Here is a 144,179-nt window from a genome sequence, read left to right on the forward strand (position 1 = left end):
CTTGTTGATGCTACAATATTTTTAATCATTTGGAAGTTTGAGATGATATGCTTTGTTTTCTCAGATTATGTTTTAAAAGACAAGTGAGATTGGATTTACTCTATATCTTTAATAATCCTATAACCATTTTCCTTAGAGAGGGGAAAATTATAAAGTAGTATAATTTTAGTTCTTATACAAAAATTCTCATTTAATAGTCACAAAATCCTGAGGTATATATTATTGCAATCATTTGATAGATGAGGAAACTGAGACTCACTGTGATTAAGTGACCCAAAATTCACAGATCCAGTTAAGTGTTGGTCCATATTTTAAAACCAACTTGCCTGACTTAAAATAGACTACTACATGATAGGTACCACACTACCTGCCAATCATAATTTGCTGTTCTCCTACAAAGTCAGAACCCTATCTTCTAGGATTCTCTCCCAGGTACAGGGGCACATCAGAATCACTTTAGGAAACTTTTCACAATGTACAGATGCCCTGGGGTGGTATGAAAATAGCTAATTACCTCCTTGTCTCGTTAGACCCACATTTGTGTAAAACTGCTGAATATCAATCTTGCATATGTTCAATCTTGTCCCTTTCTCCTGTGGGATATGCATTAAGAGTCTGGATCATTTAATTCAATAGTCTATGAGACTTTTTTAGTTTTCTAACAATACTAGGAGGAAGAAAAAAAGGAACATTAGGGGGAAGACACAACCATCTGACCACCAAACACCTGTCACCTGCTCCCCACCCCCACTGATATATTATCTGTGTGTATCCTACCTAATAAAAGAGTAATATGCAAATTGACCCTAACTCCGCTACACCCACCAGCCATGCCCACCAGCCAATCAGACCTAGTATGCAAATTAACCCAACCAAGGTGGCTACAGCCACAGAGAAAGTAGGAGGGAGGCTTGGGTTTCCAAGGCCATAGAAGAAGCCAAGCTTTCCCCTGCCCTGGCCGGCCTAAGCCTCCACTCAAGGCTAAAAAGTTTCAATTATAAAAGGTAAACAAATCCAAACAGAAATGGCTGCCGGCCATGGAGCAAAGAGGAGGGTTGGTTCCGCTCTAGGATATAAAGTTTCAATTGTAGAAGGTAAATATATCCCAGATACCAGGGCCTCCGCTTGGGTCACCAGGGGGCATGGCTGGCCTGCAAACCACCACAGGCCCCTTGCTCAGGCTGCCCCACGCCCCAAGGGAACCCCCACCCTGATCCGGGACACCCTTCAGGGCAAACCAGTTGGCCCCCACCCATGCACCAGGCCTCTATCCTATCTAATAAAAGAGTAATATGCAGATTGACCATTACTCTAACACACAATATCAAGATAGCTGCCCCCATGTGGTCAAAGATCCTGCCCCCATGTGGACACAGATGGCCATCACAAGATGGCCAGCAGGGGAGGGCAGTTGAGAGGCACCAGGCCTGCAAGGGAGGGCAGTTGAGAGGGACCAGGCCTGCAAGGGAGGGCAGTTGGAGGTGATCAACCCTTCAGGGGAGGGCAGTTAGGGGAGACCAGGCTGGCAGAGGAGGGAAGTTGGGGGCAAACAGGCTGGCAGGGGAGCAGTTAGGCATCAATCAGGATGGCATGGGAGTGGTTAGGGGGTGATCAGGCTGGCAGGCAGAAGCGGTTAGGGGCAATCAGGAAGGCAGGCAGGCGAGCAGTTGGGAGCCAGCAGTCCTGGATTGTGAGAGGGATGTCCAATGGGATCGGGCCTAAACGGGCAGTTGGACATCCCTTAAGGGGTTTCAGATTGGAGAGGGTGCAGGCTCCCAACTGCTCACTTGCCTGGTGGGAACGGGCCTAAATGGGCTGTTGGACATCTCTCGAGGGGTCCCATATTGGAGAGGGTACAGGCTGGGCTGAGGGACACCCCCCCTCCATGCATGAATTTCGTGCACCGGGCCTCTAGTTTGTTAATAAAACCAACCTTGGACATTTTCATCATCTATACATAGGACAGACATCCTTTTCCTCCTGTTTACTGAATTACTCATTTCTATCTTTCTTGCAAAATTTCCAAAGCCAAGGGAAACTATCACTAATTCACTAAGATCGTAATTTTGGTTTATAGAAAATTTCTCCACAATGACTGGGGAAAATGTAACAGATGATCTCTTGGAGTACTCACTTCAGTTTCTGGGTCTTGACATGAGTTCTCCTCTTCAACTGAACATGAATATCAAGTCCACAAGTTTTAGTATGCTAGGACAGAATGCCATTTATCAGTCTACAGCAAGACTTCTGCTTAGGAGACCAGTCTCATGTGCCCAAGGCACCAGATCCCTGGCAGGATGTGAGAGGCGGTTCAATGAGAGAAGTTACAGTTGACTCAAAGACTACCCTCAGAGAGTTTTATAGCAGAAATCTGTTCAAGAAAACAAATGAATATCTGAATTGCATACTGAATACAGACTCATTAAGAAGGACAAAGGATCATGAGCTATTTAGAAACCCTTTCCCACTTTTTATAGTACACTCTTATCTAAAAAAAGGAACGTTTGTACCCTGATTAGACACTTTTCCCTTTAGTGCTATATTGGGCTAATATCAACACTAATCCTTTCTTTTGCTCAATTTTTTAAGGGAACATATTTCTTTAAGCAGATTTTTTTTTTTTACTTCCACTGTGTTTCATAATTTTAATATGATATCACTTTCCCAATCTTTCAAGTTCTATATTAGTATTCCTATTTAATTCCCTGCAATTAAATGGGAACTACAACTTTACATATTCTGGGTCATGGTCATAAATGTGCATGGTTAATTCTTGATGCCAATTCACTCTCTGTTCTGGCTAGAGACTGCTTTTATTTTGCATTTAATTATATTGGGGTGGAATGTTAATACATTTTGGTTCTTTACCAAGAGCACTGGTCTGGAAATCAAGAATCTTTACAAAATTCACTTAACCTCTGTGAGCTTCAATTTCTCATCATTAAAATAGGGAGTTAAGACTAAATAAATGTATGTCTTTCCTTTTTATTAAGATCTGCAGTAGTGCTTCATATATAATAAGCACTCAACAAATCTTGGTTAAATTAAATTACATTATTTACTGTTTCTTTCATTTCCATTTACTGAAGAAAAAAATTCCCATATTATTGCTGTCATTTATATAGGACTATTATAAGGGCCTCCTTTAAAATCCAGGGAACATAACAAAATAAAATTTTAATATAACTCCAAAATGAATGTCAAAGGAATTTCAATTATAATACAATGACATTGAAGTTAGTTTATGAATTACATGAAAAAAAAATCAGCCTTATTACTTTAATGTTACACGCTTTTTGGATCAAAACATGAAGTAGTGGATTTGGTTACCCACTTTGTTTACTGCACTTGGCTTTATATGACTTGATTTTTTTCTAAAAATCAAATCCATTTTCAAAGGATAAATATTTCTTAACATTGAAGGGCTTCAAAAGATTATGCCAAAGGCTCTGATCTGAAGGTAACCGAAAGAGGACCAGACAGTCTCTGTTATGAATTAATGAGCAAAACAAATAAACAACACACCTTACGGATCAGAATACCTGGTTTCTGAGTGTTTTAGAAAGTTTTAAATGGGATAAAGTAAAAAGGAGTTGAGGGATAATATCTATTTTTTTTTTCTCTACCTTGGTAGGGTAGAGAAAACCCCTGTAATACAGTTTTGTCGGCCACACATTATCTAATTTAAGCTAGTTGAAACAACAAAGAAATGTACCAGTCCATGTAATCAAAATATCCAGTGGAAGGTGCTGGATTCATGACTTAGGCAATATTGTTGGAGTCTCAGTTTCTTTCTGTCTTGCCACCCTTGGATTGGCCCTTTCCTCAGACTATACATGCCAGTCCCAGCTCTTCTCTCATTGAAACAAAAAGTTCCAGACTTCAGAGATTCATTTTATGATACCTAAGGAAAAAGACATCTCATCTGATAGCTTTTTTTAAAGGAGAGTGGTTGGTCTCTTCCCCAGGACCCCCCAAACATCTCTTATTACCACGTGACCTCATATTAGGTAACATGCTCATCTCTGAGCCAATCACTTGAGGTCAATGAAATTAAATATGAATTCTGATATAATTCAATCAGGACTTGTTTCTGGAGCTAAGGGTGAGGGTATTTTCATTCATACTATATGAGGGGAATGGGAAGGCTTAGGTTCTTCCAGGGAAAAATCATTGCCTAAAGGAGGGGATATGAAAGGTAGAGAGCAAACACAAAAAATGCTTATGATACACTATAAAATAAATAACAGTAATCAGGATCTGAAAAAGCATTTATGAATTACTACCTGTAATAGCACCTTATATATCAACTAGAGGCCTGATGCATGAAATTCGTGCAAGGGGCTTGGCCCTCGCAGCCCCGGCTGCCTTGGCCAGCCCTCACAGCCCCTCACAGCCCCAGCTTCATCCAGAAGGTCATCCAGACTGTTGTCCAGATGGTTGTTCTGCTGTTCGGTCTTATTAGCATATTAGCTTTTTATTATATAGGATAACAACATAGAGTTTAGAGTGCTTTCACATATTTTATTTCCCAAATACCTACATAAAAAACGTAAGACAGGAGTTATAATTCTCATTTAACTGATAAGAAAAGTAAGACTCAGAGGATAAAATTCTGTTAGTGACAGGGATGGGTCTAAAATCTGAGGCTTTCTAACTCCAGAATTGCAGGGCTCTTTAGATTGCTTTTGTTCAAATTCTAGCTCCACCCACATCTTGGTAAATTTCTTGACTTCCTTTAGCCCTGGTTTCCTCATTAGTAAAATGGAAAAAATTATAATGCCAACTTAATGTGTTTGTTTAATGAAATAGTTTATTTATTTAAACCATTCATTGCTGTACCCAAGAGATAGAAAACATTCAGTAAGCATTAGTTATTATCATTGCCATTATCATGATCATCATCATCATTATTCCATGATAACTCTTAAGAAAAACATTCACTGTAGAATCCATATTTTATCCCAAGGAATACTACTGCTCTGGGCCATCTCACTACCATTTTTATGTCTCACTTAAATAAAGGCCTGAACTTTAGAACTTGCTTTATAATGTGATTTACCTGAAACTCCTTAGTCATTGATTGTTACCAGATGGGATTTGTAACAATTATATACACTGTGACATTTGAATAGTTGACATTTGTCATATTTTCTGGCTTCCCAAGACCCCCTTTTCTCTCTTTTCAAGTTTAGAGACTTTGTGTTTACCTCCCCAATGCTAGTGAGTTCACTTCCTAGCCTCCTTCGTGGCTGGGGCCCAGACATGTGGGGTGACCTAGATCCAGCCATTCAATGATCTACATGGGGCTTCAGAAGTGAGCACAGTGAGGTTCTAGTTATGTTAGACTCATCTTCTGGTAAATGGGGTGATAGACTCATTTGATTCTTAGAGGCCAATGGCAGCAGAGTTTTGGGTGTTCAGTCCTTCACAGTGTCCATGTAAGTAATGGCAGGGCCCTACGGAGTTGGCAACAATGCTTCCTCAGAAGTCCCAGGATGCATTGAGGTTTTGCTAATCACACTCACTATTGGTTCTTGCCACTGAAACTTCCATCACAGCATCCACCCCTGGTTCTCTAGTTTCCTATAGTAGACTTAGTAAGCACTTAACACTCTGCAATAAATATTTTTATCTGCTTGAACCGGGCAGAGTGGATATTGTTGTCTGCAGCTAGACTGCTGACTCACACACTGAGGTTCTACCAGAGCCTGTCGCTCATCCTTACTCCTCTAGCTCAGAGAAGATTATCATGTGGGTGTTAATATTTTTATTATAAAGTATTTTTGACTAGTATAAAAGCATGGCCTTACACAGGAAAGAAAATAAATGAAGTATACGTTTTGGTGCTGATTGCATTTAGTATAACTTATGTTTGGAATTACTTGATTTTTTATTTTTAAAATGTCCCAATTATCCTGGTTGATAGAACTGATTTAAGAAATGATTGGGAAAAACGAATTTAATTACTGCTTATTGTACATTTTGTCACAAACTGCTTCTCTCAGAAGACAGTTTTATCATAGATGCACATGTCATGAGGTTTTGACCACTGCTCTTTACTCCAGAATATTCACAAATTTGAATAAGTATCTTAAATTAAATAGCCTTTCAAATAACCTGTGCACTCATGGACCTTTTAAGACTAATGATGCATAATTAGTAGTGTTTCTCTGCTATTTTCCATTTAATTTTCTGGTTTTTAAACATCTATAAACCAGAGATGTTAATACTTTCTAAAGTAGGAGAGAGGTCATGCCATTCAGGTGTTGAAAATGTGTCCTAAGCTCAAAGGAGTTGGTCATTTTGTGACTATTTCAAGTTGAATCATAGAGCCGAACTCAATGAGCCACATTTTGCCTGTGCGTATCTGTTTCAGAATAATGGAGCACCATGTTATTCCTTTCCATACTTGTTATCTCTTGGCAGAATTTCAAGATAAATATTTTCCACTTAAGCTCACACCTCAAAAAATGTCTGTAAGCCCAGTATTGGCAATTCCTGAGCTGCTTCAGGAAAAAAAAATTAAATGCAGAAAGAAAAGACTTTTAAAAATACCAGTAAATTCTTCCCAAATTGACTTATATTAAGTTGTTTTAAATCTTGTCTGAATGTAGGCCAAATTTTGGTTCACACTGATTAGATAAGTATAAATAATTGGAGAAATATATGAATATACTTGTTTTTAGAGTTAATTTTAATGTTTATGAAAGAATGTAATCATATGTATCTTAAAATGTTCAATTTTCCTAAAAGTTTATAAACTAAAACAGTAGTTCTTTTCTTCTCTTTTCTAAACTTAATAGTAACATTTCGTTGAGATAATCACTTTGAGCTCTATTTATTTCTTCTGAAAATCAAACCCATATTCTTAAGTAATATTCTCATAGTGATTTTCATCAGTATTGTATATAAGTTATGGAATATACTTAAGCTATTCATGAAGATAAATGTGAAGATTTAATTATCTTATACCACATACACCTCCCCTACTTTCAGTCTCTTCTTTTATCTGATTGTACATATTTACATTTTCTGTTGAACGAATTGTGTTCCTATGATTGTGTTCCCTTTTTTATACAATCTTGTATTTTTCCTAAAGCCAATAATCCCCTTATTTTTAATTTTGCTTAGTTTTTTTATGTACCTACTGCATTTTCTGCCCGAGGTGTTCTGGCATGTCTATTAAATGCTTATCTGTAATATTTTCCAAGTGTTCACTTTATCTGAAAATTCATCAGACCCACTTTCCTCTGGAATCCTCCAGTTTGGAGACTCCATTTCCTTCTCCACTAGGATGCTCTTTTGGCATCTTTCTCCTCCAATCAGGTGGAATGCCCTTGGTATCTTCTTGCTCTGATCTGGAAGGGGTTTCTTTTAACCTGGTGCTGACTATCTGGAGATTGTTTTCTCTTGCTCTCTCGGATGGGAAACAGCACAGATAACATGAAACTGAAATGAAAATTGTAGCATTGATTTAAATAGCCATAGAAATTCACATCAAGGATGACTAAAGGAGAAATGGAGAGCCTTAAAAAGAGTTTTGCTAGTTTTTCATATTTCCTGTAAAATATGAAATCCATTTAGATTTCTATATGAAATTATCCTATTGTATTGCACATTGAAATTGTTCTTTGAAAACAAGATTATGACTGTGATAGGTTCCCAATCTCTTAGGTTAAAAACAAAATCCCTTAGAGGATCTACAAAATTTCTATGGCCTTTTATCACCTATCCAGCTTTTCAAGTGTCACATTATTCCACTATCTTGCTCAGTCCCCTTGCTTTTGCAGATGCCCCACATGTGTCCCCTACCCCCAGCCTTTGCATGAGCTGTTCCATCAGCCAGGCATGCTTCCCAACTAACCCAGAACCTCTTCTCTTTCACCTGGTTAACTCCTTCATTTTAAAAAATATTTTTTTTTATTGATTTCAGAGAGGAAGGGAGAGGGAGAGAGAGATAGAAACATCAATGATGGGAAAGAATCATAGATTGGCTGCCTCCTGCACACCCCATACTGGGGATTGATCCTGCAACCCGGGCATGTGCCCTGACCAGGAATCAAACCGTGACCTCCTGGCTCATAGGTCAAAGCTCAACTACTGAGCCACGCCGGCCGGGCAACTCCTTCACTTTTATTTCACACCTTACTTCCTTGCAGAAGCATTGCTAACATCCCACCCAGTTTATTGTCTCCCATTGTGTGCTCTCATGGGACCCTGTCTTCCCTGAACATTGTCCTGACCACAGTGTGCTTTAACGTATTTGTTGATTATTCGATTGTCTAACTCCCCCAAGAATTAGCTGGCTACAGAAGAGCTGGGGCCATGTGTGTGTTGGCTCACCATGAATTTCTCAAAGCCTAGTAGAGTCTCCAAAAATAGAAGGCACTTAATAAATACTGACATGAATGAATAACTAAATAAATAGCAGCTAAATAATTAAAATTTGATAAGAAGTTGGCATGTCACTGTGGCTTCATTTGCTCTACATTGAACACGAAGCAGTACCTGCATGTGGTTATAATTTAGTAGATATATCTTGAATTAATGCTTTAGTTGATGAAATTTAACTTGGTAGTTTCAAAGTAACAAGTTATGCTAGGTTTGACTCTAAGAGAAATTTGAATAGGGGCATATTTCCTTCGAAAACCCCAAGGACCCAAATTATCATTAAATACAGATGCATGTCCATTGTACTATTATTTTAAAATTTGTCCAAACCATTCTCTGTTATACTGTGTCTACACTGTTAAGAACACTAATTGGGTCCAGACTGTAAAAGTTCATTCACTTGACTTTTGTTTGGCTTGGTTTGGTTGAGAAATCACACACTCCATGAGGTAAAGTCATCTTCTAGATAACCACAGAATAACTCAGGTTTTTACCTCCTGCTTATTTAAATACACCTACTTTATTACAGTTTTAACAGGCTTGGTTATCTATACTCAATTTTACAAATTAAAGGGGAGGCTTTATTTAAAAAATGAAAAATAATTGATTGCAAAGAAGACAGAAAATCTTCCAAAGGCAAATGCAATTAAAGCATCCACTGACACAAACACACTCCCTCATATACTGAACACACTCAAACACACACACACACACACACACACACACACACACACACACACACACAGAAACTGGAGTGATTTAATTAATTACCAAAGTGTTCTACATTCTTCAATTGAGTCTAAGGACATTGAAGTAGTATTAAAGTAAATGATTTGCGTTAAAATGGTTTTGACTAATTAAGAAATAACCAACTCAGTTTAATGTGCAGGGAATGTCCAGTACGTTTTCAGAATGTTTCAATTCAGAGTAATTCAATAACCTACTTTCGGGACTTAAGGGAGTTTACCCTAAGGGATTTCCAAAGCTGAGCTTTCTGGAAGGATCCATTCCCTAAGGATTCTGAATGGCCAAGATTTTATTGTACTTCCTGAGCTCAATTTCCTGCTGATAATAATAAAAAAAAAGTTTAGGATTTCCTGTTTGGTTTCCCTTGTTTGTGTGTTTCCATAGGATTCATGGTGGCTGTAGAGTTTAAAAGTGACAAAGAAAAATTCAAAATATGAAGAACTCACTTGACCCATGTTGAGGACTGAACTTTGAAAAGGTGTATGTGGTTGTGTATGTTATTTTTGCCTGTGAAGTAAGTGATAATGTTAGTTGAATGTTAAAAATTACTTGAAGGACAAGAACAGCCAGTAAGATATTTGGACTCACTCTCTTTTAGGCACTGCTGAAAAGGATACCTTCATTTTTCCATTGAAAACACCAAATTAAGTTGAGAAGATCTAATAGTTTAAGTATGGATTCTATTACCATCCACTTCTTTGAACAGAGGTGGTATGAATCATCTTGGGAAAGTTTTCTTATGGATTAAGTAGAAATACTAATTTTCAGCCTACCAGGTTGGTAAGGTTTGGATAAACTAACAAAGATTAAACATAAGGTGGGTTTTGAAAAGAAAACAAATGTAAAAGTCAATCACCATGTTTTGGGGTACTCATAATAAAAACAATATAACCTGATTGGCTTAGTCACATTGTATAATTATACTGTTTTTCAACAATGCTTCTCAATTAAATTAATATTCTAGCCACAGCAAGTAGGTACATTAGCTTCCGACAAGTAGTGTCAACATTAACTCTCAGGATTCTTATTGTCCTGGTATCTAATTTCCATTGGGCACACTCAAATTTATTTCAAGTCGTAGGCCTATTTTAGTTGCCACCCACATAACTGAAAAATTGGAACAATAGTAGCACGTTCCTCTCAGCCACGTTGGGGTGGAGACACCTTCCTGTAAATGTCCACTGACCCAAGTTCTATTTCTGCCTTTGAGCTGGAGGTGAGAGGCATGCAGTCTACTTAATTGGAACATCTATGTTTCTTTGTTTTGTATTAACAATGCCAGACACATTTAATTATTTTAAATAAAATAATCTACATGCAAAATTGTCAAGCATTTCAATGTCACAGATAATTAAAATGTACACAAAATGGTAACACTTTTAGTGCAATTGGATTATGCTGACATTTTGGAGCTGGAAACTAATTAATGAGACTCCTCTTAGACTTCATTATGGAGCCTGCCAAATGGACTGCCATTATGCTCCTGGATTGGGAGAGGTAGGATATATGTATTCAGATACAATGAATGAATAGCCTTGCCAGAAATTACCTTGTCATGGCGGTTTAAATTTTTTTTAGCCATTTTTTTCTTTACACCTGTTATTTGTTATTATGTAAAAGTACTATTTTCTCAGGAGATTAAGAAATCCAAGGTGTCAAAAGTGGGGAGAAACATCTTAGCATTTCTCAAATACATGTGAAGGGGAAGAATCTTAGCAGCAAGGAAGAAAGCAGGTGGTCCTACCCAGGTCCTTAAGAAGCAGTGCAAAGGAGTTAGTCCCATTTTCACTTATTTCTAATCATTTGCATCAGGGAACTGACATTTTAGTGATTCCAAACATAGCACTATTCTGAGCAGATAGATAGCTCACCATAAAATTTGCACCTGGGTTTTGGGGAGATGTCAGCAGTGTGACTTATAGAGGCAAATGGCAAAACCTTTTCTTCCAGGAATCTTGAAGTTCCTTTAAAGCAGGCTAAGTAAAGAAGAAGACAGCAAAACTCTTCTGCAATTTAATTCTTCTATAATATAATTCTTCAAAATTCTTCTCTAAGAATTCTAGACTTATATGGCAAGGGAAAATAACAACAAATAAAGTAGTCAGTCAGCAATCTGGTAGGAGTATAAAAAAAGTGGTTTTGGTATAAGAGGTTAACCAGATTGAAACCAATGAAGACAAATAAATTGATTCTATTTTGATGTGTTATACAAAATCATCAACAAAAACCCTGGCCATTTTCCTCTTACTTCTCCATCTTTTCCTTTTTAATAAAGCACCCCTCATTTTTTTCTAATTGATGATGTTGGAATTTATTGAACTTCAAGACATATTATTCAATGAGTGACTACTTATTATCTTTAGTAGGAAATTGTATCAAGGCCCTCAAATGTCTATTAGAAAAATAATCTCCTTGTGTAAAGAAAATTTGCGCACAATCAGGATGGTAGTGGTTATAAATCAGAGTTATGATAATACATACAAATATTTTTGTACTTTTTTTACTTTGTCATTCTCTAAGTCTCATTCCCTAGGTCAGGCGTCCTCAAACTGCGGCCCGCGGGCCACATGCGGGTGTTTTTGCCGTTTTGTTTTTTTACTTCAAAATAAGATATGTGCAGTGTGCATAGGAATTTGTTCATAGTTTTTTTTTAAAACTATAGTCCGGCCCTCCAACGGTCTGAGGGACAGTGAACTGGTCCCCTGTTTAAAAAGTTTGAGGACCCCTGCTAGGTCATCATTTAAGAGTCATTTATTATCTTGCCAACAGCACTGAGAATCTTCTCCCACAGAAGACAGACAGACATTAAGGCCTGGATCTCACAGTACCAGGAGGCAGAGGAGGGTCCAGAAAGTTCTGTAACCTGTAAACAAACATTGAATTTTTTCAGGGATAAGATGAACCCTGATTGCACTCTGAGGTTCCTGATTTAAAAATCCAGCATATCCATCATGTTGATGTATTAATCCCTAATAACCTGGGAAACAGGAAATGGATGCATGCTGAGATTCTTTCTCCCTGGCAATGCTTTTTAAACTTACCTATTGCACCCTACTTCTTTGTTCATTTCCAACAACTAGCAATTAGGGCCAAATTTAGCTGATGTTTACATTAGCTGAACAAAATCTTTGAAAGACAGCAATAGCAAATTGTTAATAGTAATGAAAAAATTAGAAATTATTCAGAATTTAAAAGTCTCACTTTGAAAATTACTTTTAATAGGATAGTAATTTATAACTAAATAGCACAAAATAAATTTTACACTAAGCTTTGGCATATTATGGCCTGTGGGAGAACTCTGGCCTGCTACTTCTTTTAATAAATAAAGTTTTATTAGAGCACAGCCACACCCATTTGTTTATAAATTGTCTACAGCTACTTTCTCACCCCAATGGCAGAAGTGAGTAGTTGTGAAAGAGACCTTATGTATATGCCTACAAGAATCCAAATACTGATAATCTGACTCTTTAAGAAAAATTGTTTGCCAGCCCGTTTTAAACATTTTAGACATGAGCACTTTTATTGAAATGTTATTGTTTTACTCTCAAAGTATGAGAATATGGAAAAAAATAGTCTTATAGTAACTGATTTAGTTGTTTCTGTTCTCTTTCTCTTTCTCCTCCTCCTTTTACCTAGAATACTGCCATGTGCCAGGAACTGTGCTATTCACATATATTATGACATTTAATTTAACCTTCCCTCTGTGGGGAAGGTGCTTCCTCATTTAGTTACAGACAAATCAAATTCTGAGAAGCTGAATAACTCATATAAATTATACAACTAGCAATTAAGGGATTAGGGACTCAAGTCTGTCTGACTCGAATACATAAAAACCAGTTTTGCAGTTACAAGTATAAACTTGCAGATATACAAACATTCTCCAGAAGGGTTGGTGTGATGATTAAATAACACATTGCATATAAGGTATCCACAAGTGTCTGACATAATAGATGCTCAATAAAACTTAGTTTCTGCCCTCTAACATCTGAATTGCATTATCCTTGTTGAATTGAGTCGAAATTGAATTTGAAAAAAATCAATGTATATTTGGCATGGAAATAGCATAGCTAATCTGACTAAAAAGGCAAATGTTACAGGGATCTCTTGCTTCTAGGAGTAGCCCACCATTGTGGATCATGTGTGCTTTTGTAACCCAGTGGTAGTAAAAGGTGGCTCTGAGCCATCTACATGCTCCTACCTGGTCTCAGTTGGGAATAAGGATGAGCCATTATGAGGTGGATGATTGTGGTTAAAAGTCCAAGCTATGGCTATGGTAATGATTTTGCTTTATTTTGTATTTAAAACTCACAGGTTCCTAGGAGACCGACTCCCTGACCTTAACATCATTAGCACCATGCTTTATCTTGCTAAGCTAATTGGCCTATTAGGATTCATAAATTCAAATTCAAAATCTGAAGGCTAGGAAGATAAACTACTGATTTATGTATGCTTTAGTTAACTTATTTGATTAGATGACTCCTTCCTTGTGTGACTGGGCTTCTAAATAATACATTTTTGTGGGGTCAAATTATTATGTTCTATTGTTTTTATACCTTAAGTTCTATTGGCTTTAGGAGAGGACTGAAAATAGAATAATTGGAATTATGTGACTATTTTATACATTATATACACTTCTGTGTTTTACAAAGAAGGTAGAGGCTGAATACTTCAGTTCTTGCTAGAGAAAGGACAGGACACTGACCTCTTAGCAGTAACCCTGGGCATAGAGACAGGTTGAAGTTTCATCTAGACACTTACCTGTGTTAGGTTATTCAATAGCCATAATTATATTGACCCTTACTTCACTCAGATCATTTTCTAATCTATGCAGAGCTATTCATACCTAGCACTGGAAAATAGACACATTCTAGAACACATTTGGTTGGGTTCCTATACAATTATTGTTCTTTCTTTCTTTTTCCCATTTTACTGAGATATAATTGACATACAGCAGTGTATAAATTTAAGAAGTATGATATACTGATTAGACTTACATATATCATGAAATTATTACCACAATAAGTTTTGGTAATAGCCATCATCTCATATAGATACAAAAAAAAGAAAATATTTTCTTTGATAACAGCTTTCATATATACCATAAAGCAATGTTAACTATAGTTATCTTGTTGAGCATTACATTCTTCTTACATTCCTGATGTTTAGTTATCTCATAATGGAAAGTTTGTATCTTTTGACTACCTAAAAATTGCTATTCTTGAATTCCCTTTTGGTGGCATGTTATCCACTTATATGGAGAGCCACTATCAAAACAGACCTACTACATTCATCGTGGCATTGTTGTTAAGGGTATCCTTGACTATATAGCATTCTCCAATCTTTATGACTTTAAAGTAAAACCCTCTTAATCTTCATAATAAGAATATATGTAAGCTACCTGGGAACTGTTCTTTTTCATCGTAGTAGGTATTGTGAATTTGGTACCTAAGCGTCCCCTTTTCCATTGGCGGAAGAAGGTCCAGAGTTAAAACTGCGATGATTCTGTGGTAGAGATAGCACTTGTGCCTCATCTCCCTTTGAGCCATGGTTATTTTTATTCTTTAATACATTCATGATCCTTTTATAATGTCTGGGACTGTTTCTTTGTAAGGCACATATTTTTTGTGTGTATTTAAAATATTGAGGGTACTTGAGAAGAAGTGACAAAATTTGACCATTTATGTAGGCTTGGTGAAGACAGAAGAGAAGTGTTACCACTTTCCCATTCCGTGCCCGTGGCAGACATCAGTAATCCAGAATGACTCTCATTCAGCACTTGTGGTTCCTTCTCAATCCATGTTTCTTGTAGTCATGACCAACTGATTGAAATTGGCAATCAGTATGCAACTAATCTGCCATTGCTGCCTTAGAGGTTTTTTTCCATGCAGTTTTTTATATACTGCATGTCACCTATAAGTTCAGTAAAATCGCTTTCTGGTTTTCTTAATGTGAAATACAACCTTTACATTCATTAAAGAAACAGTAAAATAAAATGGTACTCTAATAGCAACAATATGTACTTTTAAAAATAATTTAAATAATAACCTTCCAGAAAACATCTCTTTTAATCCTGAAAAAAATAAGTATCTCATTCCCTTTGGCCCATAGATCACTGACATTTACGAAATAGAACAGCAGGGCCATATTCTTTCTCTCTGAACCACTCTGGCTCTTGAAGATCGAAGAAACCTTTGCCTAGGTGTGACTTGACTCAGCCATGTTTTGTGTAAGGAAAATGACTTCCATATGTCTGCTCTTTCACGGCCAGAACATTTGTGCACAGGATTGGGCAAATGCTTCCCACAGGGTGTATTCCCTTGATTTCAAGTCAGGAGTAGAAAGGCTTTGGATTACAGAAAAGAATTTGACTGTCTTTACAACATGTACAACACACACACACACACACGCATATGCATGTATTCTCTGTCTTACAGTGATTTAAAATGGTGTTGGGTTCATTATCCACCACATAGACGTGCTCTAATGAAAATGCCATCATCAGTGCTAATGAGAGAATTTAAGTCAGTGTTATAGCAGACAACATAAGGTAAAGTATCAAAGGGGAAATGGTTATAAAAATTTATTTTGGTGTGTGTCTGAGAAACCCTCAATGGTCCAAATATGCTGCTCGCCTTCCTGTATTTCCAGCTCCCCAGAGTAATGGCCCATTCCAAAGCCAAGCAATTTTGAAAATTAAAAACATATTTTATTAATAGCTCAAATACAGGAAGAACACAACGGCCCTTCCTGGTGATGTAATTGAACCTGATGATTTGAATTAAGAATATGCTAACATCTGGTAGTACCAAAAACATGGCCTATTAGAAATAAAATAGACTAATCTCTGAAGTAATACTCATACTTTCTGCATATTTTTTAGAAACAAGAAATATATTCCTCCAATAGAAATCTATGTCATTTTTGAAAAGAGAGAATGTTTGGCCTAAGGCTGTGTTTCAGCTTACAGCAGTGGCCGTGTTGCCAAAAAGGCTTCTGAGGGGTCCTGAGCATCAGATGTGAGGATGGAGCTGTATCTATCAGCCTGTGTCTACCCACCAGAACCAAAGAAATGTGCATGCTTTAGCAGGATAGGATTTGGAATAAAGTACATGATAGGTACTTGGATATGAAGTTAAACAGAGGTAGCAATCTTAAACAGGCTCTTATGATGTGTTGTTACTAAGACATTGTCAGACCTTGAAATAAATTAAATTATATTGTTGCAGGTTGAAATGTTTACCTTTACATGCACACACCAAAAAAAAAAGGGCGGGGGGAGATGAAAAATAAACAATATACAAAATTTCTTACATTTCAATTTTTGAGAAAGGCCCCAGCAGGGGTTTTCATATGATAAATGCCAAAAGACAACCTAATAACAGCTTTCTTTGTTCCAAAATTAGGAAAGGGAAAACGTGGAAATGAGCATGTCACGTAGTTCTTAGTGAAAAAAAAAAAAGGACAGTTTGTTTTCAGGACTGAAAATTACAGACATTTTTTTTTTGTCCGAAGCATGGGAAATTACTAGAGAGGTTACAGAAGTTTACGCCGAAGGTGGCTGCTGCCACTATTATGCTAACCTTTGGTGGTTCCCCCACCTCTCCCAGCAAGTGTTCTTAAAAAGAAGGTTTTCTATTTTGGGTCCCTTTAGAACAAACATGTCCCAATAATGTTCTTTCCAGAGATTGTGCCCTACCTATGCTTTTGTTCTTTACCTCTCGGTAATGGAAATCTTCCAGACCTACCTAGGGTCCAGATCCAAGCCATGCTCCTCATCCTTTCCCAGCTGAGAGAGCATCTCTCAGGTGTAAAACGATGAAACCGATCAACATCCATTTGTAGAGTAGAGTTTACTTTTAGTATTTAAAAATTTTATATCATATCAAAAATTTTTTAAAAAATGCAAAAGGGCAAGGAAGTTCTTATATATTACCATTTATTTATATATTTGAATAGCTTTATCATTTTCTCTCTGCCATTGTCTCTTCTGTCTCTGCACATAGACAGACACATACTCACAAATAATATATTATTCTTTTGGAAACATTTGAGACTAAATTAAAGACACTGTCTGCAGTTCCAAACCAACATTACAGGATCTTGCCATTTTTCATATTTGTTACTCCCTTCTTTAAATGTAAGAAACTTGGCTCCCATTATCCTTAATATAAATACACATTTGCTCAACTCTAGGGTACATGGAAAGTAGTTTCAGAATTGTTTATATTATTACTGTGAAGCGCAGATTCATCGGTGAGCGTTTATGTTTGTTTACAGTTTTTGGAGGTATAATTTGCAGGCAAAAATATGAAGTACAGTACATAACTCTTAAGTGTACATACAATTTGATGAGTTTTGACAAGTGCATATTCTCATGTACCCATACTTCTACCAAGATATATAGAAATTTTCCATCAGTTTGCTCCTTGCCAATCAATCCCCACCCAAAGCAAATTAACTCAAAGTAAATAGAATAAATGAAGGAATGAAGGTAAGAACAAAGATCAGAAAAACAGGAAATGGACAAAGAAGAGAGAAAAATCAACAAAACCAAAAGTTGAATCTTTGAACACCTCATTAAAATTGATAAAACCTTAGCTAGACTGATCATTATTAGAAATGGAAGAAAAGAGGCATAAGAACAAATCTTTTAGATTATAAAAAATAAGGGAATATTACAAACAATGTTTTACAATTTAATTTGTCTCTGTAGATGAAATAGACATATCCCATGAAAGGCGCAATTAACAATACTGACACAAGACAAAAAAGAAAATCAGACTACTCCTATATCTGCTAAGGAAATTGAATTCATAAACTAAAGCCTTCCCAAAAATAAATCTTTATGATTCAGTGTTGAAATGAAACCTTTAAGTTAGGAAAAATACAAACCTTACATAAACTTTTAATTTAAAAAAATAGAGGAAGAAAACCTTATTTAATTTTATTAGGGCAACAAAACTTTATTACAAAACCAGACAAAGATGTTACAATGAAAGAAAGTTATAGCCTAAGATCCCTTAGAAGATAAATTAGATGTAGCAATAATTAATAAAAATCAGTAGTAATACCAAGTGGGATTTATCAGAGATATGAAAGATTGGTTTAGATTATAAAAATCACTTAGCACAATTTGTTACAGTAACAAGATAAAAGAAAAAAATGTAATCTTATTTCAATAGATGAAAAAAACAATTTGACAATGTTTTCCCATTTATGATTTAAAATTTTTAAAAAAATCAGAAAACTAAGAATTCCTGAAAAAGGGCCTCTACAGAAAACCTACAGAGAGCACTACACTTCATGCTGAAAGACTGAATTCTTTACATAACATTGGGAACAAGGCAAGAATTCAAAAATTTTCAGAATTTTTATTCTTTAGCTGGCAAAACTAATCTATGGTAATAGAAGCCAGAACAATATGTTGGAGACATGGTTAGGACTGACTAAGAAGATGCACTAGAAAATGTTGATGGGGATGGGGTATGTATCCTTAGATTCATTACCATCTGTGAAATTTTATATACTAGTGTACTAGAGGCCTGGTGCATGAAATTCATGAAATGGGGGGGGGGGGTGTCCCTCAGCCCAGCCTACACCCTCTCCAATCTGGGACATCCCTCTCACAATCTGGGACTGCTGGCTCCTAACCGCTCTCCTGTCTGTCTACCTGATTGCCCCTAACTGCTTCTGCCTGCCAGCCTGATCACCCCCTAACCACTCCCCTGATGGCCTGATTAACATCTAACTGCTCCCCTCCCGGCCCAATCGCCCCCAACTGCCCTCCCCTTCCAGCCTGATCTCACCCCCAATTGCCCTCCCCTGCCTGCCTAATCTCACCACCAACTGCCATCCCCTGCTGGCCTGGTCCCCCCCAACTGCCCTCGCCTGCCAGCCTGGTTGCCCCCAACTGCCCTTGCCTGCTGGCCTGATCTCATCCCCAACTGCCCTTCCCTGCCAGCCTGATTGTCCCTAACTGCCTCTGCCTGCCTGATCACCCTTAACTGCCCTCCCCTGCTGGCCTGATCTCGCCCCCAACTGTCCTCCCCTGCAGGCCTAATCTCACCCCCAACTGCCCTCCTCTGCCAGCCAATTTGATTCTGATTGGTTGGTTTCTATGCCAGCCAGCGTCAAAAGCTCCGCCTCCTAGGCAGCCATTGGCTCCTCACACTTCACCCAGATTTGGTTCTGATTGGTTGGTTTCTATGCCAGTCAGCATCTCTGGGCCTATCAACAGGGCCTGATCAGAAAGGCAGGGCTGATCAGCAACCCAGGTGGAGGCCTGGAGAGAAATGGAGGCAAGGCTGCTGGCCTGGCCCAGAGAGAAAGAGAAAAGCAAGTGCTGATCAACAGCTGCCACAGAGGCTATGGATCAGACCCTGCTTCTCTCTTCAGGCCTCTCTCCAGGCCTGATTCACAGTCCCTTCAGCAGTCAGTGCTGGGTCACTGGGCCTGTAGCCTTAGCAGTCAGTGCTGGGTCGCCATGGCAACCCAGCGCTGACTGCAGGACTGACTTCCATTGGTCGAGCCTCCGGTCGTGATGAACCCAGGGTTTTTATATATTAGGATTACATTTTAATGATTATCTTAATTTAACGTTCAGATATGTCCATTCTCTTAAACCATTCAGATTTTGAGTTTTTACTTTTATTTTGATAATTATATTTTTAAATTTCCATATTCTTTAATGTGAAATACAAAATTCTGTATTCCCTAATGACCCACACTCTTGTATAGTCCCCTCTCCTTGAGTGAGGGCAAGACTGTAATTTGCTTCTAGCCAATAGAATGTGGCAAAGGATGGGATATGACTCCTGTGATTATGTTACATTGTATAGCAAAGATGGAGAGATTTTGCAAAAATAGTGAAGGTCCCTAATCAATTGATAATTTTTTAAAATTATAATTTACATTCAGTATTATTTTTTTATTAGTTCCAGGTATATAGCATACTGGTTAAATATTTATATACTTTTCAAAGTGTTCTCAATATTTCCAGTACCCACATGGAATAAATTATCATAAATAGTTATTACAATATTACTGACTGTATTTCCTAATCAATTGATTTAAGCTAATCAAAAGGAGATTTGTCCTAGATAGGTTTGACCTAGTGCTTTAAAAGAGAGTCTAAGCTCTAGCTGGGTTGGCTCAGTGGATAGAGCATCTGCCTGAGGACTAAAGGGACCCAGGTTCGATTCTGATCAAGGACACATGCCCGGGTTGCAGGCTCAATCCCCAGTAGGGGGCATGCAGGAGGCAGCCAATCAATGATTCTCTCTCATCATTGATGTTTCTATCTCTCTCTCCTTTTCCCTTTCGCTCTGAAATCAATAAAAATATATTAAAAATAAAAATAAATAAATAAAAGAAGACTAAGAAGTCAGATGCTAGTTGCCCCTGAAGAAACAATTTGCCATACGTTCTACATCTGCAAGAAAATGAACTCTGTCAACAACTACATGAGTTTGAAAGAGAATCCTGAGTTTCAGGTATGACCTTGAATACAGCCTGTGAGATCGTAAGCAGAAGGCTAAGCTGAGCCACACCTGGACTCCTGATCCATTAAAAATGTGAGATAATAAATACATTTTGTTTTAAGCTCCTAAATTTGTGGTAATTTGTTATTTGGATTTTAAAACAACTACATTTAATATATATTTTTTACTTTATAGATGTGATACTTCTGGGATGTCTATCCATTTATTCTATTAATATAACCTCATAGGACATAGATTTTTTTCTTTTTTGAGTTTTGTGTCTATCTCTCATGTGGTTAGTTTCCTTTCATTTCTAGTTATTTAAAGTTGTAATATCTTTGTATTTGATTTATCTTGATCATTATTAGTGGCTGTAGGTTTTATTTTTAATGTATTGACTTGGCTATTGAGGCTGAAGTTGTCACACAAAAGGCAGAGTGTAGGACAAGATTCTCTTCTGAATATAGGGCTCTTTCTTCCTTCTAATAAGTTTCCTGGGCCACCTTCCCAGGGTCTGCTCAATGGACCTGTCATATCAAGACCTTCACATCAGAGAGCAGAGTCAGAGCATGCTGATGTCACCTGCTATCCTTCAGTTTTTTCTCTCCCTTCCACTGTGGCTGTCAAGGTCAACAATAGCTTCAGGCTGTGCTGTGCTTACCTATCTTGCAACAACACCCTTTCTAGGCTCCTTAACCAGCTATGCCATCCTCCTCTTTTTAAAAGAAGACAATAAACAGAGAGAAAACATCATTGTTTCATGGTAGGCAGAGGAGGGGGGGTATCCAACTATTTTAAATGCTATTCTTTAGTTACTTCCTCTACCTCTGTCCTGCCCTTGGCATGCATAACTTTTCCTGATCTTGGGTTATCCCTGGGATTTCTGGAAGCGTTCTTTACTCTTGAGTGTGTTTGAGTTTCTGATTTTTCTGCTGCTGCTTAACCATTAATGAATTTGACATTTTCTCATGTCAGGAATTCTTCAAAATCTCTTGTTTACCAATGACATTTTTTCTTGTTTTTAAGCATTGGTAGGAATTTACATTATTTTGATTTGTTTGTTTTTGAGATTTGAGGCAGAGGAGTGGTGGTTTTTATCAATCTTCTTGTTATATTTTCATCTTTGAGGTGGTCAACTAACATGATCAGATAATTCTACAGATGCAAAAAATGATATTCAGAGATGGTAACATGACTTACTCAAGTTCACCCAGCTGACAAGCTGTATAGCTAGACCAGAGCTTAAATCATCTAACACTTAAGTTTTCTTGACTTTCATCAGGAGCCAAGTTATATATGCTAACATGATGGAACATCCTTTCTCAATGAATTTGTTGAGTATTTCTTGTGTACTTATATACTAAGGTAAATTATCTTGAAATTCTAGGAAGCTGTATATTGAATTATACTTCAGTGACTCTGAAACTAGTGATGTGTATTTTAGTATCATCACAATTTAATGAGGCATATCCTTTCATTTGCTGCATAGTTCTATCTTTTATCATATACATGCAGTGAACACTCTCACACACACACCCTTATATTGTCAAAGTAGCACTTTGGAGGGTATGCACAAATGCTGAGGTTACATAAGTGGGAACTGATAGCTGTCTTGTAGGGGAAGATGGGTATACTAACCCAGCTTGAAATTGTCTTTGTCAATGTTAATTTCATCATTTGCTTTGGAATTTTCATTTGTATGCACATCTTGAGTGGGAGTTGTTTCTCTCTCTCACTGCCTAATTATTCCTGTCTAGTCATTTTTATAGCTGCCTCTATTGTAGGTGGCAGAAATAGCAATAGGTTTTAGAACCATAGGGTCAGGCTGGGCTGAGTTCAGCAACCTTGGTACTTGAGTTCTGGCTAGGAAAGAATTCAGAGCCAAGACTCAAACTATGAGAGAACATTTATTTATAAAATCATAGGGGTGGAATAAGTAATTTGTAGAGAAAGGGCCCTTAGAGAATGGGAGTAAAGAAGATAACGATAAAGTATCTGGGGTCTTTATCAACTGAGGTCTAGATGTTAACTCTAGGGAGGAAAGGTCAGGGGGTCCAAACTACATGATCAATAATATGTTATGGGAGGAAAGGTCACCCTGGGGGTGAGGTCCCACCCTACAATTGTCCTTTGGGGCTTTCCAACCTGGTGACCTTTTGTACCTGGCCCATCGTCCTTGCTCTGCTCATGTCTAACTGCCTACCACATGTCCACCTGGTCTCATTCAGCTGGTTTGGGGTTACCATGCCAAGTTGTTTTTGTGGATACTAAAGATCCAGTTACTGAATTGGGTTTCTCTGCTGCTTCCTATACAATTTCTGTAGGTATGCACCTTTACATACCCTGCAGTCCTGGGAGAATGTGCAGATTATTTTAGCTCTTCACAGGCTCCAGTTTAGCATAAAAAGCTTGCTGCTAGTCCATCATAACACATGAGTACTTTTGATCTCTATTACCCAGGGGTTCTGGACCTGAGTGCCAGCAGGTCCAAGGCTCCTTTCTCCCTGATCAAAACTGTGTGATATGATCTCATTACCCCCTCACCCACCCTTTTTAAGTATATTGTTATTGATTTCATAGAGGAAAGGAGAGGGAGAGAGAGATAGAAACCTTAATGATGAGAGAGAATCACTGATCTGCTGCCTCCTGCATGCCCCCCACTGGGGATCAAGCCGGCAACCTGGGTATGTGCCCTGACCATGAATTGAACTGTGACCTTCTGGTTCATAGGTCAATGCTCAACCACCGAGCCACACGGGCCGGACTCATTGTTCCTTTACTGATGCAAGAATCTTCTTGCTTTTATTAATTTTAATTTAAAATTTTATTAGTTCTTCTGGTGTTTATGGTGAAGAGAGGTTCTCTCAAAGTAACCCAGGATTTATGTCTTCAGTTGGATCAACTATTCCATAATAATTTTCCTTTTGTCTTCTGTTGTACACAAGTGAGTAGAGGGACTGCTCCCTCACTGTCTTTTAAAAGTTCACTGTGATTCTGATGAAAAGAATCTGTCATTAATTAATTTATATTAGTAAATGTTTAACAGCAGGACTAAAACACTTTCAAATCACACTTTTTGCTAGCCAGTGTTGGGCTGGAGAGATTCCAAAATATTTTTCATTTGTGTTTTGGTAGTTCATATTTGCTAAATATGAGCCATTATATGACATATTTACATATATATGATGAGCATGAATCAAAACATTTTCCTTCTGATTTTCTTAATTGGTATGGAGGGAAAAATGTCTTTAATCTTATTGGTAAATGATGTTTAATTTTCTTAGTGTTAATTGGTGGCAATAGGAAACACCCTTCATTAGTAAAATATACAGGAAGATATTATTTACGGGTTTAATATCCAGAGTTAATGATTCTATCACCTGGAGCTATTCCCTTGTCTGACTTTACTCAGTATTAATACTAAGTGAGGTCAGTTGGTATATCTTGTAAATTATAGAATTGTGTGATCTAAGGGGAAAAAATTGTGGGATAATTAATTAAATCAATTGTTACCAAAACACTTTTATGGTTAGTAATCAGACTTGCTTCATAAATATCCTATAAGGCTAATCTAGAGTATTATAAAGGACAGACACGCATGATAGGTAGTAGGGAAGTGATAATTATATGAGGTATTGAAATAAAATCACTATGGGTTATATCTTTTGTCATAAAAGGCTTAGAATTTAAAATTCTCAATTTGTATTTTTTATATAAATATTGTCCACCTCTATCTCACACCAGCCCTCATAACATTTCCAAAAGATTGAAAGAATTGTGTTTACACTTGTATTTAAAATAAGAAAAATAACCTCATGACTGAAATCACTGAGATTTGTGACAAGGGCTCTTTGGATGAAAGGTTGATCTGGCCACACACAGTGCGAAGCAAGAGCTCAACCTGCAATCACACAACAGGCTTTCTTCAAATACTGCCCCTAACACATCACAAACACAAATCCAGGCCTGTGTGGGGCACAAGGTCTGTGGGAGGGACAGCTGAATTTTATAAAAGGTTTTTAGGTAGCTAGAAAATAGGTTTTTGAAAATGCAGGAGGCATAAGAAACTTCAGTCTTTTATAATTTTCTTTCATAGAAATAAATGTAAAAGGAAACACTCATCCCTGCCTTCCCTTCTCACTTGCCAGCTTCCCTTCTACAATCCCTGGGGCATACAGGAGGATATGACTCTTGATCCTCTCAAGAAACTTGTTTATACTTTGAAAATAAGCCATCTGATTACCCTTATCACTATTTGGTTCTGTCTAATTCACGTTATTGGTGCCCATAAAATGGCATGGACTTTTATGACCCAGCTTTCCTGTTGTAGTGAAAAATTATACTTTGATTAATTGTTGATTGCTACAAAGTCATTGAAAAGTTTGTGTGTGTGTCTGCCAAAAAAAAAAAAAAAAGAGAGAGAGAGAAGGGGAGGAGGAAAAAGCACAAAAGAAAACTCAACAATAAAAACAATAAATTACTTCACAAGAAGATAGGACTATACTGAGTGATGTGTAGAATGTGGGTAAAAGTGTTTTATCATTGGTTACTATTTCATAATTATTGCTATGAAGGTCATACTTAGGATAAGAGCCCCCAAACCATAATGAAAATAGTGTAGTCCCATGAATATTGATATATCTCTTTGGGGAAAAACACCCATACTATATAACAAAAGGCTAATATGCAAATCGACTGAACGGTGGAATGACCAGTCACTATGATGCACACTGACCGCCAGGGGGCATACACTCAATACAGGAGCTATTCCCTTGTGGTCAGTGCTCTCCCACAGGAGAGCACTGCTCAGCCAGAAATCCTGAGCCGGGCTCACTGCTGGCAAGCGCAGCAGCAGTGACGGGAGCCTCTCCTGCTTCTGCGGCAGCGCTAAGGATGTCCGACTGCTGGCTTAGGCCTGTTCCCCCAAGGGCTCCCAGACTGTGAGAGGGCGCAGGCTGGGCGGAGGGACCCTCTGCCCTGAGTGTACAAATTTTGTGCACTAGGCCTCTAGTTTGCTTATAAAACAAATTGAGTGGGTGTGGGGAATCTAAAGAAAATAGAATCTTAAGTATTTTAAAAACTATATAGTTTCACAGCGGCTAGATGTACAGTGGCTGAGCTGGACCTAGAGCTCAGGGTTCACAACTCCTGAATGGTATTCTGACACTGTGCCCTAAGGAGAGGATGAAAACCCTGGTGTCCATGGCCTAAATAAAATAGGTTGTGGTTGACAGGGTTTTACATTAGGTAGAGACAGGAGATTCCAAATATTCCCTTCCCCGCTCCTCTCCCCACCCCAGCCCCCGCTGCTGAAATGCCTAGAGCTGTATTCTTTAAGTGCTTTTTAGGGATATAAAATTTTAATTGAGCATATGCATGAAATAATTGGAAAGAATTCTATATTTAGCCAATTAACACTTTCATGGCTGGCATCCAGGATCGGAAGAAGCAGGATGCAGAACTAGTCTCCTTTAAGGAGTGTCTGTCTCTTTTAAAGAGAGAGGTTAGGAGGAGTCTAGGTTAGTTAGTGCTCCTCGGTTTAATATTTGTACATGGTGACCTTGTTGCATTCAGTAGCTCCAGGGTGGGGCCTGAGACTCTGCTCCCAGGACATGCTCATGTTGCTGGTTCATCGGACCACACTCTGAGTAGCAAGGGGCTGGGTTATGGAATAATGAAGCAAGGTTTTCTGTGTGTGTACCTGTGGGGAAGCAGAGTCCAGCCCTGACATCCTGATTTTGTTTCCTCAAAGTTTTCTTGAGGGGAGAAGAAATAGTGGTACATACATCGGATAAAATAATGAAATTAAACTTAAACATGGGCTCTGAGTTAGAGAATTTTGCTATTTAGTTAGCCACTCTCTTTTCTCTGAATCTTCCATTTCATTCACCCCATTTCCTTCTCTGAAATTGTAAAAGGACCTGGGTACGGGGTTTCCCTCTCCCATTTGGTCTCTAGGTCTTAACATTGAGAATACTTTTTGGAGAGAATAACCAGGCCCTTAATTATACCACAGGTACAAAAGAATTTTAATTGAGGTATGGTCATAAATTCCTGCTTTGTACATGCTCTTCTCTAAGTCTTGGTTTTCAGAGGGGATTAAAAATTAGACTACAAAATGGCATAATATGTATGGAGTTACTATGTGAAGCACTCGACACTATTCTTTCATTTTCTCTCTTTGTCCCCGAAAAGGGATCGATGAATAGGATTTTGGGATGAAGCGAATAAAAAATGCTAGATGCCAGAACGTACAGTTACTGAGCTGCTCTCTCTATTGTTGATGCTAAGACAGGCACCTGTTCCTACGGTGCCTCTGTCTCTCCATCAGTAACCACATGCTTCTTTGCTGGGGAGTACGTACATTTGGCAGTGGCAGGAGTATTTTGTTGTGGAAACAACAGTTTTGTCCTTTTTTGGAGTCCTTTGCTGTTTTGAATTAAAGACACTCATTTCTGTCACACAATAAGGTGTTTTCTAAATAAAAATCTTTGTGTAGACTGTCAAGGAATAAGTTTTCCTCCACTGTGCCGTCGCTTAAACATGGCCATTGGACAACAAGACTCCGGAGGGAGAAAACAATGCTGAGGGAGCCAACAGTACAGCCATTTGGGAAATTCTTACATCTTGAGAGACACACATTAGATTTGCTGCAGTTTCTTAGTAAGTCGGACTAGTTCTAGGAAGACAAAAGAGAGGGCGGTTCTGATGAAGGTCCAGTTTCACGGAAAAGGAAAGTTTGCCTTAGTTGCAATGGGTCCCTTAGATGGTAGAAAGTGAATGATCAGCACAGCCTCTCCTCACACTCATGTAGAGACCACAGCATGAACAGCAATACCTGGTTCAGTACCGGATCCTGCTGTCTAAATGGAACTGCCTTAATAACCCTAAGCCATAGTTATTACACCCAGAAAATGGGCATGACAATACCTGTCTTTAAAAATAATATTTATTGTTGAAAATATTACATATGTCCCTTTTCCCCCCACTGACCCCTTCTAGCCCACCCTTGCCCCCCTTCCCCAGGTCTTCACTACAATTACCTGTCTTTTGAATTTGAGTGGAATTTTAAAATAATATGTTAAACACCCTTATCTGAGAAGTACAAGGGAATCACCATAATTGTATTTTTAGTGCTCTTTTACTTTATTGTTTATTCTACTATTATCACTCGTTTTATTATTTTCTTTCCAGGTCTTTGTTGAGGCTACCCTTGCCCTGCTCTATGGCATTGGATGCTTACCCTCCCCATTGTCCTCTCTCCTCCCTGTGGTACTCATTGTCTGCTGTTCTCACCTCCCCCATACTGTCTCCCATCCCTGCTTCCTCATCTATCCACTGCTGCACGGTTAAATTCTATTGTATACTGATCTCTATAAAACTGGCAAGCATGCACAGTCCCACTGGACATCCCAGGTATAGAGCTGAGGCACAGAGCCAAGTCATAATTACTTTCTAGAAAGTTATTTTTTAAGTGCTAATGTAGCACATCCTAAATCCTATGCACGTAGGGCCTAGGCTTAGTTGGAAAGTATTTGCTTTGTTCTGGCTTCTGTAACCTTGAACATGTCACTTTCACTCTCCTCTTCTCACTTCCCTGATGGAAAAATTAGGGACATCATATCAGTAAGGTGCTATCTAAACATGAAATGATGTATAAAGGAAATAAATATCAGAATGTGTCTTTTAAAAGCTGCTGATTCTCCCAACCATAGGTTTGTCTGCGACTTTCAATCTCCTAGGGATTAGTCCAGGCATCAATAATACAAGTCAAACACTACTACAGTTTTCCAGAATCTTCTTATGGTGGCTCTTCTACATGTCTTGCACTTGTCTAATGAACTGGGTCCCAGTTTCCTAATAACAGAGCCTATCGGTGTTGGGCCCTAAATACATTAACACAAGCAAAGAATGTAGAATAGCATCCAGCAGAAAGTGAGTACTCAGTAAATGTAGCTGTTAGCATTCACGTTATAAAGCTTGACCCTTGCTTGCCTATTTGGTTCTAATCTGTTGCTTAGTTCTTATCTTCAGGACCTACCAGTTGACATGGTTCTCTGGGATATAGACTTCAATTCAACAATCATGGCTTCTAGAGCCTACCTTGGGCTTTAGATCTCTCTCTCCTCAGTTTTCCCCAGCTTTTTCTATCCCAGTTTTAAGTCATGCAATTTGCAATCCACTGCCTTTGGGGCCCTGCATAGAGAGGGTAAAGCACATTGCACAAATTGCCTGTAAAATAAAATTATTATGAAGTAAAATTCGAGAGAGTGCCTCAGTGAGGTTGGAGGAAAGAAGGGCAACTGTAACCAAGTAGGCTCCCCCACTCTCCTTGGATTCTCCCAGGCCACAAGGAGGATCTAAGATGACCTTGGAATTGGGTCAGTTTTTAAACCCAAGAGTAGATTGTTTCCTATCACTTGAAATGTCCTCATGAGGAGACTCATTCTACATTTTCACACTTACAACACCTTAAAAGGTGTGTTAATACTTCAGTGTAACATTTTAAGAATCATAAGATGATGGTATTGCCCTGGGTGTTCTAGCCATCATTTGGGGCTTTAACTAATGATGGTAAACGTATAAAATTGCTACGTAAATGGCTTAAATAGAGGTCGTATATATTTCTAGGTCTAAATTGCTCTTTTCTTAAACGCATAATCATCTATTCTAGTAAAATTATATTTTTTCTTTGTGATGAACTTTTATTAAATGTCCCATTTTTCTGCCTTGCCAGGGTTATTTTCATTTCAAAATTAGAACTTCTGAACTGGAGATCAGTACTTCCCTGCTTTTAGTCAATAATTTCTATTTGAGCACTATAAAATTGTCATTCTCCCTAAATCTCTTAATACTTTGAGCTTTAGATTTATAATTACAATAAAAATTCACTTCCATTATTTTCAAAGGAGGAAAATTTTATTTAAGCCATTATTTTGCACATGACTTGCTGTTTTATAGTAGCTATGCAGGCTACTCCCAGGCAAAGTCCTGTTGAGTATGAAGCTTGTCTCTAGCATCTCTCTGTCTCCTTTTATGGGACAGTTCATGTTCAGAACCACCTGAATGGTCCCTTCTTTGGATTTTCTGCTGAAGCATCACTGCACATTCCAGATCAGTAGTTTCAAGCTCAGATGTCTATGGAAATAAAATAGTTAAAGCGAATAAACCTAAGTGTCCATCCACAGATGAATGGATAAAGAAGTAGTACATATACAAAATGGAATATGACTCAGCCATAAAAAAAGAATGAAATCTTGCCATTTGCAACAACATGGATGGACCTAGAGAGTATTGTGCTGAGTGAAATAAGTCAGACAGATAAAGACAAATGCCATATGATTTCACTTATATGTGAAATCTAAAAAACAAAATACATGAACTAACAGAACAGAAATAGACTCATAGATACAGAGAACACTTTGATGTCTGCCAGATGGGAGAGGGATTGTGGTGATGGGTGAAACACATGATGGGATTAAGAAGTCCAAATTGGTAGTTTCATAACAGTCATGGTGATGTAAAGCATAGCATAGGGAGTGGTCGGCAAACTGCGGCTCGCGAGCCACATGCGGCTCTTTGGACCCTTGAAGTGTGGCTCTTTCACAAAATACCACGTGTGGGTGCGCACGTACAGTGCGATTGAAACTTCATGGCCCATGCGCAGAAGTCGGTTTTCGGCTCTCAAAAGAAATTTCAATCATTGTACTGTTGATATTTGGCTCTGTTGACAAATGAGTTTGCCGACCATATATTCCCTATGCCAGTCAATAATGTTGTAATAACTCTATGGTGTTAGATAAGAATTCTTTTATTGGGGTAATCACGTTGCAAGTTACATAATGTCTAATCACTATGTTGTATACTGGAAACTAATATAATAGTTAATGTCAACTGTAATTGAAAAATAAAACAATTATTAAAAAAATAAAATTGTAAAAACAAATAAAGCAAATGAGTAAAACCCACAGAGTGGAAATGATGGTGGTGACTAGAGAGTAGATGCCCTACCCATATGGGATAGCCATTTCTCCATTCAAAGAGATTATTGTCAAACCATTATTCAAAATCTGCAGAATTTTCAAAAGAAGACTGAAATCCAGATTCAACTAAAAAAACAACGTGAATCGATATTGCACAGACCAAACAAAACATGTAAACATATTGCCCTTTGAGATCTTTCTCTTCCACCTCTAAGTGTCTATGACATCAACACTTATCTGTCTCAATCTTTCTCTAATAGAATTAAAACGAGTAAATGTAAAAAGTACCCATAGAAAATACAAATGACATGTTAGTAAGATAGAAAATGACTATCTCAGAGTGGAGTTAGAGGTGGAATAAGAAACAGGATATCAATCAGGCACATTATTTGATAAAATAATAAAAAATAAAAACAGAAAAAAATTTGCATTTTGACAAACATCTTTTGGCTGTTTTAATTAATTCTAAGTATGGTGCTAATGGCTATTGAAATTAAACACATTATCTATTTCCTCTTGCTTATAGGTGTATCTTTATACCAACCTCAACCACCAGAATTAAGTGGAAGGAGTGATGAGGGATACAGGGAGAGAGGCAGATGCCTTCTACCAATCTGTGAGGATAGGCCCAATGATTCTTATTTGAGATGACAAAAGTCATGAACAAATTTATACATAAGGTGATAATGACAGAAACTGAAACAATGTTTATATTTTTGTAGTTTTTTCCTAATGCACATTCTTATAGATTTCAAAAAAAATTATCTTTATTGTTGAAAGCATTATATACAGATATCCCCCTTTTTTGCCATTGATCCCCTCCACTCTTCTAGATTTTGGACTTACCCTAAAACATACTTTTAGGAAAGCTTGAAACCTTCTCACATGGATGTAAGAAAGACCACACAAGCACACACAAAAATCAGAATTTATGACCATAACCACAGTTTTAAAAATTTCCTGTAAATGTGGTATAATTAAGGGCCTGGTTATTCTCTCCAAAAAGTATTCTCAAAGCTAAGACAAATGTGCTCCTTTGAAACTATTTATTTTTGAAACCTAATTATCAAATACAGAAGTCTGTACACTTAGCCATAGTTTATCTACACAGTTGCAAACAGGATATGCCTCTAGCTCAGACTCTTCTCTATACTAACAACTCTTCAAATGCCTGAAAAGTTGCTTATTTATCTGTCTCTCTTTTGTTCCTTAGGGAGGGGAATGTCTGATTATAAATTAACATTAAGAAATGTCATGCCCAACTCGGCCTTTGAAGACCCAAGATATTTTTAAGGCATACATTGACTTTGTCATAGATTTTAGGAATAAGCAGTATGTGTTCTTTTAAATGACCAAGAATACCACAGGAGGAAAAAAGCAACCAAATATTGTAATGAATTATGCTCACTTTTTCCACATATGTGAGCAAAATGTGGCATGGATCTGCTAGGCACTAATTTGAGATTTTAATCCTGAGTAGTAATAAATGAGAACACATGGCCACATTGGTTAAAACAAACAGAACAGCAAGTCTTAATTCACAGAAGAAAGTTTCAAGCTGCAGACTTGATTCAGTTCTGAATCATACATCTTGAACACTAAGTCAAATATTTGAGTGACTATATAACTAAGCCTTCCCATTTCAATTACAATCCATTATGAGTGGAGCAGCATGCCTTGCTCTGTTGAGGCAGATCTTCTAAAGGAATCTTGTTAGAGGGGCTCATGTTGGGAATGGCGGGAGGCGCTTCAGTTTGGAGGTAGAGCAAAGAAAATAAGTGATATAACATAGATCCTCCAGGAAATTGTTTCAAACCAAGTCTGTGTTCTTTAGAAGTCATTTTTTTTTTAAATGTAATAGATGTTGAATGCTTCCTGTTAGGGGTGATTTTATGGCTTTTGGTTTTAGAGACTTAGGGAGTTACTACAGGCTTCCCTAAATGACTTCCTTGTATTCCGGAGGAGCAGTGGTTGGTGGGCTGATCAAAATCAAGTGTGTGTATCAATCTGGTTCTTTTGTCAGTTCGTGAGAGCTCAGTGAAACCATGCCACATCAAAAACACATTTTTACACAACAGTGGATGTAAGCACTCCACTTAATATTGCCCCAGGGGAGAATAGATGCAAGATTTTCTAGTTTGGGATTCCAGAACACAAAATTCCCAGCTAAACTCTGGCAGAGACAGCAGATAATTTCTGATCCAATCTTCAGTGATGGCCTTCCTGGTTTAAAAAAAAAAAGACTCACAGAGAGTAAGCAGTAAGAAGAGATTGTCCAGGCCAGATTGAAGGTTCCCAGTACACTAAATCTGCCCAGATAGTGTTTGAATGATAAGGAGAAAAGACAAAAATTAGGGAAGGGACAAAACATGTGCAGTAAGTCTCAAGAATAAAATGATTCTGTGGGTCAGACTTTATTGACTTCTTGGTAGTTACACCATGTATCAGTTAGCTATTGCTGCATAACAATCCACCTAAAAACTCAGTGGCTTAAAATTAGCTGTTTGCTATTGTTCATGAGCCCATCTGTGGTCAGTCGTAGTTGAATATATGGCTCTGCTGATCCTTGCTGGGCTTTCAACATGCCATGTTCTTATTCAAAGTATTTTATTTTATCTTTTTATAGAGAATTTTTATGAATTTATTTGAGCCAAATTGGCAATAATTGTTTAGAAGCAATATCTCAATGGGTTGAGAAAATGCTCTGGAGAATGGGAATTTTGCAGCTTAGTTTACACATTAGAATAAAAGGAGGAGAGTAAGGAGGGTTACATGAGATCCATTGGTAGTAGATTAAGGGGTTAGGAGAAAGCAAACCGAGGAAATCTCTGGGATTGGGTAAAAAAAAAAAAAAAAAAAAAAGGCAAAATAGAGAAACACATGATTCTTTTACATTGGTGGGTACAGAATAGTTCATAATTAACATTTACAGTACATAGATATTTTTACTTGGGGAACAAAATAATAATGAGGGGTTCTGTGGTCTCTTTGGTGCAGCTATTGTGTCCTGATGGGTTTGAATAAGGAGATTACTCTGACCTTGTTATCTTAGATGCCAAAAGACAATACTCAGGTTCACTTGAGGTAAAGATTGACCTTTGTCAAGGAAGTTGCAGACCTAGGATGAAACCATCCCCCATGACTTGCTTTTAGCTGGGAATTATTTTTTCTTAATGTATCTTTATTGTTGAAAGTATTACAGATGTCCCCCTTCCTCCCCGCATTGATCTCCTAGACTATGCATATGTGCATATAAATTCTTTGGTTAATCTCTTCCTGCCCTCCTCCCTCTCCCAAAGGCTCCCTATTACTTAATTAGGAGTTCTCAAAACTGTTTGGTCTTAAGACTCATTTACTTTCTGAAAATATTATTGGGAACCGCAAAGATCTTTTGTTTATGTGGGCTATATCAGTCAATATATATCAGATTAGAAATTAAAACTGACAAATTTAAGAATATTTATTAATTTGTTTAAAAAATAAATGTTTACATACCAACATAACTAACACTTTTAATGAAAAATAGCTATATCATCTCAAACAAAAAATAGTGAGAGGAGTGATGGTGTTTTTCATTTTTGCAAACTTCTTTAATGTTTGGCCTAATAGAAGACAGCTGGATTCTTAGGCCTGCTTCTGCATCCAATCTGTTGTAATGTTACATGTTGGGTAGCCTCTGGAAAACTGCACTGTGCACTTGAGAGAATGAAAGGTAAAGAAATAAGTACAATTTTACTATTGCTATGAAAATAATTTTGACCTTGTGAATCCCATTAAAAGGCCAGTGACACAAGGGGTTCCTGGACTCAACTAGGAGAACTGTGGTCTATAGCATCAAGTGTGAACTTCCTGCTTTCTGTTTTTAAAACTTCATGATTTTGGCTCATCTTATCTATAATGGGATTGCATTCTAATTTTTCTCTTATCATTTACTAGTTGTATAACTTGGGCATACTCATATCTAATTTATGGGGTTATTATATAACTGAATTAGCTATTCTATACAAAGCATGCAACATCATTACAGACACATTCTAAACATCTCAGTAAAATGATGCGATTATTTGTATTTTTAGTCATTATACTTCATTGAGCAAATGTTACTTAAATGCTTTTTCTGGAGTAAGCACTGTTCAGACACTGAAATAAAAGTTGTATGCACTATTGCCATAACCCTCAGAATATTATAGTTTTTAGGGGAAATGCCACACCAATGTATTCCTTTCATAACTGTTTATTGAGTAACTATTATGTGCTACTGAGTGCTCTGAAGCACATGGGAGGAGTTCCCAGCCTAGGTGTGGGTAACAGGGAAGACCTTATGAACTGGCATTAGAACTACATCTTAATAAGTGTATTCATTGTCATGGGCAAAGAAGACATGAGGAAAGGTATCCTAAAAAGGAAACTTTTAGACAGAGTCAGCAAATATTTTCTAGGAAGAGCCAGATAGTAAATATTTTGGGCTTTTTGGGCCATCTGGTCTCTGTAGCAATTTTTCAACTCTGCTATTATAGCGTGAAAGCAACCACAGACAATTCATAAGGAAATGAGCATGGCTGTGTTCCAATAACACTTTATTTATGGACACTAAAATATGATTTCTTATAAGTTTACATCTCCCATAATATTATTCATCTTTGGATTCCACCCCCCTCCAATCATTTAAAAATGAAGAAACACACACACACACACACACACACACACACACACACACACAACACGCCACAAAAAAACAAAACAAAAAAAACACACCCACATTTGAAGGCCCATACAAAAACTGGCAATGCGTAAGATTTGGCTTATGGACAATAAAATGAAAAAGGATAAAAAAGCTGAATGCCTGAATAAAAACACTAACAATGGTAATTATGAGTTTCAAATGTGTACATGATAATTCACAATATTTTTTTTTACATATAATATCATGCTTTTATTTGTACACGAGGAAAATAGAAATGCAGAGTAGTTACTAACTGACTCGACCATGATCATACAGCCAATAAATGGCTGAACTGCAGTTAGTTCTCTGGTATCTCCTACTATTTAATTCCCCGTTGACTATGTTATACAGAGTTTATCCTATAAACCTTGGTCATGGTACTATTTTATTTAAAAATGCAAGTATTTTTTGTGTTTGGGAGATGACAACACAGTTCATCCTTGTAAAAAAACACAAGTGTTTTCAAATTTGAAAACAATACTCTATTGGAAATTGTATTTATATTAAAACACCTCCTAAAATCTAGTCCCAAGAGGCCACAGAGGAGATAAGATTTAATCTCTTAGCAACTTTCAAATGTACAATATAGTATTGTTAGCTACAGTCGCCAGGCTATACATTATATCTCCAGAATTTTCTTATCTAATAACTGAATGTTTGTACCCTTTGAACACCTTCACTCAATTCCCCACCTCTTACCCTCCACCTGTGGCAACCACCAACCTATTCTCTCTTTCTCTGATTTTTCTTTTTTTTTTTAGATTCCATATATAAGTAGGATCATATGGTATTTGTGTTTCTCTGACTTATTTCTTTAACATAATATCCTCAAGGTCTATACATGTTGTTGCATATGGCAAAATTCAAAATTTCCTTCTTCTTATGGCTGAATAACATTCAAGTCTGCACTAGATTTCTGTTCCTACCCAGGCAGCCCTTAGCCTCCTGAGACAGCAATCTTAGAGCCTAACATTAGAGCAATACCATATGTCAATCTCTAGATCCTGTGCTGTCCAACAGAACTGTCTGTGATAAAGTAAATGCCTTATATCTGTGCTGTTCAATCAGGTAGCCACTAGCTACATATGGCTAGTGAGCACTTGAAAGATGACTAAAACTGAGGAACTCATTTTTTTAATTTAATTTAACTTTATTTTAATTTACATTAAATAGCTCTTTGTAGCAAGTGGCTGCCATATTGGATAGTGCAACTCTAGATCCTGGTGCAATGTCTTACCCATACCTGAGAGTTTTAATTTAGATTTTTTACATATTTCTAGTCCATTAAAACCAGTAGACAAAACAGGCTTATGCATCTTTTTTTCCATGAATTCTTTCATGAAGTCCTTCTAGGAATCATGCTGGAAAACTGGATTTATTAATACTGCACAATTAAAACACACTGAATGTGAATTACTATATAAACTAAAGTTTCTTGGGTTTGAAGCCTATCAATCTTGTAAGGGCTTAGCTTATAAAAGGAATTGATTTGCAATTTGAGTAGGTCAGGTTTAATTTTTTTAACATTTTATAATAATTCTGGTGTATTAGTAAGATTCAATGCTTCCCTCTTTAGCCTTTGATTGATGCCTGAATCACATCTGTTTGGTACCACCATTGTTAACAACACAATTTTATTGTCTGGCAACCATTTCGACTCCTGGCCTTGCAGACAAGTATTGAAAAAGTTTGGACCCCGTCACTCTAGACCTTCCCAGCTATCATCTTTTCAACCTTGCAGTCTCTTGAAGTCTTGCCATATGTTTAGCGACTTATATTTTAACTTAGCTTGTGCTAAGATGTTAATAGGTAATAACTGTTTAATCATTGTTAAGTAATATATTAATATTTTAGAGCAGGAGCCGCCCATTTCTTAAGCCAAAGAAGGAATTAATAAGGAGTGTTCCAGCTTCCCCTGCCTGGCACCTGAGCAGTGTAAAAGTAGAGGACAAGATGAGCACATCTAATTCAATAAATATTTAGTGTGTGACAATGACATGCAAAGCAGTGGAGACAGAGAAAAACGACTTCTCTTTCATGACAGGGCAAGCCCCCTTTTATGTTTGCGAGGTTGAGTCTAATAATATTTGCAATTTATTTGCCTTTCTTCTAAAGACTTCAAAGTATGGTGTAATCAAACCCTGACGTTTTCAGTAAATGTATTTTTTAAGATTCTAAATTATTCAAGCAAAGAGGTAGAGACATTTGCTAACCTTATGGTTTGTTGATGTATATATACATATACACAGACATACATACACACATATGGTTGTGTCTATGGATATATATATATATATATATATATATATATATATATATATCCTTCCCAACAGTAGATAACTATATAGTGTATTGTGTATTGTTCCCTTTACAGGAAATTCAGAAGCTTTCCACTTACTGACTATGCAACCTGGAGCAAGTCTCCATCTCCCCAAACCTCAGTATCCTTACAGAAAGTGGTTAGTGATACTTACCTCCAAAGGTTATTGAGAAAATTAAATGAAATAATATATTAAAACCAGTAAAATAGGAAGCCGTTTAAGGTTAATGTATCTGATGGGGGAGAGGTAGAAATTGCTCTTTCTCAACATGATTATGAAGACTGCTGAAGTCTAATTTGACAAATGTACTGGGAAGCATATGGATACGTTTTCTGGACAGATGGCTGATACATTCTGTGCTGCATATGCATGGCTTTCTGTGGAGTTGCTTTAGCATGAAGAGCTTCTTTCAGGAATCTTTATGGGGCCAATATGTTAGGTGAACCTCAGCAAACAGGGAGCCAGAGGCTTGAACCTAAGGTAAACAGTTGCATGGACATGCCGGTCACTGACTGTAAATAACATCTTGAATGCCACCAAATGTTAATACCAATGCTTGGTGGTATTACATAAATTCAGCTTTAATTGAGCAAAGCTAAACCCAACCAAATGGACCTGTTTATAGTCTCAAGTATTGAAATAAAGCCCAAAACATGGATATTTTATGCCTTGTATCTGAGATATATTCATGTGTAGCACACACACACACACACACACACACACACACACACACACACACACACACACACACACATATATGTGTTTGTTCACTTGACAATTCTATCTAGTTCAGAACAAAGTCTAAAGTAAACAGCCACCTCCGATACCAGTGATCCAAAGGCTTCTCTATGGAGCGGAGAAAGGGTGATTTATGCAATGAGGAGAAATTGTTTATATTCTGTGGCACAGTGTGTCTCTGCTCCACTAAAAATTAGTAACTGAATCCATCTATAACAATCTTAAAACTAACATGGGTTCATAGGAGGTTCAATTTTTTGGGTGCTAGCATATTTATGACTTTGAAATAGATAATATGGGAGATTTAAGCAGACTGCTGAAAAGAACTTGAAGCAAGGTCCTTTCTGGAGGCTCTCACTATTGGAAAGTGCTGGAGGTGGGCTTGAACAACTGTTTTCAGGCACAAAATAAGATACCAAAGTGCCTGTTGTTTCTTGGCCAGGTGTGTGATATTAACTTAAATATATATTTGCATGTGTGTATTGTGTATGTATGTGTGTGTGTGTGTGTGTGTGTGTGTGTGTGTGTATATATATATATATATATATATATATATATATATATATATATATATATATATATAAAATAGAAAAACATCACAGCTGGGTTAGCAATATGGATTTTTGTTTTATAAAGGAGTTGTTTGGGACAGAGAAGGTTGCCCTTCTACTAAAAAATAATCCAGAGGAGAAATTGTAATTTCTCTTTCACTTACACCAAATGTAGTTATTAAAGATTTGCTTTTCAAAAGAAATGTCTGCTTGTCTAGAGCTGAAATTCCTGAGTTGCCACTTAGGTTCTTTCTCCCTTGTTCTGTAATCGGTGGAGTTTGAAGAGTAGCTGTTTATGATCTCCTGTATAACAGAGAGCACACAAGTGTGGATTTATTATCATGATGCACTTAACTGCCTCTTCTGCAGGCTAAATAGCCTAGTTCTATGCGCCTTTCCTTAAGCGTAGATCACTTTTCAACTGTTTAATAGCTGTCTTTGTTGCTTTCCTCTGAACAGTTTCCGAATTATTCTCACCCTATGGAAGTTTTCATCATCAGTGATATGCATTATGCCTATGTACTAAATGTTCTGCTGGGCACGGTGCCAGATTTGATTGCACGAGTCTTGTACCTGCCACTCCCCTCCCCCAAGCTTTAGGGCCATGTTGCAGACAACACAAATGAGATCAATATATTTAATAACATAATGACAATGGGTGGCCTTTGATTTAGGAGGAAAGAAAGGCTTTTTTTTTTTTAATCTCTTTTAACTTAGTTCCACTGACAATTTTGGTCACTCACCAAGCTTCTTTTAATACCCTTAATCAGGGTTGTCACTAATTTTTAAATTCAATATGAGGGTATATTTGAAATCCACTCAGTTTAAATTGTACAGGTTGGACTATATCAGGGCATTGTCCAAGAGGGAGGAACCAGGAGACAATGGGAGTGGCTCTGGGTACATGTGAGGCTCAAACCTGGGTGTCAGTGTTTAATCCAGACCCATGCATGAATCAAGAGGATAATCCCAAAACCAGAGTAACCAGGTATTGGGAAAGATGGTATAAAAAGCAACTAACCAGCATCAAACATTGATAACAACAGAAGCAAAATAGAGATAATTATGAAATCAACAAGACAGAACAAGTCCCAAGGCAGCTGTTGAGCAAGGGTACTTTGCTGTCCTGGGTTTCCTTTTGGGGGTGGCACTGGCCCTCTGGTGAGATTGTTCTAGGGACCAGGTGCGGGCTGAGCTGGGGTTTGCACCTGTGCTATGAGGAAGTAAAGGAAGAACGCTGATGGAAAAACTCTGAGTTCAGAGTTGTGAAAATTGTATTTTAAATAATAAATATTGGTTATTCAAGGGATTGCTTAATTGAACTTTGTGTTCCCATCCTCTTCCCCACAATCGTGACTGCCAGGAAGTTTAAAGCACACTTGCAGTTTAATGATCACAGTTAAGGAGAACCTCTTAGCGTATATATTTGTAATTTTTTTTCTCTCACTTGTTTGTATTTTCTACTCACATGTACATGTTCCCTGGTTCTGGTTTTGCATCTTTATTTATATTTTTTCATACTTAACATTAAGAGACCTTGTGCCTTAGAACTTCTACTGAAAAGTAAAGCTGGACATAATAAGGAAATATCTGCATCCATAAAATAGAAGCACTGAGTGGATTGTAAAGCTTTGCTGGCTTATTTGTGTGTTCTACCATTGTTATTTCCCAAGATGTGTCTAGTTGGGCAAGATTCACAATCTACATAAGAATCCTTTACCTGTAATTGTCTTGCTTCCCTGGAGACACTAAGTAAAAATAAACCTTATTTCCCTTCAGTAAAAACTTGTTTGTAGGGTAGTTGTCATCTCTTTCAATGGGCAGGAGTCCACAAAAGCTTCTGACCCTATGTCTGTCACATGCATTCTCAAGGATCCCTGGTAACCTTAAGAAACAGGCAATTTTAAACTCAGGCCCCTACACTGAAAGTTCCTATGATATGTGGTCAGAACTGCCTCCTCATCTTTGTGAGCTTTCATAGGCAGCTCTATACCAGCATGGTTCTGTTGCACTGCTAATTCATAGTAGGGTATTCCATTAAACACTAGATTCCATTTGAGGATGCACTGAAAATGTTCTTTTAAATATTGGGGTTCCAAAATTTGTTTTCTTCATGTTGTCTGGAGAATATTCACAAAGAGGTACAGTTTTAGTCTTACACTGCATCATATTCATCCCTTTTGCATTTTCTTTGCCTTGTAGGACACCTCCCAGAAAACACATTCTTTATAAGAGTGATGAACTAAATGGATAGTAGACATGCCATGAAATATCTTCCTACAAAAATGTCCTCATCCATAGGTTTAGAGTTCTGGGTTTGCAATGAAAGACCTGGGTTTCAGTCCTGGCCTCCATTGTTATTTACTCTGTTACCTTACACAAGTCACTGAACTTCGCTGAGCTTCATTTTTCTTGTCTGCAAATGTGAAGAATAATTCCCTTTTGGCCTCATGAGAAGAAGTTGAGGTAATTTGTGTGATGGGTCAAATGTTTAATCCTCCATCCACCTGAACCATGTACTCTCATGGTCCTATCCTCAACCTCATTAACCTACCACCACCTAATTCTACCTAATCTCAACCTGAGTCTTCCTTAGTCTTGTTACCCAGACCAGATTCTATTGTTTACAACTGCAGACATCCCTTGCAAATATTGAACTCCCTTGCCTTGCTGCTCTCTCCTGCAGATGTTCATGGAAAAACCCCTACTTTGTTCATTAAAAACAAAACAAAATAAAAACTACAACAATCTCTCATGTACTTTATGCTGGTATCTGAGTCAAATGTTCCCAGAGAAAACTACACACCCTTGCTGACTATTTTTACTTCAGATTTCTGATCAGAAATCTCAGGTGGGCACCCCATCTATCCCTGCTCAACCTGCTAATGACCTTGCCTCATAAACTTCAGGCAGGAGGCCTCTCATTTGCCTGCCCTCAACATTATCAATCTCTTCTTTGTAAACTATACTGGGATCTATGAATATTATTTATTATTGTGATTCCATAGTTTAGAGGTATCTAATGCATTTGGAATATTTTCTAAAAAAACTCTTCTCAAATTTGACCTCTATTAAACTGTTGTTCAGAAAAGGGACTATATTAACCATAGCACACAATTGTGAAGTTTAGCTTTATTAAAAAGTGTGCTAAAAGCTCATTATGCATAAAAGGAGTTGCTTAAGTCTGTTTAACATAATGACCAATTTGATCATTTTGTCATTGAATTTTTTTTTTAGGAAATTTATATTTTGGAGGAAAAAGAACATTCAAATATAAGCATTATTCACTAGGTTTGAATGGAATAGTTCCCTATATTTTATCCTGCTTTATTTTTTAAGAAACCCACAATGACCTGCGATGATGCTACTGAAGACTCAGATTCCAAATAAATAAGAAAGGTTCCTTTTCTCTGTTGCACCTTGTCTCTTGTAAATCAATAAAAGCCCTATTTGCTCATTGAGGTTAAACCATTCAGCTGAGAGGGCATTCGCAACCACTTGCTAAACTTTCTCTATGAAAGGGCCCTTCATAAGATCTTTCTCCGGGAAGTAGCAAGAAGACAAATTAGCAACGTGAAAAATAAGGTTGTATTTTCACAATCTGTCATATTCTCTTTGATCTTGTTATGGAAAAGGCTTGTCAGAATTCTTTTTCTCCTCTAAGTTATGGCTCAATAATGATCCAGATCTTCATGATGCTGTCATTACTAGGTGTGCTGAAAAGCCAGGCTCAGGCTTCTGTTCCACAGTGCCTGTCTGCTTACCATCTGTACTCCCCAACCTGTACGAGTGATAATATAACACCTGAGCACAAAGGCTCCATGATATAGATAGTATTTTTGATGTGAAAGAATTGGAAATAAAGTTTTATTCTTTTCCTTTAGTTTGTTCTATAACATTCCCACAGATATTCCTATTAAAACACTGATCTGAAATTCTCCATTAGAGGGAAAAAAAAGTTTCCATGGTCAAAATAGTTGAGAAATATTTGTGTGCTGATCTTTCTAAGAAATTCAAAATGCAAAGTGCTGAAGGACTCTGCTGTGTGACCTTGATCTAGCTCCCTAACTCTCTGTGTCTGCCTGTTGGTAAAATGTGAATAATAATAGCAATTACTCCACCGAGGGGGTCTGAAAATTAAAAGAGTTAATACACATAAAACACTTTGAACAGTGCCCAGTACATAAAAAGCTATCATTTTTAATCTTACTGTTTTCTAAAATTTTTAAGCTGAGAACCCATTATACCCCTTTAAAAATCTGAAAAAGTTATATGATATTAAATGTTCCATGAGATGGTAAGCACCTTGCAAGGATTCTGCTCTGTTTATTTTTGTATGACCTGCTCCTAGCACAGTGCCTGTCACATAAGAGGTGCTTGTTGAATATTTGGTGCATGCATGAATGAATGTATGTTTAACATTGTCCTGCATGTCACCTCTGGCCTCCTGCCAGGCTTAGTTTAGATAGTTGCAGCTATGGACTGAATGTCTGTGTCCTCCCAAATTCATATGTCGGAATCTATACTCTCAACATAATGGTAGTAGGAGGTGAGGCTTTGGGGAAATGATTAGCTCTGGAGAGTGAAACCCTCATGAAAGGGATTAGTGACCTGATAAAGGGGACCTCACAGAGTCCTCTCTACCCACAGGGAAAAGACAGAAAGTAAGCTCTCACCAGACATCAAAACTGCAGCACCTTGATCATGGACTTCCCAGCTTTCCGAATGGTAAGAAATAAATCTCAGTTGTTTATAAGCCACCCAGTCTATGGTATCCTGTCAAAGCAGCCCAAATGGACAGATACTTGATCCTCTGTATGGCTGGATGAACGCTGCTACATTTTTCCACCTTGGTGTTAATACTGTTCAATTGGTTAGTGCTTTATAAACTAGTGCTATATCATTTAATTCTCTAAGTGGTATTTGCCATATTATCCAATAGATAAAAGTGCCAGAGCTGAGATTTGAACCCTGAATGACTCCAAGAATAAGCCTTTTCTTCCATCATTCAGAAGAGATAGCTACTCAGATTTTTGAGGCCAGAGTGTCTTGGACCTAGGGTTAAATCTTAGATTCTTTCCTTTAAGCTTTTAACTTCTTTATGGCTTTTGTGATGCAGAATTTGTCTCGATACAGAAGGATTTGGTCACTTTGTTGGATACTTAAAGCTATTCTTATAATTAAAGCTTTGGGCTTTTCCCCCAGTACATATATTTTAAAGGATTTAAGTAAATTTACATTAATAATATATGTAATTTGCTTGTTCATTTTGTCTGATTTGTCACAAGATATATATGTTCTTGAGAATCCCAAAGAACAAAGGTTTTGGAATGGAGCCTCAAGAGATTGGCTTGGAATTCATAAATTCTTTCACTTTCTGTTTTCTCACTTGAAGACAAATAAGAATTTTCTAGAACCCTTATTTGTGCTTCAGTTGACAACACTTTGTCTTGTATATCTGATGAGATAGATTCCATAGCTTGGTGGTGTCCTTTACCAATGGTTTCCTCATCTCAAGCATGAACTATTATTAGTGGTTCTCTTGTTGGGAGGGAGAGAAATGTAGTTATATTTTTTCCATGAAGTTTTTTTAGTCTCATTGCATTTAGATTTCATTGTTACTGAATTAGTCCTAGAAGTATGGTATTTTTATCCCCCAGTAATGCAAGAACAACTCTTTCTTTCCTCCTTTTGAAGTTTTGGAATCATAAAGAACATTTCCTTTCTTCTTTACTTTGACCACATATAATAATAATGGCTTTCATCATCGGTCATCTACAGAAACCATTTTGAATATCATTTTTTATCATAAATAGAGGAAATGCTAGGAAATATTTGCATTCCACTTTAGGCTAAAATCTAGGAACAAATAGAGCTTGAAATATGTTTTGTGGCATTCTTCTGAAGCTGTGCAATACACCTCTTAAATTACAATTTCAGTTTTGCAAGGGCACAGCAGAAAAATCAGAGCGATGAATGGGAATACCCAGCTGGTTCATTTATGTATATGTGCTACCCAGACCACATAACACCTAAAAGATCAATGAATTCCTTTTTGAGTTCCAGCCTAGATTTTTGAATTTGATGGATGACATTCAAAATGCAGGATCAGTACTGATAGTAAATAAGTGAGATCTAATGAAATAATGGATAGAAAAGTGCTTTTGAATAAGGAGTACAAACATAAGATGTTACTGTGAGCCAACTACTATGACAGAAAGATGTTCAGAGAGTGGCTTATATATTCTTGCAGTTACCATCAAGGCAACTGAGCATTCCATCTATAGTCTTTGGAAGTGAATATGTGAGAAGGGCTAGGTTGAACTCAATAAAAACAGACTATCTGTCTAGTTGCATTCTACTTGAATATTAGCACAGTGGTTTGTAGTTTGTGCCTTGCTTTTATTTAGAAGTGTTTATAGAACATGAAAAGCTTTTCTTATTTGTGTGTCTTTCATGCTCTAAAACTGAATACAATTAAATTTATGTCATATTTAATGTATATGTTATATTATACTTTATTTAAGCACTTTTCAACTGCATTACCTTCTGTGAATTTCTCAGGGCCTCTGGCACCAATGAGGTGTCCTATAAATTCTGACACTATCTACCTGGAGTCAGAATCCAATGCCAAAAATTAAAAGACTTAGTGCTATAACACTATCCCTACTTCAGATGCCATTCACAAGTCCTGGGCCAACTGTGTTTCTGACTGGCAGGATATAAATTAGGGGTTCCTACCATGCCATCCACAGGTTTGATAATTAGCTAGAATGGCGCACAAAACTCAAGAAAACTCTTTACTGATATTGAACAATTTATTATGAAGGATACAACTCAGAAACAGCCACATAGAAGAGATGCGTAGGGCAAGGTACTGGGACACAGCAGGAAGTTTCTATGCCTTCTCTTGTAGTGCTAGGAAGGGTGTGCCTCCTTCCTAGCACTACAATGTGTTCACCAACCTGAAAGCTCTCTAAATATCATATTTCAAAGTTGTTATAACTCAGTCTCCAGCCTCTCTCCCTTCCACAGTGGTTGGTGGGTGGAGCTGAAATTTCCAACCCTCTAACAATGTTCTCTTTCTGGTTTCCTGCCCCATTCTGAGGCTATCTAAGGGCCCTACCCTGAGTTCTATTGTTAGAATAAACTCAGGTATAATCCAAAGGGGTCTCATTATGAATAACAAAAGACACTCAAAAAACACTGGGAAAGTTCCAAAGGTTTTTAGGAGCTTTGTGTTAGCAATTCGGAACAAAGAACAAATATTTCTTATACCACACCTGCTGTTTTATTTTTTAATAGACTTCATATTTTTATAACAGATTTATTTTCACAGCAAAACTGAGTGGAAAGGAAAGGGCAGCATTCCTAGAAAATCCCTCCCTGCTCCCTACAGCCTCCCCCACTATCCTGTATATTTGTTGTAAGTGATAAATACCTTTATCAACCAAAGTTCATAGTTTATATTAAGGTTCACTCTTGATGTTGTACATTCTATGGATTTTGAAGGAATCAGAGTATATTTTAAACTAAAGGCAATTAAGAAAAACCAACTCTCTATCCTCTCCTCTCTGTACCAGGAAGGGCAGGGTGATTCTTAACCATTGGTGACAACCCTAGATGCTTCTCAGCCCAGGGAGGCACCAGAGGAAACTACATAACACATCTTAGTATCTAGCCTTTGCCTTTCATTAGTTTCTCCATATATTTACCTTCTCACAGTTTGCTGCCCTTTGAAGCCTGAAAACCTTTTCCTCTGTTTTATCACTTCTCTACAAATGTATTGTCCTTTGTTGAGATGCTATATAAGCCCCAATTTCTGACCATCCCTTTGAGTGACTCATGACTGATTTCTGCTGTGTATATGAGTGATACATGCACTAATAAAATCTGTTTATGTTTCCCTTGCTGATTTGTCACTTTTTCCATCTAATTTGCATGTACCCTGTCAGAGAACCCAGGGGTATAAATAAAAATATTATTTCCTCCTCTACAATAATACATTTCCAATAGTTTCAATGCCCTAAACACATTTGTGATACATTTATTTGTTACCTGCCTACTTTTTAAATACCATATTTTAGGCTTCATGAAGGTTAAGCCATGCAGAACCCATTTGAACCTCTAATACATCATAAATGAAGGAAAGCAGTTTTCAGAGGTGTCCAATAAACCCGGGGCCAGTCTTCAGGGGAGATGTATTCTCACCTTGAACAATCTTGGTGAATAGATTCTCATACTTCAAGTTGAGTCTTCCCTAGCCTAGGAGATACCTGAGATAACTTGAAATGACATTAAGCCAAAAGCTTATTGTGTGAGGTGCAATAATTATTAAAAAGCTAAAAACGAGGTTCCACCCAAACAGAACTTGTTCTGAAGAAAGTTTCCTCACTTTACAGGGCACACACCTGTACTCCAAAGAGCAGACATGGAATTGCTGACAGCCAGCAAGGCCCTGGGCCCTGGCTCACTTTGTCTACACATCTCTAAGGATGTTCCCAGGATACCTCTAAGATGGGTCACTTCTCTGCAGTATTAATGATAGAACAAAACATTATTAACAATAGAAAACAAAATCTGGAATTAGAAATTTAATAAAATCCTTGCATTCCCAATTAGAATGATAAGCTGTATTATTTCATTCTTTAATGGCTTTTCAAAAGGGCACAAAAAGTTTTGCTTTACCCTCAGAGAACAAATTATATAGGGATCCATACCTTTTATGTTGTGTCAGAGTAGAAATACTCCCTAAAACTGTCTGTCTGTAAGAATCAGCTGTCTCAGGCCAATAATTAATGATCCTGCTGAAGTCATGCTGGAGAACATAATTCAAGGACTATACTATTGTCTAGGGATTTTAAAAGTTCATAAAACAAAAGGATAACATACAAGACCTTTGTGGAAAGTGCTCAGAAATACCAAATCAATTCTTATTTTAAATAGTAAAAGGAGCGCTCAATATTTAAAGACGCTCAGAGATAATAAGAACAAGTTGTTGATATTTGTTATAAGAGCCCTATGAGGTGGTAAATGGTGTTCAAAGAGGAAAATGAAGGTATAGAAATAAGAATATATATAACTCTTGGGGGGTATGTGGATCACACTTACATATACATACCTGGTGTCCATTATTGCTGCGATGCTTTCGAGTGAAGGTACTGCTGGTGGGAACGAAGGTGGGGTTTTCTCTCCCTGTGCCCATCCTGCAGCACCTGGTGGTGTCTGTCTGCACTGAGCCGGGGTTTGAGCACCCGGCCAGGTTGCTTAGTTCTGAGTTCACTGGTGCCATCAGAGAGTGCTTAGATAGAACAAAAGCTCTGAGCACCGTATTCTCTCAGAGGATTTAGGGAAAATCTCTGGAGGAAGTCTGTACTTCTAGGAAGCAATGTAACTTCAAAGCTGCCTTGCAGCTGGAAAGCCCCTAAAGCATTAAGAAAAAGAGGAGGGAGGAGGAGACCTTTATAAATGTCAGAAGAACTAAAGGTAAAATTCCTGGGTAGAACATTTGCTGATAGTTGGTTTTCTTAATGCACCAATGTATTAACACAGGCTGGATCTTTCAAACCATTTCTTACTTTTTAATTTTATTTGTTCATTGAGAGAGAGAGAGAGAGAGAGAGAGAGAGAGAGAGAGAGAGAGAGAGATCTATTTATTTTTTTACTTATTTATACATTCATTGGTTGCTTCTTGTATGTACCCTGACACAGGATTGAACCAACAACTTTGGTATATTGGGGCAATGCTCTAACCAACTAGGCTACCCCCGGCCAAAGCAGGCCATTTTCAACTGTAGTTTTAATATTGAATCACTTCACTTTTGGATACAGAAACAAATTTTTAATGGTAATTCTAATTTTTCCTAGTAACTTGCAAATAGTCTTCCATGTATGACATATGCACCTATTTATTTATGTTTCAATATGGAATTATCTATTTTTCCATTGGAAACCAAAAATATAACTTCCACACTATATTGGGATAATGCAGTCTCACTTTGCATCTCTTTGCAAAATATACTACTAATACCATAGCATAGTTCACATATTACAAGATGTGCCATAAACAGTAAAACTTGAGCTCCTGTGTTATGAACTGAACTGTATCTCTCCAAAATATATACATTGAAGCTTTAACTGGAACGAGACTGTAATAACTCTTACAAAGGCAATTACACTTAAATGAGGTTATAAGGGTGGGGCCCTAATCCAATAGAACTAGTGTCCTTATAAGAAGACAAAGAAATACCAGGAGTGTATATGCAGAGAGGAAAGGCCATGTGAGGGCACAGTAAGAAGGTGGCTACCAGGAAGCCAGGAAGAGAGGCATGAACAGAAACCAACCCCGCTAGCACGTTGGTCTTGAACTTCCAGTGTCCAGAACTATAAGAAATAAATTTCTGTTGTTTTAGACAACCAATTTGTGCCATTTTTTCCTATGGCATCCCTAGCAAACTGATACCTCCTGAAACTTAGGAAAATAGTTATAGGAAGTTTCATGTGTTTTATGTTTCTGAGAAGTGGAAGATCCTTCTTTTGGCCCAAACCCTAATTAAGAAGACATTCTTTCTGGCAAATGGGGCAGAATTCAGTCTGTCCTACCCCTTCCTCAAATGCATAACACAAAGGGGACAGAACATGACAGAATTAGAAAAGAAATTCCAACCTCACAAGGACAGAGATAATCCTGGTGTCACATCTATCTCATGTCTCCAACTTCCCAGCAGGTCCTCATGAGGAACTCATAGAAAGTTTACTGCTTAAGAATATCATTTATTATTTGCTGTTGATAATTCTACTTAAGCTATCTATGTAGTAAAATAAATGTGGCTCTAAATTCTATAAAATGAGTTTGTTCATTCTAAAAGGATGTCCCCTTTATTACATTTATAAAATTGCTAGGTAAAAAATTATAGGATATTCTTATGAGGAGACAACTGGATTCAGTGGACATTACTGAAAAAGTCAAAACAATATCAACAAACTAAATTTAAAAACTGAAAGGCTTTTGTAACAAAAACAGAAACCTTGGTATCTCATTCATTCGTTATGTAAAATTACACATGCCTATGCCTGAAGAGTTAGATGATCAGCGAACTTTGTGGTGGCTATTTCAGAGATAGAAGATTCTGATTTGTAATAAATTGATAACTTCTAACTTTATATATTATTATGTATAATTTTATGTATTATTATTATATGCTAGTTATTTACAAAGGTGCTGAGTATTTATATAATCAGACAAAACTCTAGTTGTTATTTTTTTACTATGAAAAATAATTTGTAATTTTTTTCTGAATAAGATCCTATTTAGGTATGGCTCTCACTTCTGTACTGGCACAGGGATTCACAAAGCTGGCAGAGCAACATTAATGTGTATTTTCTCTCTTTGCAGAGCAGGGTTTGTATGTCTCCCAATTGCTGTATGGTAGGATATGAACATAAATATGTATACATTTGGATGTATACCACTGTATTATTACATGTAAGAGGGGATTGGCAGCTCTTACAGACGCTCACTGTACAAACCTGCTTTCCATCTGGTAGGTTTTAAAATTGCATATTACTCCACAGGAGATGGGCTCCGGAAAGCAGCCATCTACGTGCAGGGTCTATGTTATGCAGATGTGTGCAAAAACACCTGTGCAGTTCTGTGTACATTTTCTTAAAGGAACTAAACACTTGGGAAATAACAGGGTGTGACTAGGGTGAGATTCGGCACTGAGGTCACTGTGGGACATGGCTTGTGGGTTGAATGGGTGGTGCAGAAATGAAGTAGGAAACAAGGTGACAGGGTGCAGCCCTTCCTTTAGCAGTTGACAACAATAGGAGAGACACCCCAGGTATCACAGTCAACACCAGCCTCAGTTCAGGAGGTATACATGTCAGTAGCAATCCTTCTGTGTAAAGGTCACTTTACATCACTTTATATCGGAGCAGATTCTGCAGTGATTTAGTTCTAATTTTAGGGATGTTCTTTTTAAATTTTTATTTATTTTTATTGAATTTATTGGGGTGATTTTGGTTAATAAAGCCATACAGGCTTCAAATGTACAACTCAATAAAACAATATCTGCTTACAGCATCGGGTGCTCACCACCCAAAGTCAAGTCTCTTTCCATCCCCTTTAGGGCTATTCTCTCCATCATATGGGGAATCTATAGAAGGGTACAGAACAGACTAATGCCTTCTGACTAATGGCTTTTAGAGGTCTGTCACCCTTAATCAGATACACCTCAAAACATACAGTAGAAAAACAGAATCAAGGGTTACCCTCAACCTAAGGAGGAACTATATAGAAGGAGCACTTGAAAATTACTTAATTATAATTAGTCTCATTATATTGAGAAATAAAGAACATTCAAAACAGTTAAGTCCTATACAAGGAATTCTATACATTTTCTAACTAAAGAACTAAGAATTTGGAGAAGAAATAAACACCATAAGTCACAATAAGTATGCAAGGCCTTACCTAAATTGGAGGTAATTTGTATGTATGTATGTACGTATGTATGTATGTATCTATCTATCTATTTATCTATCTATCTATCTATCTATCTATCTATCTATCTATCTATCTATATATATCCTAGAGGCCCGATGCACAAAATTCGTGCAAGAGTAGGCCTTCCTTCCCCCTGCTGCCAGGACCAGCTTCCCTCTGGCACCCGGGACCCGGGCTTCCTTCGCAGCCCTGGCTTCATCCGGAAGGACGTCCAGTCTAATTAGCATATTTCACTTTTATTATCATAGATATATTTAATATTTATTTATTAAATTGATTGGGGCGACATTGGTCAACATGAACATATAGGTTTCAGATGTGAGTTTCTATGTCACAAGACCTGTATGTTGCACAGCGTATTTTGAATAGAATTGAGATATTGCAGTCTACTTGCTAGTTTCCTATTGTTGCAGCAACATATCATCATAGACTTAGTGGCTTGAAACAACACACACATTTATTGTCTTACAGTTTTGGAGGTCAGAAGTCTGGCATGACCTCTCTGGGCTAAGGTCAAGGTGCAAGCAGGTTTGCATTCCTTCTAGGAGCTCTAGAGGAAAACCGGTTTCCTTTCCTTTTCCAGCTACTAGAAGCTGCCCACGTTCCTTGGCTCAAGGAGCCTGCTCTTCATCTTTCAAGCCAGCAATAGGCATCCCTTTGATCCGTCTCCATTAGAAATCACCCTCTGATCACAACCAGGCAAGATTCTCTGCTTTTAAGGACCTATGTGATTACATTGGACCCAACCAAATAATACAAGATAATTTTTCTATCTCAAGGTCCTTAACTTTATCTCAGCTATAAAGTCCCTTTACCATGTAAGGTAATATGTTCATAGGTTCCAGGGATTATGACATGGAATTCTTTGGGGGTCTACTTTTCTGACTACCACCCTGACTAAGAAGTGTAGTGTTATAATACAGATCAACAACACATATATTTGCATAGAGATTTTCAAGTCTGATGACATTTCATTCCTATTATATCAATGCCTGTGTATTTTGATAAAAATAAGTACTTTGAAACATGGTGCACTATCATGTTATGATGTCAGAGCTACAAGAATAACCTTGAACTGCGTGTCATATAACTACCCCCCCCAGTCACATTGCTGTATTAATTATCTGATTATGGACCATTGTCTTTCATGTAGATAGCACTTATAAATGTGCTTATTTAAGTATGAAGCAAAAATGTTTCCAAGATTAAAGCAGTTAGCAAACATTAATTTGTGAGGATCAAGTAAAGGGAAGTAATTTGTGATGGGAGAAATAACACTGAAATCTGGAAATCTAATATGTAAGATTCTTTGTTTCCTTTTCCATTTGCAGAACAGCTTTTTATTACTAACTCATCTGTAAAGCTAATGAATTGTCTCCTTAAACACTGTGTACTTAGTTTTATGGTTTAAAAAATTAGTATTATTAAAACATCTTAAGTAAAAGAGGCTTTTTGAATTCCATTGCATTTGGCAAGTGAAAGCAAATTGCATAATTATTACTTTGCTGGCTTGACATTCTGGTTCTGATACTCCAGTTCACTTCCACAGAATATTAAATTAAGAAGAGAGAATCAGTAATCCAGTAATCAGGATTACATGATACTATTAAAAAAGAGATTCCTGCATGGCTGGTGTGGCTCAGTGGTTGAGCATCGACCTATGAACCAGGAGGTCACTGTTTGTTTCCTGGTCAGGGAACATGCCCAGCTTGCGGGCTCCATCCCCAGTGTGGGGTGTGCAGGAGGCAGCCATCAATTATTCTCTCTCATCATTAATGTTTCTATCTATCTCTCCCTCTCCCTTCCTCTCTGAAATCAGTAAGAAAAAAAGAGAGATTCCTAAGAATTTACAATACATGATATTCATACAGTTGGCCTTTCATATCCATAAGTTTCACATCTGCCAATTCAATTAACTACAGACAGAAAAATATTCAGGAAAAATACCCCAGAAAGTTCCAAAAAGCAAAACTTGAATTTGACACATACTGAATACTATGCTGAATCAACAGAATGAAGTGACATATAGGCATAGGCTGCTGCAGCCTACATGCAAATACTGCATTCTTTTATATAAGGGACTTGGGCATCTATAGATTTTGTATATTTCGGGATCCTGAAACCAATATTCCACATACAGGGAGGGACAACTGTATATAAAAATTTTCTGTTGGGATTTAAAAAGAGTTCATTTTTAATTTATTACTAATGAAGTGCAGTGGATACATTTAAAAATATATATTTTATTGATTTTTTTACAGAGAGGAAGAGAGAGGGATAGAGAGTTAGAAACATCGATGAGAGAGAAACATCGATCAGCTGCCTCCTGATCACCCTCTACTGGGGATGTGCCTGCAACCAAGGTACATGCTCTTGACCAGAATCGAACCTGGGACCCTTCAGCCTGCATGCCGATGCTCTATCCACTAAGCCAAACTGGTTAGGGCTGCAGTGGATACTTTGACTGCTTTCCTGGCATACATTTCCCATTTCCTCCTTCCTAACAGGACCCCAGCTATTCAGATTATATACACATGCTACCTCTCATCCAACCTTTGATTCATGTGATTGATTTAAGCAAATCGATATGATTCCCTGCCACAGGCCACAGGCATGGGCATTCCATGATCATGTGCACTAGAGTCTGTTTATGATGTTTTCTGCTAGGGACTTTAATTTATGATTTGGGAACTCTTTCTGTTAGACGGCATTGGTGGATACCAGTCTTGAGATGATAAGAAGAGAATACTTGAGTATAAAGCTGGCTGTTTTGAAGAGTAATTATGTTACTTAAAATGTTTTGTGTTTGTGATTGGTCTGGTGCATCTAGGGAATATTAGTGTGGAAAGGCATATGAAAGTGAATATCTCTATGTGTGGGTCCTAGAAGAGGTAGACATAGCACACCGAGAAGGCCTAACAGAGGGTACCCAACCTCCCCAAGTGGGTTTTCAAGCTGAGTGTAGGGAAAGAGAACCAAACTATCCATGAACAGCAGCCTTTATTGGGAGTTAAGGGTGGGATGGTTTTTAGCCTGTAGGAAGCACAAATGTTGGCTAATTTGAATGTACCTGGGTCAACAGGAGGGGCCATCACAGGAGGAAATTGGATGTTTTCATGTGGAGTATGGCTTGGTTATATTTGTTTAAGCAGGTTGTTGTGTGGCAGATTCAGGAAAACTGGGTAAAGGGTCAAATAGAAGTGGGCAGGGGGACACTGAAGCTATAAATATTTTCCCTTCATGTGATGTTTACTAAACAAAAGGAGAAAGATGTTGCTGAAAGAACACCCATCATATTGGATTAGGACCTACCCTATCAACATCATCTATCCTATATAATAAAAGATAATATGCAAATTGACCCTAACACCAGAACGACCAGAACGACCGCTGGACCAGTCACTATGAAGTGCACTGAACACCTCTTGGTTCCTTCCCCTGGCCGTCAGGCACCGATCACCCAATGGTGAATGGGGAACCAGGGGTGGGTGGTGGTGGGGGATGGATCTGGCTGCTGGCAGCTGGGGAAGATGGCCCTGATTGCAGGTCAGGCCTAGGGACCGTACCTGCACAGAATTTTGTGTGCCGGGCCTCTTGTATCTACCTAATAAAAGAGTAAAATGCTAATTGACCGTACCTTCGCGACACCCACCAGCCAATCAGGAGTGAGTATGCAAATTAACCCAACAAAGATGGCCAGTTAATTTGCATTTGCAGGCATCCATGGCCAGGGACAGGGCGGGAGACTTGCGTCATCGCAATAGCAACGATGCAGGCATTCTGCACCACCCCAGCCAATTGGGACCTCTGGGCAGCATGGGAAGGCAGAAAGGTGGCTCCTGGTTGGAGTAAAGGCAGTGCCGGCAGCCAGGGGAACCAAGGCCCATTCTTGCACAAATCTTCATTCGTGCATTGGGCCACTAGTATGTGTATATATATATATATGACTAAGCGACTGTCTGACTGTCCGGTAGCTATGACATGCAATGACCACCAGGGGGCAGATGCTCCAGCTAGTAGATATGACATTCACTGACCACCAGGGGGCAGACACTCAATGCAGGAGCTGCCGAGCTGCAGTGACTTGGCAGTGGTGGTTCCCAGGTGACGCACCCCAGAACCAGAGAGGAGGGAGCTCAATTCCACAGTGCATCACCCAAGTACCACCCTCTCACAATCTGGGACCCCTTGGAGGATGTTGGAGAGCCAGTTTCAGCCCAATCCCCTCAGGCGCCAGGTCAAGGAACCCCACCTGCTAGAGGGACCCAGCTCACTCTGCAGATGTCCTTCAAGCTGCAGCACTGCCCCAGTTGCAGCCAGCCTGGGGAAGGACCATGGGAGGTTGGCTCCAGGGCATGCCTGGCATCTTGCCTAGTCCCGCCTACCAGCCACCTTCTAATTAATTTCCTTTCAATGTGCACGAAAGCTGTGCACTGGGGCACTGGTTTTAACATATTTTCCTTTTAAAAGACTCTATCTCTAGGCCCTAGGATAAATAGCTCCTGCTATAGATATGCAAAAAGACCCTATCTCCAAAAAGCCACATTATGAATTAACTAGGGGGTTAAGACTCCAATGTACAAATGCTGGAGGTACACAATTAAGCCCATAATAATTACTCACCTTCTCTTCTTGATAGAATTTCAGCATATGACTTGAGTTCAGCCAATCAGATTCATTCTATCTGGAATTTGAATTGGGAACTAGTTACACACAGAAGCAAGGACAGTAGAAAATTTTTTCTGGCAGAGATAAAAGGCAATGCTGGAAGCAACACCCAGTTTCTGGGATAGTAGTGGTTGTAGTGCTGGGTTGGAACCTGCAACATCCAGAATAAGGAGGTGGAGCAGTTATGTCCCCATGAGACGAGTTCTACCTCTTCCATTGTTTGTGCCATTTTATGAGATTGCTTCTCCAGTCTTCTCAGTAATTTTATGAGCTGTCCAATATCCTCTCAATAAGTTCTCTCCTTAAATCAGTTACAGTCAATTTCTATGGCTTATAATCCACAACCCTGACTGGATCTCCACATATGGTGAAATATTATATAGCCATTAAAAATAATTTAAAAAATAATTTTAATGGCTTTGGAAAATGTGATATACTGCTAAGTAAGAAAGGCCACAATACAGTGTAAATACTATGATATATGTTTTATTTAAACACTATGTGTGTATAGCCGTAGATAATAATTGTATGGGAATATATTAAATATATATAGTAATTATCTGTGCATGGTGAGATTGTAATTGATTTGTTTTCTTCTTTAGACTTGTTGCATTTTACAAATATTCTACATATGTTACTTTCATCATCATGCAATATTTATAAAAGGAAAATTCAGCTCAGCATGGCCTTTTGGGATTCTCCTCGTTCCCATAAAGTTGCCTTAGCTATATTTTTCTGTGCTTCCAAGATCTTAATGACAGCTCTTATTACTCCTCATGCCTCTAACATGGTCCTTAGTATGCTAAGTTCACTTGTCAATGTTTCCTACAAACTTGTAAGTTTCTTAAGGAGAGTTACTAAACTTAACTTATCTGTATTTCCAGCGTCAAGCATAATGTCTGGCATAGGGCAAACACAGAGCAAACATTTGTTGAATGAAATCTAAAGCTACTTTAATATCACTTGATAGTTCTCTTTAGCTGTATTAAAGCTAGTTTCTTGAATTTCAGTGATGACAAATTCTAAGTATTTTTGAGCATTTACGTCCTTTGATTATTTATCTGTGTTCAGAAGAATTAACATTTCTGTTTGAAGGTGTTCCCCATGAATAAAGTAGGTATATTAAGAATACTTTTCTCCCTTAATGATGAGAAGTGAATGAAGGAATGCAGGAAAACTATTTTAATAGATTATGTACACCTACAATAAGTAATGTTAACTATTAATACTCTCATCAGCGTGTTTAGCCAGACTGCTTAGATTTTATTTTGTATTCAGTTCTAATGTCAAATTCTAGCTCAGTCCCAGGCCACTGGTGGAGAATTGAGGCCAAGTTTCAAGGTAATACTCTGTGGTCTAATATAATAAAAGGGTAATATGCAAATTAACCGTCACTCTGACACAAAGATGGCGGTGCTCATAGCAGCCAGGTGGGACGCTGGTGTTGTCGCCCGGCGATGATGGCAGTGTCCCATGCCCCATCCAAGGAAGGAGGGAGGGCTGCAGACACAATATGGGGCTGTCGAGCTGGGGGCACAATGCAGGGGTTCCTCTGTGCATGAGCTTCAGAGGAAACACCTTTTCTGACCGCACATTGGCTAAGCTCCCTGTATGCTGCCACTCGCAGTGTTCTTAGTAACTTGGGTAATAAGAATCCAAGAAGGTGATCTAGGGTTTTTCCACCACACTCCTAGAGGAAAAAACTAAGTTCCGCTGCTGGAGGGGCTAAGAAATGTCATATTCTGCCCTAGCCAGTTTGGCTCAGTGGATAGAGCCTCGGCCTGCCAACTGCAGGGTCTGGGTTCAATTCTGATCAAGGGCATGTACCTAGGTTGCAGGCTCCTCCCTGGCTGGGGCACAGGTCAGGGCTCATGCAGGAGGCAACCAATCGAAGTGTCCCTGTCACATTGATGTTTCTCTCTGTCTTTCCCTCTCTCTTCCAAGCTCTCTAAAAATCAATGGAAACATATACTCAGGTGAGGATAGAAAAAAAGAAAGAAAGAAAGAAAGAAAGAAAGAAAGAAAGAAAGAAAGAAAGAAAGAAAGAAATGTCATATCCTATGAAAGACACATCTTGAAAATGCCTAAAGAAAGTTGTCATTTTTTGTGGTGAAGGGACTGGACTCCGTGTTGATGAAAACACCTGGGAAGCTGGCCTAAGCCGTCAGTAGGACATCCCCTGAGGGCTCCTAGTCTGTGAGAGGGAGCAGGCTGGGCTGAGGGGACCCCCCGCCCCAGTGCACAAATTTCGTGCATCGGGCCTCTAGTTAAGTATAATTATGAATCTCATTTCATGGATTATAATTTTACTCGAACTCAGTACATATCCTATTCTAGCTTAAACCAATTTTTTAAAGCAGACCAATCAGATTCTTGGTCTTGGGAGTGGCTAGTAGTTGTTTTATGTTAGTGGTAGTACTCTAGACCCATGCTCATCTAAGAGCCCATCTGCAACGAAATAAGCTTGTTCCAGAATATAAATCAACACACCACTCTATCTTGGAATCTTGCTATGATGATTATCAGCTAAAAGTAGTATACTGAATAAATCACTTTTTGAACAGAAGATGTAGAGGACTGCAAATTTCCATTTTATACCTAGAGTGTCCTGATTCTTACATTTCCCAAGTTTAATTATTTAACTCCTATTTTTCTAAAAATTGTATTCTTTTCCTTTGCTTGCTCAAACAACCGAAATAACTTTAACTAATAAGGTAGGACCATGAACATGTGATAATGGAGATTAGAAGTATGGATTTTGAAGTCATGCTCATAGAGATGTTCATTAGAACCATGGGCCTGATACAGAGGAAAGTGTCGAGGTGGATAGCCTGGCAATAGAAAATAAATCTCTTGAACTCAGAATCAGTTCATTTATGGAACTGAAATTGGAAGAGGCATAATCAGAAGAAACTGGAAAGGGATATCAGGGAGTGGGGAAGAACCAAGAAGGTACATGTCATAAAATCGTAGGGAGAAAATTGTTTGACAGATTAGATACTGGTCTGCAGCATCTGCTTTAGTTGGGATGGGCTACACATGGTTACCAATAAATGCAAGTCTTTTAGTGGCTTAACATAGCAGAAGTTTATGTGTTGCTCACATCACAGTCCAAGATGGATTGTCCTGATTGTGATGTGACTCAGGGAAAAAAAGCTCTTTCTATATCATGGCACTAGACCCCAAAGGATCTTGCAGTTATTGGTAGAGAGACAGGAGGAGAGAAACTTGGAAAAGTCCTTGATCTGAAAGAGACTCATGTCCTTCTTCCTATATTCCATTGGCAAGAACTAGCTTCAGCCAAATGTAAATGCAAAAGTCAGGAAGCCTCTTCCCAGCAATCAATCTATATGATAGGAGGGGTAGAAATATCTTAGTAGACAGTTGGCTTCTCTTCCTCAGTGTTTGATGTCCAAGCAGGGCTTAGAAAATGAGGCCTGAGAAATATCTTGACTGAATTTTGTGACTTCAAGTCATTTGGTGATCTTCAATAGAGTGACAGGGACTGTAGCCATATGTCATCAGTTAAAAGAGCAATGGATATTTGAAGAGGTGCAGATAGAAGGGATAGACTTCTCTTTCAAATAGCTAGGCAGTGCAAGGGCAGTAAGAGAAAAAAATATTAGGCTAAAGAGGTAGTAGACAGAAGCAAATGTGCTATTTTTACAATTAAGTTGTTCTGAGAATGTACATAATAAATAAAAAGAAATGCAAATGAACTAAAACATCAAGAAAAAATGGACTAGAGAACAAAGGTGCAGGGATTAGCAATGGGCAGGAAGAGGTCAAGTTTTTTGGGAGTCTAGAGATTAAAAACGAGGATGGACACCCATGGTGCATCAGTAGAAGAAACCACAGAGCATTTACTGTTGAGTACTGACTGTCTGGAAATACAGGAAGAGAGACCATCTGCTTAGGTTGAGGGATGGGGATTTAGGGTCAGGTTTCAAAGGGATATAAAAACTATGGAATCTCCAATGAGGACTTAGGGGGAAACTGTCAGGAGATAAATAACATAATAAATAAGAGGAGAGCACCGAGCTGAGGTTAGAGATTTATAGATGTCCCAATCAAACAATAAAGCCCTGGGTTATATTTTCCTGTTCTTACAAGTAATTTTTTATTCTCCTTTTTTTGAGAAAGGAATTTTTGTTAAGAATCAGTTAGGATAGGCACAACTTGTAAGATCAAACCAACAAACTACATAAATAGACTGTAAGTAACAATTCCCTTTTTCTTGGTACTGTAGGTTGGCAAAGAAACACAACAGAGTGAATATGAAAGAAAAGGTCATATGAAATTATGGAAATACAAATTGAGGGTGTTATTTTTCCTTATCATTTTATATTTCTAATGGCTTCTGAATAAAGATCTTTGTAAATGTTTGTTCTCAAATAGAGGTATGAATTCTGTGTGGGTGTTAATATCATTTAAAAACTGAAATTATGTAAGATGCATTATTGGTGCAGAGGGTGGTAGTTATTTTTTCTTTCTGATCTGAGAATAAATACAAATAACATTCTTAGGGAAAAGTGAAGTAATTTTTACTTAGTTGAATGGCAATGTTTTCAATTTTATGACTTTTCTTAGCCTGCAGGTTGTTATTTTGCAAAGCATACTTAAGGATTTTTTTTCTTCCATTCTTCCTAGGAAACACTAAACCTATCCATTACCAAAGACTCCTACTAGTTTAAACAAAATTCTATAACTATAACTTTTTCTAGGCCAAGAAGAAGCCAGCAATCCCCCTCCAGAAGTATTTTATAATCCACTAAAATGACCTCAGCATGAGCCAGATTTTAAAAGAAAAAATACAATTCTGACATCCCCTAGACAGCCTATAGTTGAAATATTTGTCTACCAATTAGGCATAGAAATAATTATTTATACATACATATCATGTGTACATATATAACCACATGAAAAATATATATTTGTGTATTTTTTAGCCTTTTTAGCCACATTTTCTCAGTTATGTCAACTTCAAGTAAAAATGTGTGACTATAAGAATATTTAAAAGGCATATTTTAATATTAGCTCATATTTTAAAATAAAAGCTCAAAAACATTTATTATCCTAGAGTTATTTCTTTTTAAAACTAGAACTACATTAAAAAGTTGTTAATATATATAACTATTAACCTACATATTTTATCTGAAATAAATAAAATTTCATTGCACTGGAGAAAAAGAAATGTAAATGGAACTTAAAATTAAATTTGTTTCTCATTGGTTCTAGAATTCTAATATATAAGCATTGTCACTGAAGAAGAAACTTTATGAAAAATTTTTAAATTATTCAAGAGTTAAGCTTCAATAAAGGTCTCATTGTTTCCATAAAATAGAATAGCAAACTGGGTTCATTTTATTACATTGAGTTAGAAATGTCTATATATGTTATGTCTGTCTGTGTATGTGTATATATATAAAACATTGTTAAAAATTGGTTAAATTTACATAAGCAATAAATGGCCCTAAAATACCACAATATAACAAATTACTACAAGTTGGTTTATTTCATTTTATTTCTTCTATATCTTATTTTTTTTAAAGCTAGAGAAAAAATTACCAAATGTTTATAGACAGATGGTTTAGACTTAATCAGATTAAGTATCAACACGGAAATCAATTCAAGGTCTGAAAATTCCAAGAATGCTGTAAAAAATCTATAACAAGGCAACTTCATAAAACAGTTAAACAGAGTACTCATATTTCATCTGCTGGATTTATTCTTCAATTGACTTGTTAAGTGTCCCTCAAATATGCTATCTTCATAAATGGCAGCCAAAGTATAGATCTGAAGTTGGTATAAATGTATTGTTTCACAATTGGGATTTGAAAAGTGTGACTAGTTTCTTTTTCTTTAACAACTAGCTTCAGTAAACAATTGTCCAGCTTTAAAAAGCAGAATGAATTCCAGATTGGTAGTATCCATCTTTAACATCAGATTTTTGTAGAGTACCTAATAACTACAATTTAGATGGATATTCATTGTTGTTATATAGAGCTAATTAATCATTATTTTTCTAAATTTATATAAATCATTCTACTTTCTTGTGCAGAATTTAACATAAAATTATAAAATCTATCTGTCTTGAAGAAATATTTGCACTCTCCAATTGATTGCATAATAGCCAAGACTTGGGAACACTCAAATGTCCATCAACAGATGAATGAGATAGAAAATATGGTACATATACATATAAGGAAATAGTATTCAGCCTTAAAAAGGAAGAAAATCCTACCATTTGTGACAACATGGATGGTCCTAGAAGACATTATGCTAAATGAAGTAAGTCACTCACAGAAGAATAAATCTTGCATGTCTCCATTTAAATGAAGTATGTAAAATAGTCAAACTCATAGAAGCAGAAAATAGACTGTTGTTTGCCAGGGGTAGGGGAGGGGTACACAGTTATAGTTATAAAAAATTAATAACTAGAGATGTGCTATAAACCATAGAGCCTATAGTTAGTATCATAGTATTGTACACTTGAGAACTTGTTAAGAAGTTAGAGCTCATGCTAAGTGTTCTTACACTGGGGGGAGGGCAGCAAAGAGGCACCAGAAAAGAAATCTTTTGGAGGTAAGGGATATATATTATCTGTGATGATGGTAAAACAGGTGTATGAATATGTTCAAACTCATCAAGATGTGCACATTAAATATATTCAACTTTCTGTATATTAAGTAGACCTCAATAAAGTTTTAAAAATCTATCTGTGCAGAGAAGAAGCTTAGCACTCCCATAACCTAATAATATCTTCACCACACAGTTGAGGAACCAGAGAGTGCAGGTAAACGACCTGTATGCCAAAGCAAGTACATTGTCAAGTCCATCTTAGTCCTGAGTCACCTGATTTATAATGTAAAGCTCCAAAACTAGACAAAATGTGAGCTTTCCTCATGTCCATTTAAAATTCTTTTTGGAGCACCAATTACTCTGTAAGTTAAGATTGTGGTTTTTTAAATACTTTCTACTCTCTGCTTGTCCCCTTGCCCCTCACTCATAGATTATTTAAGGACACAGTAAAGAAAAAAATCAGAGTCAAGGCTTCAAAGTATAGACTTATACACAGATTTTGATAGATGACCTCCAACAAATAAATGTTTTTGCCTTTGCAAAGAAATATCCTAGATATAATTAATACCAATTTGGCCCTACATTTCAACAAAAATAATGATGACCTAGAATTAGGGCTACCCAGCTGAAATGAAGTATACAGTCAAGTGCAGTCACCAGGATAATTTAAGTCTAAACTCTGCTTTTGCCTGAACGAACTAGACTGTTACCTCCAACTTATAGGACTTACTTAGCTATGTTGCATAGAATATGACTCAAAAACTTGGCTCAGGTTTTTAGGAAGATGTGAAAGCTTCTTAGGACCACTAGTACATCTTTCTCTCCTTAGAGCTGTCTGCAGGTTGTTAAGACTGTTACAGTTGACTGGTAACTTTCCCCCATGACATAAATAGCATTTCTATCCAGGGCCTATTCCTACTGCCAACTGCCCTTGGGGAACCACTAGGACACTATATCTATATATATAAAATCCTAAGCTACTGAACGACTGAACAACCAGTCAACGGTTCGTTATGATGCACACTAACCACCAGGGGGCAGATGCTCAATGCAGGAGCTGCCCCCTGGTGTCAGTGTGCTCCCACAGCCAACCTCCTGCAGGGTCTCCCCCTGGCCTGCTGCCCCAATCTGGACTGGGCGAGCTGGCCCCGATCAACCCCAATCGCTGGCCAGCTGAGGAACCCCACCTGGGCACGAATTCATGCACCAGGCCTCTAGTATTTACATCAAACTACTTAATACTTCTTACTCCATATTTTCAGTATTACTTTAACAATAAATATAATTTCCATTTTTACTTTATATTTATTTTTCTCTGGAAGTGAAGGAAGCAATTAAGAAATTTACATAAGTTGGCTAGCTCTCACTTCTTCCCATCCTCTTCTTTATTGAAGAGTATAAGACTTCTGAGATGCCAAAATACCAAACTTAGTAGACCGTATTCATGTTCTGCATCTCAGAACTAATCCACTGAGAGGGTTATATTTTCTTCTTCATTTAAACACTCTGAGCAGCCCTCTTGGTGCTACGGGCAGTGCATCAATCTCACACAAAAAATTCTGAACACCAATCTTTAATCAATGGTGAAGAATAAAGGCAGGTGCATGAAAAAGACAGTTCTTTTCATGGGAAAATGTCACCTCTACCTATTTAATCTTCCAATGCTGTACATATTTTTCCAAATATTTCAGATTGACAAGTAATTTCTATCTTGTAAAATGTAACTTTCAGCCTAAGGGGATAGGGGAGGGTTACACAGTTATAGTTATAACAGCTTCTTAAACTTGTTTGGATCATCTCAATTTCAAAATAAGACTTTCAAGGAGAAAATTGCAAAATAATACTTATGCCTGTAATGTTCTATTTTCAAGCAAAAATTACCTATTTAATTCAAACAAACAAACAAAGTGAAAACAATTTCTTTGGTTATATGAGAATGTCCAAATCAATTAAATTAATTAAGAATAACATGGTACTTACTGAGTTCTGAGTGTTGTTATATGCAGATGTTTAAATTCTCAAAGTTAATTTTCACATCTGCATATGAGAATGGTGATTTCTGGCACACGGCTTTGAACATAAGTACTGCTTCTATTATCTATTGTGATGTAACAGACAACCTCAAAATTGCGTGGCTTTAACAATAAGAATCATTTATTTTGCTCATGAATTTATAGTTTGAGCAGGGTTTGGCAGGGAAGGCTGGTCTCTGTCCCACTTGGTGTCAGAGGGAGTAGCTTGGGCTGGAGGGTTTTCTTCCAAGAAGGCGGCTTCTCACAGGGATGACAAGTTACTCCTGACTGTTAGCTGGGAGGACAGCAGGGGTTGAAAGTTGGGAGCTTCAGTTCCTCTCCATACGGTAAGGTGACGAGATCGTCCCGCTTTTGGCGGGACAAAACCGATTTTCAACAATTTGTTTAAAAAATTTTAAAAGCGGGACGATCTGGTCACCTTACCATATGGGCCTCTCTAAGTTGGTTGGGTTTCTTCCCAGTGTGGTGGCTGCATTCCAAGGACAAGTATCCTGACAGAGAGAGCCAGGAAGAAGCTCTACACCTTTGATGACTTGACTTTGGAAATCATAGTGTCATGTCCACTCCATTGTAGTCACTAGAAGCAAGTTACTGAGACCAGTTTATACTGAACCCACATTCAAGAGTAAGGGAATTAGATTCAATGACTTGATGGAAGAATGTCAGATAATTTGTGGACATATTTCAAAACCACCACAGTATAAAATAAGGGTTGCTAAAAATAAATTGCTAGATAAATGTTGATAATCTAGAAAGATCAATTTTTCCTTGAATTATGATTTTAAAAATGCCATTTATTGAACTCCTTGCATGTGCTTTACATCAATTTTTCAGTAATGATTACAGAAATTCTAAGTAGTTTATATTTTACAGATTAAGAAATTCACGTCAATGGGAACTCATAGATAGTACATGCTAGAACCAAGGATTTAAAAATGGACTCTTTCTGCTACCCCATGCTAAAGTTTTAAGGAGGTGTGAGATTTAACTCAGGATTTGGCAGCTGGGTGAAATTTAAGTGGCCAAACAAAAGTAAGACTTTTTTTCTTTCTGGAGAATGATTGGATAAAGGATATAGAATAATTTTTACAAAAATCATTTGGCTGGACCAGCGTATTTATGCACACTGCCTTGACAGATATTTCTTAGACAGGTGTGGAATGAAGAAAGAATATTGGTCCCTGTTCTCTGGGAGATCTGGGCCAATGCTATGGCAAAGTCTTTCCAGAGAAGCTGATTTTAGTATATTCTCAGGAGGGTCAGGGACAGTAAAGAGAAGGCTGAGTTGTGGGGGTAATTGTAAGGTTAGAACCAGGTCAGGTCACTATCAGATTAGGAAGTAAGAGTTAAGCTAAGTTGATATATACATTATAGTTTGTAGAGTGATTACTCGGATTTGGGTGCAACCTGCTCTTCATAATGAGCACCTGTGTGTGGTCAGGCATTAAAAACATTTTCCCATGCTTTTATTTAAGAAGTTGTGGCATACTACTCTCTTTCTTAAGAAAGGGCTTTACCCATCAATTGAAATGAAGTTTCATTACTTTACTCACACATTTTTTCTATTCATTTTTGTTTCAGAAACACTTTTATAGCACTATAAGCTGGACACAGTGCTATGAGCTTTATAAATATATATTTAAAACTCACAGACATCAATTATATTTACTTTGCTCTAATACTTAATGATTCCTATAGTAGAACCATAGGGACTCACCATCAATGGGCTTTTCCTTTATTTTAATAGCAGTAGATCTGGGTCCAACTCAGAGACAGTTGTAGCTTTGAATTTCAAAATTGTCATTTTCTTGAAAACTCAGTAATTTCTCTGAGCCTTATTTTGGTTTGCTAAAGTTACCATGAGACTTAGATGAAATAATCTATAGGGCAATGTATGAAAAAGTATGCCATGAAGTAAAAGGTTACAAAATATTAATTAATGCAATGCTAATGAGAATGAATGATGGGATATGTCTTCAGGCTATGGATGGAAGCCTTGGCGAGGACCCATCTATTGGTCTGAGCTAATGTAAAGGTATTATCAATTCACAGACCTATCTTTATCAATAGCTCCTTCTGAGTTGGTTCTAAAATTACTTCTACTATTGGTTGAACTGATAACTGAAACGTCTATTAAAAATAATAGAATGGCCCTAGCCAGTTTGGCTCAGTGGATAGAGAGCGTTGGCCTGTGGACCAAAGGGTCCGGGTTCAATTCCGGTCAAGGGCACATAACTTGGTTGCAGGCTTCTCCCCGGCCCGGGTCCTGGTCAGGGCACATGCAGGAGGCAACCAATTGGTGTGTTTCTCTCACATTGATGTTTCTCTCTGTTTTTTCCCTCTCTCTTACACTCTCTCTTAAAGATCAGTGGAAAAATATCCTCGGGTGAGGATTAACCAAAAAAAAAAAAAAGTAGAATGTGTTTTTTTTGGAGGCTCAAAGTAAATATACATGGTCATCTTAGGCTCCACCATATTGGCTTAATGATGACTCTATTATTACATTTAAAAGTTTTCTGATTTTTTTTGCTAATAATCATTTTTTTGGTACAAAAATCCTTCTTTAGTTACCTTTACCTTAGTCATCACAGATCTATCCTTACTATTTCACTCTAGTGAAGAGCAGTAGATGAAGTTATTTATTCTATATATACTTTTTATGTCTATATATTAAACTTCAACTAGGACAATAGTATATATATATATATATTTAGAGAGAGAAAAAGAGAGACTATATGTATTTAATTTAGCATGTATGATATATTTAACATGTAAATTTATATTTGATTTAACATGTGTTTAATTTGCCTCAATAATTCATTGACACCTCCATATACTTTAAACTTCAGACTGCAAATATTACAGTAACAAAATAATAAAGTATTATCTGAAGGGCATAAAAGCTGAACCATATGCTAAATCTTTGTCTTTCAAACATTTTCAAATATTTCTAGTATATCACACTGAAATATTTTTTCACACTTAAATATTTTTAAAAGCAAAATTATCTGTCAGACATTCTGCAATGTACTTATTTTTTTGTTATCCAAGCTTTTATGTTTCCATAAAAAGTCACACTTGCTTAAAATAGAAAACAGTTTGTTTAATCATTGTAAACATAGCCATATTGTAGACTTGGTTATTTATTTCTAAAAAAAAATGATGGCTATAAATAATGTTTCTTTTTCTTTTGTTGTATCAGGAATATATAATAAGTAATACAATAGTGATAGTAATCACAATAATTACATTAATAAAAAGATAGAAACCATCTATTGATACCAAGTAATCTATTTTTGGTGTTTTTAAAATAAATTTCATATCATTTAATGTTCCCAATAATACACAGGAAAGTCATATTTGTTCCTAAATTCAGACAAAGAGACTGAGGCTCAGAAAGGTTAAGTGGCTTACTTGCCTTAGAAATGGTGAAGCCAGAAATTAAGTCTATGTTTTTTTTCCCCTTCCCCCAGTAAGCCAGGATGGTACTTACAAGGAAAGACTGAAATTTTGCTGGCTATTTTATAATTATAAATTATAGTTGTCAACCTAGGCATTTTGTTAGATTTCCAGTTCTTCTTTTGTTAATCCTCTGTACTTTGAAATCATAGTTTACATTATAAAAGTACGTTAGATTACAAAATACATATGCATTTGCTCTTATTTCTCTCAACATTTGTAACCTCACTTTACAAACTGGATACTAGTTTATGTTTAACTAGATTATGGTTTCTTACATGATGATCATATCTGTAGAGACAAGCTACCTTCCCCCATGAATACATACAGAAAGAGCTCAATAAACAGTTGAGTGAGGACATGGCCTTTATAAAGGCATGTGTCCATGTTGACAGTCATAGTGACTAATTACTAACACCAAACAAATAAAACCTTCACCTCAAAATTTAAGAGAAGGGCCCCACAAAAGGTCAGTGGAAGAAGAGATGACTCACAGACCCCATACTCTATAGACATTGGCCTACTTTATGCATCAAAGGCTTAAAAGCTGTCCAGTGAACTTTCCTCCATTACCATCTATTCTAGGCTCAGTCTTGAGAGTATGTGCAAGATTCCAGGTTGCAAAGAGTTTGTTCAATCAAACCTGGAATTTTAAAAAATAAATAAAGGAAAGCAGCACAGTTTTCAGCACATTCTGTTGGCTGTGTGGCAACACAAATATGGTGGCATTTCTACAGCGAGAAATGCCACAATCAATAAAAACAAAATTAAAAAAAGTAAAGGCATAATACACTGTTGAGGTTTCCAAACAAAACTTTACTGACACACAATCAGTCACCTTTCTTCTTCAATGCTATGTAAGTGTTCTAACCAGGCCATGCTTTCCACCTCCCTCCTTTCTCTACAAAGCAGAAGGGGTGCAGATGTTCTAGGGGGTCAAGTTCTAAAGAAGAATGTGGGCAGACAGGCAGTGATTATTTTCCCACTTACCTTTTATTACAGCACTTTGAGAACAAATGACTCTTACAATTGACATTTACATGGAAATGTAGCATTTGCTCTATTCTTCCTAAGTATACCATATGCATTCATGAAGTGTACCTCTAAACACTGTACACCTAAAATTCAATGACATAAGAAACAGTGACTAATATTATTTAAGAGGCTGCAGCATGCAGAAGGAAAAAAAAACAAACTGATCTGCTAGTCAGAAGTCTAGGAATATAATTACAATCTAGAATTATAACCATGGACTTACTGTGAGATTGTAAATTATTTTAGCTGTCCCCTTCTATAGCAATGGAACTGCAGTTACTCAGGAAGGTTGGAAGAAAGAAACTATTCCAGGTGTATCAACTAGTCTGTATTCTTTGAAAGAAAGGTGTTGATTGCATTTGAGATGTAACTCTGCATTTAAACTAAGTATGAATAAGCTCTGAGTGGCGTGTGGAAACTAGAATGGGTTCAAAATTAGGCCAATGATAAATGGGGATCTTATTTTTATTGAAAGCTGAGGAATCATCTTCAATTTAAGTTTTAGTGTCATAATGCTGACACATAACTCACACATGGACAATTCCTCTTGGGGTGAAAGGTCATGCAATTAAGCCATTGCATCACCCATCACCTATGTGTGCCAGCTGTTTGGGAGAACTTGAAGAAATGATGGAAAATTCTTAATATTCTTTGACAGTACAGTATTTGTACTTAGACTCTGGCTATTCCAGAATGATGCTTCCCTGATAGAATGGCCAGTCAATCTCACTGCATGATGGAAAACAGATGTAAGATTAGGATGCAAAGTAGTTTTCCAGACCCTTGGTCCCAGCATGCTGCACAGTCCAGCCCCAGAGTTAACCAGCCAAGTGCTGACACATGTCTTACAGCAAAATATCCCTCACAGCCACAGTTCAAAGGCCTCGCTACCCTCCAGGGCAATTAATACAGCATCACGTTCAATGGTGCTTGAACCAAATCCATTGAATCCTCAGGGGAGAAATAACGAAGCAATCGCAGAGCTCAGACAAGAGCAGCATGCAGTGATGGCTAAAGTTTCAGTCCCTGAAAACGTAGCTTTTCCTGAAAGCACGTATAGGGTTACAGACTTACTCTCAGGGAGTTATGCTCAGATTGTGTAATCTACTTGTAGGACAGTTCTTGTGAGACAGTATCAAACTGGATGAATCATGGTTTTTTAATAAGAAAGAAGGGAATGAAGGTAGAAAGGAAGGAGGGGGAGGAACGAAGGAAGGATTTATTTATAGATGTTCACTCTGTCATAATAGAATTTTTCAAGTTTGCCTTATTGGCAATAACTGGAAAAGCAAAAATAATTCATTACTTAAATAAAACTGGATATCACTATTGGTACTACCAGAAGTGAAAAAGCTCTTTTCTGAGATATGCAGCAAACATGGTTTAATTCCATCCAAAGAAAACGAACTCAAGGATTATGTTTTTCTCAGTTGTCTTTAGCACTCTGTAAAGCTTATTGCATAAAAGAAACAAACAAACAAACCCCCAAAAAAAACCCCACAAAAATACCATATTGAAAAATTTGAAAATAAAATAAAATTTCAACTGTGACAAGGTATTTTGCAAAGGCACATTTTATTTTCTATTTTCTGCATGAATACATGTAAAGGGGAATGCATGAGCAAAATTCTGCATGTATCTATACAAACTTAGGTATTCTGTTGGAGAGATTGGGAGTGTGGTCTCTGTAGTCAGAATGTCTCAGTGTAAAGTTCACAGCTGTCACTTACTAGCTGTCTTATCTTTGGAGAATCACTTCAGGACTGTAGGCTTGGTTCCTCACTGATAAACCAAGGCAATGGCAATGAGGTTGAAAGGAGTTAGTGCATATAAAGTAAAAGGACATGCGCCTTTCTTGTAGTAAACACTATGCAAATATTAGCTATTTTTACCTTGTTTAAAATCTTCTCTTCACTTAGCAATGTATCATGAACATCTTTTCATGTCAATAAATACACTATTTATATCTTCATTGGAAAGGCTGCATAAAAATGCATGCATTCTATGACTATCATAGTGTACTTTGTCATAGCTAGATGGAGGACTAATTTTTTTCTACTACAAGCCACATTATAATGAATGTCCTTGTAAATTCATCTTTGTATATTGATAGACCTTTGGGGAAATATCTAGTGGTGGAACTAATTGATTAGATGACATGTTAAAGAATTTAGATTTCTATTACCAAATTCTCCATAAAGTTTTCATCAATTTTATTTTCATCAGCAGTATGAGAGTACCCATTTCCCCACATTATCTTTCTTTAAAATCTTTACTAAGTATAGTAGTTGTAATAGGTAATGAAACAAAAAGAATTGACTTGAAAATAAAATGACCTCAGGTTAATATTATTTAGAATAGTTTCCTTCTCCTTGAAGGCTGTGCCAAGTGTATGTATAATAGCTATGCATGTCTTGAATGTGTGCATGTACACATGTATATTTATTTGTGTACATATATACACAGGTTTGTATAAGTTTGTGTATACATGTATATGCAATAGCTGTATTCTGATACTTATAGAAATTCCATTAAGATTATCTATCAAAATTTGCAAATATTTTTAGAATTATTTCTATTTCATGGAAAGCAAAATCTTGTAATATAAAGATGCATATTCAGTGAATATGCCACTATTAAAGGAAAAGGGGTTACTTTCACACAACCAGTTTTCCATCCACATTTCTTTTCCAAAACACCCTATACATTTCATCTGGGTGCATATTATATGAAGGGTAAAGGAATGAGATATAGGGGTAGGGTGGAAGAATCCATTAATAGATGATATTACATTGCAGTAATGAGGATACAGCACAACCAAATTTCACTTCTCTAATGGACAGCTTTTTTTTCCCCAAGGGGCCAACGTCTGGAATTAAATACCAGATTCTTTTTAAAAGAGCTCACCCCTCCTGATTCAGCTGTAATACATCAACTTCTAGATCCTAAAGATCTATGACAACAGGATATGTGCATATTTGTATCCTTATTGTATCTTCAGAAACTGACCAATAAATCAAAAGATTCAAAGTTATCCTCTTTCTCCTTTTCTAATTGTTTACAAATGCCTTTTTCACTCATTGACTGCCCATCAAATTAGAATCCAATCTGCCTCACTGATAAACCTAAATCATTGTTCACAACAGGCTCTCACTAGTTCATAAAATGGGGCATGCATTTCATGATTTAACAGCACCACACAAATGTCCTGCTGTGTGGGCTTAAAATTGTAGGATTGCTGTCTTCTGTCTTGGCTTCTTGATTCTGATTGGCCATGATAATTCAAGTTTCCCCAGCAACTCTTCATAGAATAGATACTGGCTATATACCAAAAGACTGGGGGTCCATTTCTTTGTTTTTATTGTTCACCAGTATTCTAGGAGATAATTAAAAGGTAACTATGCAATTATTTGTGAGCAGTAGTGTTTCTATGTTTTCCTATTTTCAACCTTTTTATTCTAGTCTAACGTTTAGCAACATTGGTTTAAAAAAATTAAACCTTAATAATCTAAGAAATCAGGGAGGTATGGAACTCCCTAAAATATCATTGTTCCAGATTCTGAATAATAATAAATTATGCTATTTTTGGAACTATTTTGAGGAACACTTTGCATATCTGAAGTGACTATTACAAAACATCAGGAAGAGTCATATCCCCAACGAAGTCCTTTCCTCAGTTTCATATAGACTGGCCCTTAAAGGGTATCAACACTTTCAACTGTCAGAGAGGTTGTAGAGAGAGAATTTCAGATAGAGAAATTGGTAACAAATTAAATAACATAGGATGGGAGGAACACGATGCCTGTTCAGAAATGTTGAGCTGACCAGAGTGGAAGGAACATGAGATTTGTAGAAGGAATGCTAGCAGGTAAGGTTGGATCTTGATTATTAAGCCAAGGTTTTGGATTTGTATTAAATCCATTGGTAAGAGTCATGGAAGTTTTTGAGAAGGGAGTGAGATGATAAAAATAGTATTTAAGATCGTGCTGCCTATTTCCTAAGTGTGGCATTTGATCCTCAGTAGATTGATGGTGGTGGTGGAGTGTGTGTGAGTGTGTGTGTGTGTGTGTGTGTGTGTGTGTGTGTGTGTTTGGTGGCAGAGAACCTAGGTAGAACCCATAGAAGCCATCCAGTTGTGAAGCTGTAAGGGGTTGTGAATGGGGATGAAAAGAAGGCCCTGTGTGACCAATGCTGTGAAGGAAGTGGTTAAGGACTGAGTGCTCACGAGAGGCGCAGCTCACAGAGAGGCAGCCATCAAAGTGCAGTCTGCACAGAAACAGGTGGTTTTGAACTTACATGAAGCTCCAAACCAAATGCATGTTGTTTGGTTCATGCATTTTCCAAATGCATGAGCAAAGGAAAATTGTGAGTTCTAGATATTGTTTACTTTATATCTTAGTGTCTTATTTGTTGAAATATTTCCTCATCCATAGCCAATAAAGAAGATTGAAAACTTCACAGGAAATGTGCCTTCCATGTCTGCATATTCAGTACTGGCCTTCTCCTTCCCTTCTCCACAGGGAGTGTTGGAGAGCAGTATACACACATGGGATTGATCTCAAAGGAGTTTGGGCTGCTCTAGAAACAAAACCCTGCCTACTGAGCAACATTTAAAAATGTTTTATACCTAATCTGCTATGCAATTCTTACCTTTTGCTTTTTAGTGCAAACCTGAATAAAGTAAATGAGCCAATAAAAGCATTACACTTTAGCAAAAATGAAGAATCTGAAAGTAAGATTTATATAAAACTAAGCAGATATTTGAGAGAGTGGAGGGCTGAAGCATGGACAGTATTGTAATGGAGAGAGAAAGGAGGACCTGAGAGAGACTGCAAAACAGATCTCTAACTAATCCCATTGGGGAACACTTAGAATCTCATTTCAATGGGAATTAAATTAAAATGTTTACAAGACTGTGCTTTCTGTGTAGGTGAAAATATATCTAACATGAAGGGACCTAATACAATTTGTGGAAAGGCTGTGTTGGTTTTTTGATTCTGAGTTCCTTGGGAATGAGTGAAATTTTTCCTGAAAAAACCCCCACACAAAATATTGTTCCATATGTATCTATTTAAAATTTAAATTTGACAGTGCCTTTATCCCACTTCACAACCAATTCTTAGAGGCTAAAGTGAAGGAAAGGGTTGAGAACTTTGTGACATCTTAACTTCCTAGTCAGTGGGAGTACATGCCTCCAGGCCATGCTGTCAGCCGGAATCTATGGCTTTTGTCAGATGTACTGATAGATTTTTCTAAGCTGTACAATCCTTAACTAAAATGCAATTCCAGAGCCCAATTATACCATTCAGATTGTATCTCAAATCTTTGGGCAATTTCCCTATAACAAATTGTGAATGTTAGTTCTATGAAGTAGTTTTGTGCACGTCTACCCAATCACTGGGAAATTATTCATCAGATGTGTTTAATAGATTTTTAGACACCTTATCTAAGGTTAGTGCCACTGGGGAGTATCTGTCTATGTTCATATCTTACTCATCTCTTCTTTATCTATCTTTGTGCCTTGGGGGTCTGGAAGACTGAAAATGTCTTAAGGACAATCTGCTAATTCTCCATCTCCTTTTCTTCCTAGAGAAAACCTTGCTCAGAACCTCACCATTTAATGATCTTTGATGCTAGCAACTCTTGACAATTGAATGTCATGTTTGGTGTCAAGTAGAATCTCAGTTCTGCAATGGGTACATTTATATTCTCATTTTTTCCTAAGAGGATACCCACTCAGGCTCACAATTTTTAAAAGTAATTAGCACAAGGTCACCCAGGTGAAAGGAGGCAGTGCTGTGCTCCACTAGCCCATGAACTAGGATAGGAATGGTGTCTGTTCTTGCTCCTTCAGCTTTGTCAGTGGCTAGCCCAGGGACTGGCATGTAGAAGTACTCTAAATAAATAGTTGTAGAGATATAATGAATGAAGGATCCAGGTGTATAAATACACAGCCTGAGTGTATTCACTAAATGATTCACAAATGCTGGCAAAGGGACAGAAACAATTCCGCAATGAAGTTTTACTGGTTTTTAGCAATGTGGATTAAAAGAAATTCAGTTGACTTTAAAAGCAATTCTTCGATTCTGAAACATTTCAGAAATGATATTAGTGGATGATAATTCTTAACATCAAGGCCTTTAATGCCTAAAATAAAAATTTAACAATATTGTATAAGCCATACGATTATAAAAAGATTTTCTAGTCTTCCAAGTCCCAAAGCCTGAGTTACGTTATGCATCTCCCTGAGGAAGTTTCATCTCATTAATTACAATAGTGAGCAATCTAGGGGTGTTCCTACTTTACTCTTGACTTTGAGAGTCTTGAGGAAATCCTGAGGAAACACTTCCATCAATATGATTGCCCTTGAGAATTCACACCTCCCAATAGTGTCTATGGACTGCACTTCATATGCTGACTCATTACTAGAGGCACAGCCATGCCCAGTTATATATAACATCTGGGAAGATTTCAAGAATCAAATATTAGGAATATGTTATGTATTGAACAATTCCTATGAGTTGGTAAAATAAGAAATCCAATTCCTAGTAGGGAACTTGCATTAGGCTTTGAGTTTGAAAAAGTAATGCTATCAAATGATATTGTTATATATCAATCTTTATCAATGGGAGAAAGTAGCTGATCGTCATGTTGAAAAAAGAAGATATGAGATAAGCCAAAAAGGGTTTTCCCATGAAGGCTGGTATAGTTTTAAATAAACAATAGGTGAAGAGCATGTAGATGTTTTCTCCAGGAAAACAAAATAGGAGAGTATAATGGATACTCCACTTGTAATTATTTTCGGGGGAATATTTTATTTTTGTGAGTACAAACACCAATGATTAGGCTGAAAAGTGAGGGAGGGTGGAGAACTCATGGTGGTAGAAAAAATAAGCTATTTTCATTCCTTCTGAAATCTCTGCAAAATTATGCTTTAAGTAACCTTGCCATTTTACATGGCATTGTGCTATTAAATCTGAAATAATTCCACACTCAAAAGAGCTGGAGGTGTGACCACAGACTCCCATCTGTAGACAGAACACATCATCAACATTTTGTGTCCTGAAAATCTCCAAATAAGCAAGACTTGGAATACTCTTAGGTGGATAATGTCTGTGCTCATCTCCATTATCCCACCAATTGAATTTCCAGCCCGGGCAATTCAACTCAAAGCTCTAAATACATTCCCAAGATTCCTTTTCCTGGCTTTCCTAAAGTTTTCTGTTCTAATTATAGCATTTGTGGCTTCATATTTGACATTTCTGTACGTTTAATTGCTAAATGTAATAGAATGGCATTCCTTGGGCAGTAAGTGTTTTCAAGATGGTCCTAAATTTACCTTTCTAAAGGACATCCAAAGGACACATAAAATTGATTTTTTCACTCTATTACTTTCTCTTCTAAGTCTCTAATCATTTGAAATACAGTGATAAGAGCACATCCAAAATACGGTTATAATGTTTTAAATGTACTATTTTGTATGTCTTTATTTATAGGCATAACATTTAGGGGATGGATCTTTGAAATAAGAAGTTACAGATATAATATAGTTAGCATTCTAGAAAAATCCTGGGCTCTCATCTAATTTATGTTGGTTGATTCAATTAGTGTCAAAACAATTTTGGCTGTTTAATTCTCCCTATTGCCCCCAGCCCTTCCTCCATGGAAACCCATAGGGTATTGTGACCAAGAAACAACTGAGTGGCATCACAGGCATTTGTAATTGTAGTATGACAAAGTGCCAAATTTGATTATCTAGGCATTAGAGAAATCTGAGTTGTCTGATAACTATTGGCAGTATTTCTCACTCCTAGAGCTATTTCTTTCTTTCTGTTCCCAGGGATAGGAGGAATGAGCAATGTGCCTATAACATTTTTCTGATTATTCTGTCATTTAAGGAACTCTCCTCCACTGCTCTCCATACCTCTCCATACTCTCATACAGGTTGAGAGTTGATTGTAAGTTGTTTGGGTTTTAATCATCCACAGTCTCTCAACAGCCACAGCATTACCTGTCCTCTAGCTGTGTAGGTTAGTTTACAGCTTAGAATAAATACAAAATTTTGCTATCTAGTTGTTGCTACTTCATGACTGAGTCTTTTTTTATTTTATAACATCTTTCATTGGCCCCCAGGGAAGAGCCAGCGTATTTAAATATCCAGAAGATTTGTTTGAGGTTGTTGATGTCACAATGATTTGTAGTCCTATTAAAATGACATTTGCTGATGACATGATACAATGCGTCGCATTCATTTCATCTCAGCATGAAAGCGCACTGATCTTTTCATCACAGCCGCACAGGTAATCTAGTCACCCTCGCTCTAATGTGATCAGCCATGCCACTATCGCCAGCATTTGCATAAGTGCTTCTCTGAGATGGACAGAATTTCTAATCCAAAGTCGCGTCAAGGAAAAATAGCTGCTGCAGAATGATTTATCCCTTTATTGGCTAAATGAAATTATTCAAATCCTGAAATCTGCTGTCTCCTTCAGCATTAGAATTTCAAGTAGACACACCTTGGTTCTGTATCTGTGTCTTAAACACACACGCACAAACACGGAATAGAACTTGAACTGGATGCTATGGACTGTTCATTTCCTTCTGCATTCGACTACTCTGCAGTACTAGTCACAAAAAATGGACAATTTGTTAGCATGGAATTATTAAGAAAATTAAACCCCTCCTCTAGGTGAGATACAAGTGAGAGCTTAGGCACAATCTATTTACACAAAGAACCAACACAATTGTAGCTTTCATTTTTCCCTCAACTCATATGAGAGAGAAAAATATGCAGTAAGCAACAAAGCAAAAAAGCAACATGGGTTTCTTTGAGACACACATGACTCTAGGTAGTGTACTTGTCACTGTATGGCAACAAGGCCATACAGACAGGAAGCTGCTTTGAGAGGTCATGACACTCTCTGAAGTAGAGAGTGAATTTCATATTCTCTCTTGAACATCCTGGTTGTAGAAAAATATGGGAAAAAAACATTAAAGAAAACAAAATGAATAAAAACACTCTCAAGCACATTTTAAAGTGCTACATACATTTGAAGAAATGTATCCAGTCTCTCTTAGAGAGGTGCATTGCCTATTCAAAACTAGGTTTGAAACCCAGGTGATGAAATTTCAAAAATTCATGGGGTAATATATCAAAAGGGGAGTTTTCTCCTGTGGTATATATTTTTTATCACATGTGAAAATATGAGGCTGTGGACACTTCACCAAACAGCCTGTTTGCCTGGCTGATTTTACAGACTTGTGAGATTTGGGTATTTTGGGCAAGTTCCAAGTTTCTGAATTGACCAGCATTTGCCCATCAATATTTGAAACCTGTCAGTTGCCGGCATTAAGTCCATGTGATGACAGATAGCAAACTGGATGTGAGACTGTAAAAATAAGGTCCACCTGGTTCAGCAATAGTTCTGCATTCTGCTTCTGACCACATGACTTCACTCCAAAGATGAGCTGTGACAAAGCAGCTAGATCACATTTGAAGAGGAAACAGCCTCAATTTCTAAAAGTATATTCCTCCAACTGTTCTTTTCAAATGAACCTTTATTTCCTGGAAAATCTGTCAACTTCAGATCACAGGTTTCCCTTATAAAAACTGGAAAGTTTTGTCACTTAAACATAATTGTATATCACAGCCTCAGACATCTCTACTGCATAAGTACAATCCAAAATTGTAATATCTGAGATGAAATTTATATGGTATTGTCATTACATGTGCTTATTCTGTTTCAATAATCCTACCTAATAAAAAGGTAATATGCAAATTGACCATACCATCGACACACCACAAGCCACGCCCACCAGCCAATCAGAGAGAGTATGCAAATTAACCCAACCAAGATGGCTACAGCCACAGAGAGCAAGGTTTCCCAGGTAACAGAGCAAGCCAAGCTTTCCGCGAGCTGTTGCAGGCCTAAGCCTTCACTCAAGCTACAAAGTTTCAATTATAGAAGGAAAACAAATTCAAACAGAAATGGCAGCAGAACGGAGCTTGAGAGAGCAAGCCAGGGTTGCCGGCGGCAACAGGGGAAGCAAAGCTTTCCGCACACCCTGTCCGGGCCCAGCCTCTGCTTAAGGCAACAAAGTTTCAATTATAGAAGGTGAATTAACTGCCACAGAAATGGCTGCCGGCCTTGGAGGGAGCAGCAGGCTTGGCTCTGCTCCAGGCTACAAAGTTTCAATTGTAGAAGGAAAATAAATGCCAGATACCTTGCCCTCCACTTGGGTTGCCAGGGGGCGTGGCTGGCCTGCAAACCACCACAGGCCCCTCGCTCAGGCCGCCCCACACCCCAAGGGAACCCCACCCTGATCCGGGACACCCTTCAGGGCAAACCAGCTGGCCCCCACTCCTGCACCAGGCCTCTATCCTATCTAATAAAAGAGTAATATGCAGCCGAAACCGGTTTGGCTCAGTGGATAGAGCGTCGGCCTGCAGACTCAAGGGTCCCAGGTTCGATTCCGGTCAAGGGCATGTACCTTGGTTGCGGGAACATCCCCAGTAGGGGGTGTGCAAGAGGCAGCTGATCGATGTTTCTAACTCTCTATCCCTCTCTCTTCCTCTCTGTAAAAAATCAATAAAATATATTTTTTAAAAAAAAGAGTAATATGCAGATTGACCATCACTCCAACACACAATATGTCAGCCCCCATGTGGTCAAAGATCCTGCCCCATGTGGACACAAGATGGCCACCACAAGATGGCCAGCAGGAGAGGGCAGTTGGGAGGCACCTGGCCTGCAAGGGAGGGCAGTTGTGAGGGACCAGGCCTGCAAGGGAGGGCAGTTGAGAGGGATCAGGCTTGCAAGGGAGGGCAGTTGGAGGTGATCAACCCTGCAGGAGAGGGCAGTTAGGGGTGACCAGGCCGGCAGAGGAGGGAAGTTGGGGGCAAACAGGCTGGCAGGGGAGCAGTTAAGCATCAACCAGGTTGGCAGCGGAGTGATTAGGGGGTGATCAGGCTGGCAGGCAGAAGTGGTTAGGGGCAATCAGAAAGGCAAGCAGGCAAGCAGTTGGGAGCCAACAGTCCTGGATTGTGAGAGGGATGTCTGACTGCCCGTTTAGGCCCGATCCCATGGGCCTAAATGGGCAGTCGGACATTCCTCCAGGGGTCCCAGATTGGAGAGGGTACAGGCTGGGCTGAGGGACAACCCCCCTCCAGTGCACGAATTTTGTGCACCGGGCTTCTAATACTATATAATGGAAAATGGACTTTTTAAATCATATAGCAATATGACTTTTAGGTTTGTTGTTTCTGCTTAGAAATGGCTCACATCAGTACATTTTATTAAGCTTGTCACTGTTTATTCATAAATACCTGACTCTTTTAAATAAGAAAAGGAAAAACTCCACAAGACAGATAATCCTGCAAAACTAATTATTGAACTGTTCTTATTGACCTGAATTAATAGTCCAAAACATTATGTGGAATGAAAAGCTAATGAAACAGAATGGTGAGAGTCCAATGACATGTTTTTGCTATGATTTGTAATATAACTAAGAACACATTTCTATTTTTCATCATTTAGGGAACTTGGAACTCCTTTTTGTTTCAGTCTGGGACTTCATGAGCCATATATTTTGTAAATATACAATCCTCGGTTATAGCATTTTTCTCTGCACTGCTCCATGGATCATGCACCCTTTGAGTATTGAGGAAACTGACCTTATTAATACGTTAAACAATAGCCCAATTCATTTTGATATTTCAGATGTTTGTGAGGGGAAAAAAAGCAGCTGAGTTAAAGTAGCTCTCCTTTGTTCACTAAGCATATGATACCAATCCTCAAACATGAAACGTGTCTTGTAGAACCTTACACTTGACAATCTGTTCTGGATTAGTTAATGGTTGAAAGCACCTATGCCAGTCTTCACAGAGTGGGACACTCTCTGGATCATCACCACTTCGCCACTAGCATTTACACACATATGCTTAAATGGCAGCAATTCAAACATTCTTTACACTAAACCTTTTTGGTTTGGATCACAATTCCCAATCTATCAAAAAAGATACTGATTCTTTTCAAAGGTCACTCTGTAATTCTTAAGTACATTTTTTTACCATTACAGACCATAGCTCTACACTAACAAAGTGAAGCTGAGGAAATAATCTGGGTATACCAATAATAAGAACTACCATTTGCATGCTTCTTTGTAGTTTATGAAATAGCCAATTGAACCTTCCCAACAGCTCAGTGAGGAATGTCTCACTATCCTCATTTTTACAGATGAGGGCAACACACTTGTTCAAAGTTGCCCAGCCAGGAAGGGGTTCAGCAAAGTCTTCTGCTCTTTTCATGCACTGTTACCATTTTAGCTCAAATAAACACATTAGGTTTTCTAAGTAATAAAAATAAATATTTACAATTACCACCCCCCTCCAAAAAACAACAACAAAACAAAACAAAAAAAAACAACACAGAACCAAAACCAAAAACACAACACAACAACAACAAAGAATTACCCAGACCATTTCCCATTCTCCATGGAAGATGTAGTTATGGGCACATGAACCATTCAATTGATGTAATTACTGAATGTCTCCCTCCCCTTCCCTGGGTCTTTTTCCTACACAAAAATAAAGCAAATTCATAATCTATAAAAGATAGGAATAGGAATGTGGGATCCTGTTTGATTTTAGTATTTTATTAAAAAGGCAAAATTAGAATGAAAAGAGGTTGAATATGTTAGCAGGGCAAAGGCCCAGGATTCACTCAGATAAAAGGGAGCATTATCAAGATTTCTGGCTCCAGCCCAAAGGAGAAAGAGCTTTCTCTAGTGCAAATTGCCTCACACTTCGACACGGTGCCAGCATTGTAAATGGGACATATTTCCTCTCTAACTAAAGCCAAAGTATCATATTTACATTTTCTGAATGCAATAATTAAGCCATTAAGTAGGAGATTTCCAAATTGGACCACAGTTGAAAGAAAGCATTAGGAAAGGCCAGGAGAGGTCATTTTGTTTCTGAAACATCACAACCAGTTCAGCCAAATCAACCATGCTGGCCGGTCATCACCCAGCACTCATGTGGAAGCTGATTTTGCCTGGAAAGCTCAAAAATAAGGAAGGAAAAATCAACAGTTTCATCTCATTGCTATTGGAATCTCTGTTCATAGACTTCATGGATTTTCATAAGTCAAGCTTCAAACTTTCAGACCTTAACTTCCGCATAAGAGGATCAAGGAACTTAGGAAAGCATTACTGCTATATTTCACTAACCCTTAATGGAAATTTAGCATTTCCTTTAATGATGAACCCAAACAGCATACTCTCATAGTATTAGCAGTGCTTTTGAATTTGTTATCAAAGCAATCACAGTTATTTCCATATTGCATTATAGTTGTTGCAGGTATCTCATCATATGGTTTAAATTGTATTACTTCTTTGAAATTATAGTAGTCAGATCTGTTGCTGGATCTTGTTATTTAATAAGAAGCACGATATTACTACATCACAAGTTTATCTTTACATATTTTAATGTCTGCATTTCAATATATTTGAAATGTTTGTGATTAATCCTAGTCACATTTCATTCTGTATATTTAAAAAACACTCGTCTGGGAAGAAATTCACAGACTTTGCCAGACTGCCAAAGGGGTCCATGGCAGAAAACAAAAAGTTTAAAAACTTTGAGAAGGATTTCAAGGACATTTATGTCTGATTGAGTTTCAAAAAGTGTGTGTGTGTGTGTGTGTGTGTGCACATGCATGCATGCTTTTGCTAGACTCTGTATTAGGCACTGGGGAGACAAATATGAATTACTATATTGTTACTGGCCTTACAAAAAATATATACATCATATGCATATGTGTGTTTTAATTCAGTGTATTCCTTAGGTGACCTCTTTGTAGTTCCTGCAAGTTCACCCACAACTTCTACCTGATACGATATGTAATCAGTTTCGTTGGTTAGTAGTATGGACTTGAAGTTCATAGGTTAAAGCTCAAAGTCATTGCCATGGTAATTCTTTTTTAACTACCTTTTTCCATTTAATTAATCTACAAGAGATGTACAAACATTCTCTGTCCTATTTTCTTGATTTTTTTTATAAACCATAAAACTTACTTTGGAAAAGTGGTCCTCACATTTAATGTATACCAAGATCAACTAGAGGGTTTGTTGAATCACAAATTGATGGATTGCTGGTCCTACTGACAGAGCTTCAGATTTGGCCAGAAAATTTGTATTCCTAACAAGTTCTCAGATTATGCTGATGCCACTAGTCCACTGGTCTAGCTTATGGCCATGTTGATGCTGTAGGATCTTCCCTAGACTAGCTCTGGTTAATTTGTCTTGTGGGCTTACACAGGATGGCATAATGGGGGAAAATGGGTTGTGAATCATTCAAAATCCAGTATTTAGTAGCGATATGAGCCTGGCAACTGCTTTATCTCCTTAGCCTCATTTCTGGAGCTTTAAAATGGGGACAAAATGCCTACCTGATAGCTTTGTTCTGAGTATTGCACAGAACTGTTTCATGTACAAACATGAAACAATTGTTACTCAACATATAGTAATAGCCACTATTATCGAGTGCCAACTGTATACCAAATTCTGTGCTAGGTGATTCATGGCATTATCTTATTTAATTCTCAAAGCAACCCCTTGATGTAGTTATGAGATATGCATGTTTTATATATGATGAAAACTAAAGCATGGTGAGGTTCTGGGCATTTGGAGGGCCGATAAGCTGATAGGCTAATATCTGAATAAACCTGATCAATGTAACACCAAAGGTTTTGTCCTTAACCCAATATGCTACCCTGTTGTCTGGGCTTTTGTCTCTGCCTGTTTCCTCCAAGCAAATGATCTGGTCTTGTTAGGCCAATTAGGTGCCTTCCCTCCCCTCTGTCCATGCTCTTTTCTGACAATGGTCATATCTTCTCCCTTAGCTTCCAGTGTGTTTCCACTCACTGGCAACAATCAGGGGGAACTCAGCAGTTCATAATTACTCCATTCAGGTATGGTTATTGAACCCCTAGTACAATTTTCCCCTCTTTCTTATAGAACATTTTATGTATGATTATGTACATGCATATCATTTTGCAATTGTTTTTCTTTCAGTCTTGTTTGAAAGCTATAGGAGAAAGATAGTCAACTTCTTTTGAAAATCTCACGGGACCAAGCATGAGCTGGATGAACAAGGGTACTTCCAGAGAGGAGATCTCATAGGTCTAATCCAGTCCCTGCTATCCCACATATCCATAACTCCAGTCAATACACAAAATTGCACTGCAATCAGTTTAGAAATTATATAACACCATATCTAGGTGACAACCTTTTCCATTTGACACTTTAGTTCAAGATGTCAAACTGACTCATAAAATGAATTTGTAGGGTTTCTACATAGAGTTTTATGTTTTGCTCAAGCAAATAAACTTCTAACTAACACATAAAAATAAATTCTGATTAATACTTTTGGAATAGACTAGATTATTTAAGAGATATTTGTAAACTAAAGTGTTGGAGGCTGATTGACTCTCCTAGTCCTAGTAGAGACTACTTTATTAAGCACTTGCCATGAACTGTTGGTGGTGGTGGTAAGGATTCTCTTTGAAACACTCAGCTTTTCCCTGACAACAACATTGTGAGGGAGGTATTTTTTATTCTATTTCAGAGATGAGAAAACTGAGCCTTAACAGAGGTTGAGTAACTAGCCTAAGATTATTAGCCTGTGGGGTGGTATCAAACCCAATACGTCTCACTACAAATACAATTAAAGTTGACCACAATTCTACTTTATCCTCTTCACAATGTTTCAAAACAATTGTTTGACTCAATGACAAAATCGTTCAAACAGGGTATTTACATGGTATAACTAATAAACAAATATATGTTCCCCTAAACCATATTGTTTTCACTTGTAAAGTGAAGTCTTGAGTACAACTTAAATATATAAAATAAAAAAAGCTTAATAATATAGTGGACATATTTTGGGCTTACATTTCAATTGCAAAATGTGACCTAGTCTCAATGATCCTTGTAAATGGTTAGATAATTAGTTCACTATGAGTTTAGAAATTCTCACATTCATTTTAAGTATTCATTTCACTGTCTCTGAAGGCCTTGTTCAGTTCTTTTCTTTGAGGTATCTAAAAGAAATGTTTGTGAATACTAAGGAACTAGTCTTGTTACTCTATTTAAAAAGTTACCACTATAAGAGAAATAAATCAAAAGGAGGAGGAATGCATTGCTCACAGCCACTTAATTAATGCAGCTGGGAGCCATGGTATTTTAAGTTGACTATTCCTTCTTGTCACCATTTCAAAATGTTGCTTGAAGAATATAATCCCCCTCAGAGATCTATAAACCTATTGATTAGACATCTTAAATTGCATAAGAACATAAGAATTTTCAACTGATTCACATCAACAAGCAATGGGGCCTCGTTGTGGGTCTTTGCAAAATTGCCAAATAGGGAAAAAAATCCTAGATTTGTATGAGTTTAATGTAATTTAAATGTCTAAGAACAGGATCCTCTTAATACACTGGCACCTTTTCATATAATTCATTATAGGACACAGTTCAGAATAAAATAATTCTGTCTTGGTTTTCACCAAATGCAGAAATATGTAATACTATGTGAGCAACTTTTATCTGATACAATCTCCCCAATAACACAGATGGCGTCCAAGGATGCCAATTTTGAATTATAGAGATGAGATAATGACTCCTCTGGATAAGCAAAAACAGAAAATTTAGTCACAGCAAATCCTTCCATAGCATTTTCTAATTATATTAATAAATATAATGCACACAAGAACTTTATAAGATAGATACAAATATTATCTGCATTATAAGAAGATGAAACTGAGCATTTAAGACACTTACCCAAGATCACATAGTTAGTAAATCTCAGGGAACTGGGATTAAGGCCACATAGTTTGCTTCCAGAGTACATGCTTCTAATCACTAAGCTTTACTCCTCTTGAAGTTGCATATTTATTTATTTTTATTGATTTCAGAGAGGAAGGGAGAAGGAGAGGGAGAGATAGAAACATCATTAATCAGCTGCCTCTTCCATGCCTCCTACTGGGAATGGAACCTGCAATCTGGGCATGTACCCTGATCAGGAATTGAACCATAACCTCCTCATTCATAGGTTGACACTCAACTGCTGAGCCACACTGGTTCTTGACTATTTTAAGCATAGAAATGATATTGAGTTCTATTCAGCCAAGTTTGAGAGATCTGGCAGTTTGCTGAAGCTTAAATTGAAATATTATATAATAAAAAGTATTTGCCAACTCCTCTCTAATTAGACTCTGCAGAATGGAGATAATATCTCTACCACTTCACTTGTGAGTTAAAAATTGACAATAAAATAAAGATGGTGGCTACTGTGATGCATTGCTTAAAAGACTTCTTTCCAAATTATGATGAAAACACACAATAAGCCATGGATAGATTACATTAGAAAAATCTACATCAAAAGAGCTTCGATCAAAGATAGCTAGCAATAAAATATTCAGACATAGAAAATAGTAAAGAGCCACAGGTTACTGCTGATCAAAAAGAAATAGTGAGAGCTGGGAATTAAAGCAAGGAGAACAGGACCAGCTGCCTGGCTGCCAAGCACAAATAAGAGATACTTAGACTCAGAAAGCCAGCCAGAGTCCCTGGAGTAACATGAGGCATTTGAGCACCAGAATCTCTTTAAGGAAATTTACAAAATAAATAAAACAAACAAACAAATGGAAAAAAAAAACTTACAGAGAAAGACAAATCAGAATGACAAAGACGTAGGTAGAGAGTTAGTTTTTATTTTGGACCTTAAAGATTGCCAGCTATTTTATTTTAAAGACAAAGACAAAGGTAAGACGTTAATTCAAAGCTGGTAGAGTTGGTAGGATAAGAGAAGGAACGTTTGTTGTTGTTGTTAGTTTTTTTATTTTTTTCCCCTTTTTTGTTTGTTTGTTTGTTTTTGGCAAATAAGCTAAAGAACAAGATTATTTGAAAGTACAAGGTGGAATAATCAATGACTCCAGAAAGAACAACATATGTGTGGGTGATCTAGATGAGACATCTGTTTGTCACTCCCTGATCCCAGGGTTGATTAGACTGACCTGGCTTGTTAAGCTGCTTCTTCAGACCCAAACTTTCTGAGACTGCTCAAGGAAAGAATAATAGAAATTAGTTTTTTCAACAAGTTTTTATATGCTACAGGTCTCTTTTGCTAGAAATTAAAAACCAACTGTTGAGAAATAGACTAGACTTCAGGTGGTGAGCACGCAGTAGGGTATTCAGATGTAGTATTACGAAGTTGTACACCCGAATTTTGTATGTTATTAACCAATGGCATCCTAATAAATATAGGTCAGAGTCAGGGCAGGCAAGCTTCCATGTGGCTGTCTGGGATCAGTTGCTATAAAAACCCTAATGGTGTGTTCCACCCTGGGGCTTCCATGGCCTTTGGATTTATGTTGGTCACACTCAAGATTAACTTGGGAACAGAATTTTAGGACCTAATACAAACACATGTTATGTCTTCTCTTCCACCCATCCTTGAAGGCTGGTGAGAGTTACATTGGCTATGAATGTGTAACATTCCCTTCCTGCCTCAGGTCCACACACAGCGTGCAATGAACAAATTAATGAAAGTCTGCCGGATTGGTTGGTGATGTGAGTTGAAGATGCTGGGGAGATCTCTGTCTTATTTACAGGGATTCATAGACAAAAACTGGCTGAACTGTATGTTACCTGGATCCCTGGTACTCAAATTTTGGTCATAAACAAACAGTGTTTTTATCACCTGGGAGCTTGTAAAAAATTCAGAATCTCAGGTTCCTCCCAGAGTGGCTGAATCAGAACCTGCATTTTAACACAATCCCTAAGAGATACATATGCAGATTAAAGTTCAAGAAGCATTGATTCAGAGCAGGGTTGGCAAACTATTCCTGTACAGGGGTGGGGTGAGGGTGAAGCACAGAGAGAAAAAGAGATATGAAGATGGTAACACAAGTGAAAGTAATTCTATTGCTTCTATGGGAACCTGGACTTAGCCAAGAACTGTCAGCCGCCTTTAGATTGGAAAAGGCAAGGGAATGGATTTTTGTCTAGAAGAAACACATTCCTCCTTACCCATTTTAGTCTTCTGACATCCAGAACTGTAAGGTGATATATCTATGTTGTTTGTGGCAATTTGTTACAGCAACAAAAGTATAGAAATGTACCCCTTGACTGAAAATCCTCTTTCTTTAGTCAATAAATAAAAATAAACTAATTACATAATGTAAAAAATAAAAAAAATATATTTATTTATATTTTTTATTAGGTATGTTAAAACTTATAACTAGGTATAAGAAAGGGTTGCATGTCCAAGAATTATTTAATCTCTTTCAAATAATTTTTCACATCTTTTTATGAATCCAATTAAGTGAGTTTTGTAGTTAACTCTCAAAATAAAATTCCAGTTTATTGTTGGACAATATGGCTTCACACATACATCAAATAGGCCAAAAAATAAATAAACAGCAACTTCATAGACAAAAAAAAATGATATTAGAAAAGAAAAGAAATAAACTTTTAATATTCTTTAAACTCAAATTATTTTGTGATAGTTCAGTCCCCTCTATATATCCCCTCTTAGTCCAAAGATGTACTGGATTCATAGGCTGATCTTCCTAATAGTAAACTTCAAGCCCACCCAAATAGAAAGCTCCACTCCCATTATTTTGGGGAGCAATTAAAGGAATGCCTCAAATGAGCCCACTAGGTGGGCTATTAGCAGAAGCTGTCACAGTCTTGGCTTGGCAATTTCTCCGGCTCAGGCTCCCAGGTGTCCATCGCCTGGCCATAGGACTTAGGAAACTCCCCACTGCCATGGCCCGTGGTAACCTAAGGTTTCTGGATGTCTCCAAAGCTTCCCAAACTCCAGGTGCTTGGATATCAAAGAATCTGTGTGTTGTTGGTAGAGGTTTTAGCTCCTTCCTACTCCAGTGAAAGGCCCTGTTAGAAGCTTGGCTTAAGTCTGCCCACATAAAATCTCTTTGAATAACTCTATGGACTTTGGTCTCTAATTCTCAAAATGGTCCAGCCTGACACAGTGAGGGACACAGCCAGAGCCTCTTCTCTCCCCTTGTTACTTCCCATCACTAAAATACCCCCTCTCCTTTCTGAGTCACAGAGCAATATCTCACACATATGAATGAATGAAGGGATACTATATATTTTAATGAATGGGAGAGGGAAGTATTTCTTTTAGACTGGATGCAGGGAGAGAGAAAACTGTTATATATGGACTAGAGGCCCAGTGCACAACATTCGTGCACTGGGGGTGGGTGATCCCTCAGTCTGGCCTGCACCCTCTCACAGTCCAGGAGCCCTCAGGGGATGTCCAACTGATGGCTTAGGCCCTCTCCCCGTTAGGAGCAGGCCTAAGCCATCAGTTGGACATCCTTAGTGCTGCCATGGAGGTGGGAAAGGCTCCCACCACTGCCTCTGTGTTCACTTCTGGCTGAGTGGCGCTTCCCCTGTGGGAGCGCACTGACCACAAGGGGGCAACTCCTGTGTTGAGCGTCTGACCCCTGGTGGTCAGTGTGTGTCATAGCGACCGGTCATTCTGCCGTTCGGTCAATTTGCATATTAGCCTTTTATTATATAGGGTAGTTGATAGTTACCTACACCTTCACCTTCATTGTTTTTTATTCAAGGAGGTTGGTCTCATAGTGTATGCTGTTGTAGTTTCTAATCTTTCTCTCCACCCTTGTTCTATCAATCCTGTTAATACTTGACCCTGCCACATTACTAAAGAGAACTGCTTTTTAGAATTCACAGCTCATTTGGAGGTCATCTGAAAAAGTCTTCAATTTTTTTTAAAAAAAGCCTCTGATTAAGCATTTCATTTCTGGTTTGATGCAAGAGAAGCATCCAGTCATATGACTATACATGGAACCAAAACCAGTTTGTCATGTGGTTAGCTGTTGCAACTTTCTGAAGGAAGTCAGCCTGCCTCTGCACTTGTAATTTTACATATCCTCAATCAGACATGATGTAGCATAGGACCTGGGAATACGACTCTCAGACTCTGCACTTCTCATGGGAATACGGTTACAATCAGATGGTGGTGGGCCTGAAGGCACTCGTGACCTGTGAGCACTCCCTAATATAAGTCAGTGATTATTTGGAAAGTTTTGATAAAATGACATTGAGATCTGACTCAGGAGCCAGAGAAAAATCTTACTGCAATTAAAATAACTTGACCATTTTGTTTCTACGGTAGTCTAAATTGACGCCAGCAAACTTATCACTATGGAAAAAGATGAAAAAAAGTTGTTGTATCTTCTCCCTCCTCTTATCCCACCATTGGGCAAAGGAGGACAATAGGATAAAACACTGAATGAAAATATATTAGAAAAACAAACTTTTGAATGTAATTCTAGAATTATAACAAATCCATAAAAAACAGAGCTGTCTTTAGAGATTCAATTTTATGCTTTTCATACCTGATATAAAAAATCATTATCTTGTTCTATATTTACTTATAGGTACATATAAAGAATACTTTTAAAAACACAATGAAAAGGCAGAGAGGAGGAAAGTCTCCAAATATTTTAAATTTACTGAACTTGCTGTATGGGCATTTTTAGATCCTTTAAGAAGATTTAACATTGTCTATAAAAAGATATTTGTAAGCTATTACAAGCCTACACATTCTGTCACTCTTAAAAGATTTGAGCCCGTCAACTAAAGTTAGATGGAGTGATGATTACTATTTTTTTGATATATGTTTACTTTAAAGATGGAATGCAAAGAAATAAAGGACAAATTTGCATGTACAGTTCACATGAGCAATATATATCATTATGTGGCTTTGCTAGAATTTAACATGCACGATGATATTGGCTTTTTCTGTCTTATTCACCACTTGTGCATCAGTACCTAGCATAGTGCATCAAGCATACAAAATGCTCAATAAATATCAGCCTCAGGGCCTGAGAATTATTGGTTTCTCTATTTACATTGTCATCTATGTATTATGCATTGCATATTCTGAATAGTATACAAAATTATATATGATGTATATGTGTATATATATTTCTAAATAATTTCAGTGATCTAGTTACTAAATTATTGCCATAATGGAATGCTATCATTAATTATCAAATTAGTAGGAATTCACAGAGAAATGAAACCTCCTGTTATTGGAAAATGCCTTGAAATTTCTCTTGTTATCCTGGGGAATTCATGCCTTCATTTCCCTTTTTTTCTAGATGTTATAATATTCTCTATTACTCTGAACCAATTTATGAAACCAAATCTTTGCTATTAACAAGATAAGCATATTCCAGTAATGTGTCTCTTATCAGCAAACTGCAAAGCATCCTTCTTTTAGCAGGAAAGCATTTTAATCACATGAATTTTATTTCCTGGAAATATTTTCTCTTCTGAGATATGTAGTAAAATAGAAAAGTTTTGATTTCCTCAAGAGATCTTGTTGAACAATGTGACTCTCGATTCTTAGAGAACTGCTGAGCTGTCTTATGACCACAGATATATCTACTTCCCTAGGAAATAAGACACAACCAGTAGGATTTTTATGTTGATGTATAATTTTACTCCTTAATTTCCCCTATTTAAAAAGACTAAAGGTGAAAGAGTTACTTTGATAGTCAAAAAGCCTGATCACAGCAGATGCCAAGATTCAAACATAATTTTATTACAGCATTTTATAAAGCAAGCACAGGAACCCCTGCCATGTAAGGGATAGATAGAGGTTCAATTTCTTTCTCTATCTCAAATTTTTCAACATAAAAAGTCAATCACCAAAAGTGTTTGAAGGTATTCTTCTTTGAAACATCCTCTTAGAGGAAACAAGATGATGTCATTTACCTTTTAAAAAAAATTCCAAAGGTTTCCCATCACATTTATAAAAGCATCCAACTCTTTGCCATGATACACAGATCCCATCATGGAGAGTCCCAAAAGCACTTTTATTATGTTCACTTGTGTCCCTAATATTCACAATTCTTTTCACCAAATATTCTCTGCCCCAGGTCTCCTCATGAACCCACTAAAATAGATCCCCACACAACGATCTCCCTTCACCACACATCTCAGATAAATCATCTCCCCTGACTAGAATCTAAGTTGCAGGAGAAGAAGGAATAGATAGTCAATGCTCTCTTCCTCAGCAGTGGACTGGTTCATAGTAGGAAGATGTTGCTCAATATTTGTTAAGTGACTTTTTAAAAAAATATGCTTCTTGTTTGTACCCTAATTTTACAAATGAACCTAAGTGACCCATTCAAGTTCAGTCAGCAGCTGGTGGAAGGACTTCATTGTTGCCTGGATGCCTACTCTGCAGTGAGTTAAAATTTTTTCACTTTAGCCTTTGTCTTTTATTATGTGTTCAGCTTTTCATTGTTTTCTTCTTTAAATAATATCCTAACTAAGAAATATATGGAGTAGACTGTTTCAGAAAGTATGAATAATATTCACAGGTTTTTCTTTGATGAAGATAAGAATGAAGTCTTGGAGGAGGGTATAGATCCGGGGACTATTTATTTCAGAAATGCAGAAATAATTTTGTTTTGTTTGTGTGTGTGTGTGTGTGTATATATGTGTATATATATATATATATATATATATATATATATATAATAAAATTCTGAAAGGATATGTAAGAAATAGGAAATAGTGGATATTTGGAAGGTGGAGACATGGATTAGAAAAAGGATGAGAATGAAATGTTTCCTTCTACACCTTTTATAATACATTTAAAATTTTTGAATTGTGCAATGGTATCCTTTACTCAATAAATACATAAATAAAATATTAAAATCTCCAACCAAAAATAAAAACAATATGTTTACATGTATGTAAAAGGTCATGTGAGATCATTTTTTTGTGTTTAAAAGCAAACTAAAAATGTGGTTATCCTACATGGTGGTCACTAACTCATAGAGTTAGGGTAGATTTGTATATCCTTTGTAGTCAAGGTTGAGCTTCTGAACAATAGGCAGAATATTTTAGTAATTTCAAATGTTAGCAAATATTTTTTCTGCCATATTAGAGAAGGAAACACAATTACTAAAATTTGCCAAGAAGAATAGAAAACTTAAAAACAAATTTAAATCCTTTTACTGATTAAAATTGATCAATTCTTTTAGCTAATTACTATTATGTAGTATTTAAGTGAATACTAGTTTCATAATAATTACAATGCCCCTCATCTTAACTTTCAGTGAGTAAAGGAATATGGTTTTGGAAACAAGATTTTAAGTGGAGAACCTTGAGACTGAAGGAAATAAAATGATTTTATAATGTGGCTGGCTAACTTCACCAAGATCATCAAACATAATCAAGCTTTTAAAATTTGATTGACAGTTATGAATTAGTACAGGCAGGTAAAATATGAGAAGCACATCTATGCATTTGGTTAAAGATGAATGAACTAATTTTTCTTGGAATATAGGCCCATCAACCTACAGCTTTTGCAATGAATAAAAGAATCTCTATGTAAGCCTTAAGACATTTCTCTGTATTTTCTCCTTGACTCTCCTTTTTTTTTTTTTTTTCAGGTCAGCTGATTTAATTAAATATTCTCTAAAACACTGAGTGCTAAGAAATGTACAAAATCTATGATCCTGGGATCTCCCAATTTAGCGTTGATTAAAATCGATGAGTTTGGAGTTTTCCGTTAAATCAAAAGCTTGTGGCTTTCAGCAACTCTTTATTTTTGGAGAAACAGCTTTTTCTTTGTGTAACAAAAAGGCTTAGGAAAGCTTCTGAAGAGAAAAAAAAAGACTTATCGGCTGCCGAGTCTTAAAATAGCCTTTAAGAACAGCCCCAGAACTAGCAAGGTGTGCAAATGCACAAGCACAATGCAGAGGAGTGTGGCGTCTTCTGCAGTTCAGCACAAGCCCCTTGCTGGGATCACATCCTCCAACTCAGTACCACTGTTGTGTGTGCCTTTCCTGGAACTCATTAAAGCAGAGGCCATTTCTTTTGTTTCTTTTCCACTTATCCCATTTCTTAAGCAGCCTGCTGTGCAAACATTAGGTACACAATATTTATCATTGATTGATGATAGTATAGAAACTTTGAGCTAATACAAAAATGTATTTCCCACAACTGCGTTTCTCTAATTGCAAGGAGCTTAATGTTTACTGAGTGCCCTTGATATGCTAAATACTGTACTATGTCCTGGAAGTTCTTAAGCTAAGGGACTTTGGTCCTGCCCTCAAGTAATTCATCATATGTAATGAAGGAAGGAAATGCAGATTTTTGAAGTGAGCATGGAATGCCAAAATTTTTAAAGATATAACTCTGTTTGGTAATTAAAAGTTGATGATATACCAGTAAATGTAGAAATAAGTATAAAAATCATTTATCTCAGTATTAGCTAAAGTAATGCTGAGAACAAGATGTACTTATGCACTATGAAATGTGAGAAAACAAAACAAATACTGCTGCAGAATTCCTTTAATTAGCTGGAAAACATCTTAAGGGCAAGAAATTCTAAGAGAAGGACAATTTAATGATTAGGTGTATGTTGGGTGCCCACTTTGATTTTGGTTGATTTTACAATTCTTTCATCTATGCATGTGATAATGATGGTGAAAGATTGCTTCTTTGCAGTGTATTGATAGAACAGGATACATTCTATAATAAATTGACTTCCAAATGTATAGTGACTCAATACAATTATTCATTTCTTGCTTATATAACTGCAGATGAGTGGGTTGGCAAATGGCTCATCTCCACAAAGTCATTCAGGGACTCTAGAGATGTGTAGCCATCTTCAGCATGTAGCTTCTAAGGTTACTCTGAGATGGTCTCCATTCTAGTAGAAATGAAACAAAACATGGGAGGATGGTTAGTGGGAGGTTTCCATGAACTATAGCTGAAAATCTTATACTTCATCTTTGATCACTTTCCATTAGAGTTTAGTCAAAAGCTACACCCAGCTACAAAGAAGGCTGAGAAATGTAGTCTAGCTGTGTGCCCAGGATGGAGAGGAAAATATAGATTTGGGGGACTATCTGTAAGTATCTGCCATTAACAGTGGTTTTGGCAAGAGTAATTGCCTCTGTTGGTTGGTATAATGACCTGCTGTAACAGTTTAGTTTACACAAGTTGTTTTCAGACACCAAACAACTCAGCGCAATAATTAACTATGAAGGATGGTCCTAGATTTATATACTTATTGAGAGTCTTGTTTTAATTTAATAGTGGATTATTTTTCTCCCCTCTGGGAAGTGTCATGGACTAGGAAATCCAGTTTTCCAATTGAATCAAGCCTTTTACTAACAGAAAATACGTTGTGTCATTCCCTCTTTGTTTTATCTCTGAAAGCCAATACATCTCTAAAACCTTTCTGACAATAAATGAGAAGTAATACAATTTTAAATGATTCACAATAATACAATCTAGTGCACATTATTGTTACTATCGTGAAAATTTTGTAGATGGAATAGTGCTAGAACTGGTGGCCAGGGTAAGGCACATAGGCAATAGGCATAGACTATGTAGCAGAGTCCACGCTGGGTGGTATCCTCTGTTTCCTCTTTTAATCCTCCCTAAATCCTTCTGAGGCAGAAATTAAAGGCTCTGAAAAGTAGAAAGGCCAATGAGATAATGTCACTTGTTAGTCAGAGACAGCAGTAGAACTTGGTTAAAAATCAAATCTGCATGACACTAAAATTGTAATCTTTCCAATATACCACCCTGACTCCTTAAGTAATTGCTCATTTGCCTGATCACCAGCAGGGCTGTGAGACCTTGATATATATTTGCACATAAAATAAAGGAACCGGGCAGGAAGGAGTTAAGGGATTTCAGGTGCTACTGGTTTATATTTCTTCCCACCAGGACTGCAGCAGTTTGAATAGAAGCCACGACTTTTGAATATTAAGCACAGATGTTTTGTCCTGCTCCCACCAATGTGGGAAACATTTCTGAAAGAGGAATTGAGAAAGGCTAGAGAGAAAGTAATCTATTAGTTTCTCAGAAAGTTCCAACACTGTGATGCTTTCCTCAGGAACTATTTCTGCCAGCCCCAAACCATGAAGGCAAAATAAAGAATCTCTCACAGAATGCCAAGAACATTCTGAAAGATGCTGGAGGTTTAGTGGAAACCACAGAATTATGGTTTGGGCCACATATATTGGGCCACTTCTTGGCCTGAGCCCAGGTTGACTAGTACAGGGTGGTGGTTCTAACCAAATAAGACCTGTGGACAAGAGGTATCAAAGGTCCTTCAAAGCTAATGACCTGACCAGGGGCAATTTTATGACCCTGTGATTACAGGACCAGGCAGATCTCACAGAAAAACTGTGATCACCACTGATAAATTTATAGCCACTCTTAAAAAAAAAATCTGGGTCCAGCTTTAATAGATATAAAAATTATTTTATGAAAGACATTATATATTTAGAAGCCTGCTCTTATTATATTTATCATTTACAGTAAACATTAAAAGTTGACTTATTTAATATAATAAATTGGGTTCCTGGACCCAATTCTAACATGTGTGTGGAGACTTCCCCACACCAACAATCAATTTTTGACCACCAAGAATTCAACTCAATCCTGACACTACACTTTCTACCCAGACAGAGCATCAAATTCCACAGATAAAGGACTCAGTACACCTAACACTGCCCTCTACTTAAGACCCCAATTGGAAGCCCAGATTGTTACCTGTGCTTCTGACCAACTGGCTATAAAACAGAGACTCCCACATCCTCCTCCTTGGGTTTGATTAATTTGCTAGAATCGTTCACAGAACCCAGGAAAACCCTTTAATTACTAGTTTGCCAATATATTACAAAGGGTATTAGAAGATACAAATCAACAGCCAGATGAAGAGCTACATAGACAAGAAGTAGGCAGCCATGCAGAGAGCAGGAAATTGGGGGCTGGGAGGGGCAGAGAGAATAAGCAGTGTGAGGTGCAAAGGTAGGTATGTATGGCCAAGTTCAAGGATCAGAAAGAAAGCGATTGTGGTTCAACTGTATTGGGTGAGAGGGAGAACAACATTACATAAGGTCAGAAGGACCCAGAGGTTTGATCAGTATTATTATGAGCATATAATATCCTGTTTATTGTAAACATGGTATGAAAGCTTTGAGTTCCACCTAGACTGGTAAGGAAAATAGTTGGGAGACAGATAGGAAAATATAGTATTGCCACGTAATGTGCTCGCCTTTCAATTTGGTTTTCCCTAAGTTTTCTAGAAATGATTTAAAACAAGCTCTCATGATCTTGGTTTTCTTCTTCTCTTTTTAATTGAATATTAAACTGCTTAGGTCTCTCTAAAATCAAAAGATGCCTAAGGACCCAAGCCCATGATCCTAGACATCCTCCTTTCCACTGTGAGGGCCTCTGGTTTTCCATGTATAAACACAGACATTGGAGTCATGTTCTCTAGCCTTAGGGTCTGAACAGTCCAAAGCTCAGTGGCCCCCAATCAAAGAGTAGTTATTAGATTTTTCATACTATTACTAATTGTGACTTAATTATGGGGCTTGCTAAAAATAAAATAGAGATGCTGGGTAGAAATTCAGAACACATTATTATTGCTATTTTTTAAGGAACATTAAAGGGTAAAAGTGGGATCCAAGTCAGGAAAGTTTTCCTAAGACCTCCCCTGGTACAAAAGGCCATTTTTCTTTGGGGCTATTGTAACTATACACACTCTCTTGGAGCCTTTAATAGCTTCCAGTGCTGCCCTTGTTGATATGCACATTTTCCCACTTTCAGGGAGAGTTTCAAGAGTTCTGGACTATGTTCTACTTCCCTTTCTAAGCCCAGCATTTAGTCTGGAGCCCCACACAGAAAAGGTATTTAATAAACTATTTATTAATGAATAAATGTATGTGTGTGCATATATGTACACACACATATGTATGTTGCATATAAGATTAAGGGACTACAGAAATCAAGAGTGAAAAAATAATATATTTTGTTTATGAAAATATTTTTTCCTAAGAGAAAGAAAAAAGCAAAATATGGAGTGTCTCTGTACAATGGTGAAGCTTGAGAGTCAGTGTCTTTTTAAAAATAATAGCGAAAGAAATCTCTCTTTGATAACAGCCCTATTCTCAGAAGGGGCACAAGTAATTTATAATCTGAATTTATAATCTAATACCCTAAGCATTCAAGGATATTTATCTAAATGAGTAAGTGAATGAATGAATGAGTGAATGATTTTGATAAAAACAAAGAACTTTCTTTGGAAAGTGTCCCTTCAAATTTATTTTAAATATAAAGTAAAATACACAAAATGCACGCAACAAAACGTCAGTATGTAACACACACACACGATTAAAAAGTCTTTTCTTTTACTCCCAGGCTGTCCAGTCTGTCTGCAAGTAACCATACCTTTAAGGTATGCAGGGAAGACAGTAACTTAATCTGTTTGGCAGCTCCTGAGTGGGTGGTGGAGACAGTGCAGCTTTCAATGGGCCCTTTGATGGATCCGAGCATCTCCCATCTCTGAGAGCCTCTCTCATTAGCACTTGCCCCTTGGGGCAGTCCTCCGCCAAAAGGAAAGCAGACAGGAGGTACCTTGAGCTGGGCATCGCCTAACACGCCAAGGGCTTTCCTGTCTGGCTTTGTTGCTGGCGAGCTCAGTCAGTGGCTTGTTTCCCGCTCTCACATTGGGGCCATCCTTTGCTCAGAGGCAGCCTCTTCCTTTCCAGTTTGCTGACCTGAAACCATCCATGCAAATGGCTGCTTGGGGGAAGCTGTGGCCCTGGTGCTCAGGGCGCCCAACAGCTGGCCAGACTCCATTGTGAAACGGTAAATGCTCTAAACTTGCGCTCCATTCCCAGGGGACCCCCCCTCCCCCATTAAAATCCTTTTGCATTCACTACCTGCCAACAGGACCTGTAAGCGAGCCAAAAGGAGCAGCAGATTAAGCATAATTATGAATTCTGAGTGGAATGGAGTAGTTGGAGATTATTTTTCATGAAAGACCTATTTTTTTTTTCCAACTGAAAATTCACATAAGGAGTTATTGAATGCTCTGCGGAGTCTTTATATTTAAATGAGCTTTGAAATTTATGTTTCTCCTTGTGCTTTTATGAAACAGAGAGAAAACCTTCAAAATTTGAAAGCTCTTCTTAGAATTGGATTTTGGTTTGCTCAGGACTGGTATCTAATCCGCACCAAATTTTCTAGATAAGTGTTTTAACATTTATTAACAATAACTGGTATCAAATGCAAGACATTTCCCAGGCTTAGTTGTCAATGAAAAGCTAATTTTTAAGGATTTATAAACCAGCCCAATGGAGTAAGGATTGAAAGACCTCTGGCAGGCTCTTCTTGAGTCCTTAACCTGTTCTTATCAGGAGCGAGCTGATTGTAGTGTTTTCTCTTTAGTCTTTCCTTCTTCATAAATGGAAGTGAACATCCAAGATGCTGAACATAAAAAATATATGCAGGGCCTGCGTCGCCACACCAAGTCACTACTATGAATGTTTACAATGTGGCAATTTTCCTAATTCAATATAACATTACTAACACATTCCACTATGTGCTTTCATTATGTTGTGCATATACTTTCCTCTTGTAAATACTTTTATCTACACATAGGAGTAGCATTCAATATTTCTTTATGGCTGTCTAAATAGTTTGTTCATCTTTTCTAAAGTGCATCAGAAACTACCATCATACTATTAAGAAGGGGGCATCAGAAGTTGTGTGATATCAAGTGAAAATACTGCATGTTTCCCAAGCCCAATAGAATCCTGGAAGGGACAGTGACAATGATCCTAAATAATAAAGAGGTAATATGCAAATTAACCCTCATACCCTCACAAGATGGCTGCCTATGACCAGGCCAGCAGGGGGGTTAATGAGGGACAACCAAATGACTGAACAAGCAGGCTGCATGGGGCAACCAGGCTGGCAGGGGGGTTAGTGAGGGATGAACAAACAACTGAACAGGCAGGCTGCGTGGGTCGACCAGGCTGGCGGGGGGGCTGTGAGGCGCGAACAGTCTGGAAGGGGGTGCAGTTAGGGGCAATCAAGTTGGTGTGTGGGGGGGAAGTTAGGGGTGATCAGGCAGGCAGGCAAGTGAGCAGTTAGGAGCCAGCAGTCTCGGATTGTGAGAGGGATGACTGACTGCCGGTTTAGGCCCAATTCTGGGGATCCCGAATTGGACAGGGTGCAGGCTGGGCTGAGGGACACTCCTCCCCACCCATGCACAAATTTCATGCACCGGGCCTCTAGTAAGGATAATAACAATGACAATACCATGCACTTATAACACATCATACACTTGCAAAACTCTCTACATCTATAATTTTAAACAATCTTTACAAATCCATGTGGCAGATACATTATCATCTTTACTTTGTAAACAAGGAGACTGAAGCTTGGAGAGTTCAGGTTAGTTTCTTAAGATCACGAGACAATTTTTAGCTAGAAACTGAAATTTAAACCCTGATGTACATATGTCCCATGGATGTTAAAGATATTTTTAAACCTTTTTTTTTTAGATTGCTTTCAGAGTAAGCTAATAGACCACACAAGAAAAATCAGTCTCATTGCTTTCCAATGGACTTTATATATAACCCATTTGTTTTATGCATTCTTAAAAATTATTTAAATATATTCATTGTATGTGATTTAAAAGCAAATAATGCATTTGGTCGAAAGAAAACCCAGATGTTTATTTAGAAACACATAGTCCCAAATCCCAGTTGAATTAAATTTTCACTTTTTATTCTGTTGTGTGTTTGGGAGAGAAAAATAAAATCCACTTTTATTTATAAAGTTAAAGCATCAGGATGGTAATGAATAACAGTACTTGGTTTATTTTCTTTGTCGTTTACAAAATTATGTTTAACCTTTTCCATTGTTATATTTATCAAAATACTTAATGATGAAACAAATGTAAGACAAGAATAAGACACAGTAACATATTTTGGTCTTATATAATATGTACCTTTTTAAAATGTGACACCCTGTGGAATTAATGCTTTATTATTAGCCATATTAATAGAGCTTTTTTTATTTTTGGCAAGATGGACTATATTGATTTTTTGGCTGCTAATATTTATTTATTTAAATGGCTTTAAAAAGTATCCAATCAATCACCACATTAACATTGAGTACTTATTAGATACAACTTTTGTTGTTTTTAACTTAATTCTTATATTATATTGAATGTTCAGAAAATTTTGGATTTGTTCACTTATTTTTCAGTTAACATAATCTATAGATGGATGCGGTGTGTAGAGTAAAATTACTGCTTTTTTTAAAACATAGAATGCCTAAAGTTTCTTAAAACATTTTCATGGCAAAAGCACAATGTACAGGGCAGAATATCTCTCTAGCCTAGTTATTGTTCGCCCCTCTTCTCACACTCTCATTGTTCAAACACAGGGGTGGCCATACAGAATGTCCTGGAAAGGCATCAAAGAAATGTGTTTCTCAATTTATATGTGAGCATTCTGATCTTCAAAGACTTGAAAAGCCTTAGAAAAGTGGACTGAGTCCCCTCTGGTGACAAGCCTGTAAAACCAATTCGTAGTTTATAAATGGCAACTCCTAGCATAGCTATTAGCTGAAGGTGATGGGAGGTGAGAGGGGTAGGAGAAAACAGTGATGAATAAATTTGGGTTGGCACAAAAATGAAAGAGCAAATAGTTGTGTGTTTTTTAAAGGGAATATATCTGAGCCATGAAAAATGTTCCAAAGCTCTACTCTATCTAGAGGCCTTTCTCTCTCTCTCTCTCTCTCTCTCTCTCTCTCTCTCTCTCTCTCTCTCTCTTTCTTTCTCTCTTTCTTTCTTATTGAATTTATTAATGTTACATTGGCTAATAAAATTATATATGTGTCAGGTACACAATTCTATAATAAAACCTCTGTATATTGTATTTTATAGTCACCACCTCAAATCTCCTTTTATCACCATTCATTCTTCCTTTACCCTCTCCTATCTCCCTCACCCACCTTTGCCTCTGGTAATCACCATACTTTTGTCTGTCTATGTGGGTTTTTTTTTTTTTCATGTGTTTTTCCCCTGCTTAATCCCTTGAACTTTTTCACTTAGCCTTGCAAACTCCTGCTTCGCTGACAACTGTCAGTCTGTTCTCTATGTGTTTGTTAGTTTATTTTGTTCATCAGATCCACATATGAGTGAAATCAAATGGTACTTAACTTTCTCTGACTGGCTTATTTCACTTAGCATAATGTTCTCTGGGTCCATCCATGCTGTTTTCTTGAAGAATATTTGAAAAGCATGACAAAAACTGTAGCTACTGAAAAAACTTACATTAGGTGTTATAAGAGATCTGTTTTCCTTTGCTTCATGGTGTCTGCTGCTTTGAGCCTCCGAATGTGCTGGTGAGAGAAAACACCATTTGTCCTTCGCTCCCCCAGTATGTTTCCTCTCCTCTTGCCTTCACCCTGCATCCCTTTGGCTGAAGATTCAACACAAAAAGTATTCTTTAGGTGCTCTTTGTGGTCCTCCATGCCTTGGGAATCCTCACTTGGATTGGTAGCTGTATCTTCCCGCTCAACAGTATTTTAATAAATAAATAGTGTGTCTTGTGTCTCCCCCATTTACAGCACTTGCAAGGAAGTATGGAAAACCAAACTTATGACCTGAAGTTCTAAATGGAGTTCTATTCTAATGAATAAATAATACAAAATAAAAAGAGAGATTAAAAAATAAAAAAACATAACATTGATATAAAACATTTTACAAACAATAAAATAAAATAAATTAAAATAAAATAAAATAAAATAAAATAAAATGGTTAAACAATGCTATGGACACAGTTAATATGTTGAAGTGCTAACACCCAATGTGATGTTTGGAGATGAGGCCTTTAGCAGCTAACTGGGTCTAGATGAAGCCATGAGAATGGGGCCCTTATGATGACATTAGTGTCCTTAGACTAATAACAAAGAGCTTGCTTTGTCTCTCTCTCTGCCATGGGAGTGAGAAGGTGGACATTGGCAATCCAGAAAGAGAGCTCTCACCAGAACCTGACCATTTCAGGAATCTGATCGAGGATTTCTAGCCCCAGAACTGTGAGAAACAAATTTCTGTTGTTTAAACATCTAGTGTATGGTATTTGTATGGCAGCCTTGGCTAATACAATTATCTTAAAGGGACAAAATAAAGGTTATAAATATTTTAATAGAAAAAATAGCAATTAGACTATAATATTAATGATAAATCATGAGAGACAAATTGTACTGTTTTATTAGAATAAGATGATTAGTAAATACAAACATCTTAAAGACTAAGCTATAAAGAGAAAAAAGAATAAAATAAAGGAAATAACGTGAAGAAAAGCTTTTTAGGAAAATAAATAGTACAAAGGTGAAGGTTGAACATCTTTCCAGCAAGGCAAATAGATCATTGGGTAGATGACCAATAAGAATAGACACTGTGGCCCTGTTGGCAGAGTGTGGTTGGGTCCCCCTCTAATCATTGACTGACAGCAAGACCTTAGCCCCAGCCTTTCAGCTCTTGCTGATGGATTTTACTCCTCTGGAGATCACATAACTCTCATCCTCATGGCCAAGTTTCCTATCTACTGCAAGTGATCCCAGCTGACCTCTCCATCTAGGAAACCAAGGTCTACAAATCCACCATCACACAGTCACACAGAATTTGGACTGAGTCTCTCCTTCTCATTCAGCACTCTCACCTTTTCTTCTTCCCTTATTTTTTTTTCTTTTATCCATTAAAAATACTTAACAAGAGCCTTTAATGTATTAGGGTCATACTACGTGTTGTTTTTACAGTATAGATTATCAAAAGGAAGCAAGTGTCCTGCCCTCTTGAAATTGTCACTCTGGTGGGTGAGTGAAGGATAAAGGCAGAAAACAATGAAGCAAATCTGTGTTTATTTGTTTGTTTGTTTGTTTTTAAGTCAGCTGCTATGAAGCAAACAAAGGGCATATGAGAACTAATAGATGGAGTGGTCATGGAAAGCCTCAAGGGATCTCACCTTAGACCAAAGTATGATAAGAAGCCAGGAGAAGAATCTGGTAAGAGAAGTCACTGCAAATGTCCCTAAGTCAGATCTTTCTTAGCCTGTTCTTAGAACCCCTCAAAATGGGCCTGTGAGCACCAGGTGGTGCAAGGAAAGGGTGTGAGAGGGGAATCCTAGGCCTCTCAAGGTGTGTGTAATCCTTGGGCAGGTTGTATAATGGTTCTATGCCTTTATTTCCTCATCTTCCCATAAAATGTAATTGAGTAAACCTTTCTCAGAAACCACACATAATGATACATTGGAGACACTTAAATTGTGGTCATTGTTCTCCTCAGGTTCCTTCTTTACACAGGCAGTTATTTCCAGAGTTAAAGACACATTTGGCCTCTTGAGAATTTGACCTGCTGGAAATATGATGATATTGCCTATTTTTTTTCCTTTTAATTTATTCAAAAGTTAGACCCAGTTAATGGACTGATAACATACTCATACAAACTTAATGTAAGGACAGTTTCAAGCCCCAGATTAATTATTGTTCAATTGAGGTTCTTTTGAAACAAAGACATGGCCATAAATCTTAAAATTAGCTGGGGAATTAATTTTAAAATTAAACACTATGATGAATAACAGGCAAATGAATGATTAGTAATGTAGAAAAATATAACTGGGCCAGTTGTGTGCCTATGTATATGGTGGCTTGCATTAAATGGCCCCTGCAGGTCAGCATCTTGGTCAGGGAGGAGGAGAGTAAAAGGCATTTCCTTAATTTTATTTATTTATTTATTTATTTATTTATTTATTTATTTATTTATTTTTGCTTTACCTGTCTCCTCATGCCTGAGGAGTCATTTCCAAATTGGAATTTATGAGCTGTAGGATTTTATAGCATACAGTGATACTGGGAAGACTTAAAGAACAAAACACTTCAAAATCTGAAAATGCAGATTAGAAAAATGGTCATACCTGAAAAGTGTGGATTTAGTCACTCACTGGACTTCCTGAACTTATTCATTTATCCATCTTTGCTAACGCTAGTCTCTCTTCTTCTCAGCAGCTAGCTACTTCCCACCTCAAAAGCAGGACATTTATTTTTTCTCCTTGCAAAGAGTGGTAAAATAATGTATAAAGCTCCACAAATAAGTAGTGGTTTAATTTTCATCTGATGAAGCTCAACACTTATCAGGAAGATATTTGATAAAAGAATAGTATAGAGAACTGTGATATGTATATCTCACCTGAGGAGAAAACTGTAATAGGTCAATGTTTTTTTAAGTCTGCCAAAGGCATAGATTTCAAGGATGAAGATGAGAGTAGAGGGGAGGAAAGAGCAAGAACATTTCCAACTTCTTTCCAAACCTTCTTTCCTTTCCTTATTAAAATTATCCCCTCACCACCCCTCACAGACACACGTACAGATACTCCTCCTGGCATATAGTTCCATGCTGAGTAATGAAAGCACAGTACTTATGTGATTTAAGGCTGGAAGAGGTCTTGTCTCCACTAAGAAAGAAACAAGAACACCCTTCCTCTGAGGAAGTGAGATTTGGAATTTAGTCATGAATCTGCAGAAGTCTTTGTTAAAAATGGATATGTGGAACCAGAACAATGAGTGTTTCCATTGGCCCCCAGTTGGACTTGAAGTGGAGGGAATGTGGCAATTCATATATGTGGTGATGGAGAGGGCTAACCTGGTTCCTTAGCCTTTATTCAGACCCTGCATCTGCCTGCCATTTTCTGATTTCTTGATTCTCTGTAACTTACTCACCATTTTGAGCATCACTTTCCTTAGATAGAAGATGATGAATAGTCCTTACCCTGCAAGTTTAAATTAAATGATATGCTATATGGAAAGAATTTAGCATTATATCGAGAGCATAGTTCATACTTCAGAAATGTTAGCAATTGTCAGTAGCTTTTCAGATGTAGCAAGCTGATGTGAAAAAAGCAAGATCTTAAGAGATAAAAGGAAGGTGTTATTGAGTGGATGAGGGAATGGGATAGGGGCTGGACTTGCCTGGGGTGGAATTTAAGGTGGGCATAAGGACTGACGTGAATATTGAGGGAACTGACTACTAAACAGAGAAGAAAGAAAGTGTTAGGAAAGATAAACTTTTATTTCACTATCAAACACTTATTTAGCTTTTATTTTCAATCAGGTACTGCTCTAGGTATTTTGCAAATGTGAATCAATGAGTCCTCATTATAACTTTATAAGGTAGGTACTACTAGCCTTTATACATGAAGAAACTAAGGCACAGAATGGGTAAGTAACTTGACCAAGGACACACAACTGGTTAGTAGTAAGTAGAGGTTGGGCTTGAAGCCAGGCTCCAAAGTCCTTGCTTTTAAACATTAGACTAAGCTTTATTTTTATAATAATCTTTACCAGCCTGGCTCTGATTGCCTAGAAGTAGAGCAGGAGATGTAAAGATTCATGTTGTTCGATCCGCTGTACCTCTCTATTTTGTTTTTCCCCATCCCTAGTTTCTTGAGCACCTTGTGAGTCTGTTTTAATATATTACTTGGAGCCAGCCACTTCCATTTGTTCTTAAACCTCATTGTGTCTTTAGCATTTTTATTTTTCTAGGGATATGGGAATTCATAAAATTTTATTTCATAACCCATATACATTTATTGAAATTAGTATGCATGTTCTCCAGAATGGACAATATTTTCTCATTTTACTGCAAACTATCTGTTGCGATAGGGAATATGCAGTTAAGCTAGTGGCAATGATCAAAATCTACAATCATTTTTGCAAAGATAATATTCTTTTATTATAAATTCTTATTGCTTCATGTGATTTAGAAAATGGTAATAATTCACTTGATCTTATAACTGTTAAAATGTAGATGCTTTTCTTCTTTTTTCTTTTATGTGTGTGCTCTAAAATATTTTCTCCCACCAGGGCTAAATGTGTTATCTTATTAGCAAGATGAACATTCAAAATTAGAATATGGTTATTCACTGCCTTTATTTAACATTGCCAGGTTAAAAAAAACACACACTAACTGTATAAATGTGAGTAAAAGTTGCAGTTGTGAAGCCCCAACTTATTTTTACTAAACTATATAAAGCTGAACAGGAAAATAATTTACATGTAAAGACACACATATATTCATTTCTAAGCTTTTTTGACTCAAGTGAATCAAGAGACCAGAAACCAAAGCTGTGCCTTTCTTTACTAGACAAAATAGGATAAACATTTAGGCCGATGCACCTGTGAGGCACCATCTGAGCTGGAGGCATCAATTTTAAGAAAGCAATTCCACTGAGATAATCATTTGAGCTCTGGATACTTGTGAGATTGTGGCTTATGTTTACAGAGTTTCAAACTGACTATTTTGATGGACATTCTGATTTATAGGAATACCTAATTAATCCCAATGGTGCTTTTTCATTTATTTTCTCTGCTTTTCATATTTTAGTAACATTTCATCCACATTGTAGTAATTCAGAAGTGAAAGAAAATAACTAATGCCTCCTCAACTGATTATCTTACCTGCAGAAAGGATGTCTATGTGGCTTAAATATCCAAAAAGTAGGTCTCAGTGTCTGTGCAAGAATGCATATTTCCTATTCCTTTTCTGCAGCACAAAAGGAGGAATTTTGTTTTTCCTTTAGGGAAACTTAAAAAAAAAAAAGTATAGAGTAGGTAGAGCACATTTACATTTTTTATTCCCTGGTTCTTTCCTTTCTGGAAAACCTACCTGATTATTTCATTGAAGTAAAAGTAGTTGGTAATTTACAGAGGCCCCAGGGTAATTCCATACAATATAATACATTTTTCTTGTCACCTTCAAAGTCATCATCATTGCTTTACATAAATTTCTGCCAGTCCAATTATGGCTAAAGGACTTTTTCTCCTAACTACCTTTTATTCAGAGGATTTAATATGTGAACTTAAGAATCAAAAGTATCTTAATTCTATAATAAATGATGTGACTGAAAATCAAATAGAAAACAATCTTCATTGATGAAGTTTGAAAATCTAGCCCACTGTCTCTTTCTGTACCACTCTTGAGCTAACCATTTACATTTAAAAATGGTTGGGGAGAAAAAGTACAATATTTTATGACCCATTGAATATGATATAAAATTCCAATTTGTGTCAATAAATAAAGTTTTATTGAAACATAGTTACACCCATTCATGTATATATTGTATTGTCCATAGCTGATAGCTGGTTTCTCCTACAGCAGCGGAGTTGACTCCTCATGACAGAGACCATGTGACATGCATGGCCTGAGATGTTTGCTTTTCAGTCCTTTACAAGAAATGTTTGCTGACCACTGAGCTGTAAGGGTATCTGAAAGAGAGAAAGAGAAAAATATATTTGGTTAAAGTATGGATTTAATCATTAGTACTATTAAAAGAAGATGAGTGACTTAGAAAATTAATTTGTAAGCCTCTTCATCTAAATGACATTTTTTTTTCTCAATCAGGAACTTCCTATATAATAAAAGCCCAGTGACTGAACAGCAGAATGACCAGAACGACTGGTCGACCAGTTACGATGATGTGCACTGACCACCAGGGGGCAGACACTCAATGCAGAAACTGCCCCCTGGTGGTCAGTGCACTCCCACAGTGGGCGTGCCACTGGACTGACCAGGATAAGTGGCGCTCCCACAGCAGGACCAGCAGCTCAGAGGGTGGGTCCACAGCCTCTTGGCTGACTGGGATGAGCAGTGCTCCCGCAGGCCACGCCCCCCCACCAGTGCACAAATCCTGTGCACCAGGCCTTTAGTATTTTATAAAAGAAGAAACAGATGACTAGATCAGGGGTCCTCAAACTTTTTAAACAGGGGGCCAGTTCACTGTCCCTCAGACCATTGGAGGGCCAGACTATAGTTTAAAAAAAACTATGAACAAATTCCTATGCACACTGCACATATCTTATTTTGAAGTAAAAAAAACCAAAATGACAAAAACACCCGCATGTGGCCCATGGGCCGTAGTTTGAGGATGCCTGGACTAGATAGTCAACACCTTTATGGAACAAGCATTCCTAAAAATAATTATGCATTATGACACTTCAGTTCATTATATTTTCTGAAATGTTTGTCAACTCTTTTATATACCTCCAAGACAGCATATATAAATCAAAATACCAAATGTTTTTATCTATTCTGTCCTTAATAGCTCATGGATGATTTGACATCAACATCATAGTTACAAAAAGTAACCCCTTTGCCCTCAGTGGATAGAGCGTCGGCCTGCGGACTCAAGGGTCCCGGGTTCGATTCCGGTCAAGGGCATGTACCTTGGTTGCGGGCACATCCCCAGTGGGGAGTGTGCAGGAGGCAGCTGATCGATGTTTCTCTCTCATCGATGTTTCTAGCTCTCTATCCCTCTCCCTTCCTCTCTGTAAAAAAAAAAAATCAAAAAAAAAAAAAAAAAAAAAAAGTAACCCTGGTTAGCTCTACATTTACTGGGCAGATTTCCTCCAAAGACTTTCAGGTCCCAGGAAGGCAGAGTAATCGTGGGTTTACCCTCTACTCCCTGGAGCTCTGTTTCTTCTTTCTATAGCACATCCCCTAATCTAAAAACAATCAAGTAATTTTGGTTTAAGAGAAGCCCATTTAGTTTAATTGAACTCTTTGTGAGCAGTTGTTTCTTGATATTTAGACTAACCCTTTCCTTCCCGCCCTTGAAATTAATTATTCATCCCTAAGTTATGATCACCTCCAACCTTAGTTATTTTTCTGCTCCTGGATTGTTTATTCTTTTCAAGTATTATCTTGTCGTCACCTTAGTCATCCCTCTGGCAAGCTATGCTTATGCATAGATAATTTGATGCATCAGTCTTGCCACATAAGTTATGTCTTCCAATACCTTTATCATTCTTCTTGCTTTTCTCTGAACTCCCTCCAATTCATCTAACTTCCTTCTTTCTGCAGCTATGATGCCCCAACTTGACTGTGGTATTCTAGGTGTGATTTCACCAACCCACAGCTCAATACCTTCTCTAAGTTATAATTCAAGACAGAACTAGCCCTCCTCTCTTCACTCTGTGGCACGATATAAAATACAAACAAATGAATAAATCACCACCATGTTTCTCTGTGTCCTTGGCAGTCTTCATACATATCCAGCATTCCCATCCCTGAACAATTTGAAAGAGCCTTGAAAAATCATTTTCTCATAAACAATCCTGGACTTGTTTATACTATCCTGCAAGACCTAACCAAAGTGGGTGGCACTTTTATTTTCCCTCTTTAATATTCAATAGGTCTTGTCCATCGCAAGTCTTTTCTCTAATACAATTATCTCCCACTGACCTTTCTTTTTCTTTAGTTTTTATTTTGAATAATTGGATATGATCTTTATAAATTTTAAAATGAATATAATTAAGGTATATCTGAAATAATCTGAATCTATACAGACATGGAAAGTCTTGAGAGCTCTCTCAAGCCTTTTTCTTCCCTGGGAAAGTGCCTGGAGAAGAAGTGTTATGCAGTAGAACAAGACTCCATAATCGTTTCTGAATTTCCAAGGGGAGAAACACATTAATCTAATGAAGGGAGTGGAAAAAATATCCTACACATACTAATTTGAGCAGTAAAATGATCTGGAAAAGTTAGAGATCTTGATAAATGGGGCCAAATAATTGACATAGTGTTATAATTAGAGCAAGGCATCTGTCAGTTAATTATCTTTCCCTCAATAAATAATTACAATTTTTACATGTTCCCATAGCTTATAATTTCTAGTTATGATTATCTTCTTCATTCTCATCTATAGAAGCTTTGAAGACCAGATAGAAATTGTTATAAAGGGAAAATTGCCCAGTGAAAATTGGCAGAAAGGTGATTTGCCATTTCAGGTTTCCTTTATATGTGATTTAGGCTAACCATTCAAGCTTGGGAATGCACTTACTCACTGTTAACTTATTCAACAAAACTTTATTGAATCCCTAATATTATAATGGCTCAGGGGGATACAACAATCTTTTAAGGACTCTGTAATCTCATGGAATAGTTTTACAAATAATAAAAAAAGGCAATAGAAATAGCGTGAAAAAAAAGACACCTTGGGATCTTTAGAAGCAGTGGTCCCTTTACTTTAAATTGTACACATACACAAATAAATAAATTGTACACCACTTTAAGGTAAAACACTCTGAACATAGACCCTAGTGTATGTATGCATGTATATATATAAATATATATATATATATATATATATATATATACCCAGTGCACGAAATTCCCTCAGCCCAGTCTGCACCCTCTCCAATCTGGGACCCTTCGAGGGATGTCCAACTGCCTATTTAGGCCCGATCCCAGTAGGATCAGGCCTAAACGGGCAGTTGGACATCCCTCTCACAATCCAAGACTGCTGGCTCCAAACTGCTCATCTGCCTGCCTTCCTGATTGGCCCTAACCACTTTTGCCTGCCAGCCTGATCACACCCTAACCACTCCCCTGCCAGCCTGATTGATGCCTAACTGCTCTCCCCTGCAGGCATGGTCCCCCCCGCAACTGCTCTCTCCTGCAGGCCTGGGTCCCCCCCAACTGCCCTTCCCTACAAGCCCGGTTGCCCCCAACTTCCCTCCTCTGCCAGCCTGGTCACCCCTAACTGCTCTCCCCTGCAGGCTTGATCACCCCCAACAGCCCTCCCTTGCAGACCTGGTCCCTCCCAACTGCCCTCCCTTGCTGGCCATCTTGCGGTGGCCATCTTGTGTCCACATGGGGGCAGCCATCTTTGACCACATGGGGGCAGCCATCTTGTGTGTTGGAGTGATGGTCAATTTGCACATTACTCTTTTATTAGATAAGATATATATATATATATATATATATATATATATATATATATATATATATCTGTATAAATATATATATATATATATATGTACACATACACATAAGTATGTTATTCTGTATAATAGATATGTGTAAATTTGTTTATTTAATTTTTAGATAAAAAAGAACAGAAAGTCTGAAAATAATTTCATTTCCAATAAATTTTTATATTCCTTTGGGTTATGCACATCTGACTTTGAATAACTATTGCTTTCAAAAACTTAGTAGTGATTATTCAAGTTCAAAATGTTTGCGTAGCAGAGACCAGAGATGATGCTAAGAACTCAGGCAGGGGTTAGACAAGAGTGGTGGATGTCCTGTGGTCTAGTGTTTTCAAAGGGTGTCCCACTCAATATTTGTAGAGATTAATTTAATTTTTTAAAGGGTTTCTGCTGTCAAACAAGTTTAACATTGTAGGCTGAACGTATAAAATGTTATTATTATGGGGCTAATATTCTGTATTTCTACATGGCCTCATGGATGCATATTTTCTGTTTCTAAGCTCTTGAGTTAAAAGACTATATTTTTTATTTCATTTTATTCAATAGGTAATAACTATTGATGGGGTCTGCAAATATTAGGTTCATAGAAATTGGTACCATATTTGGAATTGAATTGTAGTATTTAGAAATGGGAGCAATGTAACTCCTATAGACTTTTATTCAAGAGACTTTTTTCCTTTGCCTTATATGGTTTTCATCTTTTCCTACTAAATATTAGTGAACAAATTACTCAATATTTATATTTTGACTTGAAATTAGTAATCTAAACTTACTTTTTGCAGACCAGTTATCGGTGGAGGCAAAATTAAGTAACTATCCTTTAGTTGTTAGTTGAAGGGCTCCCCAAGGGTGTGAAATACTGTAAATTTTCACCATGAAATTAAATTTTCTGATTAAGGTCTTATATGTCCAGAAGACCACTCTTTCAGTACGCCAAGATTTCATTTACTGAGTAGTAAAATGTCTAGATGAGTGAAAATTACTCTTTTATTGCCTAAGACTACCTAGATTTTTGTTTTAGAGAGAAATGTTTCTGAAATGCTGCACATAGCTCTGCTGTCACAAAGACAGCACAACAAACACGTTAACCTTTATCCAATGACATGGAGTTGTAATTATTGTCATTAATCACTGTACTATGATTGATGAAATCATGATATGCTTGGAAGTTCTTGCTGCATAAGGTTGTTTTTTTCCCCTATGCTAACTGACGACAAACTATGGCTTTGCAAATATTGTGTCTCTGCTTTTTATAATTGTTCTTTACATCCTTTACTTACATATTATAATTTCACTATAATATTATTACACACTAATTATATATACTTTGAAATAAAAAATATAAAGAAAAACTATAAAACGCAGATACAAATATATAATTATACTATATGTAATGTGACTATATGTGATGTGAGTTTCTATTAGCTGCTACCCATGAGCCTACCTCTAGCTACCTTCAACCACCCTCTTCTAATTAAACCAGATAAATCATGCTTATGGAAATTAGATATAAGTAGTATCTGAGTGATGGCCTGAGAGCTCTTCTCTGAAATAGCTTATGTTCTCTACTTGAGTCTCTCACAGATCATTTCTGCTGATTTATCATTATTTACATTTATTGGGCACTTAAAACGTAATGGGCATTTTCACATAATTTTTCCTTTAACTTATTCAATAAGAGTGCAAATTAGATATTCTTCACTTCATTTTCATGTGAGCAGGGGTTTTAGACTTAGCAAATAAAATTGCAGAACTTCCAGTTAAAGCTGAATTTCACATAAATAAATATTTATGTTTTAGGATAAGCATATCCCCTGAGATATACTTGAATGGGACATAATTACATGAAAAATGCTATGTTATTGATCTGAAATTCATATTTCACTGGTTGTTCTGGCAGCCTTACATGCTAGCAGATTATGCTCGGAGAGCTTAGGCACCTATAAGAACTTGAACAGCTAGGAAGTATTAGGTTTGTGATTTAGAGCCAGGGCTTTTGACTTCAAGTCCAAGGCTCATGACTATTCTCTATATTACTGAAAATGCTGAAAACATCTTTCAGTTGAGTAGCATATTAATATATGTGAGCTACAGGGCCCATATATCTAACCATTAATGTATTTGTTTCCTAAGGTTGCAGTAACAAATTACTACAAATGGACTTGCTTAAAACAACAGAGATTTATTATGTCCTAGTTTTGAAGGCCAGAAGTCCAAAATCAAGGTGTTGGCAGGCTCTGCTGTCTCTGTAGGCTCTAGGGGAGGATCTTTCCTTGCCCTTTCCTAACTCGGCTGGTTACTGACAACCTTGGCTTTCCTTGGTTTTGCCTGTTGACCTTGCTGGTGTGATTTATGTAGACCAGAGGATCTCAAACCCAAGCGAGCGTCAGAGACACGAGTGGCTGGGAACCACTCCAGAGATTCTGCTTCTACAGGTTCAGGCAGAGGCCCAATAATTTGCACTTCTTACAAGTTCACATGTGCTGCTGATGCTGTCTATGAGGACCACCGTTTGAGAACAACTCGTATAGAGCAAACTGAGATGAGGTTAGAGTAAAAAATGTTTTGCAAGTTCAAAGGGATGGCAATAGGGATCTGGAAAAGTGTAACAGGCCATTTTACAAGCCAACCTCAAACTGTTCTTTAAAAAATCATAATGTGAATTTTTTTTTGTGGCCTGTGTTACACACAAACTCACACACCACACACACATTGTGCTCTTATAAACCATTAGAAGTGTTCCTGGATTTATAAAACTGTAAAGCAGCTTAAGATTTAAGACTTTGAAACAGAGGACATGAATTCTAATCCCAGCATATCAAGAAACCATACTTCCCCCTCCCCACCCCATAATATAAAGGAGTTGAGATAAGTAAATAGTTAGCTACATTGTGGTACCTTGTCTTTGTCATATTTTTTAGAAAAAAAAATAATGTTATGGAAAATATTATCCTTAATATATTTTTTCCTATTAACTTTTTACATAAGCATAAATGTTGATTGTAAGAATCTGTAATAATAAAAGCTTAGCATGCTAATTAGACTGGTTGTCTTTCTGGATGTCCTTCCAGATGACCTTCCGGACAAAGCCGGGGCTGTGAGAGAAGCCCAGGTCCCAGGTGCCAGAGGGAAGCCGGTGCCAGCAGCCAGGGGAAGGAAGGCCTACTCTTGCACAAATTTTGTGCATTGGGCCTCTAGTAATAACTACTCACAAAACACCTACCCAGAGATAAACGTTATAAATATTTTGGATATTCTTTTAAATTTATTTATCCATCACCATTTAGCCCTTTATGCCCTCTTCCACCTCCACCCACCTCCTCCCTACCATCACCACACTGTTTTCTATGTCCATGAGTTCTCTCTCTCTCTCTTTTTTTTTCTTTTTTGTTCAATCCTCCCACCCCTTATCCCCTGAGCTATCTGCCTGCTCTCTGAGTCTGTCTCTATTTTGCTTGGTAGTTCAGTTTGTTCAGTACATTCCACATATGAGTAAAATTATATGGTATTTGTCTTTCTCTGGATATTCTTTTAAAATGTAATCTCTATGAGCAAATTTATTATACTATACGTACTAATTTGTGATCTTGTTTTTCCCATGCCCATGTTTGTATATTAACACATATATTTTCATGTCACCTCTTTTAGTATTCTCTGAGTATTATATTCTACAGTTACCACACAGTTTGTTTTGCCAATCCTATATTGTGGGGGATTTTAGCAGTCTCTCTTATTTGGTGCTAGTAAGGTGATGGTCATAATGAACACCTTAATATATGCATTATGATGTACTTGTTTGTTCTAGAGGTGAACGGTTCAAAGAATAATCTTGTCTTTAAGATTCATAAAACATTAAATAAGAAAAGGTTATAAGACAAGTAAAGCTATGCTACCTCTGTGTACATGTACAAGGAAGAAAAGGTCACCTGTGTGTATGTCTTATGCCATGTGTGTTTGATGCGGAGAAGACAGCAGAAGGATGCACCTGCCATGGGACTGGTGTTATCTCCTGCTCCTTCAGTTTGGAGTATTTTTAAACAGATTTATTTATGGTTTTCTGCATTTCCCAATTGGTCTACACATGGGTGGTGGTTGAGGTTTGCTGTAATAGGCAGGCTTGTTGTCCCTGTGCAGCTGCCTGTAAGTTGGAACTAGAAAAGTAGGAAGTGAGCATCCCTGTGGGGGAACCTATAGTGAGAGCGAAGTTCTTTCTTTTCTAGACAGAAGAAGAATTAGGCAAAAAACAAAAACAATCAGCAAAGCCCAAATGAAATACATGTACCAATAATTCCCCCCATCCTTCTCTCACAGTAAGGAGGAAAGATAGCCTAAAAAATAAAAATAAAAAAGGGAGTCAGTTGCCAAGGCCAGTAGGTGCAGTCTGCAAGGAAGGCTGTGTGAGGCTCTTTGGGTAAAGGCTGCATTGGACTGAATTTCTCTTTGTGAGCCGAGGACCACTGCGCTGATCCAACATCCTTTAGCCGGAAGGCTGCAAGTGCCGAGCTGCTAGAAGTGAAGGCTTCAGGGAGATCTTTCTGACTGGGAGCCCATTCAAACAGGGAGAGAGAGCCAACAGGGGAAGTCTGGGTTCAGCAGATGAGTGCTAAGGAAAATCAGCCAGGCCCGTGTTGACGTGGCAGAGTGTCAGGACTCCAAGGGCAGCTGCCAGTGGAGCCTGAGTGCCCAGACACAGGCCTAGGTCCAGACTGATACGAGGAGGAGGCGGGAGCCTTGCACACAGGCTCAGTCTGGGCATGCAGGAAATGTCATAGGCAAACCTTGTGGAGGAGAGCGCAGAGCTGTCCTGTGTGGGTAGGGATCTTTTGATCGATTCCCTGGTATATAAACTGGCGGATGTTAGTCAATCAGCACAGGATCTGTGTGGGGTAGGAGGGAAGGAGAGAAAATGAGGAGGCGAAGAGGAAGGTGGAAAATGTGCCAAAGAGCTTGTGCTGCCTTCCAGAGCATCGCTGGAGGAAACTCAGTGCCGCCCAGAAGGAGGAAAGGCTGGCTGGAGACTTCTGCTGAAAACCAGCAGCCTTTGGCAGCCACACAGCTTTTTCCAAGCTGATCTTTGCAGATCCTCGGCCCATCTCAGGGGAGGGACTGCCTGGGCAAGTGTTCTGAACCCTGCAGAGTGTGAAGGAAGGCTGTAGCCCCTGGTGGGCGCATGTGGGGACAACTCAGGAGGCTACCTTGAGACTGTATTTACAGTGTCAACAAGAGGTTAGGAGGGTATGGGCTCCTGGAGTGAGGCTGGGGACACAGGCAGCACTTGGCCCATGCTTTCTGTCCACAGGAGCATCAAGAAGACCGACAGAGTTACACACATCCCACCTAGATCAAAAAGCAGAACATGGTTCCAAAGCAACAGGAGGCCAGGCAGCCTTCATCTCTAATTTTTCCAGTTAAGAAAAAGAGAATCTAGCTTCTTAGAAATAGACCTCTAGACATGGAGACAACTTTAGATAAATAAAAAAGTCCATAGGGAGAAAGTCATAGAAAGTTATGGTGAGAAGATTATATATGCAATTAAGTCCCCAGGAAGGAGTTCAGACAAATCTTGAAAAGGGAACCTGACAACACACCCCATCCAGAATCTTCCTTTCCAAAGGTCCCACTGAGCAGCTACTCTGGTTCTTCCTGCCTGAGAACTTTGCATAAGTTATTCCTCTGCTAGGAAGCTCTTCTCCACTTTGGCCTAATTGGCCTCCCTCTGAGAGAGGTCTTGGATGGCGACCACTCCCCCAACACTTCTACCTCTATTCTCACAAACTTTGAACAATGTTTACAAGTGATAATTAAATCACTTCTGTGCCTTCTCAATTCTTTCCTGTCTGTATCTCCTCCTCAAGGACATGCTCTCCATGCAAGTGGAACCAGGCCTGTCTTAGTCACCATTATATCCCCAATATAAGATTAGGACATGACATCGATTGAATGGGTAGATTAGTGAATAAGGACAGAAAATGGGAACCTAAGAAAAAGTTCATTTCCAGAAAACACGGACTGAGTGCTGAAGACAGGCTGGGGTAGCTGAGGTGGACCCATTATGGGAGAATGCTAATATATAAAGCCCAACAATCGAGGATGCTCCACGAGGTGAGAAAAAGCAAATCTTAGGAGATTTTTTACCAGTCAACAGTACTGACTGCCAGGTAGAAAAGAACATTCCAGGGATCTAAGGATTCTCAGGAGCCTGTCCCATTTTACCGCCCTCCCTAGAAATTCAACAGAACAAGAATTTGTCAAGGAGAGGAAAAAAGCAGCACACCAAGTATTTGAAGCGTTTGTGTTGTGCTGGGCACAGTCAAGAAATTAATATACGGGGTCCCATTCCCACAGGCAGACTTGAGAATTGGGATTAGTGGTGCTCTTTTAGACTGGAGCTCACAGATGACATCAATTTGCTTAAGGGAAATCATGTTGGAGGGGAGAGAAAGGATACTAACCTAGATTTAGTTCTGTCTCCAGAGACTATAGTTTTTTTTCTAGACACCACCTTTCTTATGGAAAATCTTACAATGGTCCTAACCAGTTTGGCTCAGTGGATAGAGCATTGGCCTTCAGACTCAAGGGTCCCTGGTTTGATTTTGGTCAAGGGCATGTACCCTGGTTGCGGGCACATACCCAGTAGGCAGTGTGCAGGAGGTAGCTGATCGATGTTTCTCTCTCATCGATGTTGCTAACTCTCTATCCCTCTCCCTTTCTCTCTGTAAAAAATTAATAAAATACATTAAAAAAATAAAATCTTACAATGGAGGTGCTGATTTTCTAGGGCTTTGGGATTGTAGGAGAGCTCAGATTATCCTTAAAGCTCTAACACTACCCCAGGATAGTGTGTGCCTGTATGAATTTTCACATATAGGCTCAGGGCTTTCTGGTATGCCTAAGCAATGCTGGGTGGGTAAATGTGACAAATATTTGGAATAACCTTTTCATTTCAATCATGTCACTTTCTAGTGCAAGAATAGAGGTGGGATTTTAATGCCTACTGATGACAATAATAAGATCAATAGTGTATTGACTCAGTGTGGAGTAACTTATGGATCATGTATCAAACCAGGTCAGTGATTTTCAGCTAGTGTACCATAGCATGCTGGTATGCTGCAAGGATTTTTAAAACATGCAATACCTGACTATTTATTCAGGGGCACTGACCTCTTTTCCCTTAGATTGTCAAATAAAAAAAAATGACAACAGTAACATAACAATAGCTGTCCGGTGTGAATGAAACAAAATTATACCTATTTTTTGTCAGATCAGCAAAAAAACATATTTTTTTTTGGTGTGCCGCAGAATTTTATTAATTAGTTTATATGTGCAATGAGATGAAATAGGTTAAAAATTGCTGAACTAGGTGATTGACTCATAGCAGTAAGATCTGTAGCTGAAATGTCCTCCTATTTGATTATACTTGCACTTTGATAGAATAAGGAGATTTCCTTAATTATTTTCTCAGTACTGTGTAGACTCACCTATCTGCAACTGGCCTGGATTATCTATGGGTGAGCTATGTTAGATTGCGTTTACTCAAGGAAAAATGTGCTTTCAAGTTTATTGATGATGCCCACTATATAATTTGGGCTCTGTTGACATCTCAGTCCCTTTTGCTTACTTTTATTGCCAAAACATCCTTTCAAATTCAAACACTGGACTTTTTCACCTAATCCAGTGAAGGTTTGGGGGATGGTGAACCCTTGCATCAGCCAGAGAGATCTGTGATTCACCATGTGGAGTAGTTTCCATAGAGTACTTGCGTAGGAGGGCAGGGTGGGGAAACTGGATAGTTTCCCAGCCTTCTCTCCCTGTTTCTCTCTGTGTGTGTCTCTCTCTCTTTCCTTACAGGTGCAGCCTTGTTATTTTATTTGCAGTGGCTAAACTTGAGCATGGCAGATGTGTCTTCATTCACATACAAGCACAAAATATAATTAAAAGTCAAATTTAAATTTTCAAAATGTTATTTGTCTTTGAGGGTTATTCATGTCTCTATTGATCTTCAGAAGAGAAAATAATTGTGATTGGGCTCTATTAATAGACAGAATTATACATAAACATAAATGGTTGCTTGGCCATCTCTCTTGAATGCCACATGCTCTGTTGTGGTTAAGCCAATGTGGTTTGTTGACCAATTCAGACTCCCTGTTTAGGAGTAAAACAGCTCTCTCTGAGTAGTGACATCCCGGGGCTTGAGAGGTGAAGAAAGGTCTTGTCACTTCAGAGGAAACTTCAGGCTGCTCATCAATCAGGGTTTTCCTTCCTCAAGAACAGCAACACCTCTGCTGCCTCCCTGAGTGAAAGCCAAAGAGCCACTAGGAGGAGCTAATGACTGACTGCGTTTTTACTCACTAATATTTACAACAAATTGCCTGCACAGCCCTCCCAACCTAGGCTGCAGGCTCAGGGTGTTTAATTATTTACATGGTAATGGATGGACCAGGAATCGTCTGCCCTTCAAACAGTTCACAGAGGAGAACAACTGTGTCTCCTCATCGCATGTGCGGGTTCTTCCCTGTGAGGGGGAAGGCACATCATTCAACCTTCCTGCAGACAGAGCAGTGGAGAAAGTGCTGCGCTAGCACAGCTCCCAAATAGCTCCCATTTTAAATTAAAAAAAAAAAATACGCTGACTTCTGGGTTTCTTATGCTTTCCACAGCTCCCTGTGTGCAGGAACCATTGAAGAGACCCATGTCACAACAAATGCTTTTCTGAGTAACATGGGCATCCCTCCCTGGTCTGTAGACAGGATAGTGTAAGTTAAGGAGGGAGAGACTCTGGAACCCAATGCCTGTAAGTCAGTGGGGTCTGGGTACACAAAAGGAGCAACTTGGCAGGTTCGCATCCTGTCATAGGAGCTGGCCTTTCATTTACTCACTTACAAGGAGAAAGGTTTGTCTGGGTGACACAGGCACCAATGAAAATATGCATAATTAAGGTCTCTGTTGGCTTCCATTCTGGACATAGCATCCCGCCCCCACCTGCCTGACCCTCCGCCCCATAAAGAGATTTCACCCAGTTTGACTGAGATGGATAGGAAGTCAGACCTGGACTGCATAAATGCAACACCCTGGGATGCAGCAGGTACTTTCAGACATCCAAGTATTAATATCAAAGAGATTATGAGGCATTCCTTTTTGATTTAAGCAAGTTCTTTTTTATGGAAGCCAATGTGTTTCAATTAAATGTGCAAAACTGCCAAAGCCTGTAGGACATATAAAATAAGGTAGCCTAATAAAGTCTTAGGGTAGACTAGCAAAATCCAACATGTTTGCGCTAACAAAATCAATGATTCAAGGAACTCACACTTCTGTAGTCTCCAAAGGAGAGAAATGGTTCACTAGGTGTGAGTGAGTCACTTCAAATGCAAGTCCAGACGTTCCGGAATTTTATGTGCCTAAGTGCTACATTATTGGAGGAGCTCTCACCAAGTAGAAGAATGATGATGAGGCCCATCTACTTTCGCAGAAGCCAATTTCTGGAACAATTAATCACTTCAGACCAATATATTTAATTTCCAAGGATGATATCTGAATAACATTAGTGACTGGAGAAGGATTCCTGGTTAGTCACACTCAGCTTAGTTAAAGAGTTGAGGACTATCTCAAAGATTAACAACAAGATCCCTCCAGGAGAAATAGCTGTGTTTTACCAAAGGAACTCCAGACTACAGCATTAAACTTTGACTCAATGTAAGGTCAACTTTTAAAACTATTTAGCTTCCAAGTTAACCTCAGGGTGGTTGTCCTTTAGAAATAAAAACCTTTGCTGGCTATTCTGTTCCCTCTTACTCCCCCGCCATCCCCCAAGTTAGACAAATAGTTTAGCCTTAGAAAAAGGTGAAGAAAAATAAAGAAATCCCTTAAGACAGTGTATAAGTTTAAGGCTTAGTATAAATAACGGGCAAAATACAAATGGTGAAACAGAGGGAACGGAAGTTGGGGGGGAGTGGGCTTCAGAACCTAATAAAACCAGAATCCCCAAACCAAACAAAGAAACCTTTTTTTAAAAAATATATTTCATTGATTTTTTACAGAGAGGAAGAGAGAGGGATAGAGAGTTAGAAACATCGATGAGAGAGAAACATTGATCAGCTGCCTTTTGCACACCCGCTACTGGGGATGTGCCCGCAATCAAGGTACATGCTCTTGACCTGGAATCGAACCTGGGACCCTTTCAGTCTGCAGGCCGACTCTCTTCCACTGAGCCAAACCGGTTTCGGCAAAAGAAAAACTTTTTTGTTACAGTCCCATTAAAGCCAATTTTTGCATTAACTCTTTATTTTATTACTAGAGGCCCAGTGCATGAAGATTCATGCACTCGGAGGCGTCCCTCAGCCCAAACACCCTCTCACAATCCGGGACCCCTCGGGTAGGGTCCCTAGGCCTGGCCTGAGATCAGGGCCTATCGGGTCTTTCCTTCCCAGGTCTGCAGGAAGCTGGCCCCACCCCCGCCGCTGCCACTGCTTGCCATCTGTGCAGCACTGCCTCCCCTCCCCTGCCACCGGTGGCCTCCCTCTAGATTGGCTGGCCTGGGCCTCCCTCTTTCTTTGCCGGGGGGTGGGGCCAGCTATGCAAGGGGCTGTCTGCCTACCTGATCACCCCTACTGCTGGACTGCCTACCTGATCTCCTCTAACCACTTGCCTGCCTACCTGATCACGCCTATCCACTCTGCCTGCCTGCCTGACTGATTGCCCCTAACCGCTTGCTTGGGGGCGGGGCCAGCACTGACTTCCAGTTGGTCAGCCTCTGGTTGTCACAGGAGCCGACCGCCAGTTGCCTGCCATCCGTCACAGGCTCTCCGCTTTTGCCCAAGGCCGGAAAAGCCTCCTGTGGAGGCTTTTCTGGCCTTGGGCTCGGCCACACCCCAGCATCCCAGCGACGGATCACAGGAGCCGACTGCCAGTTGCCTGCCATCTGTCGCACCCCAGCGTCGCCAATCGGCCACCCCGGCCACCCCGAGTCCCGCCCCCTGTGCCTCCTGCTGGCCCAATCATGGGCGTAGCGGAGTGATGGTAATTTACATATTACTCTATTATTAGATAGGACTAGTGGCCTGGTGCACGAAATTCGTGCATGGGGAGAGTTTCCCTCAGCTCAGCCTTCATCCTCTCCAATTGGGGACCCCTTGGGGTATGTCCCACTGCTGCTTTAGGCCCGATCCAGGCCTAAACAAGCAGTCGGATATCTCTCTTGCAATCTGGGACCACTGGCTCCTAACTGCTCATCTGCCTAACTGCCTGATTGCCCCTAACCACCTCTGCCTGCCTGCCTAATTGCCCCAAACCCCTCTGCCTGACTGCCTGATCACCCCTAACTGCCTCTGCCTGCCTGATCCCCCACAACTGCCCTCTCCTGCTGGCCTGATCTCGCCCCCAACTGCCCTCTCTTGCTGGCCTGATCTCTCCCCTAACTGCCTCTGCCTGCCTGATTTCCCCTAACTGCCCTCCCCTGCTAGACCATTCTTGCCCACAACTGCCCTCCCTTGCCGGCCTGATCTCGCCCCCAAACTGCCCTCCCTGCTGGCCTGATCTCACCTCCAACTTCCCTCCCCTGCCACCCTGATCTCACCCACAACTGCCCTCCCCTGCTGGCCAGATTGCCCCTAACTGCCTCTGCCTCGGCCTCCACAACCATGGCTTTGTCCGGAAGGAAGTCGGACATCCGGAAGATGGCTGGTTGACCCGGTCTAATTAGCATATTACCCTTTTATTAGTATAGATAGATTATATAGAATAGGATTGCTTAAATTGGGGGGGGGGAGCCTTTTTCAGCAGGAAGAGATACTCTTGGCAGACAAAAATACATAATCCCTATATCTGGACTGATAGCTAGCCATATGCACTATACTACCACACTGGTCATTAAAAAATTGAACTGCTTTCTTACACCTTACACCAAACAGCTGTTGCCCTTAAAACCCCTCCTCAGCCCCCACCTTAGGTTCTGCCTTTGCAGTTCACCCAGATTAGGTTCTGATTGGTCGGTTTCTATGTATGCTAGTCAGTATCAGAAGCTCTGCCTCCTAGGCAGCCATTGGCTCCTCTCAGTTCACCCAGATTTGGTTCTGATTGGTCAGTTTTTATGCCAGTCAGCATCTCTGGGCCTATCTCCGGGCCTGATCAGAGAGGTGGGGCTGATCAACAGCCACCCCAGGCTGCTGGTGAGTGCGCTGAACTACTGGTCTCTTGGATAGAGAGAGGTGCAGCTGCTGGAGAGGCCTGCTTCTCTCTCTCTCAGGGCCTCACCAGCAGCTGCTGTAGTCGCTGATCAGCCCCACCATTCTCTCTCCTCGAGAGGTCAGCAGTTCAGCCCACTCACCAGTCCCCATGCACTGGAGACTGCTGCGCAAGCAGCCTGGCATTCGGTCAAGCCTTCGATCATTACGAACCCTGCACTGAGTTTTTATATATTAGTATTACACTTAAAACTGATGATAAATTTTACACACACACACACACACACACACACACACACACACTAGAGGCCAGGTGCATGAAAATTCACACACTGGGGGCGTCCCTCAGCCCAGCCTGCCCCTTTCACAGTCTGAGAGCCCTCAGGGGATGTGCTACTGATGGCCTAGGGGGAGCAGGCCTAAGCTGCAGTCTGGCCTTCCTCTGCAGGAGGCCACTGGGCTGATCAGGGAAAGGTGCCAAGGTGCCACCCCCATCACCCCGCTGCTGCTGCCAGCTGCTGCAGCTTCCAGCCCTCAGCCCTTGCAGCCACCAAGGTGTTTTCATCAACATGGACTCCAGTCCCTTCACCACAAAAAATGACAACTTTCTTTAGGCATTTTCAAGATGTCGCTTTCATAGGATATGATATTTCATTCTTTCTTTCTTTTTTTATATCCTCCTTGAGGATATTTTCCCATTGATTTTTAGAGAGCATGGAAGAGAGAGGGAAAGACAAAGAGAAACATCAATGTGATAGGGACACATTGATTGGTTGCCTCATGCTTGAGCCCTGACCTGGGCGTGTGGTGCAGCAGCCATGGGGGCTGCTGATGAGGCCCTGCCTCTCTCTCCGGGCTGCAGCGGCTGCTGATAAGGCCCTGCTTCTCTCTGTGAGCCTCACAGCAGCCACGGAGGCTCTGATCAGGCCCTGCCTCTCTCTCCAGGCCTCACAGCAGCTGTGGCGGCTGCTGATCAGGCCCTCCCCCAGTGCAGGCATGTGGAAGCCCCGCTGCAGCCCCACCCCGACGCTGAAAGTCCCCACCCACCTGAGCATGCTGCTTGTGCAGCCTGCTGATCGGTTGTTACTGTGACGGTGTCCCAGACAATTTGCATATTCCTCTATTATTAGTATATATATATATATATATATATATATATATATATATATATATACATATACACACATATATATATGTGTATATATATACATATATATACATACACACTAGAGGCATGGTGCATGAAATTTTATGCACTGAGGGGGGGTCCTCAGCCCGGTCTTCCCCCTCTCACAGTCCTGGAGCCCTCAGGGGCCGGAGGTGACCCAGAGATCAGAGAACAGCAAAACCCCCATCACACCTCTGCTGCTGCCACTGTCGGCAGCACAAACCTCAGCCAACCCTGGTTACCTGAGCCTCGGGCAGCCCTGGAAGGCTGGGCAGCCACCATTTTAGGCTTGCCTGCACCTTGGGCTGGCTCTGGGCAGCTGGGGGACTGAGGGGACTTGAAGACTCTGGAGGCAGGCACGCAGCAAGGCCGGGCCCACCTGGGGGCAGGCCCAGCCTTGCTGCACGCCTGCTGCCCTGGCGGGGCAGAGGGGACTGGGTGCCACCATCTTGTGGCTGTGGGCACCACCTTCTTTGAGGGCATGGCAGTCAATTAGCATATTCCCTCCTTATTGGCTGTGGGTGCCACCATCTTTGTAAGGGTGTGACAGTCTATTAGCATATTCCCTCGTTATTAGATAGTGTATATATATATATACACACACACACATATATATATATGTAAGATTAGAGGCCTGGTGCATGAAATTTGTGCACGGGGGGGTTCCATCAGTCTAGCCTGCATGCTCTCCAATCAGGGACCCCTCGATGGATGTCTTACTGCCAGTTTAGGCCCGATCCCGCAGGCTGTCGGACAACCCTCTCACAATCCAGGACTGCTGGCTCCTAACCACTCACCTGCCTGCCTGATCACCTCCTAACTGCCCCCCTGCCAGCCTGGTCACCCTCAACTGCCCCCCTGCCAGCCTGGTCGCCCCCCAACTGCTCCCTGCTGGCCTGCCTGGTCATCCCCCAACTGCCCCCTGCTGGCCTGCCTGGTCGCCCTCCAACTGCCCCCCTGTTGGCCTGGCCACCCCCTACTGCCCTTCTGCAAGCCTGGCCGCCCCCCAACTGCCTCCCTGCCAGCCTGGTCGCCCCCCAACTGCCCCCCTGCCGACCTGGCCGCCCCCTAACTGTCTGGAAGGAAGTCGGACATCTGGAAGATGTCTGGTCACCTGGTCTAATTAGCATATTACCCTTTTATTAGTATAGATATGTATGTATGAGTGTGTGATATATTCTATCTATTATCTATCTATCTATCTATCTATCTATCATGTATCTATCACCTATCTGCTAATATAGTGTCTATTTATGTGGGCAAGTCTTGCTGTGGGTAAGAAATCCAGTTTATGGGATAAAAGCCTGTAGGCAGGAGGCTGGCCTTGACAAACAGCTGCCCAGTGAGAAGGCTGCAGCCAGAAGGTAGACCTGTTCTCCTCTCAGACAGCTCAGAGTTTGATATATATTTCCTCCTTCTGTCCTTCAGAGGAAATACCCTCAAGATAAATGCAAGAACTGTCAGGACTGACATCTAGTGTAGCAATTAAGGTAGGGAAGCCCTGAGATGTCAAATTCAGAGTGAATTCCTCCAGAATTTTATTATTTCTGTGCTCAGGGATTCTTGACCCCAGAGATCCTAAGTTTTGTTTTTGTGTTTCTTTTTCCTTAATGGAGCTAAAGGTTGACATGGAGTACCTGTCTGAGTACCATACCCTCAGGGAAGGGGAGGTGAATATTTTCTATTTTAAATATTATATATTTTAAATATTTTATATTTTAATGGATCTAAGAACTTATACGTAGTGCCTGTTAGAGTATCTCTGGGAATGGGAGAGTACTATTTTATAATTTAAAGGCAATCTAAAGCTAACAGAGTAAATTTAAAAAGTTTGAATCGTGCTGAATGATGAGAATCTGGCTCAGGCCAAAGGCTGTTTACAAAAAAAAAAAAAAAAAAAAAGAAAAAAAGCTGGCTTTCTTAAGCCTATTCTTTGGGGCTTATTGCTCTGTGACTTTTTTTTTTTTTCCTCTTCTGAGTAATCACTTCAACAAAATGGGGATCAGAAAAGGAAAAGGAAAACTCTACAATGCAAACTGGCCCCTGGGAGCCAGGACTGATTAATGGACAATTTTATGGCTCATTTGTAAAAAGGGAAATTCTAACAGAGCCCTCTGTTTACTTTGCTCCTACAATTCATATCAAAAAGACAGAAAGCAGAGATTTGAGAGGGTGGGGGCATTTTTAAATCTCCGAACACTCAATAGCTCAGCTAAATAGAGCAAATAGATTATGGTCATCTAAGCATTAATGAGTTCAAATTACCTGGGGATTTGCTACAAATAATAATTGTCAGGAAATGACAAAATGCCAGCACATTTTTCATTTTCCCTCTTTGATATGTAAACTCAAGTTCAAGTGAAATACTGGAAGCTTGAGGGTGGGTTCCAGTCTTTTCTTCCTCTCCCACAGTGAATGCCATTATCACAAAGGTGGACTACCAACTTATCAAGGCTGGCATATTTATAAATGCAAGCATTTGTGTATATGTGCATATGAGTATGTGCATGTGTGCAGGTGTGTACATGAGTGTAGAGCATGCTCGTCCATGCAGATATGTCAAATCTTTGTTAAGCTAGGTCGCTTTTCCTCACTCAGTTTGCCATATTCCAGTCCAAGGACAGGCACTGTCCACCTCAACATAGATGAATGACTATCACGATGATCACGGGCCTTCCAAGTGCAAATTTCAAAGAGGACCAGTTTAAACCTCAGAGATGGATATGAACAACCCAGGAAAGCAAGCCTTGTTTAAATTATACTTAAACCTCTGTTTCAGAGCTCAGTGTTACTGAGTAGTTGCTCTATATTCTTGCTCTAATTCAAATAAGCTAAAGTGAAAAGAAAACAAAAACTGGTATGAAAATAACAAGACAGAGCTAAGTGGAATGAACAGAGGCTTAATAGTTTTACCTGGGTGGTTGCTAGAGTTTTCCAGTCTCCAGTGTGCACAGACACCTGTCTACGCATGGTTGATGACATAGCATTTGTAGCATATTCTGTCTAGTTTCCCAAGTCATTGTTTTACAGAGGCAGTCATCCTGGGAGCTCCTCTCTAGCTGTATTTTTCCCTGGCCTACCAGAGCGATGTCTGGGTCTTCTCTATTGCTGCGGGCAAGTTGTTACACATGAAAAGGTCATCCTTTATAGTAGAACTAGAGGCCCGATGCACAAAAATTCGTGCAAGAGTAGGCCTTCCTTCCCACGGCTGCCAGCACTGGCTTCCCTCCAGCACCCAGGACCCAGGCTTCCCTCCGGCTGCCAGCAGGCACCTGAGACCCAGGCTGCTTCCCTCAGGCCACCGGCAGGCACCCAGGACCTGGGCTTCGCTCTGGCCCCAGCTTCGTCTGGAAGGATGTCCAGTCTAATTAGCATATTACCCTTTTATTATTATAGATTCAAGTTTGCTTTAGTTATAGGTGGCAAAACTGTACCTCAAACTAGTTTTAAAGAAGTAGATTTGTCAGCTTTAGTGACTTGACACAAGTAGCTGGATTCACCTCTGCAGCTACAATTGCGTATGGTGGCATGAAGGCCCCTCATTGCCCACTGGGGTCATGTGCCAATCCTTGAACTATATTCTCAGTGTTGGGAGTGTGGCATACTGTTGTTGGCCCAGCTTTGGTCCTTGTCCCAAGAAGAAAGGGGAAAAAGAAAGAGTGCAAGCCAGGTAAACACAACAATGACTATTGCCATCATTACCATTAATTTTTGCACTTACCAGTAGCTCATTCTTGGTACTGCTAATAAGCATGGGAAAAAATATGTACATTGCACTAAAAATCTGTAAAACATAGCTTCACACCACATTCTTTCTGAAAATACACATAACAAACTGATATTGGGGTTGTTTCTGGAGAAGACAACTGGGGGCCAAAGGTGGGAAGAAAACTGACTTGTCACTGTATTTCTATTTCTACCATCTGAGTATCTCAACATGTCCTAGCACCCCCTTTTCCACACAGAAAAAAAAGGAAAACATACAAAAATGGCCTATAAGGAATATCACTTATAGGAATATGCTCATATATCTGAGTTAAGTATAAGAATGTAGATCTCAGACTATTTTCTATTTATACAAAATGGGGGTTAAATTAAAATAATGCTTCTAATGATCAAATTGATTAAAATAATGTTTGCACAGATTATTTAATAATATAAAATCAAAATGCCTAACACATGTCAAAAAGTTCAATACTTTTTAACTTAGTAAGAAAAAAGTATATACCAAATAGTAAAAAATTAGAAAATATTAACATTGATAGTATTTGGGTGGTAGAGTTTAAGAGGGAGTTTTATTTTTTCCTTATATTTTCTAATTTCTCTCCAATGAGTATTAATCTACAAGCAAAAATAATTAACTTAAAACTATGCTTAAGTACAGTGAGGAGCAATCACGTTTCTATTTTTAAAAGTACAGCATGATTCTCTTACTTTATATTGTTTATGACCCCCAACTCTCCACTATAAATAATAGCACCTCACACACTTTGCTGTGTGTCATTTCATTATTTCATTCATTAAGAAATATTTGCTTCATGTGCTTGAAAAGTAAAAGGGCAAAATTAAGGTTTTAGTAAAATCCTGCTTCTACCCAACTTCTAACTCCATCTTCAACTCCAAAGGGGTTATAACTTACCCCTCACCTGAATAATTATGAAAGGGGTTCTTTTCCTCCTACTTAAAGTAATTAAAAAACTAATCATTTCTAAGAAAATACTAAAATATTCAATACACACTGGGGTCTTTTCCTGGGAAAGCTTCACAGTGAATAGTTGTATTGAGACTTTGCTGCTTAACAAACTTGAGCTTCAATATTGTAGTATTATTATGAGGCAACATGGGCTTTTAAGGGAATTTCATTACTTCTGCAGTTAGAGCCAGGGAGCCTATTCTCCCCTCCACACTTGAATGCGGCTCAGATTAATTTTGGTGGGAGTTGGGCATGTGTATCTAGGGGAGAATAAACCCCTAAGTGTATAATTAGTAATTACACACTTGTTTCTAGGTCCTGACTTGTAGAGATCCATTTTGTTTTCTCCAGTTACACATAATGACTACATTGAAAAGAAGCCCATCTTTCTAGAGCCAACCAATTGACCTGGTTATTTTCTCATACAGTTTGGGGGTAATGTGATGGTTTTTTTGACACCCTTTCTTCTGCCCTGGCAATAAATTTACACCTCAGATATTTAGAATGTGGGACAGCATTTTTCTGGATGGCACACTTGGCATTGAGAAACAGCTTAGTTTTTATCTCCCAAAATATCTAGTTTGTATCCCCCAAGGTATTGTTGCTACCTGCACATATTAGAAACGTGTGACATGAAAAGTCCTCTGGGATCACTACATTTTCCTTGTCTTTTTAGTCCTTTAAGACATAATTGGGCCTCCTCCATACTCTTCCCACAAATGTGTCATCAGGTTTTATAATGACAGGCACCCTGGATGTGGCCATTAGGAAATCCTCTCTAGAGAGGACTCCTCAGATATCTGGGGCAAACAGTAGTCCACTTAGATGCCCCATGGCAACACATAGAACCAAGAGGCTGTTTATTCGTGCTCCCCCAAGTTTCTCCATCCCATTAGAATGACAGAATTGGAGGTTAAACAGCTCTCCCGCACCCCCCGAGGCTTACGGCTCCTTATTTTATGTTTCCAGCCTAGGTGCTAATCCAGGTTGAATAGAATTATAGGAAAGTGCCAATAAACTCAAGCTTGTTGGTTTGATTCCAATATGGACTGACTCATTTCTTCTGGTCTCAAGATTAATAGCCAATGCAAAGCTGTCTGAACTGATTTTATTCCCATCAGCTCAGCTCCTTGATGCTCCACTGAGTTTAGAAGAGACCTTTATGGGTGCTCTGCTTGCCTTCTTTAAGATGGAATACATGTGACTTGGAGATAAATTGTGCAGTGCTAAGTTCAGGTGTGCAAAATGAAATTTACTTTATTTCTAAATACATGAAATCTACTCAGCTCATGAGATCCTATTTCTGCTGCCTCAGATAATATAGTTTTGCCAAATCAAGGTAACCCAATCATGTGTGGTTTAAAAGTCACTCACTGGTGCTAGCTACTCCATCAATTCAGTATTCCTACCCGTAGCCCTCTTCTCTGGACACAGGGCAGGCTTGTATTGGTCCATGTGCATCTTCTGACCCAAAATCCCTCTGAATGGTAACCAGTAAAAGGTGACCAGTCCTACAGGCCCTGTGTCATCACCCTTTACTTGTTTTGCTTCAGTTGTCACTGCCCCTCCTGCCGAGGACACCTGTGTAGGATTTGAGAACTGTTTCTTTTCTTTCCCCATCATGGGCCTCTACCAGTCCCTGGTCACCCAGATTCTTCTGGATTTCTCTTGGATGTGCAGAAAGCTTTGGTCTGCTTTACCCTACTGCTCTGTGGCCATGGAGCTCAATTAGGGACTCTCTCAGGCCCTCTTTTAGTTAGTTGTGGCCTGTAAAGAGCTTAGCATTCCTAAGAATGGGGTGATTTTTCTAAGAAAGTTCCCCCCATCCCCGGCTAAATTCATCCTGCAACCCCCCAGATATATTCTGCAGCTTCTTTGATTCCACAACCTGGGACCCAGCGTCCAGGCCAGGAATCCCAAACTAGGCTTTGTTCTGTTTTCACTTTCCCTCCATTTCTCTTTCCAGACTAGAAACCAACTCCTACATCATCCTGGTTCTTCCCCACTTTTAGATTTATAACACAAATGTCTTGCTCTGAGTTTCCAGTGTTTTCTCTTGATATCCAAAACAAGTTTTTTAAACCACTTGTCCTTGTACAATTGTGGATAAAACCTTACTCCAGGGGTATACATCTCAAAAACTATACATCTGCTTAAATGGATGTGGGCAAAAGAAAATAGACACACACACACACACACACACACACACACACACACACATATTTTGGATAGATTTTTTTCCAACCTCATTTCCTCATTGTTTAAGTTATATTTTTTCATTTTTTTGTGATTAAAATGATCTGTATTTAATTGCAAGTGCCTTTTCTTAAACTCATCTGAGTGTACATATCGGGAAATGCTGAGCACCATTTCATTATAATAGAAACTGTGCAAGGGCAGACTTAACGCTTCCCTGCTGGGTATCCCAGAATCTGTCAATTCCCTGTCATTTGACCAGGATGTCAACACCTCCTGGGAATGATGGGACAGAAATAAATAGCATTCCATGTCTAGAAAAATTGGCAGTCAGCATGAAATTCAGCTGCCTACAAGAAACTTAGCATGGAATGAGAATGCCTCACCTATATTCTTATCCTTTCCTCACCATATCTTTTCTACATAAGAAATTTCTGTCTGAACTAATCACACTTCTCTCACACACTTAACATTGTTTTATGTTCTCATTTCTTCTGCCTGAAATGCCTTTATCTGCTAGTTTTTCATCAGGCTGGTCAAAGCCACCCCTTCTGGGAAGCCTTTCCTAAACTCACCCTCTGGACAGTTGGGTTCTTGCTCTTCTGTATTCCCATAACCCCTGAAGTAAACTCCCATTATGGGATTTATTGCATCGTTTAATAGGGGTTTGTTTATATCCCAATATCCCTCACCAGATGGTGATCCCTTTGAAGGCAGGAACCGAGTCCTCGTCATCTAGGACCTTGCAATGAATAGCACAGTGTCTGGCACATAACTGTGCCCAATATTTGAGAAGTGAATGACTTATGATCGATGGAAGCGACCCAATGAAAATAAACAAAATTAAACAAAATAGGCAAATCTAAAAGACGACTTTGTTCGTATAATGTTTTTCCTACAAATAATCCAGAATTTAATAATCACTGAACCAGAATCTACTGGTGTGAAGGGAATAAATTACTCACATTGTAACAGACATATTAATTCTTTGGGGCTATTAAGATCCATTTAGATTCTGATTACACAATTCCAAAATTGCTTACTAATGTCGGGAGCAAATCAGTTAAAACTCATATTGGAGAGAGGCCAGTCTAAATTACTAAAATGTTTGTGTTTGTCCTTAGGAAAAAAATGCAGTTTTATAATTTTAAGATCACTGAACTGCCAGGTCTACTTTAATGAATAAATAATACTCATTTGTAATTACCCACGGATATTTTTTATAAGTGGATGCTCTATTAGTTCAACAAAATGAGGAAAGTAATTTGTTCTTTAGAATCAATCTCATTTACATAGTATGATCTTGCAGTAGATTCTGTCTAAAGTGAAAGTTTGATAATCAGCATATCTGCTCTGAACTTTTCAGTGGATCCCTACTATGCTCAAGGAAAAGTTCAAAATTGACTTCTATTCCTCGCCTCAGTTTCTCCCTCCTGCTTCACCTCTCCTCACCCCTCAGACAATTCCTTGCAATTCCTCAAAAGTCCTCTTGTTCATGCCTTTCCTGCTGCTATTTCCTGTGCCCAGAAAGTCCTTGCTTCTCTCCAAACCTGGCCACCTGCTACATCTGTGTCAGCCTCAATGTCATTTCACCTCTTTCCTGGGAAGCCCATTTTGCTCCATGCTCCCAGGTCTGGATTAGGTGACCCATCATGTGTCCTGATATAACTTAATTGCATTGAACTTGAGGATCTCTTTCCCCTGGCTGTGTTTGCCAACAAGGTTTGAGATATTTGAAAGCAAGACCCTTGTGGCATTAATCTTTGTATCACATACATCCTATGGTGGTATCTGATCATCAAAGGCTTCAAGCATTTGTTAAATGGATAAACAAATGGATTCTTGAAGACTATAAGGAATGAAGATATCATCAAAATCTTGCTCTATGACCTTTGGTAAATCAGACTTCTCTTCATCCAACTTTTTAAGAATGACTTTCTCTTTATAATAGAAATAATGAAATAGCATTACTCTATTTTCGTTTTTATTTATATTTTTAAGCATCACTTACATATCACTGATTTTCCAGAAGTCAATGGTTGATTTTCTCCCAAATGAGGGTTGGGTTGGGGATGGTTAAACCACCCAATGTTCTCTCTGAATTCCAGATTAGTTTAAAGCAATACCCATTCACCATCTCACTTTCTATCTTTTCCTGGAAGGAAAGAAGGTGAAAGCTTAGTACACATTTCAACTTTATGGTGATTTTATTTAGAATTGCCCTGAAAGTTTTGTGTCACTTAATCCAAGTTGATTGGTCCTGCTCCTAAGAAGACTAAATCCTATCATTAATATTTAAATACTTAGACAAGTTTGAAAGAAGTTGGGCTGAGCACACAGAATATGAGCTCTGACTGAGTAGGTAGAATTCTACGTCTGTGTCACTCATGGCTGCACCATTACTGGCTGTTTTGTCCTGGTCAGGTCAATAGAATCCTCTGTGCTTCAGTATACTCACCTGTGAAATGGACATAACACTTACCTCAGGCTTCTAATAAGGCTCATAGGAAATGCAAACATGGGTGGCAAGTGCCAGCACTCTCCCATAACTCAGGCATTCTTGATGCCCCCCTGTCCTTCCTCTGTATTACATGTAACACCGTTACTGATGACAGGTTATAGGGTATTTTATCACTAGGTTAAATACTTTCTGATTAGACTGGAAGCTTTTTATCACCAGAGGAAAAAAATCTCAATGTTCTTTGAGATGTGGGGCCTACATATACAAATAGAATAAAATTTATGGAATAAATAAACACTAATTTTAAATCTCAAACTCAGTGTTAATTATTTCACCATTATAACTTCTTTTCTAGGGAAGCTGAAAGCTTATTTATTCTTAAATGTAAATGCCCTTAGGGAGAAGGAGAGCATATCTTTACAGTTAGCTAACATTTACAGGGGATTTATAGACTGTCAGCTCAGCTCTGCAAGAGGACAGGAACCAGGGGCTTGTGGGTAAGCCTGGGCTGCCAGGAAAGGAGTTAGAGTTTCTGGTTAGGTAGGAGGGCCCTGGAAGCTGGGAACATGGTCTGTTCTTAGGAATCCCTTTCTTATCACTGTCTTTACCACTAAAGCTGTTCAGCTGCTCTGTTTCTGTCATAGAACAATTTTGTTTCCAGACCTGATTTTGGATGGGTCTGTATAAAGTGATATACTTAATGCGTAGTTTATGAAAGACAATTTCTTTTCAGGACACAGCAATACTAAAGAACTAAAGAGGGATCTCCTCTTCCTCAGCCTCCTCCAGGCAACTTTTGCAAGAGGAACAACATAATGCTGCTGGGGATAGAAGGGGCCTAAAGCCACTGCTGGCTCTCCTGTAGCCTCCGCCCACCACACCATGGCTTATTCAACACCAAGACTATGCTGATTTGGCAGGAAAACTTGGTGGACTCAGATATAACACTCTGGAGAAAACAGTTTTGTGCCAAAAAACTTGAAATTCAGACACAGGGTTTGTTATATCAAGCTGGAGATTTTCAGTAAGCGATGTTCTCCATGAGTGGCATTATGGGAAAGAAAAAATAAGGAGACACTTTGGTTGGTTTTGTGAAATTTCTTTATTGTATGACTAGAGGCCCAATGCACAAAATTCGTGCATGGGGTGGGGTGTCCCTCAGCCCAGCCTGCACCCTCTCAAATCTGGGACCCCTCGAGGGATGTCTGACTGTGGGATCGGGCCTAAATGGGCACTCGGACATCCCTTTCACAATCTAGGACTGCTGGCTCCCAACTGCTCGCCTGACTGCCTTTCTGATTGCCCCTAACTGCTTCTGCCTGCCAGCCTGATCACCCCCTAACCACTCTCCTGCCAGCCTGATTGATGCCTAACTGCTCCCCTGTCAGCCTGTTTGGCCCTAACTGCCCTCCCCTGCAGGCCTGGTCCCTCCCAACAGCCCTCTCCTACAGGCCTGGTCACCCCTAACTGCCCTCCCCTGCAGGCCTGGTCACCCCTAACTGCTCTCCCCTTCAGGCCTGGGTCCCCCCCAACTGCCTTTCTGTGCAGGCCCAGTCACCCCCCAACTTCCCTCCTCTGCCAGCCTGGTCACCCCTAACTTCCCTCCCCTGCAGGCCTGGTCACCCCTAACTGCCCTCCCTTGCAGGCCTGGTCCCTCCCAACCACCCTCCCCTGCTGGCCTGATTGCCCACAACTGCCCTCCCTTGCAGGCCTGGTCCCTCCCAACTGCCCTTCCCTGCTGGCCATCTTGTGGTGGCCATCTTATGTGCACATGGGGGCAGGATTTTTGATCATATGGGGGCAGCCATCTTGTGTGTTGGAGTGATGGTCAATTTGCATATTACTCTTTTATTAGATAGGATCATTAAGAAAGGTATGGGAGTGTTGTTTTCTAGAAGTGGGCATATGGCTTGAATTTCAAGAAAGAACAAGATTTGTTGAAACCTCAAGAGTATTGATATGATGATATTCTAATTTGCCCTCTGTTGTGTTCTCTTGAATGACTGAAAACTCAGAGTAAGAGAAAAGATGCATGTTCAGGTCTTGGAGCTTCAGGTCTTTCATCATCTATTAGAGGAAACGAGAAGTGCACTCCATGACAACCTCCCAGGGTATAAAAAATCAAGAGAAGCCCAGCCAGTATGGCTCAGTGGTTGAGTGTCACCCTATGAACCAGGAGGCCATGGTTGGATTCCCGGTCAAGGCACATGTTCATGAGGCAGGTTCGATCTCCAGGGGGGGGGGGGGGGGGGGGGGGGGGGGCATGCAGGAAGCAGCCAATCAATGATTCTCTCTCATCATTGATATTTTATCTCTCTCTCCCTCTCTAAAATCAATAAAATATATTAAAAAATCAAGATATAATATCAACAGTGATACTGATGTCTCCTATGTTGGGAGTGCAGTAGACAACCCCCCTCTACATGTATTATCCCATTTAATCTTTACAGCAACTCTATAAGGTAAGCACTAACATTCCAATTTTATGGGTGAGAAAACTAAAGCTCAGGGATATTTAGACATTTCCTCAAGGTCATATGGTTAGTTAGGAGTCAAGTTTCAAACTGAGGTTTTCCTGGCCTCCAAGCCATTGTTCCCATATTTTACACACCAAGCATCCAGGATGGAGAACATCACATTTTCAAGGGGCAGCTAATTGCATATAACTCTGAGCTATTAGAAAACAGCAATGAATGTCTGCACATGGATAACAATCTGAAAAGCAGACTGATAACATCCAGACACAGGGTTTGTTATATCATTAGACCCTGATCTTGCTATTCTAGTGAAGGGCTTAATGAGACAAGGTAAATAATTTCTTCTTTCCTAGACAATTAATAATGAAAAAAGAAAATAAAGACCAGAAATTGAATATATTTTCCTTTTTAAATAAAATTAATACATACTTATTACTTGAAATAAATAGTGAATAAAGACCAGTACAACAAAAAACAAAAATAACCAATAATCCTACCAATAATCAATAATTTATAGTTTTTACACAGCTAATATCATGTTGCATTTGGAATTTTTATTCAAAATTTTTATTTTGCTATGTACTTTAAGCATTCTTCCATTTTTCTTAACACATTTCTTTTATAAACAATTTTAATGACTTCTTTATTTTGTATCATTGACTATATCTCAGTATAATTTACCTTTCTCCTATTTTTAACATGTAGGTGTTTCCATTTTTGTCACTTATATAAATAATACAGTGAAGAGCATCTTTTGTTACTTTTTATATTGATATAATTTCAAGCCTTCAGAAAAAGTTACAAAAATATTTCAAGGGACTCCCATATATCTTTTACTCAGATTTATCATTCTCAAACTTGCCCTCTCTCTCTCAAACACACACATTTGTTTTAAACTATTTGAGAGTAAACTATTATTTTACCCCAAACACTTAAACACTTCAGTGTATATTTCCTAAAAAGAAAAATGTTTTTTACAGTCATAGAATAATTTTTAAAATTTGAAAATTTAATATTGACATAATACCATCAGTTTATTTTTTTTCTTTTTTTTCAGTTATGGTCTTATTCAGCATAGTGAAAAACATTTGTCTATGTGATACTTTATTTGAATTTTTAGTGATCCCTTTAGGCTAGATTCCTAAAAGGAAAATTGTAGATTATGACCTTATTAGATGCAGGCTTTATTATTATTTTTGAGACAAGTTGTGGAAAGTGGTAGCCATCTGACCAAAAATCCGGAAAAGTACATGTGAGACATTGGGAACAATAACTATGCTCATTCAATAAATGAATGATCAGAGAAAGACTCTGAACAGAAAAAAAGACATTCAGAGTCAGTAGTCAGGATTTGGGGGGAAATTAAAAGGATATTTTGAAGGAGCAACTAAAGATATTTTAGACAAACCAGGAAAACAAATACACACACACACACAACACACACACACACACACAAGCTTGAAAATCATCTTTCATATAACAAATATAGTTTTATGCTTTCTATGTCAAGCATTGTTTTGGTATTTCAATTGCAGTGAGAAATAAGATAAATATTAACTTTTGCTCTTATGGGCTTATAGTTACAGTATAGATAGGAAGCAACACATATTCGATTATGTGTGTTACATGCCATTGAGATGGCTCTGACTCCTGGTGACCTATGCATGAGTGATGTCTACACTGTCCTGTCCTCAACAGCCCTGCTCAGCTCTTGTAGACTCATGCCTATGGATTCTTTAATGGAGTCAATTTATCTCAAATTTGGTTTTCCTCTTGCCCTGCTGCCTTCTGTTTCCCGGCATTACTGTCTTTTCCAAATAACCCTGTTTTCTCATAATGTGTCCAAAGGAGGACAGCTTCAGTTTTGTTATTTTTGCTTCCAGTGATGTTTCAGGCTTAACTTGCCCTAGGACCCATTTGTTCATCTTTATGGTATTCATAGAACTTTCCTCCAACAACATATTCCAAGTGAATACATTTTTTTTTCCTATAAGGATCCTTCATTATCCATCTTTCACATCTGTACATAGTAATTAGGAATACAAGGGTATGGACGATATTAACCTTTGTCTCTGATCTTTGCTCTTGGTGATATTTATTAATTATTCCATTGTTGTACTTCTGAGACTCAGACTTCTCTTGATTGCTTGGCTGCAGTCTCCATTTGAACTGATGACTGAACCAAGGTAAACAGAATCTTTAACAATGTCAATGTCTTCATTACCTCTATTAAAGTTGTGTATTTCTTCTTCAGTCTTGATTTTTGTCTTCTTGATGTTCAAATGCAGTCCTTTTTTGGCACTTCCTTCTTTAACTTTGATCAGAAGTCATTCTAAATGACTTTTACTTTCTTCCAGTAAAATGGTATCATCTGCTTATCTTAAGTTATTGATATTTCTTTCATTGATTTCTATTCCTCCTTTCTCTCTGAGTCTAGCCTAGTTTTTTATATATATTCTGTATACAGGTTAAACAGATAGGGAGATAAAATGCCCCCCTCCTCTGACATTTTTGCATATAGGAGACCATTCTGTCTCTTCATAATCTGTCCTGACAGTGACTTCCTGCCCACAATTCAGGTTATTCATCAGTATAATCATGTGCTGAGGCACACCCATATTTTTCAGAGTAACCCAGCGCTTTCATGATCCATGCAGTCAAAGACTTTACTGCAGTCTATAAAACATGGACTAACCTTCTGAAAATTTTTGGAGCACTCCAGTATCCAACAAATGCTTGCAATTAGATTTCAACTACCTCTTCCTTTTCTGAATCCAACTTGAGCATCTGGAATTTCTTGCTCTATATAAGGTTTAAGCCTTTGATACATTATCTTGAGTATAACTTGTGTGGGAAATAAGAACAGTGGTCCAATAGTTACTGCATTGTTTGACATCTTCTTTCTTGAAGACAGAGGTGGATATTGCACTTTTCAAATCTATAGGTTATTGTTTTATTTTCCATATTTGTTGACATATTTTTGTTAGAATTTAGACAGAGTCAGTCTCTGTGGCTTGATATAATTCTATCTGAATCTGATCTATCTCTGGTGATTAATATATGTTTTCCCAATATTTTCAGGGAAGGTTTCAGTTTACTTTCTAGAATTATAGGTTCTTTCTCATAGGAATCTTTCATAAATATGTGTCATCCTTTCCTCTCTTCTTTATAGGTTTTCAGTACACTATTTCCACCTTCCCTTCACTTTCTCCTGGTCAAATAATGTACTTCTTTCTTGGTCATGCAGAATTCCAAAACTAGGTTTGATTTTTCTCTTATTTCTTGAATCTTCTGGTAGAGATTTTGTGTTTTTCCTTTTTGTTATTATCTTTTCTCCTTACTTTGGCTACTGCAATACTTCTATTTATCTCTACATGATAGTCATTGAAAAACTACATTCAGAATTCTAACCTTTTTTTTGGTCATCTTTCACTTTTGCCTCTCACCTGTCTTCAATAATTTTCAGTGTTTCTTCTGTCATCTATCTCAATTTTTCTTTCCTTTTTATTTCTAGCACTGTCTTTTCACATTCTTTCCTAAGAATATTTCTAGCTACAGTCCATAGTTCGTCTGGCTCTTGGTCAATTAAGTTTAACAGTGCAAACCTCTATTTTATGTGAACTTTAAATCCATCAGGAATTATTTATATCTGGGCACTACAATTCTTTTAGTGATCTTTTTTACTGTAATGTTAGATATTAACAGTTTGTGGTCAGTACCACAATCTGCTCCTGGTCTTGTTTTGGCAGAGAGAATACAGCTTCTCCATATCCTGCTTTCAATTACATAGTCTATTTGATTTCTATGTTGGCCATCTGGTGAGGTTCATGTATAGAGAGTCATCTGTTCGGTTGTTTGAACCACGTGTTTGCAATGGACAAGTTGGCTTCACAGAAATCCAGGAGCTGTTCTCTGCTTCATTTTTGACTAGTCTAAGTTTTTCAATGAAATTTGATTCTTCTTTATTTCCTACTTTTGCATTTCAAACACCTATAATTATCAGCATGTTTTGTTTTGGTGTGTGATAACTTTCTTCTTGGATACTTGATAACAACTTTCATCTTCTTCAGCTTCTGTAGTTGGTGCATAGACTTGAATGTTGGTTATGTTACTAGGTTTTCCTAAAAGTCTGATTGATATTGTTTGGTCAGAACTTACACTGAAGCCCCTAACTACCTGTGCTACATTCTGCCTTCATTTCTCCATCAGGCAGAAAGGACATTGGTGTTGAGGAGAATAACTGCCATGATTTCCAGTGCATTGACAAAACCTCAGATGCATGGTCTCCTAGCCAAGCATTGCAATTTTATATTATTGAAGCATTCATTGTATCCCTGTGGGTTACAATTTTCTATAAGTTTGCTGTGGCTGAATCAAGAAAGAAAATATATATATATATACATATACATATATATATATATATATATATATATATATATGTGTGTGTGTGTGTGTGTGTGTGTGTGTATGTGTGTGTGTGTATGTGTGTGTGTGTATGTGTGTGTGTGTGTTTTCTAAAAAAATTATCATTCCATAAAAAAGTTTGAGATGATGAAGAAAGCTAGTATCTTTCAGAGTGCAGAGTGATTTTGGAATGTAAAGGTTGAGTTCCACAGAAGTTTGTCACTGACCTATGCTCCTGAATAGTGAAACATTAGCCAAACATCAATTATATACATCATCATTTAATTAGTTGCACTAGGACTAAGAAGGAAAACACTGGGTGAAGAAAGAGTTTATGAAAGGGACACTTCTTTGTTTTTAAATATATTTTATTGATTTTTTTACAGAGAGGAAGGGAGAGGGATAGAGAGTTAGAAACATCGATGAGAGAGAAACATCGATCAGCTGCCTCCTGCACGCCCACCACTGGGGATGTGCCCGCAACCAAGGTACATGCCCTTGACCGGAATCGAACCTGGGACCCTTGAGTCTGCAGACCGACGCTCTATCCACTGAGCCAAACCAGACAGGGCAAGGGACACTTCTAATCTGGTATGTAGAGAAGCTGGAAGAAGGTGTAGCATCCACAAGATTTCAGGCAGAAGAAACAAGAAATATTTTGTAAGTATGTTATACACACTCCGGATTATGTAAAGGGTTAAAGAAATACAACTAAAATTCAGAAGTATGTGACATACATTCACTCAATAAATAAACTTATCATGTGCCTCTTATGTGTGAGTTTTGAACAAACACACACAAAAGATGTGGTTCCTGATTTAAATTGCTCCCTGAGAACTTGGCCCCAAATGAAACAAGGCCCCACTTAGGGCTGCACAAGACATTCATTTCTTTTTATGTCAAGGAGAGAAGACTTCTGCCTGGTCCTCATATGGTATCAGACCAAAAAATTCTAGGAAATCAGTGCCAGGAACAGATAAACCAGCAGGCAGTAAAAACACAAGGGAATGACAGGATTCTCCTAAAAGTTTAGAAGAGTGTACCTGGGCTTGGAAAGATACAGTCGGCACCAACAAAGCCATATGGAAAATGGGGAGCAGAATCTGGGCAGGACCCTCAGTTCCAACTGTGCCCAATCTGTGGCCCATATACAAACCTGTCATAAACCCAGTTCTACCCATGGCTTAGAGACCAAACTACAGAATCTTATTTCTTCTGTCTCAAAGTCATGGAGCAGGTCAAGGTAAGTGAAAATGGAGATATGACCTTTATTATTTACTCAGTCCTTCCTGGTTATCTGTGTAGCTCACACAGGAGGGAACAAGGCTGAAGAGCTTTAGGGTGTAGATCCGACCCCAAAGGCATTCTCCTAGAAGCCTGGACGTGCATCAGAAGCTTGGAGGTTAGGAGAAGGAGGAAAGGGGTGGGGTGTGCAGAGAGCACTGATGTCTTGACTTTTGGAACCAGAAGGCAAGGAGCCAGACACAAAATGGTTAAAGAACAGCTCATTTTAAATATAAAATACTACAGACTCAAGGTATTTTATGAGCTAAATGCAGTTAAGAAAAGCAGATTTGGTGCTGTACTAAATGTTTTAATTTTTTTATATGATCCACATTACAGCTTGAAATTTCTTGTACCTCCAAGGCATAGTCTTTTATGGCTTGGGAGATAAAAGATTTACATTTAAATCATGCTTTCCCATGTCACATTGTAACAATAGCATTTTGAGTTCTACTGTTCACCCAAAGGTCAGAACGCCTTCTTTTTTTAAGTCTACATATGCTACAACCTTAGCCAAGTGAGCAAATCCTTTTAGCCTTGCATATCTAAATATTATTTATAGTTTATGTAAAATGCAATCCAAGTGCCAAGAGTTTCACAACAAAATGAAAACAGGAAAGTGTTACCCCAGGGCTGTTGTGAATTGAAAAGACATTTCGTAGTTTAAAACCCCCCTAAATTTTTTTTTTTTCTGTTAAAGGCTCTCATCTTTTTTTGAGCCACAGGGACCACCAGGTGACTGGTGACTGTATTCTAGGCTAATAAGCTCTCCCAAGAGACTTGGAATTAACAACCAGATGCCAAGACCTTTTTGTCTCTCACTATTGTCTTGAAATTGATTGGTTGCCTTATCCTGAATTTTTTCTTTACTCTCTTTTCCTGCCATATAGAGAATGGTAAGGGGAAAAAAGAATCTCCTTACAACATGGTACCTATAATTAACAATAGTGCATTAGATACTTAAAAATTTTCAGAGGCTATATCTCATGTTAAGTGTCTTTACAACAATTTAAAAGAGTCATCTCAGCATTATTCAGAAATGGGACCATGGGCTGTCTTGTTACTGTCATTAACATCATTGCCAAGTCCATCTACCATATTGTTCAGAAAGCTACAAGTTAGGAGGCAGGCTGGGATTCATGACTTACAATCACATGTCATTGCATTCAAGGACCATTGAGGGCAAAGCTTACAGGCAAACAAATTGACTTTGACTTGTACCCTATAATTGCAAAATCACACTTATAAGACAAAAAGTGGAAGATAGCTTACTTCTGATTCTGAATCTTTGGTAGAGTGTAAATTAGGAGCATGTATCCTTTATTCTTCACTTAGGAGCATGTATTCTTTATTTTTCACTACACAC

The sequence above is a fragment of the Eptesicus fuscus genome, chromosome 11 (genome assembly GCF_027574615.1).
Source record: "Eptesicus fuscus isolate TK198812 chromosome 11, DD_ASM_mEF_20220401, whole genome shotgun sequence".
NCBI lineage: Eukaryota > Metazoa > Chordata > Mammalia > Chiroptera > Vespertilionidae > Eptesicus > Eptesicus fuscus.